Below are 119,226 nucleotides of genomic sequence, written 5' to 3'. Positions count from 1 at the left end.
AGAGCGACAGAGTCAGAGGTCATGCTATTTCAAGCAAGCTGGAGTTTCCCTTGACTCAAATCATGGCTACACTGACGGTTTCTAAGGAGGCAGAGTGGGACACTCCAAAACCTTTTGTAGGAAAATAAGAAGTTATTGACAGCATGATCAGGCTAAACAGCAATGATATACCATCAGAAAATCAATACACCAGGCTTTGTTAGCTGGGTCAAAGAAAGGGAATTAATCTCATTTACCAGTTTAAACTTAAGTTTGGGATTGTTTAACAGAGGCGTGTGTGTGCTTATTAAACTCATGCTGAAACCTGGTGGTGGAACATTCTGTTTTGAAGGTATTTTGGTACATTGGAGATTTCCACTTGCACTAAATTGACTTTAACCGGAATAGATCCTTCAGATTTCCCCTTGCTTGCAATAATGATGAGATTAATTCACATTGCAGCAGGTTAATGAGTCAGGTTACACCTACAACCCCCCAGCCAGACATCAGATGTTGAAACTGAAACATCTTACAGTTTCATTGAAAATATTTACCTTCCTTGAATTTGATGGCAGCAACACATCTCAGAGTGATGTTGGAACAGGGTGATGTTGACCATTGTGTATTTCAAACTACTGTGTATTAACGTCTGGGAAGTGTGGAGACCAGTTGCTGGGGTTTTTGGAAAGGGTTGTCCCATTACCTCACATTTACAGTATGAGTTAAAGTTCAAGCAGAAACATAATCAGAAGGGCATCTGGAAAAATACAGTAAAGTTTAAATCAATGATATCTCATTATAATACCCCACCACAACATCATGATATGCTTCCACATATCCCATAGGGTGTTGTCCCTTTCTTTTCTGATGCAGGATTCTAGTCTTGGACCTTCATAGGCAAATTTTTAATGTCATTATACTGCAAATGTTTTCTGTTGGTGAAAGTCTGGACTGCAGGCAGAGACTCTTTTCAAGCAAAATCATGTTGTTGTGTAATGTGTTTGGTATGTTGTGTATGTGGTTTAGCATTGTCTTGTTGAAATATGTAAGGCGTTCCCTGAAAGAGACAGTATCTGAATAAGAGCATTTGTTGCTAAAAACACTTATATGGCCTTTTCAGCATTGGTGGTGCTTTTACAGATGTAGAAGCCGCCCACACAGCATTTCCCCATACTATCAGAGATGCAGGCTTTTGAACTGTCCTCTTACAACGAACAGGATGGGCCCTCTCTTTAGTTGGCAAGACGTACTGTCCATGGTTTCCAAAATGAATTTCCAATGTCAATTAATCTAAACAGTTGTCCACTTTACTCTAGACCATTTTAAATGAGCTTTGGCCCAGAAATGATAATGGAGTTTCTGGATCATTTTCATATGTGGCTTCTTTTTTGCACGTTAGAGCTTCAATGTTCATTTGTGGATTGCATGGTAAACTGTGCTCGCAGAAAGTGTTTTTTTTGTTTGTTTTGTTTTAATACAGTGTGACCAGAGGACATTCAGTTTTGACTTTCACCTTTGTTCCATGTGCACAGAGATTTCTCCTAATTCTCTGAATTGTTTGGTGATGTTATACACTTTAGATGAAGGAATCTTTAAAATTTCATGTTAAAGAACGTTTTTCTGAAATTGTTCTACAATTTTTAGATGCAATTTATTGCAGATTGATTAACTTCCAGACGTCTTTACTTCTTAAAAGCTCTTTTGATTTGCGCCAATTACTTTTCCAGCCTTTTGTTGCCCCTGTTCCAACTTTTGGAATTGTGATTGTACTTGTGAACCAACGAAGAGCAAGAAGTGCTGACTGCTGTTTACAGCCTTTCAGTTACCTGGCCACAATGCATATGGGACATCTGGAACTCTGCAAAGACTGAGATTATAAGAACTCCTTTGGACCATCATCAAATTTGGATTGTCAGGTTTTACATAAGTTATTGGGGTCCATGTTGCTCCAGCACATGCTGTCATTACAGCAAAAGAAAAAATAAGACAACAAACTTTGTAAGCAAATGTGATAATTTCCAATAAAAAATGCTATCCTCACCAGAGGTACATAGTTTTTGGATTTTACTGTGTGTCCATACCTTCTTGAGCTTCTTCAATCTCCAGCAAGATAGTCTGACAAAATATCTATTTTGTTAAGCTTCATTTTGCTTTTGTACAGGTTTAAGCCTGATGCTTACACCCCAAAAGTGGAGCACAGAAAAAGTTATTGAATACATACTCTAACAACCATGCTTCAATCACAGCCTTCATCAAATGTGAAATAAAACAAAATGTTTTAATGTTTTTTTCATTTTACAAAACATGAATGAATTACTGAATATAAAATATTTTTATTAATGTGAAGTGCATCAGTCTCTAATAACTGTTAATAAATGTGAAAATGCTATACTATCAGCTTTAAAACTTAATTGTGAAGCGTCTTATGCTGTAGATGTGCTATTATAAGCGCTTGGCTGCAGCATCCAGAAACGGTCAGCAGGGGGAACACATGCCAAGGAAAAAAGAGCAGAATTACCTCAAACAGAGAAACAGGTGTTTCAGTTCACGTTTATCTGCATTTTAAAAACTGCTAAAGAGGAAAAAAACAACAAATGTATATATTTAGTTTATTTAACAGTCCACTGAGACAAGATGAAAATATTTGGGAACAAAAGGAGCGTGTTTTTTTTTTTTTTTTTTTTTTTTTAACGTGCATAATCGGTGCAGGTAAGTTGGGCGTGGCTAACAGGGGTGTGTGAGGAAAAGGCCGGTATCAGGTAGATCAGCATTCCCATACCCACGACACGACACGAGAAGAGGCTTCGATTAACTTCAAACAAATACGTTTTTACTTTACTGAACTGCACTCTTTGGGGAGAGAAAAAGGTAAAACAAAAAAAAGTTACAAACTAAAAGTCGTCTCGGATCGTGTTGGATTCCAGGTGGATTTTGTCCTGAAGATGAACTCTGCCAGATATGAATACGACGTAAGTTTGCCGAGACCTGTTTATGTATTTACTTCTAGTTAATATCTCCTACAGTGTGTGACGATTCTCATACACGGTTGTCTGTGTAACACGGTCTGCTTTGGGGCCTTGACACAACCTGCTGCTGACATTAAGGTTTCTGTCCTGACACGTTTGCTTCATCATACATTTCTAATCTCTTTTCCTCCTCAAGCATATGAGCCTCACTCATCCGGGGCTGAATTTCACTCAGTCGTTTAAAATGGGACATTACTTATGTTTACTTGTATACTTTTTAATTTTGACCAAAGACATGGAAGTTGAGTGTTTTAAGTTTGATGTAAACATGAGTGAGTTAAAGCTTGCTCTAGTTTAAACAAAGGCTGTTTACCTAAGAAATGTAGAATAGTTTTTCAGTAGATAAGCAATTAATTCATTAAACATTTATTATTAAATTCCTGGAAATGTTACTGAATGACTTGTGCGTGTTTAACACTGAACATTTGGGTTTTATTTATTTATTGATTAAAATAAATTGTAGGTACTGTTCATTGAGGGAAACGGGTAATATCAGACTTGGTGCAATTTGCTTGCATAATATTTGATATATTGGCCTGGTATGTCTCCTGACCACTGAGGTCTACAGGTGATCTCCAAATCACTCGGTGACAACTGGAGATAAGTGGTCTTCCATTAGAAAAGGAAGGAGGGGTTATATATAGCTAATTGTTTTTATTATTATTATTACAATAAAAAGAATTATATGTTCTTTTATTAATCCCAGTTGGAAAATAAAAATATGCATTTTATCCAGATTTTATCTAGATTTATTAGAAAGCAGTGGACCACCAAAACACCTCTGTGACCAGTCTGGAGACCTGATTCCTCTAGTCCCAAGTCCACCTCACTAACCACTATGTCACCTCTCCACCAGTTATTGTTACCTTTTATCGGGAAGCCTTATTAACTTTGTGATTTTGTTTGATTAGTGAAGGGAATACTGCCCTAGAATTTCTTTATTTTTCACATTGTTACACTTTGTAACATTGTTTTTTAAAAAGTACTATATAAATAAAGTTTTTATTTGTTATTTAAGTTTACCTGTAACAGATTCCTTTATGTTTTCAGTTCAGCTTCTTGATATTTAAGGAAAAAAAGCTCAAGCACATAAGAACTATAATCTGATGCTTGTGACAGAAAATGATATTTTTCTTCTCTAAAAAACAAACAAACAAAAAAACACTTAAGGTGAAGCAGAACAAAAGTGACAAATCAAAGTTTTATTTATTTATTTATTTATTTATTATTTATTGAATTTGTTGGTCCTGACCAGCTGGAGTGGCTGATGTGGCCATGGTGCTGCAGTCCCACTAGTGCTTATCTGGTCAATTTAAAAATTGTGTTGTCATTGACATTTAGGTCAGTGTAAAGCAGACAAATGATTCTGTTTGTCATTAAGCTGTGAAAAAACTTTTGGTCACCTTATAAACCATCTAAGAAACAGTTTATGAAGCTGCTGTTCATGATCTCCAGCAGTGTGATGTGGCAGCACAGCAGCTGCCCAGTTGTCAAAATAAGATTTGGCTGATTTGTATAAATTTCATTGTTTTTTTGGGGTGAAAAAATAAAAAAATGTGATATGGGACTTTGTGTAGTGTAATATTTAAGCAGGCTTGTGTGCTAAGTGATAATGGGATGTGAAAACTGTCAGAAGCTCGCTATTCCTAACCTACAGGTCAAATTCTCCTGGAAGATGCATACATTGTGTAAATGTCAGTTCTCGTTACTTCATACTGTAAATCAGCCTAGTTCCAAACTCTGGTGCACCAGCAGAGGATGTGGGTGGAAGAGAAAAACTGACAGACAGCCAAAGGTGAACTTGTTTGTGCAAAGGGCTTCATTAATGGTTACAAGGCTTTGGTCAGCGCTGTTCGAATTCACAACCCCAACAACACTTAATTTATAGCTTCATGTAAACAGTGCTGCTCCTGAAGAAACTAAGAACAAGGAAAAGATCCAAAGAAAAGATAGTATCTCAGACACACATAAAACTATCGACATATTGTCAGAATATTTCAGCTTTCATGTTCAGAGCTGCTTGCAGTTTAAGACATTTGATACAAGAGAATAGCCAAATGTCTTATTTGACCTTCTGCTTCTGTAAATACAAAGCAGGACAAATATAGCCAATTTCCCTCTTTTCATTAAAAGGTGTTTGAGATTACTTAGGTAAATTATGATCTTTCTATCGGTGTTAATAAAACTAAAATATCGCAGTATGTGGGAGAAGTCAGTGTAAGATGCAAACTCATAAATAATGCATTATTTTCCTAGGCATGTGATCATGAATACAAATGTAGATATGTTTTGTTGTAATGTTTTGAAAGCTCTGTTTTGATATAATCTAAACCTTTTATAACACTAAGTTTTAGAAAAAGTGAAGCTGTGTAGATCTGGTTTGAAATACCTGCTGTGTCTGTAACACACTGAGAAGTCAATGATTAAAACAGGATTCACATTCCCCTTAAAAGTATTTTGCAACAACAGAAAAAAGTCATGTTCACAATTTATCACCTGCTTTCTGCTAGGACTAATTCTGTTTCTAATATGCTTTGAAAATTTGATTTGTTTTCTAGCTAAAAAGGTACTTCAAATACCATGGTGACTTAAATATGCATGGGCCCATGTGTGGTGGAACTAGATATGAATGGATGTACATTCCAGCCAAACAACTTATTAAATACACTGAGTGAAATGAACAAACATCAACATTTCATAACATTCCCTGGGTTGTGTAATCTCGAAGCTGGGGTGGATATTTTTTTCTTCTTTTTTTTTTTTTTAAATAAGTGGCTCATGAAAATGTTGTCTAAGTAGCTTTTTCCTTCTTAGCAAATATTAGATTTTTTTCCACAGACAGTGTAGTCAATCCTTGATACTGGCAATTGGAATTGTATGATTAATGTAGGGAAATTGTTCCCTGTTTATGTGGTGACTCAGCAGGGGAGTCGGTAAATAATTCTTCAGGCAAGGCCGTACCACTTTGCTTTTGTTTCTCAGCCCACATTTCAAAGGCAGTTGTGTTGACATCAAGCAACAGAAATGATTTATTATGTTAAAGTAAAATCTCTTATCCATTAAAGTACAGATTTCAATTTACACATGGACAAGCTTGGAATGAGTTTTTTCAGCTATATTAGTTTGTATTCACCTTTAGTATCATCTTATGAGGCCTTTTAACTGCAGCTGCTGTCTATGTCTAGAATATACTGGTCATGGACTGTCAGGTGTATTGTTTTTGCCCTCATTATTCCGCAGTCTTGTGCAGTGAGGAAGATGTAGTAATGACTGATTTGTTCCTCCCAGTCTTCCATCTAGTTCTGCTTTTCAAAACATGATATGCCATTAGACTTTAGCACCACTCTTTTGCCCCTCTCTGATTTACATTTCTTTCCATTAATCTGATGACAAATGCAAAGTGTGTGAGTAAGAACCAGGTTGCTCATCGTGCAGGTGAAGTAAAACATCACATTTTTCCAAAGTTGATAACAGCTATGCTTTAACTGTAGTGCAATTAAACCTTTACAAGTATTACAATGAGTGTTCAATCAGCTCAAACATGGAGTAAAGGTGTATTTTTCAGCTGCTTCCATCCAGCACTGCAGTGTTTAATTCAACTACTGCATGCACACTTATATAAATTAAAATGACAAAATGACATGTTGTGAGAAAACGGACTATATGAGGACTGTTATAAACATCACTTGATGTACCGTCTAATCCTCCATAAATGGCAAATATTGCAAACACCATCACTTTTACAGGCATGTCTGAACGAACTGTGAAGAGCATTAACACAACTGACAGATGGCTGACGTCACTTTCACAGATTGATAAAGCCATTAATGTTGTGTCTCATATCTGGAAAGGGTTTGGTCATATACAGCTTTTAGCTGGTCCTGCACCAAACAACAACACTTTTGGGCTGATGAGGGAAAAAGGAGCGTGTGGGAGTTTGTTTGTTAGCATCTTTTTTTAGTTGCATATTAGAACCTGTGTACAGGTTTTTGTGAATTTGATCACAAATGCGGAAAAAAAAAGTTATGCAAGCATCACCTCAAGTAAGCCAGCATCAGCTGAGACTAAAATGTGAGTTGTAATGGGGGGGGTCTACCTGCGTATAGTTAAAAGCAAGAAACCAGTCCACATGTTTTTAGCTACATTAGCTGCTCCTGATGAGTTTGGTTTTCATGTCTTCAGGGCTTAATGGTGGAAAAAAAAATAGGGCTGCGGTTGTTTCATATTTTAGAATGAAAAAAAAATTATAGAGGCATTGGTATACATTTATCTTTTTAACTGATGCATGACAAATGAGGCTGCTACCTATGTGAACAAATGAGGGCTGACAAAACTGGTTGCATTATGTTTACCTGCTGTTCACACCCAATTAAGACCAAGAGTTAAAGGATCAATGGTGGTTCTGCTGCTCTAAAATTGGGCAAGAACTGCTTAGCTGATCGCCTGACAGCGTCCGATTTGTTGAGTAAAAAGGCACCAATATGACTAATCATGTTGGTGATGACTCTTATTAAAGCTTAGCAAATCGTGACAGTGAGTCAACTCATGCAATACAAAGACCCTGAACCTAAATCTCTGAAATGGAATTTAGTGATTATATCAGGTTAGAATAACCACACCAACATCAAGAAAACCAGTTCGCTGTGGCTATGCAGAAAAAGCCACTACATGCTGCTGATTTGTGTTTTTTGCCGTTAAAGAAACTGGAAAGGAAAAAGTAAAAGTTCTGAAGGTGCTTAAAAAAAGACTTTTTTGTCTTTTGTAGGAGGTACATGGGAGCCTGCAGCTCCCCCACATAAACTGAAGTGGTGACAAAGGACAGAGTGAGCAACATATTTTAGGTTAACTAACAAAAATAAATATCTTGGGACTCATATTCTCTGTGTGCAATAGATTTTATCCTTAGTTATATTGGCCATGTTACTTTTGTATAAAAGACTAAAGTAAGCTTTAAACTAGTTTCAGATAGTGTGCACAGATGAATGGATCCTATTTGTTTTGCATATTAGTCACTAAAGTCATCAGACAATATGTCGTTTTGACACATCAAAATGTCAACTCTCATTTCAAACTAAAACTGAAAATGGGTTAAATGTCAGTTCATGAAGACATTATAAACTGAAACGAGGATGGTGAAATTACACAGAAACTGACAACAACAACGTACGGCTTGAGGGCGAGTTGCCACTGCTGCCTGTTTTTTTTTTTTTTTTCTTTTAACCACACCTCACAGCAGTGTTTCCTGCTTGTCAGACTGGTTAGACCATTCAGAGATACTCAGTGGCATCTGACTGTGTCGCTGTGGCTCAGGCTGATTCCTGTAATACATTAACAGTTCTACGTATCTGTGTTGTGTTTTTTTTTTTTTCTTTTAAGAATTCAGTGATGTATGACATAAAAAATGTATAGAATGAGTTCAAAATTGAAATGGTATAATGGAATATGATGAAGAGTATGTAATAGTTTTATTAGGCTGTGATCAGGGTGATTGATAGAGAGAGACCCTGTGGCACTTGCTGACCTCATATCTAATGATTCCCCTCATTCTGGTCCATGATAGGTATTACAGATTCCAATTAAAGAGCATGCGTGGAAGCCTTAGCTGGGCAGGAGTAGGCCTAAATTGCTATGAGTTATCTAGGCTCATGTAATTGAGACCCCCCCCCAACTTAAGGGGCAGCACATCTGACAAATTGATTTAATATCAAAGTGATTCTCCATCCCTAATGGCACCTAGGCTTCTTCACTCATGGGCTATAGGCACTGAATTCATTGTGTGTTGATTACTTACTGGCCTAAGCCCTTTTATTATGTCCACCCACTTGCAGGATGCACACCTTTTTAAGCATTGTACCTGTTTGCTTTATAAGGTTATTTAGTAGGTATCATGCAATTTCTGAATTCATGTAAAAAGCATGTGACCATGTCCCTATCATTATTGCTCAACAGGTTTTTGCAAACGGATGCAAGCTGCCTGCTCGGACCTGCCTTTCTTGGAAAGTAGGGCAGGGCGAGTCATATTACAGTCCAGTTATAACAGTGAAACAGTGTTCCTCAATTACACTGAGATGATTTCTTTATGTGATTTTACATAGCAACAAGTCTTTCTGCTTCAGTTTTAACAAGAATAAAAGTTGATCTAAAGTCTCAGTGTGATGATCATTAATGTATCAGCTCTGCTGTGGGAATAGCAGTTGTTTCTCTAATGTCACTTCTTAGAAAACATAGTTCCTGGATGAGCATTTAAGACATGTGTCAGCAAGTTAGTTTAAGTAAACTAGAATGATATCATTGTGCTAGTTGGATATTTAGTCTTGGAGATGAATTGAAAATCCACCCTGAACCCTTCTTCTAGTTTAGTGGAAGATGAAAGAGGGTAGAAAATTTTATTAAAGACACTCCACAGATAGAAGGTTCATAGTAATTAGTGAAAAACAATGTCCGTATTGGTCACTGAGTAAGTCCAAAACGATTGTTTAATTGTCATTTTATTTTGGCTACTTGTTACAATTAGTAAAAAAAAAAAAATTTAGAATGAAATAAGGATGCGAGGATGCTTTTGTTCAACCTGGGAATCTATTTTGAGTTTGCTTTCTTTGTTATCTACATCCAAAGCATGGTCCATTTGCTGTATATTAGCTGATTTTCTTTTGTTTTTGTTTTACATCAGAGCCACAATGGCCGCTCTGAGCGCATCGACTTCTTAACAAGCAAAGAGAAGGTACCAAAGAAGAGGAATATCGGCATCCTGATTGGCGTTCTTGTGGCGTTTCTCATCCTCGCAGCTGTCGCAGCATTCCTAATTTGGCTTTTTGTTTGTGAGTATTGACAGCTTTCCTCCAATTCATTATCAATAGGGGATACATATTTTTGTATATTCAAGCAAATTAGACATGAGGACAATGGGGGCATGTCTGTACATAAAAAAGAAAGATATTCTTGAATTCAGGTATTTTCATAGCTGGCATCTCATACTGCCAAAACAGCCACAAGATCATAAACTGTAAAGTGGATCATTTACACTTGATGTGACGGCAGAGCTCTTTGATATGTGCATACGAGTTGCGTGTTTGGACTTTATAGTTTCCCATTAGTGTTTGCCTGTTTGACAGCTCTGACGGTTCCCTTTAATAATGCAAGGGAGAAAAATGTCAGGAATCCATGGCACCGTTTTCTTGTCATTTACACACCTAGCCCCAGATAAAAGGTCCTCTGAAGTCTTGATAAACACCTTGATTCAACTGGCTGTTTTAATTGCTCTGAGAGCAAAACTGTGTTCACAGTAGGAGATTGTGACGTAGAGCTGAAGACTGCACTTCAAGGCCTGTTTAAAAAGTTTCCTCTTTCATCAGAGGCAACCATCTCATAGCATTTTGTTGATCAAACACTTGCCTCTCATCTGCTTCTGTCCTCCAAGTTAAAGATGCTGAATCAGACGGCATCACTGGAAAGCTACTCACCAAATCAGAACAGGTGTTCAGTGGACGAATGAAGCTGCAGAATGTGCCATATAACCAAAATCTGGAGAACGCCCAAAGTCAAGAATTCCAGCAATTGTCTAATAAATTGGAGGCAGTTGTGAGTATGATACCTATAGAAAGTGTCTTTCTTGTTTTGCTGCAGTATACATCACCACTGTTGACTCTTCAGAGCAGAGAACACTATGTTCACCTCTCTCGTTAAGGATTTGTTGTGAATTTTGTGTGAAAGTGCTTCTTAAATCTGTCCCTCCCAGTGCAAAGAGACTGCTTTTGGCACATTTGAGTGGGTGGAAGAAAAAAACCGCTGTGCATTCCCTTAGCAATTCCCTCAACATATTTGAGGCAGCGGAGATGTTTGTAGCACCACTTAACATGCTGATAACAAAAAGTCTTCACTCAAACCCTTCCAGCACACATTTCAGTGAAAAACATAACACATTAGTGGGGGTGTTGGGTGAGTTTGCAAAGAAAGTTGTGGACAGATGACTAAATAATAGGTGCTGACTTTTTCTAACCACATCTCCTAATGTCTTTTTAATCGACAAAGAAATGACTTACTTTCAAATTCCTTAAAACTGCTAATTTGAAATATGCTGAATATGCTGGGGCTCTACTTTTTACGACTGGAACCCAGTTTTTCCATTAACATGCAAATGAATAAATGTAAACACTGTTGCAGAAATCTTTTACGCATTCTGCTGAGTAAAAATGCTTTTTCTTCTACGCAGCTGGGGGAGCTGTACCAGACTGATCCATTTCTTGCAAAATACTACACTAAATCTACAGTCACTGCATTCAGGTATTGATAAAATCTTAAAGTCCTATAACTTTTTTTTTTTTTGTATACCTCTGAACAACCACTTTTGGTTCTTTTGAAGGCTCAATGTGAATAAAAATGTTTTATTAAGGGAAAGCTTTGTTGCACCGACATCTGAGGGTTGAAAGTTTCTAGACTGTTGCTTTTCTGACCATTTCCAATGGAGTGAAATATGACTTGCTGTGCCTTTTGGCAGTAACAGTAAATCACCTCAGTTCACTTCTCAAGTAGTAGTGCAGCACTGCACCTCATGTGAACAGAGCAGAGCCACATCTGGTCAGCATGCAAAGTGTAAACGTATTGTGCTTAGAAATAAACAACTTTAAAGATGCGCTACAGAACTTTACAATCATTATCCCTATCATCGGATAATTCGACATCCACCTTTCTTCCTAAGCTCAGCTGCAACATCACGTGGTGTCCCGGATGAAAAAGTTGTATAGTCTCTCAGCCTGGGGATGCTGGTGGGCAGCAACTGCTCCAGAAATGTGCATGATATAAATGTAGTGGTGCCATTAAACAAGTTCAGGTCAGAGGTCAGAAAGTAATGTAATGCGTCTTAGTTATTTATTATAACACATTAAGCACAATGACATATACAAAGCTGTACATTTGTATATGTTATTATTAAATTTGTACACATTATATACATGCTTATACTTGAGTCCTTGTGAGAAAAGGTATTTGACAGAGTTCCAGAGAACAGGATTGAAGCAACCATGAACAGATTTAAAACCTATTTTTTCATTTGCTAAGGAAACATTTACTTGATAATCTTCAGGGTATGCTAGTGTAAGAGAGAGCCAAGACATTCATCATTGTTGAAATTATAAGCATTTTAAAATGAATTCTTTGTTCTACTTGTGGATGTTGAAAGGTTAATATCACATCCTTATTTTTTAGTCAGTATATCTGAATGCAACCGTTTTGAGTAAGCATGCATCTCTATGTTGTCTTGTTCCCATGTTTGAATATCCTTAAAACTCTTATTTAAAAATGAGCTACATAAAAAAAATACTATTAAAAGAGTCTCTGTTTTGTCCAGGATTTATAATATTTGACATCTCTAAATACCATATTTGATCATTTACAGGGTTAAAGTGATTGTAACTGTGTCATCACTATACGTTGTGTTGTCTAATAAGAGATTTATTTATATAAATCAAACAACAGAGGGCCATTAATGGAACTTTGATGGACCTTATATACAATATTAACAAGATGGCAGGCTTTTATTCAAGTTAATTCCCAAGTGATTTGGAATAATCTAAACATGTCCCACTGATATTTGCTTCCTCTTAAATACTTAAAGCTTTTTAGTGAAAGGTTTATGTATGTATTTATATCCATTTATTGTCTCTGCTTATACCAGCGAAGGTGTGATGGCCTATTACTGGTCCCAGTTTGACATTCCACCCAGTGACTTGGAGATCGTGCCAGAGTTCTCAGAAGAGCGGATATTGGATGCACTGGAAGGTGGCATTAAGGATCAGCGCATGAGGTTTAGCAGCAGTGGTATCCAAATCACTGAGGTCACTGCCTCACGTAGGTACCAGCAAGACCAGGTGGATGGATGGGGGGGGGGTCATACTGAGGGGGGAAAAGGGTGGGCAATACTGGATATTGCTACAGCTGATTCCAGTATGACATGCAGCAATCAGCATTGTGACTAGATCTGAATAACATTCTTGTCATGTTCTATCAGCGTTGCTTTTCGGTTTGCTTTCTCTTCATATTATAGTTGCTCGCTCTGAGTTGTGCTGATAAGATGATAACAGATAAGCCAGACCTCTCAGCTTGTGCTGCATCTGAGATTGCACATTTTATGCTGTTTGGATCCTCTAATGATATTAACTGGGTCCTGGCCTGCCTTGAGACAGCCATTTTTCTTCCTTCTGTCTTCTCAGCATTCGCATTGCATTTGTCGACATCCTGGCCACCGGCCAAGCGCTCACCCTGTGACTCAGTGGTTTTGGTCCTCTTTAAAATGATTTCTGTGGGTATGATTTGATGTTGCTGTCCCAGATAGTTAGACAGAGATGTATGAGTTGCTGCTGTAGGGCAAGGTGAGATGGAGCAGAAAGAGCTACACACCATCACCAGTTCTCTTAACCGCAGGGAAATGGAACAGAAAATGTGCAGCCCCAATATTTTAGGCTCATGCATCAAATTCTATCAGCCTCCCAACTTTTGTGACCCACTCTTACCTTTCCTCCCGTTTTCCTGTCTCCCCATCCCCATGTCTGCCACCAGTCACAGATGCTCGCATGGCCAGGGACCCCAGAGATGGTGAGTACAGTATGTCCCATTTCAATCACTCGCAGCTATCATTTTCCAGCTGGCTAGATACTCACTTTCCAGCCTGTAATGAATGACTGGCCTGACCTGTACTGTACATGTGCTGCTCTTGTCAGAGATTAAGAGCCCAGGTTTAGGCCAGGATGTTTTTGCTTTGTTTTTTTTGACACTCCCTGGTGATTTATTACCATGAATTAAATTACATGGCATTACTGTTGTAGTTATAGCTTTGTTACAAACAACTATAGCAGGAAAGATGGAAGAGCTCATGTTTTATTTGTAAAGCGATAACATTTCTTTGTGTAAATCAACTTGTTGAAACAATCTTTACATGAAAAAGCTTTTAAAGAAAAACAGACCACCTTAGAGGTCAGACCAACTATTGGCTACAGATTTACCCATTCTTCATGTTTCTTATAATCAGTGTTGTTGTTGTTCTCAGAAGACTGTTTCTACACCCTGGAAGCTGTTGAGAAGGCGGAAACATTTACATCCCCGGGATACCCTCAGCACTATCCCTCAAAGTCTCGGTGTCAGTGGCAAATCCGAGCCTCAGAGGAGGACACAATATCTGTCAGTTTTCCCTATTTCAACATTGAAGATGACTGCTCCAATGATTTTGTCTCCACCTTTGACTCTTTGAGTCCTGACTATTCTCGGGCCATCACAAAGTAAGTAGGGCTGGGAATATCCAGATGGCTTGATAACCATGTGGGTCCTCTTTTAAAAAGGGCCATGGTAAACATAGCCCTTTTCAAATGAAAGTGTTCATGTGTGGATGAGATTCTTTCTATTATTCACTAGCTGCATTTTCTGCAACATCTACTGCACTAATGCTAACAACATGAGGCTTAAGTAAGTTGACTCATTGTTCCCCAGTACATGAAATTGTGACAGACATAACATTCTCATTTTTGTCTTAAACCTTCATAGCAGGTTTTGTTTGATAGGCTTCAACCAACATTTATTCTGCCTGGGAGATTAGAGAGAGATTCCCAGACGACAACAAAAAGGAATCACTTTGTATTAGACTGAAATGTTGCAAAGGGATTCTGGAATAAGAGCTGTTTTTATGTGGGAGGAACATATTGCAATTCATTTTATCGGATTTATGATTACAACTTAGTTTTTCCTTTTGCCTCTGAAGCCTTTAGCGCTGTGTCCCTTTTATTGTCAGCTTTTGAGACCTTAGTGAGATTGAGTTGGCTCAAAAAGACCTCTAATTTCAGATCTATGAAAGGTGCCAACCTGAGTCTGACTATGCCACTGTGTGTAATTGCCCTGTGTCTGTGGGGGATGGGTTATTTTACTGTTACTGCAAGCTCCTGAATGCAACATCAATTGTAGCTGTGGGCAATTTTAAACTCAGAAATCATTGCCAAACAAATATGTTACCAAGTGATGCATAAGATTTTTTTATAATGCTATTGAGCGATCAGCTTTATCCAAGGTGACATGGGGTTTATGAGAGCCATAATATAATACTCTATAATGACATTATTCTGCTGGAGGTAGAAGTATTGCTGCTCTTGCAGCGTCATTCACACCTTCATGGCTCTGCCGCCAGCAGTGCTGAAACTTTCTTTTTTGTTAATGTACTTAATGTTTGACTTTGAATTTCCTTCTGAGCAATTTCTAGTTACTGCTGGCACTTCTTTTTATTTATTGCTTTTCTACTCACAGCATATCCATTGATTTCCTCTCAAATGTGGAATATTTCCAGTTTTTTCCTGTTATGTCAGTTTGGTTTGATTGAGGACTTTGTTGCTCCCGACTTAACAGTCACAGCTGTGTTTGAGTTTCCTCAATGGTGTACATCCTAAGGAAGATTAAACTCCATTTTATTAATGCAACAAACATTTAATGGCTGTGACAACATTTTTTGTTTGCTTCAGTTAATTTGGGACACCTTTTCTTGATTCCATAACAGTTCCTGACATGTTTTCCCTTTTTCTTGACTGTTCATAATAGGAAATGTGGTCAAAGGCTTCCCTCCAATCCTCTGGAGGTGGTGTCATCTGGCAACATCATGCTGATTACCTTTATTACTGACGCTAAGGTTCAGAAACCTGGCTTTGAAGCCAGTTATAGATCCATCCCAAAGACTAAAGGTAATAAATACTGTCCATAGTACCCCATCCTATATCTATTTGTCTAGATTATTTTAGTTTTGCTTGTACTTCAGTCTATTTCTAATGATAATATGCTACATACTAATGTAAAATTTTCAAATATCCCTTTCAGTCCAAACATGTGGTGGTATCCTTTCTGGAAATAATGGAAGTTTTACTTCACCACTTCACCCCAGCTTCTATCCACCTTCCACAGACTGCAAATGGACCATCCAGGTTTGCAACACTTCTCTCCCTCCCTCCCTGCCTCTGCTTTGGCCCCTTCACCCACCCACCACCTCCTCCTCCACCACCCTTAGCCTGCCACCAGAGTAATGCTGAGACAGCACTATAGAAGCCAAACTGTTCAGTACCTCTTCTATCTTCATCTGTCAGACTGCTGCAGCTCTAGCTCTGCAGTGTTTTGTGTGTGGGTTTTGTTTGTTTGTGTGGGTGTGTGTGTGTGTAGTGTGGTGGGTGCATGTGCACACCCACAGCCTGTTGAATCTTGCTTATAAACATGTACATGACATATGTGTTTTTGTGTGTATGGGTATGCTACCTGTCCTTCTGTGCTACACTGTAGGTCAGTCAAGGGAAAGAGGTACGGGTGAACTTTAAGCTATTCCTCATTAAGGAGCCAGGTGTGGACGTCCGTGTGTGTCACAAAGACTATGTGGAAATTATGGGAACCAAGTAAGACTTGATTTCCTTGTCTGTGACTGTATGCCAGTGGAAGGTATTATTTAAAAAATGAGCATGAAGCATAAAATTATAAACCCAAGACAGCTAGGGGGCATCTGGAAGAATGTATTTTTCATAATGTAAAAAGAATGTAAAAAAGACAATTTAAGTGTTTTGTATATTTATTTATTTTATAAAACTTGCAGATTTTGGTGGTTGAATTATTTTATTTCTTTTGAGACTTGGGTATACCTGTTTTACTTAAGCTCAGCTGTATTCCCCAAGTTAGTCTTTAAACTAACTGAAGTAATCAGTTTTAGTTATTACTTAATTTTTAATTTAAAATTTTGCTTTATCTTGCTTTAAACATTGGTCTTTTATCCCAGGTACTGTGGAGAAGTGTCCTCTTTGTCTTTGACCAGTAGCACCAACGTCCTAGATGTGTCCTTTCATTCTGATAAGTCCTACACTGACAAAGGCTTCATTGCAGAGTACACCGCCTATGATCCAGCTAACCGTGAGTTAAATCCTGTTTCATTCAGATGAGTACAACAATTTGCGAGACGGTGAAATGTTACAGCATGACAGTGACACTCTTAGTGTGCTATTATAGAGTACGCGAGGGAGTAACTGTGTCATCTGAAAGACAGAAAGATGTTAGCTGACTGACAGTCAAATAGCTGTTTTGTTATATAGGCTTGGAAACTGCAGCAGTGAAGTTCAAGAACAAGACTAATCAGCAGAGAGCTTGTTTATAGGGTCCATTTTATTTGCGCCTGTCAGACAGGAGCACATCACTTTTAATACCCCCTGCTCTGTATGTCATCTCCTAGTTTGACCAAAATGGATTTATAATTGCTCCGATTGGCAAGTTGATGGATGTTGTAACCACACTGTCATTCTCTCTTGCTCAATTTGTCATTACTGCCTTTATGTCCTTTTTTCCTCTGTCCCCTTTCTTTTTTTTCTGTCTTTTCTGAGCAGCTTGCCCTGACATGTTTGCTTGTAAAACTGGCATTTGCATCGCAAATTCACTGAAGTGCGACGGCTGGAACGACTGCGGCGATATGAGCGATGAGAAGCAGTGCCGTAAGTTCCCCCTTGACCCTTCTCGTCTAATGTCCTGCGCTCTCATCTGATAAAATAACAGTTTGTCATTCAGAAAAAATCCCTTTCTTGCTGAGAGTTAGATGCCTGTTAAACATAGGCATTAGTCCGTTACCTTAGCTCAGCAAAACGACTGACAACAGGCGAAAACACTTAACTCATATCTGTCTAGCGATAACAAAATCTGACGACTATAAAAATGTTGTGTCATGTTGTGTTTTTATGAGTAAGATCAAATCTTATAGTTATTGTAGGGGTGTAGAAAATAACTCAAAAGCACAAGAAATGGTACACAACTCATCACAACATATTATTTAGATTAGCGATTCAGAACGTTGTAAGTAGTGATCTGGGCAGCAAGGCAGATTTAGTCACTATGAGACAAAGCTTCCAGTTTTTCAGTCTAGCTTGATATGCTGTGTGATGAATCTACGAGGAACCAAAAAACAAACAAAAAAAAAACAAAACAAAACAACAAAATCCCTTATTTGTTCATGTTATTTGTGTCGCTTCAGAATGTGATAAGGATCAGTTTTCCTGCAGTAATGGTTTGTGCAAACCAAAGCTCTGGGTGTGTGATCGTAACAACGACTGCGGAGATGGAAGCGATGAGAAACTATGCAGTAAGTGTTCCCATCTCTTAAAGCACTGCTTAGAGTATCCAAAACCTATTTAATGCTATGCTAATTGGGCTAACATTAAAGGGATATCACTGCTAATGCTACGGTCACTGACCCCTGGGCTGTGTACAGTGATCATTTTCATCAGTAATGGAGTTTGTTTGAAGCAGTGCCCAAGATGCTCGGCCTCCATCCAGATGCTTAATCATATATAATACATGCAAGAAGAATGAAGCCTGATGCTAATGTCTATGAGTGGTGTGATGCTAATGTCTCTCTTAAGTATATTCGATTGTCTTCATGCTCAGGTTATATTTTTTAATTAAACGTCTTGATCAACATATTTTTCTGCCTCTAGGTTGTGAGCCAAATGAGTGGCGCTGTGGGAATGGGGTTTGCTTGCCCCAGGATGTTGTGTGCAACAATAAAATGGACTGTGAAGATGGAAGTGATGAGGCCTCATGTAAATCCTGTAAGTGGAAGAGGTTTTTCATAACTAGTTGCCCACTTACCCACCCCACCCCCCCGACAAAAACTGACACAAGCACAACTTTAACAGATATAACCAAATAAAAACAACTACAACTACAAAAAAAAAATAGTAATTTTGAAGCATCTCTCACAAATCAGTAAGTAATTAACCTTCACCCACACCTCGGTGTATTTGTTGGTTTAACAAAGATTTTGCCCTCCAGACTCCAATTTTAATTCAAATGATTTTTCTTTGGCCGGTTTTTGTCTCTGTTTTTTCAAATCCTACTACCCTCCACTTTTACTCTTCATCATTTTCCTTCTCATTCATTCCCAGTCACAGAGGGCAAGATTGCATTTCCTTTTTATTCTCACTTCTGTGAATAAAGAAGGATATTAGGCCTTAATCCCAATCAATACACCCAATCAATGCAATCTGCTCCTCAATCACTGTACATTGTGCATTTTAGCCTCACTTTGAAGCCTTGCTGATTGCATAGAATTTTACTGGTTAAATACTGTCATGCGAACAAGAACAACCTTCTTTATTTTTAAGGTTTTTAGATAAAAAATCATCTGGTTCTTACATGATCATAAAATTAGGTAAATACAACCTCAGATGAACAACGATGCATTAATTATTAGACTGTTTCATTATTCATTTAACAAAAACTAAGCCAAAATACAGATGCAAATAGTGCATAGTACCATATAAGCAAATGCATATCAGTACTAAAACACCTCAAACCAAGTGTTAGGTTAGGCATGGTGGTGGAGGGGTGATGATTTGGGCTTGTTTTGCAATCACTGGACCCAGACATCTTACAGTCATTAACTGACCATTAATTCTTCTGTAGATGGAAGTCTGGATGAAACTGAGTCATGCAACAGGATGGTGATCCTAAACACAGCAGCAAATTTACAACAGGATGTCCAAAACTGAAAAGAATCAATGTGTTTTATTCAGCCTGTCACTGTCCAGAACCCAACCTCGTTAGAAGGCTTTGGCAATTTGTCATGATAGCTGGGCATAAATGAATGCTGTAAACTTCAGTTGAACTAAAATAGGCTAAAACGTTTCCACAACAAAATGATTGATGAAGATACAGAGAAAATGATAAATTCGGGTCATTGCTGCTAAAACTGGTTCTACAAGCTACTAGTCGTTTCTTTTCTTTTATATATATAAACCCATTGCTTTGGCATTTTGGCTTTGATTTTGTTATATAAATGATATGATAGTGATGTGTGATGAGCTGTTTTTCCCATTTTAAGACCTTGCAAGGACTGGATGACTTTTTAATAAAGTCCTTATATATAAAACACATAAGTTTTCACAACTTATTTGCTTTGTTTTTAACTCCATGACCCTTCTCCACTCTACTTCAGCTCCAGGTATGTGCTCCGACTTCAGCTTTGTATGTAGTAACAAAGAATGTGTCAACAAGGTGAATGCCGAATGTGACCGAGTCAACGACTGTTCCGATAACTCGGATGAGGCTAATTGTGGTGAGTAATGTCTTAATACCTTTCTTCCTTACAAAAATTTTGCTTTTTTTTCCTAAATAGCTGAAAGTGGATCTAATTTAGTCAATGTCATTCAAACTAGATTACAGAAGCTAGGTTGAGCTGTGTGAAAAGAGCCTCAGGCCTCAACTGCTTATTTATTTCATTCTCGCTTTGAAAGTGGCTGTTGCTATCTCTGAAGTTGTTTTCCCGAATCATTTAAGCTTCAGGGTGTATCTGCTTTAAAAAAAAAAGATGATATGCCACTATGTTTTTCAAATTGTATTCACTACCAAGATTGAACGTATGGCTGTAATGTCATTTAAGATTTTTCTCTGTTGTCTCTTACCTTGCATTTTCATTTCAGTACCCCCTCCTTAATTAATTTTCCGTTAAATTACAGATTGTGGTACTAGGCCATACAAGCTGAATCGCATTGTAGGAGGGCAGAATGCTGAGCTTGGAGAGTGGCCCTGGCAGGTCAGCCTTCACTTCATGACTAAAGGGCATGTTTGCGGTGCCTCAGTTATCTCTAAGACGTGGCTCCTTTCCGCCGCCCACTGCTTTGTCTCCATCACCTCTCCACAGTGAGTTACAGATGCCTGCCACTTCCAGACATGTTAAAGACTTTTCTGTGTATTTCATTGGGTTTCTATTTTTAAATTTATTTATTTTGGTTCTAGTATTGAACAGTTTCATGTTTACTTGGTATACAAACTTAGAAACCTGCACAACAAAATAGGACTGTATATACATGCATTCACATTTCCTAAAAAAAAAAAAAATCACCCTGCATACAAATTTAAGGAAAGAAGCAAAAGACCTCTGCGATGCTGAGGGTTAATATTCCTCTCATCCTGTGTTTATCAGAGTGCCCTGTTGGTGGTGCACTAACCATGCTGTTCAACCTGAGCTCCTTTTATCATGATTAAGCAGGAAGTCGTCTTCACAAATTTAGTTAGTGTGTAAAATGTTTAATTGTCTCCAAAGGCATATGTAGTAAATAGATAGTTGATTAGCAGAAATATTTCTGCATATTTTTTTTAAATAATCATGAAAATTTGATCCAGCCTCATGCAATGTTGCCCCCCCTCCCCCACGCCTTCGCTAATTTTCATGGAATTCTTGAGACTGGAAATGCTAAGATTTGATGCTCGTGACTCTTTTAAGTTTATGTCAGCACTACTAAATTTCCTTCCAAAGCACGTTCAAACGGACAGTAAGCTGATGTTTGAACCGGTTTTGTAGAAATACAAGCACAGTGCCACTGGACTGTTTCATCTCTGGTGGAAACTATTGTTGCTCCCAATTTGACATTTTCCACCATTGTACTCCATTTTTCTGCTTGAAGAGTCTTTAGACTTGGTGATGTTTGGTTTACGCTTCCACATTTTTTGAGAGTTATTGTATCCAAGAACTCTAACAAGAACTCTTTTATTTCCTGCAATCCCATAAAATGCACAAGCACTCATCGACATGACGTGTATTACAGTGGAGTTTGATGTACTTCATCCTCATTGCTATTCTAATAATCTGTTATGATTTTGTACCTGTGTAACAATAATTTTGATGGTGTCTGGGCAGTGAAAAATTTATGCACTTGTCATCTTGAGCCTAGATTGGGAACCACTAATGAATCTTATTATTCATGCCCGTCCCCTCCAGGAACCATGTTGCATCAAACTGGCAAACCTACAGTGGCATGCAGGACCAGATAAAGATGGATGGTGTTCTACGTAAAGTTAAGAGGATAGTTCCTCACCCGGATTACAAGGAAGACACCAGTGACTACGATATTGCGCTGCTTGAGCTGAGTGTGCCTTTGGAGTACACCAACACCATCCAACCCATCTGCCTACCCTCTTCCTCCCACGTCTTCCCCGCAGGCATGTCCTGCTGGATCACAGGCTGGGGTGTACTCCGAGAAGGAGGTATTTGGCACAAATTCTGGCAACTAGTCAGTTAAAATAAATAAATAAATAAAAAAAACCTGCAACTAACTGTATGTATTATAACAGCTTTAAGTATCTGTACTGTTATTCTTCAATTATGGGTGATCCACATTACCAATATGTTGTTCCTTGTAGCCTATCCAACTCATCTGAATTAAGACACCCTACTCCTCCCCCTTCCTTCTCACACTGATCTATTCATCTATGTCCTTCATCTTATTCCTCTGCCTGCCAGTTTCTTCCATTCATCTCCTTCTCATTTCATCTCATCTTCTTCCTCTGCTTTAATGTCCCTCCCATTTTTTAAATCTCTTCCATCATGACATACTTCTCCACCATTCCATCCTGCCTCCTTTTTCTCTCATCTTTTTCTAATCTGTCCTTTTCACTTAAGCCGTCATCTATATCCATAAATCAACACAGGCATCAGCTCTCTTGGGAAGTCTTTTAAACCTTCATTAGCTAACACTAATCTAGCCCATTTACACCTTTAATGTTGGAGATGAACACAGACGTAACGTGGAAGAGGACTGACCCCTTTGTCCTGCTCTTGCAGGTCAAACTGCACAGATCCTTCAGAAGGCATTAGTGAAAATCATCAATGACACTGTGTGCGACGCAGTCACCAACAACCAAGTCACTTCCAGGATGCTCTGCAGTGGATTCTTGGCTGGAGGAGTTGACGCATGCCAGGTGAGATTGTGCCAAGAATAGAAAAGAATAACAATGGGCCGGTTTTCCCACTCCTGTAATAATCGTGCTCTCGCATCCAAACCCAAACTAATGTCCCTTTTCTCCTTATCATGCTTACCAGGGAGACTCCGGAGGTCCCCTGGCATGTTTCGAAGAGAGTGGGAAGTGGTTCCAGGCCGGCATAGTGAGCTGGGGCGAGGGCTGTGCTCGTCGGAACAAGCCCGGTGTCTACTCACGCGTCACCAAGCTTAGAGACTGGATCAAAAAGGAGTCAGGGATTTGATGATGATGTGAGGAGCAGGGAGGGATGCAGAGTGGGGAACATCAGAGAGCTAAAAATAATGGAGGCGGAACATTTTAGTCTGATTTGGGACAAGTCTCTCGGAGATTTATTCATTTAGCAGCAGGCTGAGGATGCTGTTGCATGGGACCCAGCTTCTCACATGAATGACTTTATGAACTATATCTGGTTGCCAGTCCCCTCAGGAGCTCCTTCAATCCACACTTTCACACACTTACACTACATTGTATTTCTTTTTGTAAAGTTTTTAGACTTTTGTTGCCATATTGTTTCATGCCTCCATGAGTTTTAAATTTAAATTTCAGATATAGATTCAGAACATTTTTACAGAGCTTTTAAAAGTGATTTAATGTTTGTTTTTAAGATTTACTGTCTTCTTTATCTAAACTGGTTTAAAGCTTTCAGCTTTTTACTAGAGTGAACATTCCTGTTACTTAAGGGCTCAGGCAGTAATTGCCTATAAATTTAGGGATTATTTGACAAATACTAAAGTGAAGGGGAGAAAAAAACAAAAAAGAGCCAATGCAATATTCACATTGAAGCATTTTAATATCATGCTATATGCATGAAAACCAGAAGCTGCCTGCAAGGTAAAAAGTGCATAAATCAATATAAAAGCCTGCCGTTTGTTTTGGAAAACAACCAGCAGTAAATTTAACAGATTTGTAATCGTTGAACTAAAATAAGTAAAAGTACCAGTGTGTTCCTTGAAAATTGACACTTGAGTGATTCCTGAGTTTAGCAGGCATCTCAGATAATTATTTCTCTTCTATATTTCCATGTACTTACTGGACTTGCTAGAATGGGTGGGCGGAGGATGACTACTGGGTACAAGTCTCAATTTAAACTCGGGAGGATTTGTGTCTTCAGACACCTGAGAGACAAAGTCAATCACTGGTTATTCTTATTCTTATACTTTTTTTTTTTTTTTTTACTCACACCCCATTAATAAACCCAACAAATTTCACTTGATGGCTTCTATGACACTATTTGTCAAACTTTAAAACTGTGTCTCCCTGAATTGCATATTAAAGACTTGCATAAATATTTATTGAAGGGTGGAAGATTAGGAAGAAATTATTGAGATTATCCATCAGGTTGCCTATTTAAGTAGTTATGTCATGACTTTTAAACTATGCAAGTGTAAATTTGTATTAAGTAACCATTGGAGAGGCCACATCTTTTAGAAGATATTTTACTGATGCATACTGTGATTTGGATTTTAAACTTTCTCTGTCTCTCTTTGTGTATGCGTTTTTATCTGTTTTTTTTTTTTTACATTGGAGTCATGGTAATAAACATCTTTTCTCTGATTACACAGTGCTTAATTGTATTACCTGTTCCATTTGTCTTTGATCGGGTCTTGTTTTGTATTATGTTGTGCATTATAAATGCATGTCTTGGGAGATCTTGTCCCCTCTCACAGTAGAATTGTAATGAGTATGTACTTCTCCTCCCTGTTGTGAGCAGCGTGCTTACCTGGGGAACAACAGTGACAAGACGATCTCATATTGTCAAATAATACCTTCCTTTTGTCACAGCTCTATCTTATTACCCTACCAAATGGGTATGTTGACTTCAGGAGGTGGATACACATACAGTGGGGGTTCTACTGTCTCATCTGTCTTCATTAAAAGCAGAGTATCACTCGGGGAATAGGAAAATCAACATAGACAATGCTGCTAATTTATGTATCCATCACTTTTGCAAAACAGGAAGCTTTCTTCCCGTATTATTTACCCAGAGAGTTCACATGCGTTATTCTGGTAGCGGTATATATATTACCTGGTACCGCTCCAGACGCAGCCTGTGATGTCATTAACTCTGTAGTGGCCAGGCTTCAAACACAACATCCAAACGCATTTGTGGCGATCTCTGGAGATTTTAACAACATCTCCCTCTCTGCAACTCTACCAACTTTCCAACAGTTTGTCAGCTGCTCCACCAGAGAAAACAAAACGTTGGACTTATTTTATGCAAATATTAAAAATGCATACAGCTCCTTTGCCCTGCCACCTTTAGGAAGATCAGACCATAACCTAGTTCTTCTCTCCTCCTCCTACAAGCCCATCGTTCAGCAACAACCAGTCATTAGAAAGGCTATTAGAACCTGGTCTAATGAAGCTGAAGATGCTCTGAGAGGATGCTTCGAGGCTACAGACTGGAACGTCCTATGTGAACCTCATGGAGATGACACCAATGCCTTGACTGAGTGTGTGACAGATTATATTAACTTCTGTGTGGACAACACCGTTCCAACAAGAACAGTGAGGTGCTTCCCCAATAACAAACCCTGGATCACCAGTGACCTGAAAAAGCTGCTGAACATCAAAAAGAAAGCTTTTAGGGATGGAGACAGGGAGTTATTGAAGTCCACACAAAAACAACTTAAAACACAAACGAAGAAGTGCAAGGAGGACTACAGGAAGAAGTTGGAAAGTAAGCTTCAGAAAAACAATGTGAGGGATGTGTGGTCAGGAATGAAGAAGATCACTGGCTTCGGGATAAAGGAGGATCAGACCGATGGAGGTCTGGACAGAGCGAATGAACTGAACATGTTCTTCAATAGGTTTAGCTCACCTCCTGCTTCAACCCCAACTAGCCACACACCCTCCATGAGCCCACAGCTTTCCTGTCACACCTCCACTCTGTCACCCTGCAGCTCAGTCAAGGACCTGGACACAACCTCATCTCCCTCCACATCAGGACTTCCTGAAACCTCCTCTGCCTCCACCTCCACTCTGTCTGTCTCCTGTAACCAAGTCATGCAACAACTGGTGAAACTGAACCAGAACAAGGCTGCAGGTCCAGATGGTGTCAGTCCCAGAGTTCTCAAAACCTGCTCAAAACAGCTATGTCCGATTCTCCAGCACCTGTTCAACACCAGCCTGAGTCAGAGAAGAATCCCGGTGCTGTGGAAAACATCCTGCCTTGTTCCAGTGCCTAAAAAACCACAACCAGCTGAACCAAAAGACTACAGACCAGTCGCCCTGACATCTCACGTCATGAAAGTCCTGGAGAGACTCTTACTGGCTCACCTCAGCAAGCAGGTGAACACCTTTCAGGACCCATTACAGTTTGCATACCGTAATGGGCTTGGGGTTGAAGATGCCATCATATACCTGCTTCAGAGAGCCCACTCTCATCTGGACCAGTCAGGCAGCACTTTGAGGGTCATGTTCTTTGATTTCTCAAGTGCTTTTAATACGATTCAGCCTGCTCTGCTGTGTGAGAAGCTGCAGAAATTCCAGGTGGATCCCTCCACAACCACCTGGATTTACGACTACCTCACAAACAGACCACAGTTTGTGAGACTGAAAGGTTGTGTGTCTGAGATGGTGGTCAGCTGCACTGGAACACCACAAGGGACTGTACTTTCACCATTTCTATTCACGCTGTACACCTCAGACTTCCAGTACAACTCTGAGTTCTGTCATCTGCAGAAATACTCTGATGACTCAGCAGTTGTTGGGTGTATCAGTGATGGACAAGAAGCAGAGTACAGAGAACTGGTCGGTCAGTTTGTGAAATGGTGCGGTGACAATCATCTCATCTTGAATACCAAGAAAACAAAGGAGATGATTGTTGACTTCAGGAGGAACAAGAACACACATAGAAGTGTTTCCATCATGGGAGAGGAGGTGGAGGTGGTGGAGGAATACAAGTACCTTGGAGTTCAGCTGGACAACAGACTTGAGTGGAAAAGCAACACTGAGTACATTTACAAGAAAGGTCAGAGCAGACTCTACTTCTTAAGGAAGCTGAGATCTTTTAATGTCTGCACCAAAATGTTGCAAATGTTCTACAGGTCTGTTGTTGAAAGTGCAATCAGCTTTGCAGCAATCTGCTGGGGCAGCGGCATCAGAACCAGAGACTTGAAAAGAATTAACAAACTGATCAAGAAAGCCGGTTCTGTGCTTGGAGTAACTCTGGAGCCGCTGGAGTTGATCATCAAAAAAAGAATTCTGTACAAGCTGACGAAGATAATGGAAGATCCTTCACACCCTCTACACAACGCCGTGACGAAACAACAGAGTGTGTTCAGTGGGAGGCTTGTTCAAGTCCGATGCAAGACAGAGAGATACAGAAGATCCTTCCTTCCAGCAGCTATCAGGCTGAAGAACAAAGCCCTTAATTAATTAATGTGATTGTTTTAAAAAAAAAAAAAAATTACTACTACTACAATATTGAATTTCCCTTTGGGATTAATAAAGTATTTTTCATTCATTCATTCATTTCTTTGTCACTGTTTTCCATGGCTAGCGATGCTATACGCCAGGCCCATTGATTTCTAGGATTTACAAGAGCCAATGCTTTATCGGAAATGGTTTTATTTAAATATAAATATGTGTACAAAGGTACAAGCAACAGTAGCTCATTTTTAGCAAATAAAATTCTTAATACATTATTAAAAGAATGAACAAACAAATGGCAATTAGTTGTGTTTCCAAAAAAGCAGAGTAACTGCATTCAATGATTGATGAACAACTTAGACATGAAGGTCTGAAGAGCCAAACAAATCAACCAAGATAGATACATATGTATATAAAGATACTTTACAATAGAGCAGCTTACACGCTGTACTTTAAGGCTTATATAAAATATAAAAATAAAGACAAGCGATGATGTTTGCCTCCTCACTTTAAGTGACCTTTGTTCTCTCTCATTAGGCTGCCTGGCAACAGCTTTTCTAGACGAATGGCAGTACAGGCTTCCATGCTGAAACATCCGGGAAGTGGAATGCAACAGGATCAGGTGCAGAAACCAATGTCTCGAACATGAAATGGACATGAATATAAACGCTGAAGGTTTTCACAAGACACATCATTTGCATGCAACAGAGAGAAAGTATGGGCTCAGCCATTTGTACAGATACTTAGTGTTTCAGGGTAGTACTGTTTCTTGTAAACATACTGAGACAATTTGATTGAGTTGTAAAACTTGAGTGAATGGTCCGCATTTGGGACAGCCTTAAACGCCTTACCCCACCTGAGCCTGCTGAAGTTGATGCTGCATTCAAGTTTATTTCAAGTTCAAGATTGCCACAATTTTCCAAATGCCAGTTTTGATTGTTCTGATAATATCCTCCTCTTTATACAATCAGAAAACAGCAGAAACAACACAAGGGGTAGCACAGCAGTATTTTAGCTTTCGCCCCCATTTTTACCTATACAGCTACTACCATCTTTGGGATTTCATGGCCTCACCTCGTTCATCTTGGTACAACACACAGTTAACAATGAGTCCTCCACTAAAATGAAGGCTAAAATCCACATTCTCCTCAAATCTCTTTCTTTTATCCACTGCTATGTCCAAAATATGTGGCGTTTATCAGAGGATGTTCCAGGAATGCAACTCTGGTCAGAAGTATTCCACTGTTTGATTACTCATCATACAGAGTGGTGCCTGTAGCACTTGTTGGTCAGTACAGCTAGCCTGTTGTGCAGAAATGTTTATGCCTGTCTCTCTGGACAGCTCAGTCTTTTGTTGATGATTGAGACACAAATGTGCTTAGAATTCCTTTCGCATGCCAACAAGACACTAAATGACAGACATCAAAAGGCTGTTTAGAGTTTTTTTTTTCTTCAAACATGTCTTAACTTGTGAGATCTTCTTTCAAAGTATTTAAAAGGTTGTGTTTGACATTTAGTGTTGATTCAAAGTAAACTCTTGTGTGTAGGTAAACGGCTATCCCAGTTGTTTTGGCCACCCAGATTCAGAAGATGGGTTTGATTTTTGCTCTAGTTGGCCCCTTGCACTTACAAAATATCATTTTTGGGTGGTCATCGTGCCAAGATAACCTGGTGAGGTATCACAATAATGTCCATCATATATTTGACTTGAACATCACAATCTGTTGATTTTTTTCCAGCTCAGGAAATCGTGTAGCCATATTGTAGATCCCGGCATCCATCACAGATTGGTTGGTTTTCCCATTATCTTCATCATTACTCTCTGAATATTGTCCAGACAAATTCTTGCTGGACTGTGAGTAAGAAAGTCTCCATTCATGTTAGTCCATCCACATGTGTATGTGGAAGTGGCATTGCTTATCTACTCACTTCTCTGTTTGTACTCCTCTTTTTTTTCTCCATTTCTTGTCAAGTTAGACGTGTGTCTGCATGCGTTGTGAGGGGCGGCCGTAGTCTGACTGCTGGGAGGACACTTGTGAGGAGGCATAAGAGAAGCGAGATGAGCTAGACACCTTGCTTGCCTGATCCGACTGGTCATATGCATCCACCTTCTCATAGGAAGCAGGCTTAACATAGCTGGTGAAGGCACGGCCGTAGGTAGCAGGTAGGTAAGCTGAGCCACTGTAGAGGGGATCAGTGGGATATATGCTAGCTGGTTGGTTAGGCTGCTGCTGGGCAGCTTGCTGCTGTTCATATGAAGATCTGCTCACTGTGTTGGTGGCATATCGGTGGGAGAAGTCATAGACACGAGGTTGGGTGCCATGCTGACCATACATGGGGCTTGGGGAGGGCAGCTGCGATGGAGTGTAGACTGGCCGGGAGTTGGGCACATACTCAGAGAATCCACTGCTGCGGATGTGACGGTCGTCATGACCATGAACGTTGTAGTATCCATTGGTTGGGTCCTATGACGAAGATAGAAATAATTCAATCATTAGCTCAAAATTTATTCAGCATCATGTGACCAGTGGATGGAAAAAATAACACTCTTGCTATTTTAAGTTGTTGTTTCCCCAAGTGTTTTTGCTTTTACCTTGATGTCTGATCTTTCATCCTCCTCCTCCTCCAAGAGGTCGCTATGCTCTGTGCGCGATGTCCCTGGAGACTCACTACTGTTCGGAGCCTGAGGGAAGACCAAGTATTTCTAAAGAATTACAAGGATGAACATGACCTTACTTGAATAAGTACAACAGAAAGTCTGAGCATTATGTTGTAGTTAATGTAATCCCCCCACCCCCTACCCACTTCCCATCAAAAGAAATGTCTAACACATGCAGAGAAAGTAAAAATTAGACCTACCATGGGTTCTTTGACATCCTCCTCATCGTCATTGCCACGTGTAGCATTGTGATCACTGTGAACAATCTGGACTCTGATATCACTTTTGGAAAGACGAGTGCACCTTTTACCTGCAGGAATTTAAAAGACTTACTTGACTTAACCTGGTAGATTTGCACATACAAATTTACTTAAAAACTTAAAAGCAGTGTGAAAATGAACAGAATTTATTCAGAGTTCAGTTAACAGGTATAAGTATTTGATTTGAAGAATTGGCTGTTTCCCTCTTGCCCATACTAACCGTTGAGCTCACCTTTGCCTGTGTGCCTGCAGCAGAGGGAAACCAATGTGATGACACAGATGAGCAGGACACAGCCTCCACCTACTGCTCCACCAACAATTACCAGCATAGGCAGTGCCTCTGCAAGAGGAACAGAAACGGAGGAAAATTGTGGCGGGGAGAGAGGGTGGGTAGATGGTTGTCAAGAAAAGGGGAAAGATGAAATAAAATATAGTAAAACATGAGTGTCTGTCCAAAAAAAGTGCAGATCAGATGAAATGAAAGAAAATAAATCCATTCATTTGTCTTGTTAATCCTACAAACGCTTCAGCACGTAAGAATTCATCTACACTAAGCCATAGTCCTCTCTTCTATAGCATGTGCTCATGCAGGCGGTTCGGCATCTCACAGGCTGGCTATTGTCTCTAATCTCTCTGAAGGAAGGGTAACAAAGCCTGACATGCAATGAAGCAACAGACAGTAATCTAATTAGAGATTCCAGGAGATACCGCTGCCCATTTCTCTGGAGACCCCGCTCTGCTATGTTGATGTAAATTACTGCCGTGGACCTTATTTTTGGTGTCTGTTGCTGCAAAGGTTCCCACTATAGCATCAGTGAAGTAGTACTACTGTCTAATTTTAAGACAACTTAAGGGGGCTGCAGCTTGAGACACTGAGCTTGGCTCTGAGATAGTGATAGAAGGTATGATCCTAAGTGCAAACACTTGTGGGCTCCTCTATCTGAGTTTTGCCCCAATCAATATCTATGTTATGGGGCAAACACATTTATTAAAGCAGCCATCTGCTGATTAAATCATATTGATTAAAAGAGCATTAATTAAGATAAGCACAAGACAGGGGAACTGCTTTTACCTAATCTAACCTCTTTCACACACGGGATTGAGAGCATTGCAACAACTGTCAGTGTATACCTTGTTCCTTCAGTGTGACCAGGGCGGTGCCGGTGCCGAAGCGGTTCCAAGCTGTGCAATTGTATCGCATCTGGAAATCCTGTGCCAGAGTCTCAGATAGCACCAGTGAGGACAAAACCCCATGGTCGCTGGTCACAGTCTGCACTGAGTAACGACCAGAGGAACCAGAGGACAGCGTCATATCTCCAAAGGTCCATACCTGTAGAGAACAGACAACAAGGAGTAACTAGCTGTTTTATGAACAATCCCTCGCTATTGACCAAAGCAGAGGCCTGCACAGCTGTTCATCCTTAGATTCTTGCCTGTTGCTGACTGAACATCGGTTTTTCTCTCTGTTCTGCTTTATCTCTGCTGACCTCTGAGGTGTTCCATCACTGACATGGCTCATAGGCTCACGTTAAAGCTGCCTCCCACATCTGCCCCGCGGGTGAAGCCTAAGGAGGGTTAGGTAGTAGCACTGTGAAATAAGGCTCCTCTCTACTGCTTCTAGCAGAGGGCCAGCAGGGCACCTGTCTTTTACTTCTCCTCACACCCTAATTATCCTTTTTCAGCCCAGCGTACGTTCAGCAGGTCAATGGGGTCAGCTGGGTGATGCCTCTTGGGCCATTAATTGAATGTGGTTTGGCTGGAACCAGCAGGAAGCTGGTCTTCTACAGCTCTCCTAACTCTACAATAGCTGCAGTCTAAAGTATGTGTGTGCAATCACAGCAGTAAATGTGTCTCTGTGTGTGTCTTTTAACAAGTGCGGTTGAGATGTGGTGGTGCAAAGGTGTGAAGGTGAGTTCAGGGGTAAAGCTGGTCTGATTATGGCTCTTGTGTGGGTGTGGCCAGCAAGGAAACAGAGACTGTAAACTTCCACAGAAAAGTGAATGAACCACAACACAAAAATAAAAGGCTCCCTTACAATCTTATCAGGCGGGGGACTGTTTCCCACACGGCACTCTAGCTTGCCCTTGGAGTGCTTGACAGCATGCTGTGTGGCATCTGCTGTGATGATAGGTGGACCTGGTGTGAAGAGAGTAGGAAAAAAGGAAATGAAGAAGAAAATAGTTTTTGTTGTGACAAGCATCAAACTCTCAGATATCAGTTCACAAGTACTGAATAGATAATTCTGGATGTTTTAAGCATGGCAATGCACTATGGGAAAAAAAGCCTTCTAATGAAAGAAATACATAGATTTTTTAATAAATGTACCAGTCCATCGATATAGAAATATATAATTATTAATACAGGCTTATCTGTACACAATCCTGAAGTTAGAATTCAGGCTCTGTGCATACCATACAAGCTTTACATTTTCTACAAAGCATTTGCTTGAAAGACATGTTTATGAGTTTGATTAATTTATTTTTTGGCAAAAATTAGGTGTTCACTTGAGTAAAACAGATAATGTTTACTAAACACACTATGGGATTGCAGAAAATGAGGGTTCTTGTTAGAGCAAAATCATCAACTGTACTTAAATTCATATCTAAGTTCATGTCTAATCCTCATGATTGAATATTAAACTTATCTGTCCACTGTAATGGTTTTAATATCAAAAACATCTTCATTATCTCAATATTCTCAACATTGTGAGCCATGATACTCGGTACATATGAAGAAACTAATTGCTGAATGTACTTGCAAATTTTATAACTTCTTTTCTTTAATGAATTTGCCCAAAAAGAATTCATGAATTTTGTTGGACTTTTGTTGGGACATCAAATTTAAGTCTGATAACTTACTCCTTTTTTTTTCCCTCCCTTCACTTTTTTTTCTCTACTAGATTTGACCATTTTTAGCCAAACAGACCAAAATCTAGTCAGGCAATAATGGCTGTAAACAGAAGTGATTTGGAGTGTACACTGCAAGATGGTGCTCCCATCCCACTACCTTTGACATACCTTCACATTTACTATTGTAAATTTTCATACCACTGCATCACTACCCCAGACAGATATTCACACTAGCACCATTTTCTCAACTGGAGAACATCTGTGTTGCATCAGTAAAGCGCAGCCATTGCACAAGCCATTATTGACCACCATTACTCTACCTGTACAATCCTAATTTTCTTTGATTGAGAAATGTAGTGCCAAAGAAAATATTCACCTGGGGCAAAGGAAAGCTGGTATTAAAATTCACAATTGAGCCATTTGAGTTGCTATAAGTTAATGAGATTTGAGTTGTTTTTAGATACTGTAAATTGCTAGTTTGTGAAGCTGTTAGCTCATCTCCCTTGTCAAAACTCCTCCCTACATCTCTAAAGTGAGACTGCAGTTTAATGCATGTACTTCACTCAGCCTCAGAGAAATGAACCATCCCTATCTACACATCAGTCGTATCTTTGAACTGCTCGAGATGGTCACGATGGAGAAAGTTTTAATTAGCCTAATTGCTCCAAATCCAAGGGTCACACTTATCTCAGGGATCAGAAGATGCTCCTGCAATTATTAGTGGAAAGACAAAATAAAGTTTTACTAAACAAACTCCTTTTTAATAAGCCAAAAAATATAGATTGTGGTTACTTTATGTGGAGGTCATGTCAGAATATCTGGCTCAGAGTATAATTAAAATCTTTTAAGATTTGGACCCTGTAATTCCTTCTTTTGATTTTTTCATTGAAAACCTACATTTTTAGTTAGTTTTATAGATGAGGCATTATCTTGTTAGGTATGGACATTTTTTATATCTGATTTGTAATGAAGGGGTAATATAAAGTAACATAAATTACAGATACTTATATGTCTCAAAATGTTTCTTAAGCACACTGCTTTGTAAATGCACAATCATTTTCCTCCACCAAAGAAACCACTCACCATTCACAGTTAGAGTGACATCTCTTTCTGCAACTCCAATGCGGGGAACAATGGCCTTGCAGGTGTATGTTCCAGCATCCTCCTGGGTAACAGCCTTCAGCTGCAAAGTGTTACCATTGCTGAGCACCTAGTGTGAGATCCAGAGAGACAAGTGGGAAGAGTGTTAGAGAGAGAGAAAGCGAGAAGTGAGGCAGTGCAGGGAAGAGGCAGACAAAGAAAACAGGGACCTTTATCTGTGGCTCACTCATTGTGGAGGCAGCACAGAGGTGGGCTGACCATTGTAACAAATGCTGGTGGTTTGAGTTTAATTTCATTGTGAAGAGCTTTAATCACGGCATTAAGCACTCCAGCCACCGCTGAGTGACCGTGCTGCTGGGGAGATTGTTGTAATTAAACAGTGGGGACAGATCGTAGCATACCATGTGTGAGTGGGCCCTCGCCTTTAGAGCTGCTACACTCACTCACTCCTTAGCTCATTGATCCCGTCATTCCATCAAGCTGTGATTAATCCATTTATCCCCACTCCATCCTCCTCCCTCCCTCCATCTCCACATCCTCCCTCTCACTCTCTTTTTTTTCCCAACACACTTATGGAGTAACCCAATTAATCCATTACTCATGGTTGTGTGAGGGACAGTGGCAGTAGGTGGATTAGAAAAATGCCTGCGCATTTCCCTCAGAGTGGCTGAAAGCGCTCCCTTTGAGATGACGGCATTGCTTATGCCATTCAAATGCAGTGTGTACTGGGGATGCTTTCTACAGCACAGCTTTAGAAATTATATTAGTTGCCAGGAGAGAAGCTCCTATGGGATACCCCCTTTAATAGTCTGTGCGCTGAAAGACTTTTACCAGGGTGATGTAAAGTGAAGGTGGAAACGTCCCATTTGTTCCACATACAATGCTGACTGTGAGGAGATGGATACCGAAGCACCGCTGGGTCTTTGTTACGCCTGAATAGCAGACATGCTGCAGTAAAAGTTGCCACACCTGTTGTAATTCTGTTTGTTTGAACCCACACCTTAGCTCACTCCTTGGCTGATTGATTGATTGATTGGCCAGCTGATCGTGTTGGAATTATGACAACATGTCATGTGCAATGATTATTCTGTATGAATCTGTCAGTGGACAGACAGTTTTCTGCCAGAGGCTTTAGCCCTCGGGGAGCATGCTGAGAGAGGTGTTGAAGATTCAGCCTGAAAAAGAATGTGTCGGGGAAAAAGTGTGCGGGATTCATGCCTCAAGGCCATGTGTGAATGTTTCTCTCTGGAGGAGGGGTATTGAAGCTTTGCCATCAAGATAAAGTGGTGACTGGTGTCTGCTGCCTTACCACACTCGAGCCTTGCTTTGTCCAAGCCAGGGTCAGAGGGGGGTTTCCAGTCCATGCACAAGTAAAAGCTGCATCCATCCCTAGATCCACTGTCATTGGCTTGGGTTCTGACAGCAATCGGGGGCCAACTAGGGTGACGAAAACCACCAGTTACAAACAATAGCAGACGACTTTTGTAACAACATAAACTTAAAAATTTCAACAGTTAAACTCACATTGCACATCGACCAGAGTGCTGACATTGGTGCTGCCCACAGAGTTAGACACCTCACAGGAGACCGGGTCTGTAAAGTAAGAATAGTCCACTGTCACCTCGAGACTGTCCCCATTTGCTTCAGAGATGGGCACTCCTCCTTTGGACCACCTAGGACAGATAAGTAATCACATTATTCTGTTGCATTCGTTCAGGGAAGGCAATTAGCCACACATATCAAAGCAGTTATTAGTCAATTCAAGGACTGTGCCAATCAAACGATGCCATACAAGTAGCCCATCTACACAACCTTGAACTGCTTTTCCTAATTTCTCCTATTTGTTGCCATGTTTTGAAGCAAATATCAGCATATGATTATTGTCCTGGATGTCTATGCAGGTTTTGAGGGCAGAGTTTTAGATTAAAACGAAAGACAGATGTATACCTGTATCCAGTGATCTCCGGATTGGCTGAAGCAGAGCAGATGAAGAGAACCTTGGCTCCTTCGGTCACAGTCTGAGGCTGAACTGATAGCGTCACTGTGGGAGGGTCTGCATGAAGCAAAAAGTTTCATGTTAAAGACGTGAATGTAGGACTCTAGACCAAATGTAGCTTTAAAAGTTCAACCACACTGATTCTTCTGTACAGAAATACAGCTACTCTCCTACTATGTGATATTTTAAAGGTCCTTATAGACAGGTTGGTGCAGGACTCACGCTGGACATTGATAGTGACTGATGTCTGTCGTCCAGCAGGAGCGGCTTGGTTGAGAACCCTGCAGGTATAGGTGCGTCCAGAGTCACTATCTTCTGGGATGATTGGAAGCATACTGACAGCTACCTCCCTCTTCCCATCCTCCATTAGTGACTATAGAGTTGGACAACAAGAAACATAAAACTGAAAATCAGCTCAGTGTTGCACAAAACAAGTCACTATTTGACACCGTATGACACTGCAGGACTTATTTTTCATGTGTAAAGGATTAAAATTGCCATCCTGTTCTTTGGCATGTCAGTTAAATCATATATTTTATGAAGCAGCAGGGGGATATTGTGCTGTTCCCACATTTCTGAGAGTGTTCCCCGTCAGCGCTCCTTGTTTGTCATCATCTTTTAAATCTATTTACTGCTCACAGAAATCAATACGCCTAAGTGAGGAAAGGTGTAGATTCTGAGGATATGGCTCACTGCTCCTTCACTTTTCCCCCTCTGTAAAAGACACACACATACGCAAAGAAAAAAAAATGCAATAGCCACAGTGATAGGTGTGTGTGTGTGTGTGTGTGTCTTTTTGGGCGGTGACGTTAAGAAAGAAGTGTCACACATCTTTGGAAAAAACGCAAGTGCAAGCTGAACCTTTTCCCTTGACAGCCAAATCAATGGAGCAGGTCTCTCACTTCCTCAGCCAGACACACAAAAAGCATTTTTATGCTAGATCAAATCACATCACTCCCTGTCACCACCGCTCACTCGGACAAAGCTTTGCCTACCTCCAGTCTCACTTTGAAAATACAATTGGAAAATCTCTACTTTTCACAAAACTATCTCACCAGTTATCTTTATATATTCATGGCCCCTGCTCTATTCCTCCTTTTCTCTTCATTCCTAACATCTCATATCCTCCCCCCCCTCCCGAACTCCACTCCCCTCCTCACTGCAGGCTTTTGCCTCCTTAAATGTGCCGTTTAGCGTTGTTTAGCGTGGTCAGAGAGCATGAAAAATGTGACACTTTCCCAGCCGCGGCTGGCTCACGCTCTGGCGCATCTCCATTGTGTTCCTACGTTGTTGTGGGTGATTTCTTCACTGCAGAAACTCTACTGTATGAAACACTCATGCCTGTCTGAGCTTTGGCATGCTCCAGTTATGTTGTAGTGTCGCTGCATTAGCGAGCAAAGGGGTGGTTTGGTGGGGGGGATCAGGCATGAGTGGAGATGGGAGGGGGACTGCAGAGAGTGAGAGAACGAATCTTGCGAGAGTGGGTTGGCATGGATAAAAAAAAAGACCGAGATAGAAAATAAGAAATATGAGAAAAATAAAAAAGAATAAAAGAGAAAGAGGATTGAGTGTCATACCCAAAAAGAAAATGTTTGTTTTAAATAGCTTTGCGTTAATTTCTACCCACAGTTACATTCTGCCATATCGTGTGCGCATTAGTGATTGAATGACAGTGGGCTGAGATCTGTTCTTACTGTACCTTAGAATAAATAGCTGTCTCCATGACCTCTCCATCCCTGTACCAGGTAATCTCAGCAGCAGGTTTGGCTCCTGAGGCTCTGCAGGTGAGATTGTGTGGTGTGTGGGCCTTCAGACGTACAACAGGACTACCTTCCACCATAGGGTCAGAGGGAGGAACTATAAAACAGAACAAACATACCATTTAAAAACCAAAACAAAAAAACTCATTACAGCTTCAGTACAAAGTTAAACTCATTTTGAGCTTGCTGTTGGTCTTAGCTCGGCATCAATATATAACAATACCTTCTTATTGCCAAATATCTGTTAACAAGGTGTTGTTTCAGACAGGAGAAGAGACTACAAACAGTTATTAAAAAAAAAAAACACTCAACCTTATTTATTTCCTTCCTTGGGACTAGCATTATTGCTCTATTTGCTCTTACTGTTGCAGAGCGATGTTTCAACTGAATTGCTTATGTGTTCATTTATTTGCATGGTTTCGCACGCACCACTGGCAAGCTAAGCGTGCCACCCCTGATGAAGGCGTCTATCTCCCCAACCAATAAGAGAAGGCGTAAACATGGGGTTTGTGCTGGCCTTTCTCGCACCCTCCACAGAACCAATTTCACTGTGTGTATCTGAATTGTCAGAGGTCCTTCCGCTGCCACGGCACGGACACTAATGGAATCCGAGTGGTAGGTGATTTTAATTTCCATGCCGATTCCCCTGACTGCACTTCCACCGTTGACTCTTTTGACTGTGCAGGATTGCTTTGGTCTCATCTGGCCACATTGATTTACGCACACACATATGCACATGCATAAGAATGCAAAGAAAAAGCCCCCTTCCTCTTTAATACTCATGTACATGCAATAAATAAATAAACTGCATTCAATGCAGATAATTACATTTATATGTTTATGACATGCATGAACCACCTGGTTTGGACTTTCAGAGTTAATTCATGATAAAAAGGGTTGTTTTTATCAGCTCTCTTGGCAGCCTCACATGCATGTACTGCTCTGTGTAGCTTTGACGCAGCTTAGAAGCAGAGAGATGGGCAGAAGAGCATGGCTGAGCTCTCTGAATCTTTTCATTTAGATGAAAATTTCAAGCAAACTGCTCACAATCTCGTTGTTTGCCTTTCTATGGCAACCTTATCCATACCACTCCCCACTCTGCTTCAATGAACTCAGAATCAAACATTAAAGGCAACAGATGCATTCACAGAGAGAAGGTGATGCGATGAAAAGGTTCTCATGATAACGTAGCACAATCTGCAGCAACAGGTCTGAACTACTGTTCCCTCTGAGTTCCCTTCTTCATGAATAATACTTACTTTAAGGCCAATTTAGAGACAATTGACAGGACTAATTAACATAGTGATATTCCTTTGCATGCCACCAGATGCCAGCAGTGCTTTGCTGATTCCCACAAGATCTGTCACTTCTAATCCCCACCGTGCCCACCCTTCCACAGCACCCTCTACCTCTGAGCGTCTGCATGGAGAGGCAGATCACTCACATCACGTTAATGTAAAAACCGCCTTGCGGTTGATAGATGTTGTGGCTCACTGTAAAATGTGCTAACTGTGCAGTTCCTGACTTTCAAGTCGTTTGTGACTGCAGCAATCACATTATCCTAGATGTGTACAGTCTTGATTATCGCCATTAAAGAGTTGAGGGTTCAGGCATTTCCTTTTCTCCTTGCTCTGTCTTGTGCTTGAGCATTGCTTGGTATGCTTGTAAGACATGTTTTCCCCCAGGAAACGGGATTCATGACACCTTTATAAAAAGGTAAGTCACAAGTGTGTATTAGTACATTTTTTGTTCAGTGTCTTTAATGTGATTTTTATGTATTGTAGACATGTTGTAGTCCCATTTGTCTTTTTCTTTGTTGTTTTATGATGAAGACACTCCTCTGAGTTTTTTCCAAAGCTCTGCCAGCCTGCAGGCCTTGGCACAAGGGCTGGCTGTGAGAATCGCGAGTGAGCTGTGTATCTTACCTAGTACAGTGAGCTTGGCACGGTGGGAGCGCAGCCCCGCCTGTGTAGCCTGACACTCATACACCGCGTCATCCGCCAACTCTGCTGAATCGATCAACAAGCTGTGCTCGCCTGATAGCGGGTTGCCCATTAAGGAGTAGCGCGTCCAGCCTGCATGAAGCCAACACAGAGAATAGAGTCAGACACAAACAATCCAACCAATGACAAACACATAATGAAAGGAGTAAAAAAAATAAAAATAAAGAGACTTGTGCCCTGAACAAAAGGAAAGAGATGTGGAAAAGCTCTTTATAAGACACAAATGAAAGCATGCAGCACCTCACAGGGCAAAGCATTGAGCCATTGTGTTAGCAGAGCAGCGTGAGCCTAGAAATGCAACACGTGAGAGGGCTGCTGCAGGAGGAGACTGTCCTTTAAACACAGACACAATAAAGATGGGGTGGCTAAGGTCAAGATGAAGCCTCTCCACTTTCTCTCTACTCTGCTACACATTTAAATGTCAGTGCGTGACAAAAGCCAATTGATTATCTACCTTCCTACAAGACTTTTAAAATGCTAAACAACAAATTAAAGTTCGCTGCGTGCAGCAGTAACAGATTTGTCAGCAGTGCATTCTTCTCTCGCCATTTATTTGTGTAAAACCCCAGCAGTTGACAGAAAGAGGCCTGATTTCTAATGAGACTTGGCATTGATCGTAACAAGGCAGAAAGAGACATTGAGTGCGATAAATACAGGATGGGGGGGTGTAGAAACAATGGTCAGTGACAATACCTGGTAGGTCTCTCTCTCCACCTAGTGCCAGGCCATCTTTGGTCCACTGTACAATTCCTCTGTAACCCACAATGACACAAGGTAGAGTAACCGACTGGCCAGACACAACCACCTGGTCCTGGGGCTGCTGGGAGAAGTAGGCCGCTTGGGTGGCTGCTGGAAGAAGAAGAAGAAGAAAAAAGTTGTGATGAACACTTCACATTTAAATGAATAACATACATGAAGCCATGAAATATCCAGAAGAGAATTTAATCACACCATCTTTCTCCACTGCCTTCCACTGTTCAGATTTATAAAACAACAAAAAATGAGAAAGAGCAGACGGCCACGATTTGGACGCCTCTTTTTCATGACACTTCCTGAGAGAAAGAGCAGGGCTAAAATGTGGCTTCTAAGAGGAAGAATCAGCAGTGCCTCATAACTTATTTAACTGTTTCCAAAGACCATATGGTTATATGCTCACTGACATGAAGCAAACACACTTCTGGGGAGAAAAACCTGCCACTCTTTCAATGTGCTTTTTGTAAAAATGGATGTTAAACAATCAAAACTCCATTAAAGTTCCCAGGGGACCCATCCGTTTGAGCCTGCTGAAAGTCAGTGGAGACACCTGCCGCCGTGTCGCTGCTGTGTTTCAGTTAGGCACATACAGTTTCTCTGGATTGGCTGGCTTGCCTTCACACACACCACAGAAACACAACATGAATGTGGATACACAGCTCCAACTGTTTGTGCCACTATGCTAAAGATTGAGTATTACAAATCCTACTGGCAGGGGAAGATGGCAACACTCCAGAGGTAACTAATCCATAGGGGAAGGTAGGAGGTAAGAGGGAGAGGCAGTCGGTTGGTTATCTAAGTAGGGTGTCTGTGTGAGTTGGGGAGAGGACTTAAAAAATCTCCCCTCATTCTCCATCTCTATCTCTTTGTTGCTCACTGGAGAATGGAAAGGAAGGGGGACAGAGGAAGATAAAGAAGGTTCTATTCAGGCAGTGGTAAGCTCCACCACCCTCCCCCCCTGAACTTCTTCTGTTGGTGGGAGCGCTTAAACAGACAGGGTTGCCCCCCCCCTCCCACTGCAAAGAAAGCCACTGAAAGGAGGGCAACATACGGTGGCCAGAGACGCGCTATTGTCCCCTTGTCTCTCTCTTTTAATAGGCCTCTTCATTTCCAATCAATCCTGCTAAATGCAAGTTTAATAGCTTTTCAATAGCAGCTTTTCCCCCCAGAGGGTAGCTGGGATTTTCTCTCTGACTCACCCCTTTTCTCTTTCCTCATCTCTTCCCCCTTTTTCTCACCCCATTCTCAATAGTTTTTTTTTTTTTTGAAAAGGGGGCTTCCGAGTTTGTTGGCAGTGTTTATTCCACACTCAATTACCCACTTCATCTTGGGGTGCACCATGGACTAAACCTTACCCTTCTCCTCCTTCACCCATTGCACCCTCCCGCCTGTGTCACGCAACAGCACAATTAAAGCTGCCAAACAGTGAGTTAATCAGGAACGTGAGTTCTACTTGGACCGTTGCAGTTCTCAACAAATTTTCACATGCACCCATTGGCTTTTATACTCTCCATCTGGGCCAGATGAAATGTTACTTAGATAGCTGGTCAGAAAAAAGAACAACAAAAACACAAAAACACCTCAATATTTTTTCCTCTCTGTACATCACCTTACCAAGCCATCTTAAAAGAGAATGAGCTGTGGGTACAAACAGGTAGCCTGTATGTGTGTCACGCACTGTGGATCAAAAGAGGCCAATTTGAGAGCGTCAGTGAGAAATGAAACGTCTCCAAGCTCAGGCTATTAAGTGTTTAGCGAAGGCTGGAATTTTCCCATCATACCTTTAAAAACTGCTGTTTTCACAGTCTGCCTGCTAGTCTCTAACATTCTGCCTTCATGAGCTATTGCGTGTTTTCATATTCCTCCCCATGCACAGTGAGTTGGAGATTTTCCTCATTGTGCTTGCAACAGTGCAAACATTGATTGCAATTAAGTATCTTGCCCAGAATATCTAAATGTTTACAATGGGTGATAATTCACTGCATTGGTTGATCGTTTAGATGGATTACATGCACTGAATTGTTTCTCTTTACCTCACCCACATACAATTTCTCATGCTCAGAAATGGCAATTAACGCCACATGCACATGCATACATAAACAGCTATAGTGCAGAGCGTGTGCTGTAGTGAATGTCTTCACACAGTATGAGTGATTCATGGCTCTCCAGATCCCTTATTGAAAAAGCTCAACAGAACATCTCAACTGGCTAATGACTCATGCCAGATTCCTTTAATTCCTCCTTGCTGAATTAGACAATTCTTTGACAGTGTATTAGCAGCTTAATTACATGAATACATTTCTGACGGGGAAAGAGAAAGAACAGAAACAGACAAAGAATTAGTGAAGGAGAAGCAGTCAGAAGAAGTGAAGAGCTGTGGGTGTGAAGAGGCTTGTTCTTAACGTGCTGCAGTGTCACGTACACATGCTCAAACATATAAACACACAACACAGTTTTTGAGTGGTTTTCCACCAGACTGAAAATGAAGAGCTTGTATACCGGCCGCAGTTGAATTGAATTCAAACAGAAAAGCTTGAATCACCTTGAAACGCGTATGTTTCTGAAGATGTTAGTTTATTTACCAGGCTATGTATGAGCAGAGGTGATTATAGTTAGATGTGCTTAATGTAACATTACATGCTGTTAAAATATGGTTCACAGTTCATACTTCACATAAAAACATCACATTAACTATGTTTCTTGCCTAGCTCTATGTATAGTGTATGTACTTTTCCATCCCCTAGTAACAAGGCCAAAACACATTTGGCCTGTTACATTTTAATCCGGATTTCTCAAAATGGAATATCATTTCACACCGCTGGATGCACATGGGGCTAAGTTTATGTGCACTTCTGCCTGACTGTGTAAGTTCTGTGTGTGTGTGTTTGTCTGTCTAAAAATGTGCTATGTATGTTTATGTCTGTATTTACGTGTGTGCATCTGAATGTGTGAATGAGCGTGGAGGACAGGGCCGTGTTAATAGGAAAAGCAACTTGTCAAGCACTGGAGGGCACATTTAGCAGTTACTTTGACACAGTGACTTTGCTGTCACATGGTTGGAGTTAAGTGCAGAGCAGCCTCCCAGACTTGACCGCCACCTACTAAAGAGCTTTGTGCTGACCCCAGTGCTGCCTGCACTCTGTCTCTCTTTCATTTGAACTGATAGGGATACATTCACATTAGGAAGGATCAGGAAGAGATGGACAGATGTCAGCAATGATCCGTCCACTGCTGGACATCTGCCTTGATAGAATTAGACTGAAGCTGTCATTTTGTGTGTATTTGTGTGCTTGTATGTGTGTGTGTGTGTGTGTGCTTATGTGTGTGTAGGCAGAAAATGGGTATTTGTAAGCACCAGCCTTGATGGTAAAGACTAAGAAAGATAATGGAGCTACAGATAACCTTTAGATAAAATGTGGATCTGACATACATCACATTTACTAGCAAGTCACTACAATGACCATCTGACAAGAAGTATACAAGGCCATGAGTTTATTTAAACCAGGAAGCCATGTCCTTCAATTAAAACATAAAATAACACACGATTCAACATTATTTTTATTCTTCCACGTTGCAATGGCAGCCAGCTTTCCTCCTGAAATTCAGCAAATCAAATTTGTCCACTGTAGTAGACATTCTAATTTTGCTCCTTTCTCTCACACTTCACATGCTACTTTATGAAGTCCTGCTAATCCTTACAGAGGAAGTCTGCAGCTTCAAAATGATGTCACACGTAAGGGGGTGTGGCCTTGCTTACTTGCCCACATCTGTCCTTCCAATATGACCTCCATTTTGGCCGCCACATTTTATGAAAAAAGTAAGATAATCATGTTATAAACAGTTAACATAATTTTAAACATTAGATTCCAAATGTTTCCAGTGTGCAAAGCTCTTAGGAATATTTAAGTGAGTTTTCAGAGCTGAGTTTATTTAAAAAAAGCTCTTTTATGAATGTCTTTGTACTGGACATCAGGACTTTGTTCTAGTGTTTGTGTTATATGTCCTCAGTAGACACCTCCAGACACACAGAGGTAAAATCATTGAGGGAGACTCGGATATAGAGTTTTCAGAGGAGTAAAATTTGAACAAAATAATAATAATAATTTGGGTCACTGGTTCGAGCCTCGGCTGGTGGGGAGATTCGAACCTCGGGGGCGTGGCCTTTCTGTGTGGAGTTTGCATGTTTTCTCCGTGTATGCGTGGGTTCTCTCTGGGTTCTCTGACTTCCTCCCACTGTTCAAAGATTTTTTTTTTTATTTAACCAGGAAGTCCCATTGAGTTTAAAAACCTCTTTTGCAAGGAAGTCCAGGCCAAGGGGCAGCAAACAGTATCAGTTACAACTAAAATATTAATTACAACAATTAACAGTTAAAATAAACAGTTAAAATAGTTACAAATTATGAAAACAGTTACAAGTTACAGAGGCTGTCTCAAGTGCTCTCAGTCTGGATTTAAAGTCATTCAATGAAATAAGTTTTTGCATCATGCATGTTAGGTTAATTGGTGACACTAAATTCTCCCTAGGAGTGTGTGCGTGAATGGTTGTTTGTCCCTATTTGTGTTGGCCCTGCGATGGACTGGTGGACTGGTTCAGGGTGTACACTGCCTCTCACCTGCTAAAAATGCTGCGATAGGCTCCAGCTTACCTGCGACCCGTAATGGACTAAGCGGTCTTTATTGGTTAGTTAGTTGATTCCAGACAAGAAAATGATAAACAAGATCAACTAAATGAACCAAAAGGATGTATGCTGAAGCAAAAGCTTATATAACCCCTACCCCTTTTGAAAACAGAAGAAAATCAACTCATACAGAACGTTTAAATTAGATATAGGCCTATTTTAAAAGGAAAATAAGTAAACCATTTAAACTAAAGTCAGTTATGTGATCTTTCAAGGTCATCTAACTGACGTTTAAACATTTTCAAAGAATTACAAATTAGAATATTTTCAGGACAAATATTTCAAAGTTTTACATCTATAACATAAACACAGTGACATTTAATGTTGGTTCTTACTTTGGGTTTTTCAAAAACGTAAATAAGTTCTAAGATCATATTTATTTTCTTTCATTCTGAACAACTTCTGGATATTGGGAGGTAATTGTTTTTAGCTTTGTACATTATTTGGATTCATTTATAATCTACTAATTTACTAAATTTGAATATGCATAACTGAATGAATAATGAATTTGTTGAATGTGTCAGTTTAGTTTGTTATCAACAGTGACTCCTAAGCATTTGACTTTTAGAACTTTGTCTATGGCAGTGTCATTAATTTTTATTTTTTTCTATGTTTACTTGTCGTATGCTTTCCAAATATAATGCATTTAGTTTTTCCAAGATGAAGAGACAACTTGCTGGCATCAAACCAGTTTTTAACTATCTGAAGTTCAAGCTCCACTGTACCCAGAACCTTCTTCAGATCGCCCCCACTACAAAACAAAGTTGTATCATCTTCATATAAAATATATTTTAGTAAATTAGAAATCAAACATAAATCGTTTATAAACTATATAAACAACGGTGGCCCAATTACTGAACCCTGTGGCACCCCAACTGTTACCTGCAACAACTCAGATTCTGGATTAGCAATAATTTTAAATTGATTATTGTTGGTGAGCTGGTGAGCAATTGTTGCTTTCAGCCAATTGTGGTTGAGTCTCCTGATACCATACTTATATAATTTATTTAGGAGTAATTTATGATCAACAGTGTTGAATGCTTTCTGTAAATTCAATTGTGTAAGAAGGGCAAGTCAGGTCTATTCATATAAGTCCTAACAATTTAAGTGGACAATTATCTCTGTGCAGTAATTCAAAATATCTGAAAAATAAATTCTGCTAAATAACTTCTTGCAATTTTGCCCCCATCGCAAAGGCAGAATCCAGCTTTTATGATTTCTTTTTTAACAAAAAGGGGCAGAAAGAAGAAAATGAGGAAGAAAAACAAGTAAAAAGAAGAAGAAGAGAAAAAAAAACAGTGCAGAACAAGGCAATTGGCAAAAAAGTGTCAAGCTTGGAATAAACAACCCCTTTCCCCAAATGCCATCTATTGTGCCTTGTCTAGATAAGGCTTCTAAATCGGGCTGGAAAATGGGAGCTCCATTTCTCTCTGTATAGAATTATTATCCCTTTGTTTTGAGTCTGGCTCTTTTGTCTTCCTTTTCCTGCGTAAGTGCTAATGTGTATGTGTGTGTGTGAATGCAAAATAGACAGTAGTGCTGAGTAGGTGAACCAGTGTCCCAGAGGGGATGCTGCACCCATCTCATGTTTGATCTGGCTATAAGCTCATTACTGTGACTCCTCAGAACTTCTGTGAGCTTGAATGGGGGTAATAGCAGATACTACCCAGCATGTGTAATACCCAACACATGAGCTACATATGTGAGAACCTCTTTCTTTCTCTTAGGCTAGGACCACTGAAAAGAGCTTCAGCTTGTGTCTTTGCAGATGGTCTCATCTCTAACGGCGCCCGTACAGACCTACTCAATCCTTTCTCTCCCACGTTGCATTCCAGCTGCACTCCCACCCACCCACTCTCACTATCTTTTCTCCCATTCTGCGTTTTTGTGCCCAAATTGCAGTCTAACAGCTTTTAAAGAGCTGTTTTGCTGGAGTTTAATCCTCCTAGCCTCCCCTTTCAGCCTTTATTCCATTGTGAAAATCTTGGCTCAGACCTCAGCTCTTTTTAGAGTGTGGACCGGCTCAACCTCCCCCCCACTCCTGCTACTCTGCCTGTACCCCCACCCAGGGTATTCTCTACTATTCCTGCATCCATCAATACAGCATCATCCTCTCATTCCTCTGCTTATCACTCATATGTCTAGTCAGTGAGGCATGATTCCTGAAATCAATGCCTAGTAGCCCCCCCTTGAGAGTTATATAAGACAGGGTTGGGTTAAAAAAAAACAAAAAAAAAAAAACAAAACAAAAAACTGATTGATTTTTAATCAATTCCAATGTAATAAATCCAATATTGATATCCAATATCGATTCATAAGTCTCGCTTGACTTACCGTTTATACACAATTGGTTTCCTGTGTCATCTCTGTTTACAATCAGCTTTTCTTACTGAGATAATGCCAAACTCAGATGTTTTCATTCACCAGTGTGGATTACATTCTCCTGTAAACTATTTTGCAGCTATTGCCACTCACGTTAGCAGCTAATGCTAAGATGCGGGAGCCGTTCAGCAACAGGAAGTGATGTCACCACACATGCACGTGCATTGATATGGTTATTTAAATTTACATTTCCTCTAGAACAGCTTTACACTTCGTGTTATTATAAAAAAGTAAGCAGTCTGATGCTATTTATCTCATGTACATGATGGCATGTCATTGCTGCTCTCTGTGTCCACCGCAGTGAGCACACACATAGACACGTGCACTCACACACAGGTGATCCCATTACCACAGACAGAGAGCGGACAGAGAGCATTAATCGGAAAACACGTCAACCAGCTGAAAATCTGCCAAAAATATGGGAGTTTTTAAAATTCTCTGAAGATGGAAGCACTCCTGCTCTGGTGTTACGTCGATAGCGTCACGGTCATCATGGGAACGTGCACAGCTGAACAAGCTGAATCTATCAATCATTGTTGGAATTTCTGAGTGGTACAATGGCTTAAAATGGATCCAATATTTTTTGGATCTCCAATATTCTCCAATATTCAAGACATAATTTGAGATCTAACTTTAAGAATATTTAGAGTGACTCCACTGAATGAAACGGTTTCATCAAAGCATTTAAAAAGTTTTTTCTGTCTGGAATTTGTTTTTGTTTGTTTTTTTCTTTCACCACTTTTGGCTTACTTAAATGTGTCAGATCAGATTATTACAATAATCTGACTATTCCCAGATAACTGATTTGATTGTCACCTAAATGGTATCAGTGTTTTATGAAACTAGTTATCTGAGAATGTCTTTATTTTCATGAAAAATGGAGTTACATAATTAGCTGCCTATATATGAATCAACATCAAATCGGATTTAATTGAAATCGAATGGAAATAGGCTGCTGTAAATCGAATCAAATTGATTCAGGAAATTAGCTATAATACCCAGCCCTAATATAAGGTGTTCCTAATTGTTGATTTGCTTTCTCCGTGCCACATTTCTGCTAATACTCTGCTTTTTCAGACTACCATCTTTTGCCAGACTCTCCCTTGAACTTTCTCTTCCCATCTCTTCCTCCTCACCATCTTGTATCCTCTGTCCTTTTCTCTCGCTCTCTGCACCCCTGGTGTGAAAATCACAGGGGTTTGTGTCAGCTTGTCAACACAACACTCAAAAAAACAGGTTAGAGGGGAGCAGATGGAAAAAAAAGGAGAGCCATATGTTATAAAGAGCAGAAAAACTGAGGCAAGGTAAAAATGGAAAAAGTAGGCTCCTGTCAGCTTTGAATTGAAAGGGTGCGAGTGTGAAGGAAGGGAGGGTGTTGATGGAATGCTGTAATCAGTCTGTCTCCAAGGCCGTCACCGTGAGGCTTTTCCCCGCTGGGACAGGGCGCTGCACAGATCAGGGCAGCAGTGAAGCTGATCGCATGGATGAACAACGACAGAGTTTCTCCCAGGGTAGCTGCTACAACAGATGCAGAGTATAGTGTAATAGAGCGGTATGCATACAAGGAGAGGAAGGAAGAAAAAAAGAGGAGGCTGGGGGAAGTGGGGGCCAAGAGTGCTGATGTGACATAGTCAGTGTGTGAGTGTATGCGAATGATTTGCACAGTCACTGTGCTGCAGTGCCTGACAATTTGCCATAAACACACTTATCCACATACTGCTCTCACACTTGCCTCTCACATGCACACATATGTGCACACTCAGTTTCGTGGTCCATATCTGCAGGGTTTCTAGTATGCAGAAACATCTGTATAATTCCAGCATAGCTTTTAAGAAGGTTACCCCTACTTTAAAGCCCAAAGCCAAAGAGCTGACTCTATGTGGACAGATAGCAAGTGACTTGCTAGTTGGCAGGAGGACAGGAAACAAAAAAGCCAAATAAAAAAAGAGAGAAAAGGGGGAGGGAGTAGGCAGTGGTGGTATGAAATTGTCTGTACACATCAGCTAGCCGTGTTGACAAGATGTTGATTGAGCCAGTCTTGTCGGTTCGTTCCTGCTTACCCCCTGGTGTTTTTCACTGCACGACAGCTGCTGGCTGGATCTGTGTCACAGTTCCAGCCCTGTTCTGTCCCCCCTGCCTCTCTCCTCCCGTCTTCTTCTTTCTATCTCTATCCCAGTTTCTCTCTTTCTGGCTCCCTCCCCCTCTTTCACTAATGTTTGGATGGGAGGGCTTTCAGTATAACTTACCATGGTTTTAATCATTAACTTGTTGGGTTTTTATAAAAGCTCTTCTATTGCACTAGTATATCAGCTGACATGCTGGATAAAATAGGAATGGTGTACAACATGTGGCAGAAAAAGATGAAGAAAGAAGAAAAGAATGAAAAAAAACCTTTTCATTCCCAACTGCAGCCATGACAAGTAAACAAAACCAGTAAATATACTAATAAATGATAGATTTTAAAATCCATAAAACAATGAAGAGATAATATTAAAATTGCCCCTGTCTTGCTTTTTTCCAAAAGACTTTGGAAATAAAAACAAAGGAATTCTCTGCATAGATTTTGTACTGGGACTCAGAGCCTTATGCTCTGGGGTATCAATTAATTTAGTCAGGGGATTTGCGGCCTGCTCTTCCTAATTGAGCCCAGTGGAGACCCCCTTGGCTCTTCACGATAGGAAGTAGCGCGTTTCATAATTAATACTTTTTTTTCCCTTTTTATTATTATTATTTTTTAATGAGGGTGGTAATGCTGTAAATGTATGCATCTCATTAGAGTAAAAGGGCCATCTATGCCATTGTTCACTTCTGCAGTGTTTGCTACTGGTGAGCTGAGTAAGAGAGACAACCTCATTCAGAGGCAGCAGTGGCACATTGAAGTCACAGCGGTGCTTTTGTGTGTGTTTGAATATAAAACACAGCTAGCTCAATGAGAGTCTCATTAGTGTTGCTTAATATGTGTGCTTTTTAAAGCTTAGAGGTTAATGCCCAACTTGCCTCCATTTCATTGGAGTTCTCTTTAATTTGATGCATAATTCTTTTCTTTCTTTTTTTTTTCCTAAAGAGCCTCTTCACAGAAAGAAGCTGAGCTTGGTGTTGTGAACTCAACATCCAACAGAACACAAAGGCACATAAACACCTGTAATAAAACCCTCTTGTGCTCACTCCACGCTATGGAACATATTTCTGAACTATCCTATCTTTGCACTTCTCCGTCCAGAGACCATAACTCCTGGCGATTAAACAAATTACCTCCGCTCCCGTTAGAGTTGTGGATATAGTGGAAACAATGAGTATGTGATTCACAATGCTGCCACTTCTCCGCTTATAAACCCTTCAAATTGCCACTTATTAATCAACGTGTCTGCATAATCTGCTAGCAGGAATTCTGCTCTTTTCTCATCTAGGCAAGTTGAAAATAGATAGAATTCAAATCCTGTCCAACAGATTGCAAGTTGAAGGATTCTTTGAAAATTACTGATGACTACGTGCTTCCAAAGCACAAGAACGGAGGGGAAAATGTTACCTGCCGACCTCAATACATCCTGCTTTGTACAGAGAAAAAGAGGGGAAGGGGAAAACTAATTTCCTGAAACTCCATTTCTTAAGCGTTGATTAGTAAAGGAACATAATTAGAGTGAAATGTGAAGTCAGGGTTTTTCAGATTGCACCGCTTCCTCCAGAAAAATCAGGCCATGATTAATGAATAAATGATTAATGAGAGAACTAATTAATCAATTAATAATTAAGCAAGGACTCTGTACAAGAAATGGGTAGGATGACAGTGAACAGTGCATGTAAGAGATGCTTAGGTTGGGTGTTAGAGTAAAAAGGATTTAGGGTAACCTGCCTGTTTGTTCTGTCAGCTTGTTTCATCTTCTGTTATGGGTGGATGAGGAAGAAGGTGAATGGGAGAAGATGAAATTTTAGTCTTGAGTTTTCTCACTCAGCCTGCACTATCTCTTCCAAGACCACTGGCCTCAAAATGCTGCATTTGCAAGTTACCTGCAGATAGTGGGGTCAGGTCTGTCAGTTATGCGTTAATAAAGCCTGGCATAACATTTGCGGGATGCAGTGATGATGTTTGCACTGGGCTGGAAAAGGCCATACCACCCTCAATCAACACCTCTGAAAAAGCTGAGGGTGACGCAAAGTTCTCTCCTCCCCTGTCTTTAACTAGGACACCCCATCAATCTTTGATAATCTGCAGCGTGGGCCTCTCCTGTGTGACCAGGCTGATGGGACTGATGGGACACCCCAGCAGGGATTGATGTATGAAACGCAGGCTCCAAATGTAACTGTGATATACTGGGCCATTTCAAGTCAAGTTTGACCTTTTTTCCAAGATATTAATCGCTGCAGTGAAAGAATATATGTGTGATATATCCCTCCACCTGGAGCTCTGCACACTTTCTTCTTAGTAAGGGTTTCTTCTATACCTTTCGCTTAGAGGAGGTGGGTTTTTTTCACGTCTGTCAAAAGTCCCTAGAGCTGCAACATAACAGGATACGGGAACAAAATATTATTTCATAAGCGGATGGGTTTATTGTTTCTATTAAAATGCAGCATTACTCCATAAAAATGCATTTCCCCACCCTCCCCTGACAACCGGAAACACATCCTCAAAGCAAGAACAGAAGAGAAGGATCTTTCATCGCTGCATATTTTTCCTCCCGTTTACTTCTGGCCTTATTAAGAGTTGTGAGTGACGGAGGCAGAGTGTGCTGGGAGTGTCTCAAGGGACTTTGACGGAGGCAAGTGGTGGAGCTGTTGCAGGCTGAGGGCGAGATCATGCCTACGTTTATCCACTCAAAGTGCTCTATAAATTTCTTTGTCTGCACACTCTTTTCCCTAACGTGCCCTTTATTTCTCTGTTCGTTCTACTTTATTGTTTTTCCCAAACGGCCACTGGCTGGACTAGTGCTGCATTCTGTTCTAATCACACCATGGCATTGCAGATTTCCTCCGAGTCAACTGGATGTGAAAAGGTCTTTGTCACAGAGGGTGGGTTGGCTCATTAACTGTGAAACCCTGGACATATGGTGGCTGTGTGTTGGGATGTATCATAGGAGAGAGTGCCATGGGTTGGGCTCTTGACCCTTGCTCGGCCTTTCACACCTTACCGGCTGCACCAAAGTCTGCGGCTTGATTAACTTAAACACTTCATTGTGTGCTTTGTCTTGGGTTGTGTTTTCTTAGGGGGCTTTTACTCCAAGTGAAAAATGTTCAGTCGGGGTAGGGGCAGATGTGTGCTATGTGACTTTTTTACCAAGCACATAACACACACATGCCTTTTCTTGCAAACCAATGCACACTTTGCTAGCGATATACTATTTAAATAGTAAAAGTAAGGCACATCCAGGAGTTAACAGCATGTATCTTTGGTGGTAGGATATGTGTGGAGTAATCTCCTTTTGTCACAGTGTGATAAGACTGTTAAGTGTTTAATGAGGACGTCCTGAGCGTCCACTACAGTGATACCGGCACTCAAAAAGAACCACATAATAGAGGGAGATGAACATAGCTTCAATCCTCATGTCTGGTCATGCTACATGAAGGATAAAAGCAAACTTTTAGCTTTTGAAACATGCCTCTTGAGCTCTCTGCTCTCTTTCATGCAGTATATCTCTATGTCTGCAAAAACAACACTTACTTTGCAGGTCACATCTACTGAGAAGCCTCAGGTTTGGAGCTCTGATAAACAAGTGAAGCGTTACAGGCTCTTAAGCCCATCTGCTGAGATGATCGATCATTAGACAGAGTGTGGAGATAACTCCCTCAGCTTGCCTGCTGGCTACCACTGATCCCATATCACTCTCGCAGGATATGGTATGAATCACAGGAAGTTGAGATCAATCTATATAGATTGTGCCGCATGATTACAAATGAAGAAAAAATCCCATTTAGCTTAGCCACTCGAATGCGTCAATGTCTCACTGTGTTTGTGTGACTGTGAGTGTGTGTGTGACATGTGTGTGGTAAATAATAGTTTTTTAACTTTCCCTCTTACCGATTTCTGATATTTGCTAAACCCAATCTACAATCTGTCCTACCTTTACTTGTTTACTTTGCTTAGTCCATCCTACTCTTTAATCTCCCTTCTTGAGTGAGTCGTCTTTTAAATCTTAATTAAAACAGACTCCAACCACCACCAACCCCTCCTCCACCCTCCCAGAGGCTGGCTGAAAGCAGCTTAGAACAATCAAGAGGACGGATTAGAAGTGAGAAGAAAAGATGAGAAGAGAAGATGCAGGAGCAGGAGGGGGAGCAACCAAAATGGAACGGCAGATAACAATATTGAGGGGAAAGAGAAAAATGACCCCTTTCCTTCATCCTCTTGATTCTCTCTCCTTCCCCCCTTTTGCCCTGTCTCGGCCTCTCTCTCTGGGCTCTGGAGTCTTGGCTTGACCTATTGACATTCAGCTTCTCGGCAGATTAAGCAGCGAATGGAGCCTCTGGAAAGGGTAAACACACCTAAGGAACAATGACCAACAGGCGGCAACCTTATTGGATTCTAATTAACTGCAGCGAGAGACGGCTATGGGAATGTTAAGTGCTGTGGGACATAACTTAGAGCCCCAGACCTCAGGCAGCACATCTCACACCATTTGCACCCCTCTCTTTTTTGTTGATGGTTTCTGGATTCCCTTTATGTCCCTCTATATCTCTCCATCCTTCATTTTTCTTCTCTCTTTGAAACAGTTTGCCCCCAGTTTCACATACGGCCCATGAGAATAGCAAACAGAGACTTTTCAAAGCACCCCTTAGAGAGCTTTCCTGGGCTGCCTCTTCCTTTTTTCCTCCTCTTCTTTTTTTAACAAGGTGGAACAGGGCTCGTCCCCCAGAGGTATAACTGTTTGAGCGATCGGGTTAAAGTAGGCTGAAAAATTGGGAGAGATTATTTTATATTATACAGATTGAATTATCTGCAGTGAAGAGAAAGGATAGAGGAGAGCAAAATCATTTTTCTGTATAGCTCTCAGGAGGAGCTCTACCGGGGAAAGTGAGGGAGCTAAATGGGGAAGGAGTGAACAGCTGATCGTTGGCGGTCAAAAATCCAAAAATTCAACCACTCATCTGCTTTTGCACCTTTAAACAAATTAATTCCAAGTGAGTTCTTTCTGTATGTGTGAACTTTCCCACTTGAGCGGTGGTTCTTCTGTCTTTGAGTGGTCCCCTGATTAGACCAGCTCACAATGGCGATGTATTATCTGGGGTCTCCTGTACAGAGCCACAACCACTAATTAGACTGGGCTCATTAATGTGTTAGTGTGAGAGAGGGGCCCAGACCATCATGGGTTGAGGTTGACACAGACGGGGAAAAAAAGCGATGCCCCACTGGAGACAGGCCATCGTCACCTCAGCCAGCATTTAAAGCAATTCATTAATTGGTGTGAAAACACACATGAACACACAAAATGCCATACATTTGGAAACACACACACTCCCACACCTCATTGTGAATACACATACTAAGGTTATGGGTATTCTATATACCCACTGCTTGTTAACACATTACCTGGGATCAAAGAGGCAACGGCTGGAAGGAGAGAGGACTAGCAGAGTCATTATTTGTTAAGGGAAATTGCAACCCAGTGTTTTGTTTGTCCTTTGGCAAACCTGCCAGAATAGAAGTTCCCTCCATTTCACAAAAAGGAATACATCTCTTCCCTTGTCACCATCATGTGAGAGTCTTTGAAACCCTCAGAATACTTTTTTTAAAAAATCAAAGCTGGAAGGAAATGAATCAGAGCTTCAGTTGTGATTCAAGCCTGGAGGTGTAAACGGTATCCACATGACCACTGTCCATTTCCACACCATTACAGCAACAGTCATGGCTGTAATAGGTTGAATTGGTCCATTGATTTCTCTCATGCACCCTCTCTTTCACCCACAAAACTAGTCTGTGCCAGTTCTGTTATACACCCAGTTCTTTTTTAACAAAACATCACATGCTCCAAGGCAGCTAGCACAAAACTTAAACCTAAGAAATAAAAGAACACACATACAGACTCACACACAGCCAATACAATGTGTCCCAGCTTGAGTTCCTGGGGGGTTAAACAAAGAACTGAGTTTAAATTGGCTTGAAAAAAAAACTTCCCTGAACAATCATGGAGTTAACTTGGGCCACTATACTATGTCAGAGGACTGTTTGGAGAAAGAGGAGTAGTTAAGCTGAGATCTATAGTGCAGTGAATGGCTAATCTAAAGTGTGACGACTCAAGAGCTTCTCTTGACCAGCTTCAATAGGCTTCCAATCAGGCCTGACAAGCCCCTCAATCTTCAGTCAGCTGTTTTAACTGGCCCGTGATTGAGTGGCTTCATTAAGGGCCTATTTATCTTTCCCTGTGCCACAGTCCTAAAAGATCAGTGACATGCTCAATACACTGCCTCCTCAGGAACCTGACAGATGCATTACTGTATTAGCACATAAAAAGCAGCTACTAGCACAGCATATTTAGTCAAAAAGTGTAATTTGAACAAACCCGACAACATCCTCATCTCGCTGCTGTCGGGTGCAAACCTCCTATGTCCTGTGATTTTTCAAAAAATTAATAAAACTGTGTGGTTTTTGTAATAATGGACATAATGTCATCAGACTTGGTACAGTGTTTTACATCATATATCTTTGGTTAAATATTCGTAAAACTACAGACAGACATAAATGGTGACCAATAGTACTAATTTATGAAGGAAAAAGAAAATCACGAATTTTGGACATAGGAGGTTTTTGCCCGACAGCAAAGAGTTCTTCAACTTTCCATCTGTGAAATTCTTTCTAGAAAATATTTGCAGGGCACGTAGCTTGTGCAGGGTTCGACATGTGTTGTAAGTAATCCTGCCTGAACAAAATAGCAGACCAGATGAACCCATGACCCTAAAAAGACAGAGACCCTCCCAAACAAGCCACAACAAACAGCTCTCTGTAGCCATTCTCTGTCTTTGATCTGAAGGCACTGAGACGAGATCAGTCTCTTCTTTCCTCTCTTCTCTTTTGCCCTTTTCTCTCTTTCTGTACAACATCTCCTTATATGTCTGTTTCCCCTCCTGCTGAGCAGGTGTATTAAATGAGGTGACTATTTCAGGAGCATTGGGCTGCACCTCAAAGTGCAGTCTGTAAAGAGGGCTTTTCTCTGCCTCCCTCTCATCTTATCCTTTCCATCGCCCCATCTCCTTTATGCACCCTTTTCCTTTCCCTTTATCCTTCTCCATCCCCTTTACTCCTTTTAATGCGTTGCCTCGCACTCTTGAATGTGAAATAGAGGGCCATGCTTCTCATCTATTTCAATTCATCTACACCTCCCTGTCTATCTCCCTCTGTGCATCTCTTTCTCAGCCTATTGTTTATTTAGCTATACGTCTAATTATGCTGTCTCACTTATGTAATTAGTGCAAAAATAAATGACTGCCGTAGCTTTGTGTCTCCCCTTCACCCCTCCCGTTGCCGGCTCTGAGAAAACAAATTATGGAGAACAATAGGTACAAATGGCTTCTGCACCAAACCACATGATGGATGCAGCCTGGGTTTCCTGCATCTCATCCCTTCCTTTTTTCTCCCTCCCTCCCTCGCTCTCTTTACTTTTCCTCCCTTCTCCATTATCTCTAGCTCTATATGTCTCTGTTTGGAAAAAGGGGAGGACTTGAGCGCACTCTCTCGCCCCAACTACCCTATCATCGTATGGCTGTATCATCTGTCTTCCCTTCTTGGCAATGACACTATATTCACACTGACATCATATTAAGCAAGCTCTTTTTTCTTTTTCTCTTTTTTTCTTTCCTTCTTTCTCTCTCTACTCTGTCTTTTCCTTTCACTGCTGTTGTCTCCAGCGGTCCTCACTATCCCCCAGAGCATTCTGTACACTAACGCCTGGGACTTTCTAAAGCAAACAGCGAGCATCCTGTGCCATAGCCCCATCTGTGGATAGTCTGAACAGGGAACAATTGGTCCCTCTCCTCCTCTGCTTCGTTCTCTTTCTAGCCCCCTGGGATCCACACAACGCCAGGATGCCTCACTTAGATGGGTGCAATGTGCTGGAACAATGGTTGGGATGCTTCCTCCAGGAGGGGTGTTAGGTTTACCTCAGCCAGCTTGGGAAGCACTTAGCCATGTGTTCATGCCCTCCCTGCAGCATCTTCACAGGAATGTGGCAGAAGTAGAAAACCACCTTTCTCACCTCACCCTTCTACATTTGTTATCCACCCTCACTCACTGACACATTCAAGCGCACAGTCACTCTCTGCTTGTCCAAGTGTACATCCTAGATCTGATGTTTAGCCTAAGGTGTTGAAATATCAACTTTCCATTAATCCCCCTCAGACTTGCAGTCAGCTGCCCCTTTGTTGTTTTTTCACCTCTGTCGTGCTGGAAGAAAAACAGCAGGTTTGCTTTACACCAATACAAGCATATCCATTACCTGAAATGCTAGGCTTCTGGCAGTAAATCCCTTTGACCTCTCTGCCTTCTTTTTCTTTTTCTCTCTCCCTCCCCTCTGTTCTCATGTGGAGCCCATTGTTGTCTTTGCATCAGCTTTCTTTGCCCAAACAGACAGCAGGAGAGGAGAGACACACCTTATCCTCCCACCAGCTCAATGGCTCCCCACCTCAACCACCCACGCACTTTGCCGTTACTCTCATCTCCACGCAGCTATAGCATTAACATGGTTTCCGCATAAAGAGAGCTACAGTTAAAAGCTCAATCGATGAGCTTTGACTGACATCCCTCAGTTGATAGCAAATTGGCTGCTTTCTCTCACAGACCTCCCTGGGTGAGTTTCAGAGCCCTGTCCGAAAATCTCCACTTAAAAATGGAAACAAAAGACATGGCTACATTTCCTCCAACCCCTCGCAGAGCCTCTTGCAACAACAGAGAACACACTGAACTACAGCCAAGCCACTATTTTGGTTAAAGCTTGAGTCCCTAACACAATATTAGCTCTAGTGTTCCAGGCAGTTTGACCTGACAGGAAGGACAAATGAAAAGAAGAACATAAAGAAGAGTCCTGGACTTAGAGGAACAAAAAGTTTAAGTCTTCCCACCTTCCCACATGAGTTGGCACCACTTTCATAGCAAATAAAGTGAGCAGTAAGCAGGTGATTGCTTGTTTATTTGAAGGCGTTTTTAATTCCTGTAACTGGGTAGGAAAGATGACATGTCCTGGGAGCTGGAGCATCATTAATTAGACAGTTGGACTTTGACTAATCGCTCCAGAAAAATTGTGTTGCTTCTGTACTCCTGTACATACTCCTTTTGAGTCATTGCGCATGGATGATGCGCACATGCCATAAGATGTACTACGCAATGCTGAATATTTTAGCTCTTCTGCATAGAAAGTGCAACTGACAATCATTTTATTTAATAAAAGGGGCTTGAGAAGTGTGTGCGTGTGTGTGTGTGTGTGTGTGTGTGTGTGTGTGTGTGTGTGTGTGTGTGTGTGTGTGTGTGTGTGTGTTGGGGGGATCAACATCTGGTGTTAAATAAATATTGCCTGATGGTATTCCTAACACAACTTTTCTTTTCCCTAAGCTGACAGGATCCATAGCTATCTCTAATACAAGGTTAAGGAACACGGCTGGTGAAGATAACACGGGAACAGATATTGCTGCAACACATAAGATAAATTTCAATTTGCTGTTGGTTTCTGTGTCTTGGTAGGAGATATGAAATTCTTGTCTTGCTGGGCAGGAACTGATTGGAAAATAAAAATGAATGTGTGGTCGAGTATGTCTACAATTTTTCTGTTCTATGTTGATTTCTGGGCTTAGGGTCTTCGGAAGCGGTGATATATATCTCTAGAATGAGGTGACAATTGCATTTTAAGGGGAGATAAATACAATGCAAGTCTTTCTTAAAATAGCTGCTACTGTATTAATGTGATTGCTTCCCTTGGGGGGCTGTTTTAATGACATGCACCGAACTAATCCCGCTTTCTCCCGCTCTCTATTCTTTCCATTACTATGTTTGCACAGAAGAATAAAAGAGTAAATAGTTTTGTGCTGTCTTCACCAGTCTGTATGTTGATGATACAGCCTGAGGAGCTATAGCTGGGGGAAAAGACTCTAGGCAATAGCAGGAAGCTGACATGGCCCTCCATTGTCCTATTCTCTTTCATTTCCTCCCCGGATCCTCCGACTGCCCCAGAGGAAGACAAGGTGAGGATGTGCAGAGACAGACACAAGGAGAGAGTGAAGACAAAAAGAGGATGGGCAGAGGTAAAAATAGAACTGGAAGAAGCTGAGTGCCATCAACAGTTTGCTACCTGGCCACTGTGGCTTCCTGTGTTGAGCCTGTACCGGCACGCACATCCAGTAAAGTTGCTAACAGCTGATAACAACGCCTCAGGACGCACTGCCAAGTTCTTTATCTGTGTTTACCCGTATGGCAAAGCTGATTAGAGACATGTTAGTCCATTGTTTCTTCTTTCCTTCCAGTTTCTTCTTCGGTAAAAGTAGGGGAGGTGGGGTAGAGGGAGGATATGAAGAAGGACAGAAAGACAATGACACATGTGCATGACAGGTCTTTAGGATGTGGCTAAGAAAAGACTTCATTCATTATTGTTTGTGCATGCCTGCATAGTTGAGAAATTAGTACATATTAAAAGTTTTCCTACAAGAAACGTTTAAAAGATCAGCCTTTAACCATTTACTCTAGCATGTCTAGGATATACATACAGCTAAAGCTAAAGCAAATATTAGACCTCTGCATTTAATTTGTTGCAACATGTGAATCCCAAAATGTGCAGATACAGGACACAATGCAACATCTGACAAGAAAACCGTTATATAAAACTCATATGGGAATTCAAACAGACCTAAAAATACCCATTTCTTTGCCATAACTGTGTCTCCTTGATAATACAAGAGACTTGTGTTAAAGACTCAGCTGTGTTTGGATTCTGCTTTGTCTGCACTATAATTCACCTCACATCTCACACCCTTCTTTGGCTGGCTGAGACTCATGCCTCCAAACTTTCTACTTTATCTCCAGTCTTGTTTATCATTAGCGGCAGACAGAAGAACTGGGCATGACAGATTATAAAGGAAAAAGTAAAGGAAGAGAAAGAGAGTGTGTCCATAATTGTGTGGGTTTGTGTGCTTTTGCATGACAAGAGTAACAAGATGGAGAAAAAGTTAACAATGCTCAGCGCTTTTCTTCTGTTTACTCGCTTAATCACCAAGACACTGGTGACACATCCAAGTCTTATCCCTGCTGACATCTTCTCCCACCGCCCTCATCTTAAACTGTGCTTCCCCCTGCCCATCCTGACTCCCTCTGCAGGAATTCAAAGAGTGCAGAGCATCAGTTCATAAAATACGCACAGCTCCTTAAAACAAACCTCTGGGGCTCTGTTGTCTCTATGTCCGCAAGCAAAGCTGTGTTCCATGAAGAAAAATAAATCTCAAATGTTTTTGGTAACAGGAAAAGAAAGGTTGACAGGGCGAGGAGGAGTGCACTCTGACAGGGTTAATCTCTTCCTTAGCTTTATTTTAGTTCCATGTTAGAAACTGTGTGAGCCTGTATGAGGTATGATTGTGAACGGGGGCTTTCACAACCTTTTGTGAAACTCATGCTTCCTGCCTCTGGCCCATTGAACAGTTTCGCTCTCATGTCTTCATGTTTCATGGTCGCATATTCTGTAACCAGGCAAAAGAGCTGTGAGAAGAAGCAAGGTGGAAAATTTCCCCCAACGTTTCTCTATTTTGAGACAGGAGTTGCGACACAACTTAAGAGGAATGGAGAGAAACTTGTAATCTCAGCTCACAGCCTTTGAACTTGGCCCGATGAGGCGCAGGCGACCCAAAGCAAAAGGTTCCAAAGAAGAGCTCAGTGAAGATTACTCAGAATACTGATGCAGTGTAGAATCCAATTCCTCTGGGAGCCCTCTGAGAAAGTAAATTATCTCTGTTGTGGAAGACTACATACATACAAATGTATGCCATACATAAATTTTAAAGAGAAGCCATGAGCTGTGGTCAAATTTTGAAAGTACAAATACATTAATGAATGCAACCACATTTGTGCATCTGTGACTGTATAAAAAAAAGTGAGACAGTAAATGAGGTCTAGGGTCTCTTAGGTTCTCATTAGGACAGCTGTTACCATTTTCATTATTTGTGTGTATTTGTGGGAGAGAGAGAGGGAGTGGGAAGTTGTGTGTGTGCATATGTACATTGGGGTTGAGGTCAGCGGGAGGGGGTATGCCACTGTCTGGCTACAGCTTCTTCACATCCAGCTGTTGCAAGTCTGTCAGTGAGCTGAGGTTTACTGGTCTCATATCCCTCCCCCGAGCTTTGAATAATGACAAAACCATGTGGAACCAGGTCTGGGGGTGAGGATGTATGCACAGCAAATGGCTATTTGGACATGCTCTTGCCATTTGCTAAGAAGTAGTGAAACTGTGATTTTAGAAAGAAACTACAAACACTGCATTATGGTTAAGGAAAAAAACATAAAGAAAGAGATTTTGATTTTATTATTCTATCTTTTGTCGCTCCAAGAGGACATGTGTGTCAAGCTGTATCCTAACATTTAAATAGAATTTTGTCTCAAAATGTTATCACTATGCATAGTTACACTGAAAAACACTATCAACGTGTTAATTGCTAAAGCGTTTTTATTTGTGAATGAGTAATAAAAAAGGCTGGTATTGTTAATGGTATTTACATGTCCATGTCATTCTTAAATGATTCTACTGCCGAATGGCTTCGATAATTTGTTTCACATGGTGATGCACAGATCACACACAAAACTGGAAAAAAGCCATAAAACATTTTTTTTTTTACTCTCAAGAAGACGTTGATTTTATGTAATTTATCCAAGGTATTGCAAATCACTATGCATGCCTTTTCCCACAAAGATAGCAAACGAAGTCCGTTATGCAAACACAAAGCAGCAAAAGGTGGTGGTGGTGTGTTGGGAGGGTGAGACAGGTGCTTTGTGTCTCTGCTTGTTTCAAGAAAAACAAACGTTCTCTCACTCTTATCCCTTACTCTCTCACTGTCCCCTTTCCCTCCCTTCATCACTCTCCATCTGCCTTGTTCCATCACAAATGCCTGCACCTTTTGTCTGTTAAAGAGGAGAAATAAACTTCAGATCCGCATATATCAAAACAGTGGGAACTCCTTTGAGCTTTCCATTAATGGAAATCAGTGCGGAGAGCGCTGGCTAACTTGAGGGGCAAAATGCGGAGCTCACTGCCGCTTTCATGACTTGTTTTCTTCAAACCACTTTCCATTCTGTGTTGCATCCTCGTTTCTTGTTCTTTTTTATTATTATTATTTTAAATTTGTGAATAGATGCATTCGCACAGAAAGACGCCCAAAGCCTGCTGTCATCAATTCCTTAGATCACCACTTATCATCAGCTACAAGTTTAACTTTCAGTTCTTGCACCCTGAAACCGTAACCCTGCGCCCACTCTTCACTAAACTAAAACAGAAACGCGCCACTCTCAGATGTCCCGTATTTCCATGAGCAGAAAACAACCATTGCAAACATGAAATACACAGTGCCATTATTCATCATTGCAGAAAGTGAAGACACCCCCCCCACCTCCCCCAGACCTAAACATTTCTAAACTAATAATTAAACATGTATCGGCAATTAACAGCAGTGAAATGTAGCACTGCAGCAGATCAGCTGCCTCTGTAGCAGCGCACTGAGCTGCTTGACGCAGCGCCAGTACGGAGCGCAATCCATCCTCTCTAGTAAAATAAGACCTGCACGGTAAATAATTAACAAAACACAAAAACCATTTCTTACCTGTGGTCATAAGGCAAAATATGAGGTATAGAGAATACATTTTAGTAGCCTTGGTCGCCGACTGTGTAGCCTGGAAAGATTCTTGCTCCGTCTAAGCGACCGAGCAGGTTGGGTCTGCCGCGGCACCAAGATCAGGATCACCGGACGGACAAGCGCGCAAAGATTCGTCTATAATAGCGTCCACGTTAGATAGATGACTCTGAATGGTCCAAGCAGTTTACAAACTCTCATTTAACAGTGCATCTCCATAGTTGATAACTTTCCTTCTGCACCAGCGTCAACTCCCTGTCTCTGTGGCACACAGCCTTTGCCCGTTTCTGTGCTCTTTAGCAGTCCATTAGTGAGTCAAGCGCTTTAGTCAAGCTTCGTCCACAGTCCACTTTTTTAGCCTGCTTGAACATGTTGGGCTCGGAAGCGATCTGTTTTCCACCACAGTGCGCAATGATAACCCCGCTGAAGTTGTCTCTCGCCCCTCAGCTGGAGTATCTCACTCTGTTCCCACTGAGACACGCTCACTCTCACTACCTCCTCTCTCACGCGCGCTTCCCCGGCGAGTCTCCTCGTTTTACTTTTCACTCCCTCTTGCCAATTGGAAATACGCACTGACAGTCATCTGGTGGTGGGGTTCACCAAAATCTGGCAGTGGCTGACTCCCTGTTTCAGATGCTTGCTGGGGATGGGGCAGCGGCCCCCGCCCCCAGGTGGATGCGATTGGTTGAGCGAGGAGGATGCTTTAAACAGTAAATCTGAGTTAAATGACTGTCTTAACATTTTAGGGTGGGAAGATGCTTGAATTCTATTAATCTGCTGAATATAATGATGAAGACGCGACTGTTTTGAAAGAAAATACAGACTGCTGCGGTGATCTGGGGATTTCTTTTCTTTAAATTATTCCAAGTGAGCTTCAACATCGTGCAAGTGTAGCTTTACTGTGCCAAGGTCTAAAAGCATTCATTCATTTTTTTTAATTTTTGCTGTAAATGACTCAGACTGTAATCTTTTATGTGGTCTTGAACAGTAGTTCTCCGGGCTTTCTGGAGGTCTTTAAAGTTTTTCTTAAGGTATTTGGATTGAAAAGAAGTTAAAAAGCATGAGTCATTGTACTTGTAGATTTTCAGAGAAATGTTTGATTTTTTCTGTGTGTGTGTGTGTTAACTTCCCTAACACTGACGCAGGCCCCCTTAAGAACAATAAATCCGGACTCTAGGGATGAAATAGAGTTTTTTTTTTTTTTTGGAAAAACACAATTTGTTACCATTTTTGTTGCATCAACCAATATTGGCAAGGGTAAGACAGTTTGACAGCATCAACAAGCTGATTCCCAAAAAGATATGAACTGATAGCTTGCCATGCCCCACACAGTGTGTAGCATGTCTTAAACAATTTGAGGAAACTGGACAAGTGGAGGATAAATGAGGACCTGAAACAGGACCTGATCGTTGCACCTAATCCTTTATTAGATCCATTTACTGTTTTCTGAAGCTTCATCAGAAATGGTCTCCATGGAAGGGTGGCTGTCAAGAAGTCATTCTTAAGGACAGGAAACACGCAGAAAAGGCTGAGGTATGCCAAATTACACAAGGATGGACTAAAATTCTTAAATTCATGAGCCTGAACTCAACATTATTGAAGCTGTGTAGGATCATCCCAAAGAGCTATTTCAGAAGATTACTTTAACAAATTACAAGAAAACTTGTTGTGCTGAAGAGTAAACATTGTCATATCACAACTTTGAAGCTTGTAAAAAATCTGTTTCTTAAAAAAGTTCAGCCTTTAAATTCAAGTTATTTAAATTCAGTTTATCCTGTTACTGCTGCTTCTCGATCTAAAGGGATTCCATTTGTTAAAATGCAGTTGCACAGCATATGCCATTTATAATTGCTTATAATTTCACTATTCAGAAAGTCTTCCATCTTCTCAATAAAGTTACAGAAAATGCTTCCCTTTGACCAAATGTGGATCAGTTATAGCATCTCACCCATTCCTTTCTATTCAGCACAGTTTGATAAGAAGATAATCAAATATGTATCATTTGCCTCATATCATGATTGTTTCACCCAAAAACCTTACACTAACCTTTAACCTAATTAGTCATTAATTAATGGGTAAGGAACCTATCAATAACCCTATTTTAGTTGATGAATGTAATTATCTCTTGTTTACTCAGCTTGACCAGAACATTTAAGCCATTTAATAAGCCACACATCACTGTTTCAGTCATCTTGGCAAATGTGAGTATTTAGTTTTTGATACAGCACAAACTCAAAACCAAGTCCAAAAACTATAAAAGATAAGTCCATAATTGGTTTATTCAGTTAATGCTATTTCAGTGCCATGCAGTGGGCATTAAAATGAACAGAGGAGAACAAAATCATTATCATATTCTAACAAAAGCTTAGGCTTTTATAAGAGATTAAAACACTGCAGTCTATCATTTGCCTGTGGCTGTTTGTAGGCTTGTTCTTTGATGTTGTTCATTACTTATTAAAGGGTCTATTGATTAGCCAAAAAAAATAAAATAAAATAAAATAAAATAATACACGTTGCAGTCATCTGGTTAATCAGCCTTTCAATTGTATATTGTATCAAACAACGACTCAAGCTAATTTAATGTTAACACCACCTGCATTCACAAACATACACACATGCCCTCCTAACTCATCCAGGTGGTTAGAGCTTCATAAGACTGTGAAAAATTCATCAAAGGGCGTAGACTTGGACACTAAGGACTCCAGCATGTGGATTCCAGAAAAAAACATCAACCTCACATACACTCAGGCGCCTCTGCAAAAAAGTGGCTTTCTTCTTGACATTTCACACTGCATTTAATTAAACACTGAACCACACAGTGATTAGGGTTCACTCCTCATGAGGGTTCCCCCCAAACAGTAGTTTTCAAACCCAGGGGCTGGCCTTCCTGTTTATTGCCTCCCTGTAATGCAAACATAAGGGTCCCCTGCCAGTAAACACATGTTGATGGAAGAAACAGCTTGCACAGCTGGGAAGCCAACCCAGGTTAGTGTGACTGAGCACATGGGTAAATGAGCGTGCCTGAATGTGTTTCTCTGTGTGTGTGTTTTCATGTGCATTTATGTGCAGGAACAGAAACTTGTTTGTTGTTTTGCATTTATGTCAGATTGCAGTTTAAGCTGGATATGGATGCTTAAATGTGCGAGAGGGTGATCAAAAGGAAACAGTTGTCAATCACAGACACACAAAAACATATGTGCGAGTATGAAACTGTCAATGAGTAACTGAAGGCAGGGTTTGGGTGAGCAGTAAAACAGCAGGGCACCTCCACCAGTTGTGCTGTGATAATAAAATCAGCATCCATTGTGTAAAGTCTGTCACTAGGCATGATGCTGGGATTGAAATGCATGAGCTCCCATGGCTCACACAGATGGACAGATAGATGAGGGCAAAACAGATGACGCATGCACCAGCATCCATTTGAGCCAATAGTCTTAATTATATTGGCCTCAGTAGCATCAAAAGGAGGGTGCCCAAACTCCCTGAGCTTTTGAGTGTGTGAATAATTTATAAATAAAAAGGGGGTTTTCAGCTGTGGGTTTATTAATAATAAATATGGTTTGATATTTACTAAACTGTTCAGAGGGAGAAAGGGGTGACAGTTAAGACATCGTTTGCATGGTAATTGTAAGGGGGTGATAAATAAGGCATGAAGCAGAGATATATGGAAATCTGATTCACAGGGAAATGAGAATAATTTAACAAAATATTATCCCGGTCCCTGTTTGACCCGGGGTCAATTAAGAAAGAGATGTCAGTCATGGTGAGAGGCACTTTGGGTCTTAGAATCACAAACCCTTGCTTTCTCTTTTGTCTGGTTTAATAGTGGATAACATTCAAGTGAAGGAAAAATGAATTCATACTGACACAAACCATGTGTGTGTGTTTGCTTTTTGAACAAATATTAAACTGAATAAATTCAACCTCATTATAACTAACAGGAAAAAAAAGAGATGTTTCCCTCTCAAAGGAAACTTGACAAAACCTTAGATTTTGAGGAATGCAGTTTTTGTTTTGTTTCAAAACCCTCCAACGTTTTGGGAAAACCCCACAGTTTTAAGAGAAAATGTTAATTCTGCATAGCCTACCATGGGTGGCTCGTCTGTTAAAGCAAATGGGCATCAATTACTCAAAAATGTGGTCTCATAGAATGATATAAAGTAAGCTTTACTTCTTAATATGGTGCCCTGTGTTGGAAGCACATGATGTGTTAAGATTATATTTTGGTAACATAGAAAAGGTGAATCTCTCCTCCATGCAGTGGCTGACGACACTGCTGCCTCTGTGATAAGGTCAAAGATTTGTGCAGTAGAAGGGAGATCAAATTGAGGTCCACTGTGGTTTTTCAGGTAACACTGGTCTTATCAACCTGCATCTTTATTTAAACCAAACCAAGCATAGATCGAACAGTGACTAATGTAATGTTCTTTATCTTGTTAAGCTTTGTTTAACTCAGTGACAAACAGGAGAGGGAAATGATACAGCTATATTTGATAGAATATTTACATTATATAAATATGACATCATAATATTGTATAAATATTTTTATAGAATAGATAAAAACAAAAAAACTAATTAAAAAGTCAAATAATATTAAACATTACTGTACATGTCTGTAGAAGTGAAATATTGTATGTGAAAAAATGTGGCACTTTGGTTTTTGGTAATTTGTACAGGGAGGGAAAAAGTATTCAAAAGGGTTTCATTGAGTAATAGTTTACCTGCAGGACTATAAAAAACAGAACAAAATCCAAAAGGGTAACCCTTTATTGGAGTTTTTCCAAGCAGTTTTAGAGCTAATTATCCATGCAAGACTTGAGCAATGTGGACTTTGGTCTTATTTCTTTCCTTGTTTAAGGGCTCCTATATGTCAAGCTGACAATCGGTCACTGGTATTTGTTTTTCTTGTGTTTTTTCAGGGTGTGCTAACTTTTGCCTTTGTCATTGTTGCCATCTTTGTTTCTTATTCTTTTTCTTTTAGTTGATTTATCTGAGAGATCTCTTTTATTCGGACTGGCTATTCAAAGTAGAAAATTACTGCCAAACAAGGGAGGTAGAGACAACAGAAGGCAAAAGACTTTCTTAATATGCCAAAAAACTTTTTTCCCATTTGTCATTTTTATTTCCTAAAAACAGGCAGCTCTTTTAGAGCAACATGGCTATATGGAGTAAAGGAACTGAAAACTGATTATCATGACTCAGCTCCATGTGACAAAAAACTCAAAGCATGCAGCGCTTACATTTTTGTCCATTGCTTACATACAGACTTGCTGTCTGATGGCGTCTTTGTGGTTTGTTCATATGATATTTTGTTTCCCCACTTGCTGGTGACACAAGGAGACCCAGCAAGGGGCCACTGGCTGCTGGTTCTTCATGGTGGTTTGGTGTTAAGAGCCTTAGGGGTTTTAAAGCAACACTTGAGTATTTAGTCTCAGTCTCAGTGTTTTTCCTCCATGAAGGTAAGAAGTTTTTAAACTGCTATTTTAGTCACAACAGAACATAGAAAACATATCAAATGTTGAATGTGAGACATTTAGCTAATTTAAACTGTATAAATATCACAAAAAGTATGACTATGTTATTATTGATGGAGGCAGAGTCCAATTATTATTTAAAACAAGCTGCACCCCCCCCCGCCCCCCCCCCACTGTTTTGTCTTAAAAACCACACACTACTATTTTTTCCTTAACTGAGTCTTGGGGTTTGTAATATTCTGTTAGACTGGCTACCATCCTGCTCTAAATACCATATTGCAGTGTTTTGCCTGCTAGAGGGGCCTAAGGTTTATGCTACCTTCCATATGAGAAACATTACACCAGCTTTTACTGTAATTGTGATATTGAATGTAAGGCTGATCTGTGTCAACCATAACTCTAAATGCCGCTACAAGCTCATAACTCATAAGGACATATACCTTTGCTAGGCAGTGGTATCCATCTGCCCAGCTCGTGAGCAATTCAAAATCTGTCTCCTCTACTCCATTCCAATAATGTGACGTCAGTCCACTGCACCGGTTTGAAATTTGCAATTAAGCATTTTCTTTATGTGTGATTGACGAGCAGGAGGAGAGCCATTAAAGCCTAACATGGACCTGGGGCTTGCTCTGAAGTCTATAGGACTATTTCCAGGCTCATATAAAATCTATGTCCTCTGCCCTAATGTCAGAATATGATTCTGGCCACCCATGGATTCTGTTTTTGTCTGTAATGAAAGTCTCTCCGGGGATCAGCTTGAGGGATTCTTTTCTTCAGGGGTCAAGGAGAGGTTGAGGCTTCTGGTTCAAACTGTGCTTAGAAAAGGGTGTGGATTACAGGAATGTGACCACTGCCCTCCGTTTTTCATATATGCATTACAGCAGCTGGAGACTGAAGTTTTGGCTGAAATGTTAGCATGTGAGCTCAGATGAAGACCGTTTTATTGTCATCTCATAAATGTGCTTCAGAATGACAGCATGAACAACTTCTTGTTTTCATTTTATGTGCATTTGAATTCTTTAATAAAGTGTATATTGCATTCTGAAACTGTAAGATTAGACTGACAGGGTCCTTGGCCAGCCTGACCATCTCTTCATGGATAAGTACAGCAGTAAGCTGTCTAAAATATTCATGCACCGATGCAGAGTTGTTGTCCCTTGATGGACCTCACCATGTGCAACATCTGTTCCTGATGTCATGGCGTGCTCCTGTGTGCCAGAAAAACCCCAATGGCGTCCACAGCATCTCTACTGCACTAAGCCATGTCCAGACACACACTGCTTCACTCAGCTATGATAAATATCTGAGACGACAACAGAGATCCAGTTGGCTGGACAGAACTATTGAACTCATCTGCTAATCCATACTCATAGATTTAGTCTCACACTGAGATCAGCAATTCTGCCATTCACTGATGAATGTGTCAGCTGATTGCTGGCTCTATCAACAGTTCATAATTATTTGGAGACAATTCCCGGATGAGTCCCTACATATTGGAATGAAGGAGTAGTGTTATGAAACAAAATACTTTGTAAGCTGGTAGCAAATTAAACTGCCAATGTGTTAATGCTATTAGCTCAATTACAATCTGGTGAATGCAACAGTATTCCACATTTTACTGTCACTGATGCAGCTACCCTACTTTAATCACTTCATAAAAAAGGCAAGTTAATGGTAAACAGACACATTGTTGAAGGAAATCCACAATTCATCCTGACCCCATATGGATATGACATGAAAAAGAGAATATAATTAGGAAATATGCAGAGTCAGCAGGACGAATTCTGTCCTGGATGCAGTGTCCATGCTGAGCCACAACTACAGTCACAGCTTCCTTCACCAGTGGGCTTGCCTTGCTGTCTTTTGACAATCACATGAATAGGCCTCGACTGGCTGCTTGTTTTGTGCCATGATCCCTTGCTGCTCATGCTGCTGAAAAAATAAATAACTGAGCTCTGCACCACTATAAATAATGGATGACTCGTCCACTGTCACTTTTCATAGCATGTCAAGCCACGGCCTGGCCATTATTAGGGTCTGTCTTCTCCTCTCTGGCTCTGACTCCAGTTTTGTTATTGTTCTGGTCGACTTGCCTGCACACCTCCTTGGCGGGTCGACTGTCAGTCTTTCTCTTCGTTGGTGCAGCTGATGGTTTCCACAAAGAAGGAATAGATTCTTTTGGAGCCTGAAACAGAATGGATGATGCAGCAAGGCTCAGCTAGACTAGCAACCTGCTCCAGGTATGCCTTGACCTGGAACAAGAAGGCACCCTGAGCTAAAATGTCACCCACCTGTGTGTGTTAGATGACCTGTGCTATAGTGCTGCCAGGCTTGTGGTTAGAGATTAACCTCCTCAATTTAAAAGAGACTGTCGCCCACAGACCAAATTAAGAACGTACAATGTTGCTTTAAAGTAAAAATAGAAAAAAAAAAAAAAAAAGCAGGTTTACGTCCCTGGTGCAAAAGAAGAGGCTACTGACTTACACAGACACATCATGCCCCAATCCACCCTTCTAGCAGGAGGAATCATAGATTATTTAAACACACAGCTGTGTCTGAGAAAAATGAATGAGGAACATCTGGCTGGAGGGGGAGAGAAAAATATGAGAAGGATTTAGATATTTGGCCAGTGTTAAACAAACATGAGGGTGTGCTGAGGAATTAGAGGAGGATGTTGTTTTATGGGAAGACACAAAGAAAATAAAACCTGTTATCACCCCCTTATCAGAATCAGCTCCCTGTTTGTTCAAGATGTGCTTCAGTGCCACCAGGCCAGGCCTGCGGCAAGTGTTGTCCACCAGCAGCTCTTGGTTCCACAGACAGAGAGAGTCTCTCCATCTGCACAGTAATAGTACCAAATCAAGGCCTGCAGCAAACAAACCCTGACAGATCCTCTCATTTGGGATTCACTTTGGGACAGCTGTGGTGCCATCCAAAAGGGGCGATGGAGAGGAGGAAGCCAGCACATAGTAATGTATGCAGAGTGTCTGCACGTCCTGGATGACAGCAACATGAGCGCTTGTCACAGGAGACATCAGCTCTACTTAGTCACAGTACTGCGGGGCAATCCATATGACTGCAGTGCTGTGCGAACTCTATTAATAGTTATCTACCTTTCAGGAGTTATTATGCTGAGTGAGGTATGACAGAGAAATATAATGGAAGAAGTCTCAAATGAGGGGCAGAAACAGGGTCTGTGGAGTGTCTTTTGTGCCTCTTGCGCCTTTACAACTAAAGAATCCTCCTCCAATCACCTCTCACCCTTTTTCTGTTTGCATGTGTGCCTGGCAGCCTGGTGCCAGACCCCTAGTTTGTGTGCAAGGCATAATAAGGATTAGTTATTGGGCAGAAATTGGAGAGAGATAGAAGGTGATGAAAAAAATCTATTCTTCCACCACAGGAACTTTCCCTGTGGTTTAGGAACTGTTGGAGACAGTAAAGCTGAATTTTAACAACAACGGGGACCTTTTCCAGGAACTGGGGTCTTTTATGAAGTCCTTTCACTGGCCCCCTCCATAGGGTATAAAAAGATTTTCAGTGAACAAATTTCAGACCCAAAAATGACTCTAGTAGAGAAGTAGTTATTTCAAAATTATCTAACTCCTTAGGGGTTAGGCCTGCATTATTTAACATTTCTGATCTATCAAGCATTTTCAGCATCTTGTTTGTTTTTCTGTCTCACTCATCTTGGGTTTAATATTAACAATAGCTCATGAAATTTGTTAGCCTTAAACTGTGCCACCGTGATAGTTGCTGTGTGTAAACAACATTAAAATAAATTTATGCTCATTTTAATCAACTGAAACGACACAGTACATCACATTACACAAACGCCTGTAATTGTGTGAGCTTCAGAAAGAATGAGAATAGGCAGTTGTAAATATGACAAAGATTTAAATGATAAAACATTAATCTCTGTTGCACAGCATTTATGTTTGAGACACAAACAAAACATCCTTAATCCATAAGTAACATTAGTAGCATTGTTTTAGTACAAGTGAAGCACACCTCCTAGTTTTACTGCTTTGTACACTTTAGCTGACTTGTATATCTTGGACCTCAACAGTGCATTTGAATTTTAGTAATGTTTTGAGAATGTGTCTTCAGTGAGCTTCCATTTCAGGAATAAGGATCTAAATAATATTACTTAAAACACCCAAAAGTTCACTTAGGGCTTGCACTTTCTGAAATTTCAATAATATTTGGCATAGGACTGGTATCTCTGAACTTTTATGATTTCATTATCTCAGGAATGGCCTCCCTGGATACCTTTTTATTGTCTTTCATCATGTCTGATCTACTGCGCACATGGAATGAAGAAATAGCTTTGGAATGTCTTAGATACTAATGTTTCTAAGACATTCTAACACTGAAGGATTGAAAGAGTCTAAGTACACACTCTTCATCTTGCTTCTATAAGGTAGAGCTAGAAATGAACTCCAATCAGCCCAACAAATGCAGGTGAAAATTCACTAGGGTGCGTATAAATGAAAAATTACTGATGAAAGGAGAAAAAATATCTAAACCTTACATGGCCCTGTGTGAAAAAGTGATTGCCCCCTAAACTTAATAACTGGTTGGGCCACCCTTAGCAGCAACAACTGCAATTAAGTATTTGCAATAACTTGCAAAGAGTCTTTTACAGCGCTGTAGAGCAATTTTAGCCCACTCATCTTTGCAGAATTGTTGTAATCCAGCCACATTGGAGGGTTTTTGAGTATGAACAGCATTTTAAGGTCATGCCACAGCATCTCAGTAGGATTCACGTCAGGACTTTGACTATGCCACTCCAAAGTCTTCATTTTGTTTTTCTTTTGCCATTCAGAAGTGGAATTGCTGGTGTGTTTTGGATCATTGTCCTGCTGCAGAACCCAAGTTTGTTTCAGCTTGAGGTCAGTAATAGATGCCTGGACATTCTCCTTCAGGATTGTTTGGTAGACAGCAGAATTCATGGTTCCATTTATCAAAACAAGTCTTCCAGTCCTGAAGCAGCAAAACTTCTCCAGACCATCACACTACCACCACCATATTTTACTGTTGGTATGATGTTCTTATTCTGAAATACAGTGTTACCTTTACACCAGATGTTATGGATCACACTCCTTCCAAAAGTATAACTTTTGTCTTGTCAGTCTACATAGTATTTTCCCAAGAATCTTGGGGACCATCAAGATGTTTTCTGGCAAAATTGAGACGAGCCTTAATGTCTTTTTGCTCAGTCTTGAACCTCTGCCATACAGGCCGTTTTGCCTACTCTCTTTCTTATGGTGGAGTCATGAAAACTGACCTTAACTGAAGCAAGTGAGATCTGCAGTTCTTTGGATGTTGTTGTGGATTGCTTTTGTGATCTCTTGGATGAGATGAGGTAATTTTAGTTGGCCGGCCACTCCTGAGAGCATTCAGCCCTTTCCCATGTTTTCACCATTTGTGGATAATGGCTCTCACTGTGGTCCACTGGAGTCCCAAAGCTTTAGAAATGGCTTTATAACCTTTTCCAGACTGATAGATCTCATTTACTTCTTTTGGAATTTCTTTGGCATGATGTCTAGCTTTTGAAGATTTTTAGTCTACTTCACTTTGTCAGGCAGGTCCTATCTAAGTGATTTCTTGATTAAGAACAGGTGTGGCAGTAATCAAGCCTAGGTATGGCAAGAGAAATTGAACTCAGGTGTGATAAACCACACTTAAGTTGTGCTTTAACAGGTGGGGCAATTACTTTTTCACACAGTATCATGTAGGTTTGAATAAATTTTTTTCCCCTTAATAATAAAAACCTTAATTTAAGAACTGCATTTTAAGGTTTACTTGTGTTGTGTTTGACTAATATTTAAATGTGTTTGATCTGAAACACTTAAGTGTGACAAACATACAAAAAAAGAGAAATCAGGAAGGGGGCAAACTCTTTTTCACACCACTGTATTCACTGGCTGCGTGATTACTTCAGTGTCATTTGAAGCCTCCTACCTCCCTGAACAAAGTGCTGAATGAGAAATGAAATTTGAAAAAAAATTATGTTGTCTACATTCAGAAGAGAAAATGTCGAAATGCGGTTTCTTGTTTCTCTTCAAGTTAAAGAAATTTAAAAAGTGGGCAGCTCGGGAGGAAGAGCAGTTGTCTGCCAAACTGAAAGTTGTTGGATCAGTTCCCCTTTTCCCAAGGCTTACATGCTGAAGTATCCCTAGGAAAGCCACCAAACCCCATGTTGTCTCCCAATGTGTCTATCATGTTATGAATGTGTGTAACAGAGCGAAGTTCTCTGTAAGTGTGTGCGTGAATATGACCTGCATTGTAAAACGCTTTGAGTGGTCAACATGACAAGAAAAGTGCTATATAAGTAGTGTCCATTTACCAAAGAATGGATTCGGTTACACTAATAATTTGGCTAATTTTCCCTGAAAAACTTAGTCCAGTGGAAACTCCAACTGGCTTTTAACTTTAGGAATCTACCTGCCACACTGGCTGCTGATCAAAAAAGTTAATTTATAGTCCTGCTAATAAGTTGTTGGTTTTTCGAGCTGCTCCTTGTTCACTCAGTTATCATTGAGACCCACTCAACATTTTTTTAGTGCCATTAGGCACCATTTTTGAAAACTGCTCAGATGAATATATTAAATCGACTGTCATAGCTGGAATACTAGCATCAAGGATTTTTGATTGTGCTTGGCAAATAAGCTCATCTCATTTCCAGTACTGACTTAATTACTCAATTTTCAAATCAGTCAATTACAAACACAACTTGAAACTCCTCCAAACTTAATGTTGTTGAAGTGCTGTCTGTTCCCCACTTTATATGCAGTAACTGTTGTGTTTTCTTCTACACCAAACTGTATTTACTCACAGGGCTGGAGAAGAGCAATTTGGTGTATTGTCATGTGCAAAAATGCAGTGTAAAAATTATCCGGCCATTGCTGTTTATTACATAGTGATGCAAATGCAGAAACACAAAGGTCTGGAAGAGCCTGGACAAATTATAATCCATGTTACTAAAGTTCTTGGTAGTTTGCCTTCAGCTAAAAAAACTATGTATTTTATTTTTAATAGGCAGGATGTGGAAAAAGGCATTTATTGATTAAAACTTGAATTTATTTATTGATTGAGAAAATTCCATTTACTAATGTTACATCATGTACTGGGTCTAACTATACACAGAGTTTATTCAGAAAAGGTTTTCCATTGGTCATTTTGGATCAGGATGTAAGGGCAAGGGGGAAAATGTGTGAGAAGGATAGATGGACCAGTTTAAAAATCAAGGTCTTGGCCATGATTAATTTTTCATCGCACTCCTAAATTAAAAATGTGGATGGTCATCACTTATTTGTAAAATTGTCTCAGCTCCGAAGATGAATGTCACATTGGTTTTGCAAAAGCTCAGGGGAGGCAACAGTTGGGGAGGAGGCGGGGGCGGGGGGGAGTTCAAAGACTGCTGATCCCACCAAATGCTCTGCAAAACTACCTTGTTTAAGGGGCTTTCACTCTAAATGGACTTGGTGGACTTTTACACTAAGTGGAGATGACAGGATTTAAAATGTAACATCTGGAAGGGCTTGGGTATACTTCATGTTCCTGCATGAATATAGCAAGGTATAAACAAAATATACCACAGCTTATGTACTGCATATCCCCCACTTAAGTCTAAAAAGCCTCTAAGTTAATACCCACATGATCTAAATTGATACCGTTCCTTTCACTGTAAGCATATGTACAGTATCTTTCCAGACCCACACACATTTGCAGTCATCTCATTAGATGTAAAATTATTCCATTGGATTTCCTCATATTTTTCGATAACTGTTGCTGTCTTCTTGTAACTCTTGCTATCCAACATTCCTTGATTTTCTGTCTTTGTGTTATTTTGGTGCTTCTTGGATTGAAAATGCCATGTCTGAAATAAATATGCAGCTAGACTAATCAACCTCCCATGGCTGTGCTTGTTGTGCCTCCTTTCCAAGATTTCTAAGATTAGAATTAAGTAGAGGGGGGAAGGAAAAGATAGAGTTGTGTTGCTTCTACCTTTTCAAAATTGCAAATGTGTAGATCTATGGATGAGTGCTTTGCCCACAGCTGCTAGCCAAAGGAGAGGGAGACACAAAGGTCCCTTGTGTTCAGGCCAAATGACGAGCCAAGAAAGAGAGCTAAAGATCTAGTACTGCATCTCAGCTGTCTTAAGGGTCGATATAATCTTTCCTCTCACTGAAGGAGCTTACAGCCCCTAATGTTCTTCCAAAGACAGGTCAGTAGTGGGTAATCAATGCTATGGAATACAAGAAGTGAAAAAAGATATAAAATATCCAGATTCCATTCTTATCTCTTAAGAAAAACAAAATGTCAAAAGCAGATCAGATTTTGTTGTTTCAAAAAGACAGCATGGACCCAAACTACTGCCATTAAAAACTTGTATCATGTTTTACTTTTACACATCTGGAGAAGTGATTCCTTTCACCTCATCTCCATCCAATAAGTTAAGGATAAACATCTGTTACAGGAGACGTCTTGGGAGATAAGAAAGCCTGATAAACTGTTTGTAAGAATGAGGTAAAAGCTGTTTTGATTAAAAAAAAAAATTAAGCTTGAGTTACCATTAAGTCTTCCCATGGTCTCCTAAAATTGCATAGTGGAGATCACAAAGTCAAACCATTTGTAGACAACATTTGAGGATTGTGGGTAGATTTAAAAACTTAGCCTAGTGGAAAATAAACAGGTATTTAATATGTCTGATAATCTTTATATCATAACTTTTCTTTTTCATATTGGCAACATGTATTTTGAGGAGAAAAAAAACAACAAAAAATGTAATCATACTGGAAGCATTTTATTGCATATGCCCATCCAGCTCATAGGGATTGCTTGAGTCCTGCAAATGAATAAATCATTTTCCTGCAAGACCAGTTCTAAAGAAGTTAGTTTGTGTATTGTTTGGGCTATTCTTTCTCTTATCAGCTCTATTATTAGATGGCCACTCACTCCCTGCAGTTGCCTTCCTTCCAGTATTTCCTGATTGCATTTTCATCCCTGTTCTTGTGTGCTCTGTATTTCCTTGGTAGTTCAGATATAAGACCACACCCTCACCATAATTAGAACTGTTTATAGAAAAACAAGATAAAAAAATGAAGTTTACCATTCCCCTGCCTCAAGCAACATGCTTAAAGCCTTTCTATGGACAACCATGTGATATACAGTGGAATGCAAACATTCTGTTTCCTACCATGAAGGTTTAATTAAATGAAACATGAACAGATTTTTTCTGAAGGCATTACATTAAAGACAAAACATTATTGTTAACATTTGAGAAAAAATGACCAAATTACGTTGTTCTCTCTATCCATGCATGGGTTCTGTCTGGGTACTCTGGCTTCCTTCCACTATCCAAAAATATGCATGTTAGGTTAACTGGTTATTCTAAATTCTCCCCAGGAGTGAGTGTAAGTTGTTGTTTGTCTCTCTGTGTTGGCCCTGCGATTGGTGACCTGTCCAGGATGTACCCTGTCTCTTGACCAGTAACTGCTGGGATATGGTCCAGACACCCGCGACTCCACATTAGAGTAAGCCGGTATAGAAAATGAATGGATGGATAGATGGATGGATGGATGGAGTTTTGTTTTGCACATTTGAACAAATGAACATACTAAACTAGGAATACCAAGTGATTGAGCTCTGAGATAACTTCTACAAAAGCCTAAAACTCTAGCTATGATATTGTTATTTATTCTTAGAAAAGGGTCAAAGCTAAGTCTGAATAATCAAGAAAACTGTCAGGGAGAACTGAAGGAAAATGCTTAAAAAGATCTCCAGAAGTTTTTAGCAGCCCCTGAAGAAAGTGGTGATCCAAGATGATGCATAATAAAGTTTAAATAGAGCTTTTTCATGAGGAAATTAAAAAAAAAAAAAAAAAAGAGTTACAGAGTGTTGTGAAAATAAAACCTCTCCAACTGTTGAGCATGGGGTGGATCAATTCAGGCTTTAGGATTGTATTATGGTTAGTGCTGGAAGGATGAATGAATGCAATCAAATATGAAAAAATTAAGAAAGCAAAAATCCACAATATTTCAATATAATATTTTGGATAAAATGGACTACATCAAGAGGCCCACACTTTGAGCAAAACATCCATAAAATGTTACTGGTAAAAAAAATAAAATAATAAGAGACCAGTGCATCCATAAGGGCATTCAGATCTCATGGAAGTAGAAGCCTTTTGCCTGAAGAGTGGATGATGAGGAGTAAAAGATTTCCAGATGACCACAAAAACACTCACAAGCTGTTAAAATTGCTAAAAGGGGTTTTACTAGTGCAAACTGACCCAAGTTTTACTAAAGGTTCTTTGTCTTTTTGTTATTTACAAAATAAAGATTTGGGAATGAAATTTGAAAAAAAAATCAATCTTATTCGAAATGTAGAAATGTCATATTTGCAAAACAGGTCACCTTCTATGAACAAATAAAGTAAAAGAGCCTGATGGTCCAAGAAATGCAGCTGTTGATGATAATAACTTCTAGACTTTTCACCCTGAAATGGATTTTAATAAAACTTTGCATGCCACTATATTTAATACTGGTTGAAAGTCAGATTTGGGCTTGATTATATGGGGGGGGGGGGTTGTTGAAAAAATTCAACAACATCATTGTCATGATTTGTCAGTCAGACGATTATATGTGAAAATATATAAAGAGTGAGGAGGAACTTAGACCTTATGTAAATATTAGTGTTATTATTATTGCATGGCTTGGCACAGACTTTCATCCCAAGTGACTCACAAATTCTGGAACCCATTTACAAAGCTGAGCTTTGCACCAGTGAAAAGCAGGTAAAGCACATTGCTCAAGGGTACAGCCGTTCCACATAATACGTGTTGTATTAAAACAGGTCGTGCTCAAATTAAGTGGATCCGTGAATTGAAATGAAAAAGAGACCCTTTTGAGAGTAAAATAGATTAGCTTTGCTGATAGATGATCACTTGAAAGCCCTGCGCTGTGAATGAGGAAATGTTGACCAGTGCAGTAAAGCCGATTTATATCAGTTAAGATTGCCCCAAGGGCTACGGCAGGGGGGTGGGGGACATGGCAATTTATCCATGAATACATCAAAGCCCTCTAAAGTTGCTTTTTGCTTCAGATATGCTTTTTTATTGTTTACATTGTGTAATTTGATTTACTTTGTTAAAAGGAATTTCCCAAATCAGGTTTTAGCTTAACATTTATGAGACAGTTTGTGTTAAGTTAGCTAAGCTAGTAATCTCAAATGTTGCATGCATTTGTCAAGTACTTCTTCCAACAGCATGCAAGTCTGCTGCAACACCGACCTTTTAATAAGAGTAGATTAAACAGAGATCCCTCTGGCACTATTCATTATTGTTGTAACACTAGCTCATGTACTTTAGTGGAAAGTAGAAATTGTGGTTTCCCTCAACCAAAACCTGCTCATTATTGTCCATGTGAACAGCTTGTCTGATTCATTAGGCTTTTCCAACGTTATGTGCTCAAGAGACCCAGAGAAAGCAAAGAGCGAAAAACTATAGGAGGGAGGAAGCATTGTGGTAGGTTGTGGTTTAGCCCGGGTGTGCCTGAAGTGAAATATGATTGATTAGTGCATTCTTGGGTTGACATGCCCTCACTGCAGCTGAAACCTGTTAACTCAATGTGCACGGACTAGGCTGAATGAAGAGTCAAACCTGTTGTGACTGCCACATGGCAAATATTATGGCTGGCTGGTCAGGCCACAGATCAAGTAGGGTAGAAGCACCATAAATAAACAGCCTTCAATGGGAATTAAAGTGTGTGTAACACTACATGTCCATGTTTATAGATTGTAGAAGTGTTTGTGTTTAAATAGATCCATGTATAAAATGATTGGTTGTGGTTTTCCTTGATTAAAATGAAACAGTATGTAAGAAGCAGCAGACTGGTTTTCAAAATTTAAACAAACATATTTAAATCTGACCAGGGTCAGGTCCACACTCAGTGGTGAAATAACACTTTGAGGGCTGAAGTCATTTTTACTGGATCACTATAGGCTTTTTGTCTTCCACTTTTTTCATTAATCACAGATGGATTAATGCAAATTCAACAAAACTCTCAAAGGTTAGATTAAATCAGTTCCTTGTAAAGTCAAAGTTTGATGTCTGCAAGGCTGTTGAAATACAATAAGAATCAGCATGATTAGCAGGGATGTGAGACTATCTGTCAGCAGCCATTAGCAGTCACATCAAAGTCTCAGTGAAATCACTCTGGCTGTGTGAGAGTCTGCAGAGCAAGGCTCCAGATCTCCTTCGACCCTACTGTGCACTAAATAGAGACCAGTGCCTCTGCAGCAGCAAACACCATCACAATTCATTCCACTGGGTCACACCTGTTTCTGCAACTAATTAACAGAAAATAAGGTGAGAAAGGTAGGTGTTCTGAAATCATGAGGGTATCAAAGAGAGTCTTTAAATCACTCTTCAACAGGTGTTTTAAATCTACAAGGGAACTACCCCTAGTCACTTTTATCTCCTCTTCTCAGCTGCTCCCCAGAATGATTTCTCTCACAAAAGCAATGTAAAATATACATTTCCAATAAAGATGTTAGTGCAACTCAGCACGTTATAACCAAGTGGAGGACTATTGACAGTCCTCGCTGTCTCATTTCACTACCAAAACATTCAGCATGGATAAACACATGCTTGCATAATTCACTACAGGAGTGTCAGGTGTCACACAGTTCTGCATGCTGATTTGACTAACTTCCTTTATGTGTTATACCACAACAGACACAGGAATTTCAGCCATTCCCATCCAGCCTGTCAAAACATCTGTGTCTGTGGCTTTATGGGTGGCCTTTGCAGGGAGGACAATAACAGCAATCCAAGCACAGTGGGGGAATTAGTTGCTCACCTGGAGTTCAGTATGGCTGTCACAGGAGTCTATGCTTGACAGGCCTGCACTTGAAAAGTTGCTGCACTGTGAGTGACTGTCCTCTCCCTCCTGTCTACCCCTTATCTAGTTCACTCAGCTACTACCACACACTCACACACACACACAACCCACACGCACACTACATCCATTCACCCATCACACAATTGTGTGCTGCAACAACTGTCTCCCTTGGTCACTTCTGTTACCTGCCCACCCTGGGAAGATGACATGAGTTTGATGGCCAAAATCACTGCACTATCTACCTTCTATGTCTCCTCTGCAGCGAACACACCTCTGCCTGAGGGTGGGGGTGGGAGGTTGAGTGAATGGCATGTTTGTATAGCTCAGCTCCTTCAGAAGAGATTTAGTGCAGCTGATATGTTGTTTTGTTTGTTGCTTTGTGTGTCTCTCTTAATTAGCTCCATGGACAAACAGTTATAATGTGCCCCCTCAAAGCCACTACGGCTAATCAGGAATGCTGAGGAGCCAGAGATGAAGAGCAGGATGATTCTGACCTCAAAATGTCAGCTGGTGTTTCTTATTGTTTACTCTCATTGTTCTCCTTAGTGGTGTTCATGATAATGCTTTAGGCTATTTACATATTTGAACTCTGCTTTTTGTCCATTGTTATTTCAAATAGAAGAAATTAAAAAGGGTAGAAAAGCCTCATGGCTTATTTTTGAAAGGATTGAAGCTCATTATGAGGAAACAGGATGAACCTTGGCCACCTACGCCATTCATTTGGGCAGCCATGAGGCTCATTATCCTTTCGAAAAGACTTTAGGTCAGAGCACCACAACCTGCCCTCTACAATCGCCACAGAAGCAAATCCAGCAGAACTCAAAGATTAGGTGGCACATTACAGCCTTCTTTTCCTTATCTTATTTACTAGTCAGCCGGTGTGCATAGAGGAGATGATGATGCTTCTTCCTCCTTCTTGAGATGAAAAGAGGTGACACCTGCCAGTTAATATGAATAATATATATATATATATATATTATGATTAACATGAGCAAAGCGAATGGAGGCGAACAGCTGAGACGCAGAGAAACATTGCAAAATGGATTCGGATGAAAAGATGAAATAGGAAAGACAGATGAGTAAGAGGAGAGCAAGCAGCAATGGCAGCGACATCATGTGAATTCACTGTTTAATAAAATGAGTGATAGAGGAGAGACGGCTGGTGTGTTACAAGCTGAAAGTTTTATTTGAACATAATATGAGGAGCACTAGTTGGGATCCATGGCCATTTTTCTTCTGTAGAAATCACCTTAGTACTATTTGCTGTACTAATTATCTTGCCTCTAATTGTTGTCAAAACTTCACTCTATTGTTAAAGTCACCATGGTTTGTTGCTGTACTGGTACATCTCCCATCAGCCCAAACATAAAAGCTACTGGTTATTCCAACCTTGGATATATGGGATTTCCTTGTGTCATAAATATATAAATATATATATATATATATATATATATATATATATATATATATATATATATGTGTATATATGTATATATATATTATATATAGAATAGAATAGAATAGAAATACTTTATTAATCCCTTCTGAGAGCCCTCAGGGAAATTTGGGTACCAGTAGCAATACAACACCAACAGTAAAGCAGGACAAGCACAAGACACAATATATACAGGTACAAAGCAAAATAGAGGCAAATAGAATGCAATAAATATAACAATAATAACAATAAGATAAGTTAATAAAACAATATAAACAAGCATTGCACACAGTAGAGGTAGTACAGATTCCCAGTTCACTATTGCACGTATTATATATATAAATATATAATATATATATATTATTCATATTAAATATAAATATAAATTAAATATTAGTTAATTTTATGTGCTGTGTCAACGTGACAAGTGGATATGTCAACATTGAAACTGAGCTAAACTAGTCTGTACACATAGGCTACTGTCCACATCTGTCTCTGTCCAGCTCATATAGCTGTAAACTGGGCCAATGAGGAACATTTTATTAGCCCAGGTTAAAACTGATGAGGAAACTTTTTGGCTTCATCAGTTTGTCAGTGTACTTATCTGGTTATAAATGATGTGATTGCAGTATTCTATGCTTGTTGGTTTATTTTAATGCATGAAATTTTTGGTGGGTCCTTCTGGACCAAACATACCTTCACAGCTGGGCTGCTGCATGACAAAGTTTGGGAACCCCTCTTAAGGTCTCTTATCTTTCTAAGTTGAGTTGACTTTTTAATTTTCTAATGTTAGCTGAATCACATTAGGTGATGTTGCATTTGACCACTTCTTGTTTTTACTGTTGCTGCATATATTGATGTTAACATATTATATTTATGGTAAACTGGCATCTCCATTATTTGCTGACAAAATGACACAATCATGTTTCAGATTAACATAATAAAACTTGAATAATGAAGTCCTGCTGTCACTGTTGTGAGTGTTAAGATGGGAGCAGGAGAGAAAAAAGCTCTAGACTGATGGCTTATAGTTGTGTGTGAATGTTGGTTTATATAGAATATTGAGCTTTGGTGATTACTTAGCTATGTGTGTTGGTGTGTGTGTGCACGTGCATGCACTCGTGTGTGTACTTAGGCGTGAGCATATGTGTGCAGTTTATGAATTAGGGCAGCCTGGGTAAGACTCCTGGTCTGACTTTTTGTCCCAGTTTGGCCCTGAAAGAGGATCAAACTAAACTTTCCAGGAACCCAGGCTGTAACCCCAAATCATTTTGCAAAGCATCTGAATTTGTGTGATTATTATTGTGGCCATAAAAAGTGAGTTAAGACAATGTGGTTCAGATTAATCAGTGTTTTACATCAGGAGCTATTTTAGCTATGACGTAACTCTCCAATGGTGACTATAAATTATAGAATATTCTTTTACCGAAAGAAGAGCAAAGAACAACAATTTTACATTTTCAAAGTGGAAAAGTCTTTGTGCTTATAAATTTTTTAATTCTGAACTCTTTTTTGTTCATCTGATTGGTTGAAGCTAGCCTTTCAAAGACTGAGATTGACTTGTGATTTATCCATTTACCTACTGCTTTTTAAATGTGTTTTTCTTTTTCTAAACAGTTTCTATACTTACCAGATATTTCTATTAAACAACCCATCTGATACCTTTGCTATGCAGGTAGACTTTATTCTCTGTTGGAAACACTGCATGCTAAATGCAGAAATATGTTTAGGCTGCACAATATGTAACTCAATGACATCATGCTATAACTGTTTTATTGCATGATGCATGGAGCTGTTCTCATTTTCTGAGACTAATGTGTAACAAATGTCTAATATAATTCACTCTGATTTAATGATACATCGTGTAATAGGTAAGGGAATTTATTAGCTGAAATTACTTTCTAACCTTATCTAGGTTCAACAAAGTGCTTTACAATGTGTTTCTCATTTAGCCGATCATACAGTGCTTCTTATTAGACACATACATGCTAGATATGCAAGTATTTTTTCTCTAAAATCACACTCTGATTAGTATATTGGGGGCAATGTGAGGGTTTGCTTTCACAGCCCCTCTGCATGTTTTACTTTTTTTTAACTGATATGTCAATTCTCAAGACCTTTTGAAAACACAGATATTCTTTTCATGACTTTAACATAAGCTTAATTTGCATCCATCAGTGGTCCTACAGTGTTATCCTTACCTTCAATAAGATAGAAAACTATAATTTCACTGATACAAAATTGGCAACACATTTTCTGTTAGTCAGCAAGATAACTTTTTTTCTGTTTTTCACCTGTTTTCTGTCTTAAGGTTAAATAAAATAGCAGCAGAGCTCTTCCATGGGTACTAGCTGTTTTTATCAGCTTGTTGCTGTTGGAAATGATGGCACTTACGCCCAAGGGCCCTTTCTTAGCCTTGATAGAGCTAGCTATCTCTTCTAAGCCCCTTGGCCATTTCTGTACTTCTGTTTGTAGTGTGGCCACAATCTATATGACCACTATCACTACCATGGTCCCATCTCTGAGTCTGGCTTTGGGGAAAAGGGGGGGTGGGGTGGTTTGGGTAATGTTTATGATTCCAGTTCATCCTGCTGTTTTTTGCTTCCCCCATATCTTTGAATTCCATGGCTGACTGATAATGGAACAAGGCAGCCGTCCACTCATCTATGTGTGTCACATGTCCTGCTTGAAGCCCCCCCTCAGTTGTGGTGAATCATATGCGACAGAGTAACTGGAGCACACGGTCACCATGGCCCTTGGCTCTTCCTTGCCAGTGCCAGTACTAAATCCAATGCTTGCCTAGGGAGAGCAAAGAAAGGCAGGGAAGACTTTGCTGAGATCTCCCCACCCTCTCGCCTGAAGGTGGCTAAGTTCAAGCCTGCATGGGTGGCTCTGTCTGAGGATGTTTACTCTTAATTGAGTTGCTCACTCAGCCACTGGCCCTGGGGGACACCTCTGTGTCACTTCCTATGATTAACCTAAATTTCATCCATCATCCAGAACTGCTGCCAGATCTGTTAAGGGCACAGACACAAAGTATATGTTGAGACATTAACAATAAAAGAGCAAAGAGAGAATAAGAAAAATAAATGGGTGAACAGGAGGTCAAGGTAGGATTTTGTTAACAATAGCATAAAAAGATCCACTCATTAATACTTACATCCATAATAAGAAATGAGGATGATTATAATTAGGATACCAGGTAGTAGGGCCAACTTTCCTGCCTCAGCAAAAACCACACTGCCTTGATGTCACACACTGTATTGAGCTGGTCAAGTGGATTTAAAAATGACCCCTTGTCAGACATGGTTCCATTAAACAGTGCTGGTGTGCACCAATTTGGGCTTTTTAGCTCTGGCCTAGCTGCAGGGGATAGTATGTAATGTATGGGGCTTTCTGTGAGCTTGTCTTCAGCTAGGTTGCTTATTTCCCCAGTAAGTAGCAGGAGATCAAAGGCAGTGAGTGAAGAGCCATTCTGTCCGGTTCTACACAGGGCCAATCAGACCTTTCATTTATTGGCACTCCCAGAAGCAGTATAAATCACGTCAACTACCATTGACCTGAGCCTTAGTCATGAACAGTAGCTCACAACAACACATGGATTTGCTGTTGTCTTTGATCAATGTGAAGTTATTTAACAGCTTAGATGGGTGCACACTAGCGAGTACCACTGTTTTCCTTTTTGGTTTTCACAGCTTTTTCTTGTGTTCATTCTCACTTGATTCCTTTTTCATGCCTATTTTGTTTTCCAAACACTTGTGTGCGTTGGAAGCTCTCTCCCTGCCAAGGCACTCATGGAGAAGTGATAGGCGGGGAGTCTGTGGGCCAGCAACCATGAAATAAATATGGATGGTCATGAGTGAGATGAGCGAGGATCATCTGTTTTGCCATCTGCTTGTGCGAGAGCGTGGATGTAATGACTGTAGTCCTGCCTAGCCCAGTGAGCCCTCCACTGCCGGAAAGACACTTGACAGGAATGCACACTTACTGGGTGCGCAAAGTTATACACAAACACATGCACTATGCATCTGCTGTGCAAGTACACAGTCACCCATGTGAGCTTGCAGAACCTCACAAAGAAACACCACTTGTACTGCGCACAGACAGTTCTTTCCCCTAAAGGGTCTAGTACACACCAGTGTCTACACAAAAAGCCACATAGACACAACAGTGGCTTCTTCAGGCTCAGGTAGAAAGCCTGAGCTGCTGCATGTGTTTGACAGCCTTGCCTATTCTGTGAGCATCTGGCCCACTGTGACCATTAGAAATGACAGGCTGACAATTGGCAGGCTGGATTGGTGTTGGTGATTGTTCAGCTGGCAGTGTCCTGCCATGTGACAGTCTGTTAGTGTCCCTGTACGAAGAACAACATGGGGCTTGTGTTAGCAGCACTCTGGGCATTGAGGGGAATAAAAAAGCTCCAGCAACATCTCCACCACCCCTCCTCTCTGTTCCCCAAGCAGACAATCCTCTTTTTTCCTTGGATGGCTTTGTCGCTGAGGGCTGGTAATAGTATGAGTGTATGTTTATGGAAAAAAGAGAGAAAAAACAGGCTGTTGAATTATACATATTCCTTATGGAGGGTGACACAGTAGGAGCTCTCAGAATCAATCTTGACGCTTGGATGGAATCATAGAGCGCAGAGAAAATGGCAAACATTGCTGTGGCTCAATGGCCTGATGCTCTCATAAATATGTTTTTATGGCCCTGAATGAGTGGGGGCACAGAGATGTTTGGTGCTCATAAAGGTGTGTGTATGTGAGACTGTACAGCATAATGCTTCATACTGGGGGTTATAAAGCATTCCTAATTTAATTAGCTTATACAATATAAAAATCAATCGTATGTCGATCATAGTTCAGCCTGTTATACATCATAAATCAGTTCTGTGTAAGGAAAGGACTTGATTGCTGATACTATCTTGTTTCTCAGTTTATCATACATATGATGCTTTTCCTGTTTGCTGAATTGACCACTTGCACAACAAAGTTACAAATGCATGTAATGCATCACAACAATCTCAAATCAAAGCCGATCTCATTTACTGGATCCTCTGAGGAGAAATGGAACATTCTGCTGCCTCTGGTTTTTCATCTATCCTTTGGGTTAAGTGTTGTCTTGGGAACTCGGAGAGAAGCTGGCAGCTGGGGGTGGAGAGGGGTGAGGGAAACTGTTAAGAGGCTCTTGAACTAGTCTACTGTAAGTGGAGAGTGCTGAATGAGAAAACTATCCAAGAGGAGAAAAGACAAGCAGAAGAAGCAACAGATTCATGGCTGGGATGATTTTTTTAGCTTGTCCACACTAGCTGAAAGCTGCCAGCCTCCACTATCAGTGAGAGGCACTGGAGAAAAAATAAAAACAAGTAGCTCTTTGCCATCTACAAAGTCATGAGAATTGAGGGTTGAAGCCACTTTACTTCTAGCCATATTGCAGCTTTTCTGCTTTTTGTTTTCATCTCTGCTTCTGAGTTTCATGTTTCTTTTTGTCTGATTGGGAATTTTACAGTGCTCTTTCTGGTGGAAAAAAAAGAAAAAAAAAGAAGAAAAAAAAAAAAAAAAAAACTGAGCACAGCAAAACAACAAAACAGCCATTCAGCTGTGATGTTTTTCTTCCTCATTCAGTTTGAAGCTTCACCAACTGGCACAATGTACAGCCTTTTTTTCATGTTGCCCTGGCATCTGAGCTACAGTGAAAGCACTCTTTGAAATCTGTAGCTAAAAAATAGTTATATCCATCGTCACTGATATGTGGTGACCACGGGACCCATCACTGTGTTTTGAACCTGTGTAATTTGGTGATTAATGTTGACCCTGTCTGCCCTATAACTTATTTATCTCCTGTTTTATTGAACCACGGGGAATCGCAAAGACTGCATAAGCTCTGACTGCAGATGCTGTTAGTATTTGAGTGTGATGCAAAGGGAATCCCATACCTCTTCCCAGACAAGCCTTTTATGCCCTTTAGCTCTGATGATTCACCTGCTAATAATCAAACATGCCTCACTTTTATGCCTTATAATCTTAACAAAGCTTAATAACAAGTTGTGGATTTAAATTGAACAGCCCAAACCTTGGCACCAGCTCTATCCCTCATTCCCCACTGGGCTAGAAATAGCCAAGATTTGGCCTGTAACGTCACAGGGAAATTGGGATTAAGTTCAGCTTGATGTTGCCCGTCTCTCCACTGCCCAGCTTTCCACCACTACTTTCCCAGCAGCACTCTCACATCTTTGTGGGTCACATCACAGAATCCCTGTCATCTAGGGCGGCGGGTTTTAACGTCAGGGACTGTGATATCTCCTCCCAAAACCCTTCCCTCTGCCTCTTCCTCTCCACCGATAACAGCTAATCCCTGCCTCGCATTAAACTGTGACCAAGATCAATTAAAGCCCTGCCTCACCCTGATAGCAATCTCCCTCTGCTGCAGCCAGTGGTGGGAGAAGTCTGAGTGTCTATGTGTGTATGCGTGTGTACAGCACATGAGTACACATGTTTGACTCTGTGTGTGCTGAAGGAAAGAGCTATGACAGGGAGCCATCTCCATCCTCTTCACTAGGTTACAGATGGTTGCCAAGCCTCAGGGAAAGCCTGCCATTGATTTTCATCGCCTCTTAACAGAGATGAAAGACAATAAAAGACAATAACAGTGATGATTACAGCACTGCTGGCCATGTATGCATATAATGGTTATCCGCATCTTAATTAGGGTTTTTCTTTCATTTTTGTCATTTGTGTTTGTCTGTTTTTTTTGGATTGGCCTTACCACTGTTATGAATTTTGTAATGAAAACAAATAAAGTTGATTGTGTCATATGTGTGTTTGTGTGCAACTGTATTAGTGAAAGTGGGTCTGCACCCTAGATTTTTTTCTCCTTCCCTCATTTCTCATTTTGGAATTGGTCCAGTGGAGATCTCTCCCACCAAAGGGTTTCTCCTTAGCTATAGTTTTTATTTAGAAACTTTAGTATAAGTGGGCAGCATTCTCTGTTGTATATGTTGTGCCAATTTCACACTGCACTGTTGTTTCCAAGACCATTGGCATAACAGAGAGACTGGTTGGCAGAAATGGAAGGCTGGGTTCTGGGGTGCCAAACATGCGTTGGCATGCAAGATGGAGGGTTGGGTTGCAGGAAGTGTGGGACTCCATGAAGGTAGAGGATAGGGAGGGGATGGCAGTGAGCACGGCAGGACAGGGCGGGAACAGAGGCGGAGTGAAGTCTCTAGTGTGCCAACTGGCTGCCAAGCCGACTGTCATGTCAGCCACTGGGATTGGCTGCTGTGGGCCTCAGGTTGTTTTGGAGTGTACATCAAAAGGACAGACTGTGAACATGAAAACATAACTCCTTTTCACCCTCTCTATCCCATCTCTCCCATCTCACACTGCTTTTTACTTTTGCTCATAGGCTCTCTTTTAGTCTTCTTTCCCATGAGAGGAACATCCAAGGTGCTGCACAATCTTTGAGCCCAGTGGGAGAGACATCATGTCTGCACGGTTACTGCAACAAAGTGTGGGAAAGACCCTTGGACAGAAGAGGTGGTCAATGCTCACTCAGTTGGCAATTGTGTTATCAGGAATAGCAGCAAATATTTTCAGCAGAACACAAGAAGTAGAAAAGCTTCTCACTGCATCAAAAGCCGCAAGAAAAGTGCCATCTGAAGCCATTTCTACCTTCTTTCCACTGCGCCTCTGTTTCGTCTTTGCACCGCTGTCAGCACTGTTTCAATTACATTCTGCAGCTTATGTCTATAGTGGATTACACCAGCTCTCTGCTCCTGTGCAAGGCTGTGGGCTGACTTGTGCTTTCAGGCTATACAGGGCTTTTTTCTTTTATTATCTAAGCAAAGACAATGGTGTTCTTGGCCTGCAAGCAGTTTCTGGCCCATCGCACTGCAGTGGCATAATTGTGATGTGAATGATCCAAATTCAGAACAGAGAGATCCAATTTTGATTTCTTAATGTTGTTTCTCTCTCTCTCTCTCTCTCTCTCTCTGTCTCTCTCTCTCATCTTTGTGCGACACTTTTTTATTTTTTGTTGGTGGGGATTTTTTCTTCTTAGATTGGCTGTGCTTAGTTGTGACCTAGTTTATTAAAAGGGGGGAGTTTGGCCAAGCCATGGGAATCAGGGGCAGATTAACTTTCTGTTAGTTCTCCCAAGCAGAGCTCCATATGTCAGAGCTGTTGCTGTCAAAAACGGAAGTCACCAACAGAGTAACACGACTTGTAGGGGTAGAATACTTGATCTTACTGAGCAGTTGAATCTGCAGTATGTGTAAATGAAAAATTTCGTTTGCTTGTCCACAGTGGTGTCATAGCAATTACAGTAACCTGCAAATACATATGTTATACTGATGCATTCAACATTCAGCATGTTTAGTTCCCGACTACAACACTGGTTGAATTGTTGTGCATTATCTGGCTGTCTTGTGCTTTTTTCTACTCCTCAGGTAACGTTGTTTACCATCACACACTCACTTGATAGAGTTCAACAAATTCGGCCAGGAAAGGGATAGAGCTTAAAATGGCTGAAAACAAAAAATAATTTTGCATGGAATTACTGCAAAGGTGAAAAGAAAAATGCAATTTCCTCAACCTGATGCATGTTGTTCAAACTTTCAGCTAACACTGCTAGAACTAAAGTCTTGTGTGTGAATATTTGAGAACACAAAACTGCTCAGGAAGGTCAGTCTGTTGCCCCTTCCCTACACATACTCCTGTAGCTCTGATGTGTACTGTAATTACATTTCTATGGGGCTGCACACCACAGGATGTAGGTACCTGAACACCTCAATGCAGAGGCATCATTCAGCCTTAAGAGCTTGTGTTTGCAGCTTAATTTAGAAGTGAGCACAGGCAGAAGGAAATGGGTTGTTTTGCTTTATTAAAACTGAATTTCCAGATGAAATTCTTTCAGGAATCAGCAGCCAGCTCCAGTTTTCAATCACAATAGCTATCAAACTCAAACTGTGTTTGCCAAAATAAAAAAAACAAAAACAAAAAACATAACACGCAGTTTATTACTTCATTACTGAGTGGAATAATATGTGTTAGTGGTTGACGCTTTGTGGATAGTTATTTGTTTTTCTTACATGAGCTGAATACATACGAAGCCCTGCTGCCTTCAAATCTTCAGATATGTAGGTGCACAAACTATGAAAGTATCTGTCATCTGCCTTATGCCATCATTGTTTATCTGTCTTAGCCTGGTTTTATAGTAAACAGTCCCCTGTTATCAACAACCGCATGCCTGTAATTAAGCATATTCAAGGGTGATAACCTCATTGGACCTCAAAGCAATTACAGGGTGATCTAGCATAAGTCAGCTTACCAAAGAAATCAGGGATCAGGAGTAAATGATAAGAGGATAAAGAGATAGGCAAGGGAGTCTTGATAAAGGGATGCTCTGCTGTCATAGTGCAGGGGTGGGTGGTTCTTTACAATGATCATCTCTATCTGGGCCATGTAAATGAAACAAACTCCTCCAAGCCTCAGCAATATGGTTGCCCTAAGTTACTTTCATATACATTGAACCTAAGATTAGTGCAGGACCAGTTGGGGAGGTGTGACTTACATTGGATAAGCTATAAACAACTATCAGGATCAAAGTCTGACCTGGTGTCAATCCTTTCACCAGTTTACCAATGCATTCTCAAGACCACTAATCTGGTCTCAGAGTATTAAAAGGCCACCCTTATATAGATAACATGCCAAACAGCAACAATAACAACAGGGAGGTTAAAGTAGCCACTGAATGTTTATGGGTGAAGTAGTTGGGAATTCAAAGAAGCTTCAAATTAGCATCCTGGTTATGCAAACACTTGCACTCATTTGCATGGTGACACAGGATGAATGAGTGTTCACATGATGTGTTTAGGCCACTTGAGATGGACAAAATGTTCCCAAACAAACGGCCACGGTGCAGGAACATTTTGAACAAATACAATGAATGTGAGTGAATTAATGACTGCAGAGACAAATCACACAACACACAATCAAAACAGACAGAAGCACACACGCAATAATCAAGGCTGGCGAGTCCTGCAGGCAGATCACTCATCTACGTCTCTGCCTTTCATTACCTGCCCTGGCACATGTGAGGATAGTTGGATAGAGTGCCTGCTGCCTCCGCAAAGCATCTCTGCAGGGCCCCCTCGCGGTGGTCACCTCCCTCCACCCCCCTCTTTGCTACTGAAAAACTACCCATGGCCACTTTTAAACTTGTATCGGATGATTAGACTTGGGTTGCATCCCAGAACACCGCTCAGCCCCAGCAGGGATTCAGCAGGGAGTGTCGTGGCCAATGCATAATTTCTCAAGATGGAGGAACTCACACTGAGCCAGTGAGTCCCGATCCTACAAAGGCAAATATGTGAGAAGCTTACAGAAGAGCTAAATAAGACAGTGTTGAGAAGATGACAAAAGAAGAAAATTTGACCTTTTCTCCAACACTGTTAGATGGGGAAACCAGTTAAGAAAAATTCAGTCAGTACTCATTATTGGATGTAGAATTACTTTATATGTAATAGATTAAAGTTATTTTTTGTCTCTTCTTTCCCCTTACCTCCCCTTTTTCTTTCTTATTCTCCATAAAAGCTGTCAAAATTTTTTTTTTTAAATTTATCTAAATTTTAATTAGAAGTTTCATTGCTTTCCTGGGTTTCATTTTGTATTTTTTCTCAGTCATCTTATCCAAATGCTATAATGAAGGGCAATTTTGCAAATCTGAGGAGTAAAAACTGCATTGTGGAACAACAGCAGCAAGGGAATAATGTTATGAAGATATCTGTGGGCTTCACTATCTGCCAAATGAGGAGATTGCAGTCTCTTTCATCCAGTTCTAATCAACACCAAACATGTGGGAAACAAATGGTGTTTTTCTATTTGTGAAACAGTGTTCGCTTCACCTCTGAGTGGGACAGTATGCTGAAACTGAAGAGATTATAGACTGTTCTGTACACAACAAGGGGTCAAACGTACAAAATGTGCATCTTTTATTTTTAATGGCTTATGAATATTTAACTGTCAGGGTCACTTAGCAAAAATCCACTGTAGAAATCAATAAATATTTTTCATTTTTTTGCATTTTATCTATTTATTTTTTATGAAGACCTGGATAAACCATTTATTCCCACCAAAAAAACCATAAAGCATCGTGAGCTTAATCTCTCAAGCACTCAGCCTGAGTGAAAAGGCAGCAATTCTTGACAGCACCAAGTGTGTGACGACGATTATGCAAGTGTACAGAGTTGCATTTGTATATTCTTGATTTTCTGTTGAGCTCTGTATTGAGCATTTTGCACAATTTATTGTACTTTTTGGGATGTGGGAGTACAGTGCATGACTTGATTCCAGCTATATTCACGTATACTGTTCCCACTATAAAGGCATCTTTCCTTCTGTCGTGCTCATAAATTAAATTTCTAAGTCAAAAAACATGAAACAGGAATTAAAAAACAGACTTCCACTGTGACTGGGTGTGCGCCAGCATACTTTCAGCCAATTCTCTTTTTCTTCCTTGGCTTTTTTTCTGTATGCAGCAGGGAAATGTTTTAACTGGGGGTGATTGTGCAGACCTGTTTGCCAAGGTTTTTAGGGAGAGCAATGGTGTTACCATGGCGCTTGAACCCCTCTCTCTGTTGTAAACAGGAGCCAGTGATTCCCTATTGGGAAGATTTTGCATGCAGGTTGGAGAGAGAAAGCTGCTGGACCCCCAAATGCATTCCATCACCATCACCCTAAGGGTCCACTGTTGGAGCCTTATTCCAACACAGAATGGATAAAGGACAGAGAGGTTTGGGGGCATAAAGAGGGATGGGGGTATTAGGGGGAAGGAGGGTTTTCAGAGGACTGTTTTGAGGTGAATGAAGAGGAATGTATTAAAGACATATATAAGAAGACAAATGCAGAGGTAAGTAAGGAGGGTTGAGTGCACAGAAACAGTGGGATTAAATGCTCTCTCCAAATTTACATACTTCAAAATGTCACAGAGAATTGCTCTGCTGTAGCCTTGCGGGGACCTCTTTTGCATGAAACTTCAAAAATCAACCCAAGACAACTATGAGGGGAGCAATCTACCATCAGTTATTATCTGAACTATCCTTTATTCTTAGTGAGACCCCATACATAGCCTTGGGAAAGTGATAGGTGCCATACTGATGAGCAAGCTCATTGCAGTGTGAATCTGGAGCAAGCTGCTTTAGCTTAGAAGCTGGTCTCTTATCTCAGGTTTGATTTTTTTTATTTACTTTATGGATTCCACTCCTTTTTATCTGCAATCTAACCTGCAATGACGAGATAAAGCTGTGCTGACTTTTCCATAAATGCACTTATCAGAGCTGTACAAGCTCTCCATTGCCAATGAGATGGGCAGGATGTGCATTCAGTATGCAAGTCCTCACCTACACAGCCCTGTGTTTCACACACTCTTGCCCACAGATCCACAAACACATAAACAAAAACACACACATATACCTACATTACATGATGCCATACACAAAACACAAAGGTGCAAACTCACTTTTCCACTTTTGCTGCTCTTTCTGCAGGCTGTTCACAGTAAGAGCATGAACTTTCAGCTCTAAGTGTGATTTTCTTTTTTAGCTCTAATCATGTAATAGTACCTGCTGATCTGGCAAGTCAAAATATCAAACAGCAAACAAGACTCCTGAGAACCATCTGCACCAAAACCAACTTGTAACATGAATTTTTCATTATTTGGTGTGGTAATATTACCTCATTAGAGTCTCATTCAATAAGTGTGGTCATTCTAACTGCCAAGACTGGATCAGCAGTTGTAGCCAAACTGTGTCATTAACCACCCCAACAAAAATAACAATACACAAAGACATTCATAGTACCTGTACATGTGTGGAGATATGTAGAACGCAGTCAGTGTGAACACATGCCCGGTAAAGCCAATTTCAGCCTCTACTTACTCAGTCTTTCTATCTGTTTGTGTTTTATCTTGTCATCTTAACTCATTCTGCTGGGATGAAAAAATGATCAGACACTGAGTAAGACACTGAGTAAGGAGTATGCATGTTGCATTATCTATGTGAATATTCCAAGCAAGTCTGAGAAATGGTTAGTGACTGTGATCTCTTCTCTGGCTCACTTGCAGCTGACAGCTGCTAGAGCTTTCTGCAGGTCGAGGTCTCCTGATGGAGTCAGGAGACGGCACTGTTTTCACCTGGTTGCTGTTTATTTGTGGGATGAAAACATCACAGGTTGGGACTTTGCAGATTGGCAACACCTAGCAGGGTTCAGCACATGTGTTAAAGGAAGTGCTAGATGGTTGTTTATTCATTTCTCTGGCTAGGAAAATACTTGTCTTTGGAACTGTGTTTCTCTAAGAGTAAGTTGTAATTTATGTCTCTTTGTCCACTGACTGAACATTGTTTTAGCATTCATAACTGGTTTTATTTACATTAATAATCTTCTTTATTAATTCATTTTGTTAGATAGAGCCCTGTATTCCATTCCGTTTCATTTTTGTACAAGTGTTTTATTTTTATCTTATTTTAATGATTTTATATGATTTTTTTATTTAAATTTTATTTATCCCATTTTTTTCATCCCTTTGTCAGCTTAACATATATTATTTAAATTCTCAGTATTTTAGTTTGTCCAATGCAATTGATAAGGTTTTGAACAGTGCTGGTCCAGAGGATCATCCAATGTATATGTATGTGCTTGTGGGTATATGTAAGCATGGGTCTTTGTCATGTATACATGTGTATGTGTAACTTGTGTGGGGGACTTCATAGGTTAAGATAGTTATTTTATATTTTTTGTGAAGCATTTTGTATTGCAGTTGTTTTTGTATGAAAACTGCTTTATAAATAAATTTGATAGATCGATATTCAATGCATCTTTCTTGGTACAATCACTATTTTAATCACAGAAAGCAGTGATGGACGTTCTAATAAAAGCAGTAATAATGCAGGTTTGAGGAATCGTGTATTACAAGATAGATATGGTGAATGAATGAGTAAGTGAGCAAATGAATAATTGAGAGACTCAGAAGAGAATAAATGGCTGTTTGACAGTGAGACTCAGCTGGGAATCAACTGCATTTCTTTCTTTCTTTCTTTTTTTTTTATTAGTGGGGTAGAGGATTTGATGTCATGTTGGGAAAAATGTCATCCTAATGGACAGTCATTGCGCAGGCCGCTCTGAGTAGGGATTAAGTGACATTGTAGATGTTTGTATGTATGTGTGTGTGTGTTCATCTGCATGTTGTTAGTGCTTCTAAAGTTGCATTGTGCAACAGTATTAATTTCTATATTTTTGTGTATAAGTGAACTGAACTATCACCGGATTTTTTTTTTTTATATTAATCAATTGATAAAGAAACTCCAGCTAAATTGTGAGTAAAAGATTTGCATCTAATAATTAATTTACCGAAGAAAAAAACAAAAATGATCTGTCTGTTAGTCTTACAAAAGAGATATTTTAAGCACTAGTTATTGATGCTATAAAGTGTGGAGTTAGGTGTAAGTAAGCATCTTTATTAGTTGAGGAAAGGTCTGACCTGGAAAAGAGACCTTGGCTCTCTATGCTTGAATAAGTCAGACAACTAAATAAATCAGAATTTAGACTCTGCCAGTCCACAGTCAGACTGATTGTGTACAAATAGAACAAACAAAAGTCCCATGTTATATCGCTGATTTGAATAGTTGAACTTTGTTGGATCATTCTAAAGCCAAGACTGTATAATTATGTAAATGGTTATCAAGTTTCAGATGTGAAGCTGATATAGAAATGACTTAAAATGTAAAATCACCAATGACAACCAGGCAACATCTTTAGGTACAGCTGGATTCCATAAAAAAAGGGCAAACCTCTCTCATAAAATACCAACAGTAAATTTTTCATATCCCTCATTATGGTGCTATTGACTAGATTCACTTCCTCTGCTCAGTGTGCTGGTGGTCTTTTTCAAAACAATTCCATAGTTAAACAGATAGTCGGCCTCAAAGATACATATTTTTGTCCAATCAGGTTTCATGCATCACTCTCCAGTTCCACTGTTGCAACAGCTTCAAAATGTACTGATTCATAAGTGACACCATGCTGGTTTATTACATCCACTTGGAGATGGAACAATTCAGTTTTTAAAATTGTTTTCTCAAAAGACAGAATTGTTTCAAGAAACGTGTGTCCCCTACAAAACCACTGAAAATGCTGCCACAGGAACACCAAATGTAGAGAATAAGACATGGAGCATTTGTATGTATATATGTATATATGTATGTGTGATGTAAATCACCATACACAGAAGCAGATGGCAGAGAATCAACCTAAAAAGGATCTGAAAAATTTGGAATTTCTCTTTGTGTGGGCTGTCGATGAGGCATGTAAATACCATATCATTCTCAGTAGTTTCAGCAGCATGATCACAACACAGTAATCCACCATTGTTGTAGCTGTTGCACATGAAGGTTGAAGGAAAGGTGGGGCTATTTCATCCCTGGTTCAGGAAAGATGTGTATGGATTAACATGAAAACAAAATGGTTATGTTTTCAAATTTGTTCACTTTGGGAACCGGTTTTAAAAAAAATGTGTTTTGGGGCCCCAAAAATGCAAGTTACATGTAAATGAAAGCTCTTTCTTAACCCATCTTTGTGTGGACATCTACTTGATCTCTCACACACAGTCTTTGCTTTAACTGAGTATTGTGAAGAGTTTAGTCAAAGCTCTTAATGAAGAATATTGTCAGCCCATTTACTAGTTGCTTCTGGAAAAAAAAATGGTGTGACCATATGGGCCCTATCTGGAAGAAATGCTCATTTTTTTCCTTAGAGAATTGCAAACCTTGCGCTTAAGCATTAGAGCCTTATCTCATTGCTAAAGAAGGTGGTGATGATATCATGGTTTAGATCTGTTTTGCTTCACCTATAGCTAGTCATCATCGATAGAACCATGAATTTTTAATTTTTCCCTGGTAGCAGGTCAAAAGGAAAATATCAGAAGACCTGTCAATGAACTGAACTTCAATAGAAAATAGGTCTTACAGCCAGTCATCCCCCCAAATCACACAAATCCTCTTCGTAAAGAATAGTTAAAGAGGCATAAAGTTAATGTTTTGGAGGGGCTCAGTCAAAGTCCCGACCTTAATCCTGTGGAAATGTTGTGGGAGGACCTAAAGCTTCAAAGGAACCAGTATATGTTTCAGGTTCAAACAGATTCCTCATCTTTAGGTGTAGTAAACTAGTGGCAGAGCAACGTCAAATTTAAACAATCCCTTGGAAAAAATACAATGAGAAATTTCAAATAGATAAAAATAATCATGCAAGACAGGCTGTTTATTCACTAAAGCCACTGGTACAGACAAATCAAAATATCTAATCACTTTGAAGGAAAAAAATATAAATCCAGTGTTGTCATAAAATAATCCTGGTTTTTAATGGACTATGGGCCTTAACACCCCTAGACTTTATAGAGTTGTATGACACTTTATTATTGCAAATGCCTATCAGTAATGTCATTTTTTTTCAAGGCAAACAACTGGGGATTTGGAAAAGAAGTCCACCACAATCCCATGATATAACTATATATACGTTTCAACAGGTCTTAATCCACATTACAAGGATTTAACATGAGATACACAGGGATTTGAGAAGATCAGCGTCTGTTCAGAGACAGAGAATGGGGAAAAAAAGCGCTCTTTCCCTTTTTTGTCATCCCCATATCAAGTGCCTTTAAGTAAGTGTTTGTGCATGGTCCAGGGGGGGTTGGGATGTTGTAGACAGTTTCTTCTCATAATCTTTTTTTGCATGTTCATGTCAAATATATTGTGGTGGTAACAAGTCCCACATCTCTTTACCCTCATAAGCTCCAAATCCTTTATCACTGTTGTTGTCATGTATGCTTAGTGCAGTGATGTTTCTTGCCCAGCCCCCCTGCAACCTCCACCCACTTGCCTATGTTGTGTTAGCTGTTGTAATCATCTTATTTGCTGGTTATGGTCCCATAAAACTGTCTCTCATGATCTCAGTCACAAGAATTCATCATGATGAGGCTTGACATTCATGATAGAATCAGAAGCAACTCCCTGACTAACCTGTCTGTAGCATAGGTCCACCGACCGCCCCCGTGTCTGGTGGAGACTGGTGTTTTCTGTCATGTCTGAATCAGAGCACTCTTCATCATGGCTGGCCCATCAACATGCTTCACAGCTTCTGTTTGCGTCATGTTTGGAACCAATGCAAGACCACTGAGAAACAAGATGGTTCTGCCCTGTGTGCTTCATGTTAAACAATACTATCAAGCTATAGACTGAGTTTGACTTGATGAAAGCATTGTGTGTTACTGTATGCGAACACATTCTCACGGTAGCCTTTGTTGGGTTTTATTTTACCAGTTTGAACACAGCATGAAGGAAAAATAAAGGGTTGTTTGATGAAACGTTTCTACAAATCCAACGCTGATTTATATCTGACACAATAATCGATACATTACATGCTTGATGCCTTTGAAGAATAATCCTTCTTCATCCACACAATTAACAACATCCACTGTAAGTTACAAGCAATAATAGGAGGATTTGTTTTAGAGCAGAAGTGTGTTCAGTAACCATTACAGACCGCATCTTGGCCTTTGTCAACCTTATTGCTTCTGTGCTGTTTCGCAGCCGCTTTCCACTGCTCCAATATGATAAGATTTACTGGCCTGCCCAAATGGGTAATCTTATTTCTTCACCATAGCCTTTGGAACATCCCAAGATAACCGGGAGAATTAAAGCTTCAGACTCTCAGCGGGAGGTCATGTGGAAAAAAAAGGAAATGTAGTTTTCTATCTCTGCTCTGCCTCTGTGTTGATTTTCATTAGTGTTGTAACAGCTGATATAACTTTCACAGTGGATTACTCCCTCCCCTATTGTTGATCTCGCTTTCACTTGCTTGAGCTCTTCATCCCTGCGTCTGCCTGTATGTGTAGATGCATATGCTTGTGTATGCATATTTAAAGACAGAAAGGATCCTTCAGGAGTACTCTATACTATTTGTCACCTCTGCTTCTGTTGCTTTCCAGCTCCAGAGTAAGGTTTAAAATGCAGCTCTTACCTCAGGAAGCCATAAAACTGATCTGAGTGGCAAATTTCTAAATTGCCAATGAATTGTTTAATTGATCACCTGGATGAGCCAAGTGGTATTTGGGCCAGAAGTAGCAATAGAGCTGCCAGCCTGTGGATTTAAAAGGGAGGTGTGGCCTGTCACATGAGCATGACCTCTCTTTATAGAAGAGATCTTTAATTATAAGAGGCTTGTGCTGCTTTTGCATCACCCCATCCATCGTTCACCTCTTTTCCAATAAACCCAAACTTGTACCTCTTAGTTTTATAAGGGAAATCTGCAGATAGTGAAAATTGATCTCTTAATTTTTATTTTCCACCAATCCAAATCTGCATTAATGCTTCTCTCAACCCAAGACCTTAGAAGGTAAATATCAGCCAACAACTTAGCTCATCACTGGCAGATTTTTGTGAAACAGCTGGAGCTTAATCTGTGATACAATTTCACCACCATTTCAGGAGAGCAGCTCGAAAAACGAACCCCATCTGAACAGATGTAATCTTGGGATTCAGATGGCAGCTATATGTAACCAGCACATGCACAACACAGCCCTGACATGGCAACACACACGTCACGGCACAAACAGAGTGTGCTTCTGTCCTCTGGGGGCTGACAATCTCTCCATCAATGAAGCGGCTGACTTGCCAAATCAATTCAGCAGCAAGGAAGAAACAAAGCGCACGGACAAGACATCTTAGGTGACAGAGAGCTTTTATTCACTCTCTTTCTCACTTTCCTTTCCTAATAGATAAGACATCAAGATACCCACAGGGAGCTGTTTGTGGTATCTGTGTGTATGTGGGTGGGTGGGAGGGGGTGCAGGTTGTATGGGATTGCATCAGCCATAGTGCTGAATGAGGATTCCTAGATTTCACTCACGTATAGTGGGGCCATTGAAAGGAAACAGGTGGCGGAGTGCTGTGAGGGTGGTGGTGATGGGGCGGGGGGGCTATTGTAATTAATTCTGCAGATGCTGATCTCTGCAGTGCATCTGGGAAGTGCTCTCATTTTCAGAAATCTCCAAATTCTTTGAAAATCCCTGCAGACCTTCAGAATCCCATAAAATCTTTGCAACTTCCCCTGTCTTCTTTTGTTTCTTGTTCTTCAGACCTCTTCCTTTCAACTCTGCTTACACCCACATCACCTTTGCAGAGTTCAGTGGACCAATGGCACGTGTTTGTGCAGTCACAGTGGTAGGAAGCCCAGTCTCCTCTGATTACAGTGTGCTCAGGATTAGAGGGAATGTGCTCTAACATATTCAGTCCGGCATTATGCTGATATCCCCTGACGCATGCTTCACAGGAGCACCACAGTCAAGCCAGGATGCAGCTTCATTGCAAACAACATGCAGAGCACCAGGTGGAATGTGGCATCAAAGATGACTAAATGGGACTACAAAGGGAGGGGTTTAGTTTTGAGGCACAGGATGAAAGGAAATTCATCAAGTTTGCATGGATTGAAGTGACATTGTTGGAATCCACGGGAAAAATAAAATAATAATAATAAAAAAAAAAAAAACAAACAGGGTAAATTACAGGTTCAGTGGAATACCAGTGATGATGTACTGGATCCTGCAATGTATCATCAACTGTTCTGTTCTTCTCCACTGTCATTTTGTAAAACTGCAACATGCAATAGATTCAGAAGGGAAAAGTAGATATTTTGATTTGCATTCATTCACACATCAAGGGCACATTAAAATAAGGGCAAAGAATTCAACAGTCTTCTGAAATTTCTCCCCTCTTTTCTCCCTCAGCAAAGTAAGTACTGTGCCAATGAAGCACTGGGAAAAAAAGAAGAAAAAAAGCATCTTTGCATAAAATAGCAAGCAGGCAAAATCTAAAACAGTTGGTGAAGAACTCAAAATAATCATGGTGCTTTTGGAGATGAATGCATTAGCATAACTTAGTCCCAGTGAAGTAATCACTCGTCTCAGGGTGAGAAGATCCCCTCCAGGCTCATCTTGCAGTTCCCACTGCTTCTATCCCCTGAGTTCAGTCTTGGCAGAATGTTTGACCTCCTGAGACTGAGGAGTAGATAGGACACGTGGCAGAGAGGAACCAGTTCAGGACCCTGGTTGGGTTGGAGCAAAGTGCCTTCGGCAAGAGATAAGATTATACACAAAGGAGGATAAATCTACTACAAAGCATCATTTGGGCTGTCTTTTTGTCCCCATATCACTGTGCAAGTGACCACATGCACTGAAGAGACAGAGAATATCAATGAAGCCATGACCATGTCAGCATGTATTCATTAGAGAGTCAAGTAGTAGCATCCAGATAAAGACCATGGAAATATTTAGAAGTTTATTGAAAGGCACAGTTCATTTATGATCCCAGCTTAATTAAAAAATATCTCATAAAACATTTGGGTACAATGGAGTAACATTAGCATCACATCAGTCACGATATCATTGAGTTTATCCACAACATCCATCTTCATACTTACCTGTAAATTTCCATGGCTATGTCTTCCTCAAGGCTGGAAAAATTAGCATTAGGCTTGAAAATAGAATAAATGTTCAATACAGTTTTCATAGTTTTAAAAGAATATATCAATTACACAGAATTATAATAGAAAGTACAAGTTTGAAGCAGTTTGCCCAGTAAAATAACTGTAGCTTGGTTTTAAAAGATTGAATTGTTTTTTTATAATTAAATAAAATTACTTTAAATCAAAGGAGATGGATATTAAAATATAAAAATAAAAGCCGAATAGGGAAAAAAGTTTACAAATATAGCAGACAAAAAGTTCTCCTTTCTTTCATTCTTTCTTTCATTTATTTATTTATTTTTAATAATTTCACCCCTGTTGACGGCATTCCCATTGATGTGAGTTTTTTTTATTTAATTTTTAAGAAACGCTATTGTCATTTTTTTTTTTATTTTACTCATGCTTTCAGCATCAAAGACCAACAGCTGGCATAGAGTGCACCATTGGTGTGATTTACAGTTATCATAGGTAAGCAGAAAACTTTATGTTTGTATGTTGTGACTTTATGCTTCTTTGTTCATTTAGGGAATGGTAACAAAGTCTGTTCCCAAAGAAGTTATCTTTAATTAGATTCTGCTGAATCAGACAGTCTTAAAGTAAGGATTTCCACTGGAGCTTCAGTTTTAAGGAGCACAGAGCTCATTCACAAACGACAACTGAGGGCCTTGTGTATTTCAGTACACATTAGCATATTCTTCCTGTGGGGTTTTCCAGTCACACATATGGATGTATCTCATAAAATACAACGGCTTTTATCATCAGTGGAACGAATGTTGCATGACTTGCATTGTAGCATGTTTTTGATGTATCTACTTTTTTCATTGCCCCTTGTGGATTGTATGCTAACTGATCCATAAGGGAAAAACACATGTTTACAGTGGGATATCTTTGAGTCTTGTTTATCATTTTTACCCCCATCACACTGATCATTTCTCTCTGTTACCTCTGTTTCCTTTCTGGCATCTGCTGATACGGCTGCCTTTTGACTTCCATCAATCAGAAACAGTGTTTGAAGATTCTTTGACAAAAACAGAAAAGTGTTTTTGTCATCCTTTGGGTTTTTGACTGTTGCAGACATCATCAAATAGAGATCTTATATTTGATTACATCAAAGTTTAAAGTGAGCACAACTCCTCCACACATGCACTTAATCACATGGATGCACAAATATTCTCTTGCACTTTCAAGAAAAGCTATATGAAAGGATCAGCTCAAAAAGACAGTTTGCCAGGTCAACTTTCCTGGTGCTGAAATGTGAAACAAAAGCTATGAAAAATCTCTGGCCATGTTTCCCAGTTTTGGCAGTTGAACTTGTTGGCATCTTGCTAGTTTGCCTCTCAGTGGGATTGCCATAGTTTTGCATGTATGTGTTTGTGTGAGCACTTTTGGGTCTTAACTGCTTGTCCTCATGTCTTTGCATTGGTTGTGTGCATGATTTGGGCAGTGAATGTGATTAGGATGGAAATATGTGTTGGCTTACAGACTCATTGGCAAGATATAAATGAGAGCAAATGAAAAAGGCGGCCAAGGATAGAAGTTGAGGATGAATGGACACTGAGGAAAAGAAGATAAAAGGTTTACATAAAGGCAGTGAAAGCCATTTTCCATGTGTGTGTCAACTCTCAGATTTTCCAGGTGTCTTTGTTTATATCATCCTCTTTATGCGGCCGCCATTTGCAAATGCTTCACCCGCTCTTCTCCCTTGCTGTGTATGTCTGTGTTTCCCTGCTGCATTGTCTGTTTCCTTCCAGCCTGAGTAAATGTCAGAGCAAGCTGCTGCTCTTCCCAGACCACGCCGTGGGAGACGGACCAACCTCATCGCCGTGGTAACCCTCTGTTCTGGCTCAAAGAAAGAGGCTAGGCAGAGAAGAAAGGAACTTTTATTCCCCTGAACACCCACAAGTTTCCTCATCCTCCCTTGTCCTTTTGCATTGTAGCTCAGGCCTGAACCATGTGGCCAAACTCCCAGGCTTTACTGTGACTTGAAAGGAAGAATAGAGGAGGATGGAAATTTAATCAAAGTGAAAAATAAAAAAGAAAAATATATTGTAAACATTTCTTATGATTAACTGAATAAATAAGAAAAAAGGTCTGCAAATTCTGAAAAAAAAAAACCCCAAAAAAAAACAAAAACAAAGACATTTCACATAAGTAGAGAAAACCTCAGTAGAATTACCAGTAAAGCAAGTAAATGGGGCTATTAAATTCCCTGGAGCAACTACTTTGCTTGAAGACATTGTATTTGGTTTCAATTTATATCAGCAGGAGGCTGCCGGATACCTTTCTTCTTTGGTAATGGCTTTCTTCTTAAAGCTGAGTTGCCACCTCTAACAAGAAGTGTCCCTTAAGGGATTTCAGTGGTCATATGAAGTAGTTGTAGGGAGGCTGGTCGAAAACTGTCACTCATTTCCAGACTAAAGACTATTTTTTTTATGGCAGCACAATCAGTTGTAGCACAAAGTTAAGTTGCTGAAATGACAGCTCTTAGCTATTACTGTTCCTACCCTTGAGAGAAAAATGGAGAGAGGGATTGAAGTGGTGGTCAGAAGCAGGGAAACATCTGGTTGTAGATGAGAGAACATATTCAACACTGGCAGAATGCCAGTATTGTGTTTTTGGAGCATCTGGGTTTTGGTATCAAAATGTACCTTTTGTGTAAATCTGTTCCTTTCTCTTTTAGTTTTTCTTCTTGACAGTTTGTTTTTTCTTGGTCTGTTTGTATCCAATATTTCCTTTATTTTTTGTGGCTGGGTATCGACAAGAAAACATACAGACATCCACAGACTAGAATCTTTAATTTATTTGTCTCTGTGTGTCACCCTTGTATCATTCTTTCTATTTCTTATTCTTGCACTGAAAGCAACAGAAGAATTGCCTTTAATAGTGAGACAATTTTGTCCTTTCATAAGACTCATTTCACTCACACCGACTTCACTGCAGGCTATTATATCATATATGTATAGGCTGTATCTGGAGAGAAGAAAGAAGCAGTCACTCTCTTTGCATGATTATTAGCTAAACTCATTCACATTTTGATGTTGTGTAGTCTTCCATAACTTTTAAAATGGTTTTGGATGCAGGCAGTCCAGCTGACAGAGACAGAGTTTGTCATTTTGTGTTCCTGAGAAGCAAAGACATGTGTCATGTCAGTTTATCTCATCCTGAAAAGCCTGATTTCACTCTTTCCTCATTATGTGGTGTTGTTTGGATTTGGAAAGGCACTGATTTATGTCAAGCTACAATCTTTTTCCAACCCTAAATCCAGTAGTTTTCTTTCCCAGTCTCAATTGAGTAGTTTTGTTTCCTAAATCTAAGATACAAAATTCTTATAACCAACTGTGACTGCAGTGTCAACATATAAAATTGATCTCAAATCACACAAAACCTCATGTCTTCCAGTTGAAGACTCATCATACTGGGTCATGTTTGTTTGCTGGTTCTTAGAGCATGAACTTTTCACTTTTATGCATGGTACAAGGTACATATAAACATAATCATAAGCAATAATTACATACATAAATGTTCTCCTGTGGGTTATGTACATACATGTAAATCATTCTGTGCTTTTGTACACATAATACGCTTTATGCCCTGCAGTAATGGACAGGCTTGTCCATGGAGTCTGTGGCAGGTGTGCCTAGCAGAATTTCCAAGTGAGGTACCTTGTTTAAGGTGATTTTGATCATATGAACGTTTTTGAAGGTGTGCAAGCATGCATGTAGGATTGCACATGCATCTTTAGAAGCAAGTGTTCGTGTGGGTGTCTGCGTGTGTGTGTGTGTGTGTATATGTTTTGTGTGTATGCTTAATAGTGTTTTCTGCTTGGTTGGCCACGCCGGTGTGCTCCTCTGTTCAGATTGCACATGACCTGAGCTCCGTTGGGAGGTCCGTGTCTTTGATGTCTCCTGTTCAGATTTGCTTCAAAACTGGGTCAAAGGATAAAAGAATCACCTCTGTTTGCTGTGAGTCTAACACACTGACACAGACTGGTCTCTATGAAAAATGGCTTCCTGGATATTTGAGTGGTAACAAGGTGCCATTGTGAAGGACACAGAATTTTTTAAATTCACTTTATGCGGCAATAAATTCATTGCCCCAAATCCAGCTTTTGTCACCCTAACAGTGAACATACATTCACTGTACTGGTTTCGTACTGAGTTCTGCCACATTTAACATCACAACATATTTTTTGTGGTTCATCTTACAGATTTGACTTTGTCCAGTCCAAGGCTGTATTTATAAGTTGGTAACAATTTGATTAAGACTGCTATAGCTCAGTGTCTCCTGCACCTCTCTTTTAGTTTATTTCTTTCTTAAGGTCTGTCTACTTCATTCTCATAGAGACATTCACTCTAAAAAGCAGATCTGGTGCCCTAAACCTGTGTGTGCAGGGATTCATGGAGATGTGTCAGTGGTAGTTACGGAAAAGTCTTTGCCAAAAGAACATAGAGAGCATTCCCACTCCTGTACATTTCTGAGCAGTGGCTGTCATTGTGTTCTTTTCATTATCTTGTTTTTTTTTAAGAACAAGGGGAGGCAGGACTGGACTAAGACATGCTGGCTTTCTTGTAAAATCAGCCCCACGAGACTCATGCTCAGACCAAGACAGTGCAGATGATATTAAGACCTAATGCTTGTCGTAGATAAAGGCTTTAGACCTCCTGCAAGCAATGGGACACAGCCATCTGGGATGAACCACTTGCAGTGTCTTACATCTATGCAACCCCCTGCTGCATGTGTCCCTAATCATCTATGCAAAGCATTCTTAAATATCTGTGTGGGGTAAGGAAGTATCCTGCCAGACTGATGGAGAGGTCCCTGTGACACATTTCCGTCTATAACAACTTTTCTTTTTTTTTTTTCTTTTTTTTAATTGTTGAATCCCGAGACAGTACCTTCACCCCTTCGATATGTCTGTGCATTCTTTCAGAATACCTCCTTTTCACTATCATGAACGGCCAGAGCAGCACTGGGCTATTTTCTGTTAATAGAAAAGGGGTGTAGCTTATGTGTCACTGTGTGAACAGTCATCAGTGCCTGGCAGGGGTCTGTAATGACTAAAAGGTGGTTTTCTCTGTCAGCCAGGATGTTTCAGTAGAGGAGAGAAAGTGAAGGCTACTATGTGCCCTGGGTAATATGTGCAGTAAATATGTGGTGGCATATGTGCAGCAGTGTGGGCATCCAATTTTTTTCTGTTGCAATTTCATGCCCTTCAAAATTTTAACATCCTGGTTTGCAGCTCCTTGTCTCATTTGTCTGTACAACAAATGGTTCTATTGAAAAGAAATGTTTTTATCACTCTTCTTACAGCTCTAAGTGCTTTTCTCTTTGTTTATGACTAAGCAGACTGCAGATATGTAAATATCAAGATAAAGTCTCTCTGTGGTGCACTCAGGCTTGATAATTTAATCAGCACCAAATTATCAACATATTATTGTCTCTACACAATCCTAGAGAGACTATTCTCTTATTCAAAATTAATATATCCTCATATCTCGACAGAGATGCCTGCATTTCTCCCACATTAGTTGTCAATATGATTAAATTCCAACCTTTTTCATTCTTCATTAGGGTATGTTTGGTGTATCAGTGACTTTAAAAAAAGAAGTATGTGTTAAGATTTTAAACATTTTGCAGTTGCTTAATAATGTCTTAGAGTCTTCTAAACTAAATGCTTAACATAAAAACATAAATATTATGACTTATTTCTTAGTGTGTAAACAAAAGAAGTACAACCAGTTATCTGGTTTACATCAGATTTCTGACCTGTGTACCAATTACAGTCCACCAGGATATACATTTAGATGGTCATCACAGTCACAAATGTCTACACAGGGGCTGGTTTGCAATGGTGAAGTGTTGACAGTGGGTAGAGGTATGAATCTCCATCCAGTTAGTTTCCTGTCCAATGACCCAGGTGCTGATCTTCTATCTTTACTATTGGAACCATGAGAAATGAGACTCAGTCATCTTGGGAAATAACCCAGACAGACGGCACATCGAGACTTCGTTAGCACAACCACCCAACCAGTGCCTCTCCAGCCTGATCGAACAGAACAGCTCTTCATGACAGAGTAAACAAAGCAAAATCACACAGTTCATGAGAAAAAGAGGGCTGATTATTATTAAATGGCCGCAGCTTAATATAGAATACATTTCTAGATTTATTATATACACATGTATCCTCTCTGTCTGTCAGTGTATGTTTCTTTGTAGCAAGAAAGAATTTCTGCCTTGAGGTGAACGAAGCAGAGAAAAGGTATAAGTTGGAGACTGCAAGTAAACACCATGCAGTAGTGGCCGTGTCAGTCTTCTTGCCTGTCTTCCACAACTTCCCTACTTTCTTCCTTTTCTTTTTCTTCCTGCACTTAAACTAACACGGCAATTGTGCTGCCAAGTCACTGAAGAACTCAGCACTCCATGGCTTTGCATCTCTGCTAAGCTTTTTGTAACTAAATTGATAATTGAATTGACTATCGCCATGTAATCAATTAGGGTGTTCATCCTCGGCTCTGAATCAAACAGTTAATTGGCTTGTGCCACAGAGAGGCTGAGTCTGAGAGCAGACTGGTGCATGAGGGACTGCTGGATTGCTACAGATGGTCTCTTGCACCTATTTACATTATGTTTGACTTTAAGTCCTTGATTGCCTTTCTGGTTCGGAAATTGCTTGGGTGTGAGACTCACACAGGTTGAGATTGGACCTTTGTGACAAATCTTGCTGTTTCAGTGAGGAGAGCAAGAATAGATAGACAGCATGCACAGCTGGTTATCTCTTTGCTTTAGTTGAAATCTTTTTAGACAGATGCATGGAGGTTTCTCTTCCATTGAACACTCTTTGTTGCTTTTTACTAAATGTACAGAAATTTTTTTTTTGCCACCTGCAGTCAGCACTGCTTTGTCTAAGCACAGAGAGAGCAAAGCATTTCCAGTCCACACAACCCTGCAATATTGATCCACCCCATACCTTATTCCATTTTGTCTTCTAAAACATGCCTTTTCACTCGGTTGACTTCTATTCAAAGCTATCCAATGAGACTGTGTCAACGGGGAAGCTTGACTTCATTCCATAGCTCTGGAAGCCCCCTGGGGCCTAAGCATAGGCTGCTGGACCATGACAGACAGGGGGCTAATAGGCCGGATAGGATTGGATAAAAGAAGAAAGGGGGGTTGCTGCAAAAAAAAAGTTTAAAGACCAGGACACTGCCATCTGCTTTTGTGGTGATGAGTATCAAAGCCAGGAGGAGCTCTGTTGGGTCCCTCTTTCAGATGGCCGTCCCACATATGGGCTTCATATTTCACCAAGACAGACAGTCAGCAAGGCCCATTGGGCCACGGCCGAGGCCGCTATTCTGTCTCTCTGCATGGTTTCCAGCTTTTGAGAAGAGCAGGAAGATTACTTTTATTTCTCCTGAGAAATGTGGCTAATAAATGACCATGCTTGACCCAATGGATTTGGGCTTGCACCCCCACCTCACTGAAGGAAGGTACTGAAGGAGAGGGGCTCTCTGGGCATGTTACTGTTGAGAAAAATGGTCGAGAAATAGGTCAATGCATGGCTCCAACGACATGCTCCCAGGGTGATTAATTATTAAAGTGACTAATACTACATTTGCCTGGGAGCACCAGGGGCTTCAGTCCACATTTGTGGCACCATAACAAAAATCAGTCTTGCTGCATCTTTTATATCTATCTATGCCGCCTTCCTGACTTCCCCTTAAATTCCTCAAAGTTTTGTTATTTTGCCCTTGCAGATTTCTGTCTTTCTTCTCTGGCTCTCCCACTTGACAAACACATACCTCATTATCTAATTATGTCTTTTCACCCTATCTCACTCCGTTTTTCCTCTGCTTCTTTCAGCCCCTTCTCTTATTTCCCCTCTGATAGCATCACACCCTCTATCTATAAGGGAGACTGGGGAATAAGTGAGAAGCTTGATGAGAAATATGAAGGCCAGACACATATAATATCTGTGCTGATGGAAACCAGCCACTCTTGTCTAACTCCGATTCTTCTTTGCCTTTTGCAAGACTTTGTCTGCCTCAAGGTAGCATATGGCATTCTCTCAGACTGTTGGACTTATTGGCCTCCCACACAACAGTGTGCATCCATCTCTCCCTCTCACACAGCTCCTTTATGGGCTCTCCAACAGTTATTTTCTCCCTTATCCCTCTCCCCCGATACTTTGCAGAGCCCCATCCTTCCACATTCTATTTCACACAGCCACACTTCAGTGGCGTTCGCTGTAGAGATGGCTCAGGTCTGGCAGTTGGTGAGAGGAAGGCGGTCAAGTCTGGAAGGCACAGTCATTAGTTAAATATTAGCCAAACTGTGCCCTATTCCCCCAGTTTCTAGGGGATGAGTGCAGGAGCCATTGCCTTCCAAAACAATGGGCTAAAGAGGATGGTATTGTTCCTTGTTTTCTACAGAGTACATAGAGAAACACAAAGTTCACATCCTTTAAAACTCCCCTGATATTTTGTTTATGTTGTGTAGATAAGATACAGTACATCGTATCCCTGGAGACACCTTGTCAAGCAGAAGGAACAACAACATTGAATTTTATGTGTGTGACACAAGAATATAGAAGACCTTCAGTTAAACTGTTATACAAAGAGAGCATAGTGGATATGTATAGTGGAGATTTACCAGGTCTGAGATGAGGACAAAAATTAGGTTCCATAGTAAACTTTACGACACATGGAGGCAGATACTGTTTGCTTGGATATTTCTATGACACAGTTAGATTCATATATGACTGTTTAGTAGCTCTTTATGCATCTGAAATGAAGCTTAAGTTGGACCATAAGCGACAGCATCATACTTAAAATGATAGTCTGGATGGAAAAAGTTAAGATAAAAAGGATTCTGTGTCTTGGTTTTGCCTTCAGATGAAGACAAATCTGGTGATTATAATGAGAACACTGTGGATCGCATATCAGTCAGAGTTTCCAAGCTTGCTTGAAGAAATGCTTTGTCCATGTGTTTTACTCGGAGTGTGTATGACTGTGAGGCATTGTGCAAGGAGTGTGTGTGGGAACCACAAGGTTCACACATGCAGTGCACAGATTTCATGCTGTTTGTGTGGTGATGGGTGTGTAGAATCCATGCTGTGAAACTCAGAGATCATCTCTTCTCTGCCCAGGAAGCTTCTGGTCAGACAACAGCTATCTCAGCACACTTCTCATTTTATTCTGCTCTTCTCCCTCCCCTTTGCCAACCTTCTTTTTGCTGTCTTCATGTGAGAAGGCATCATTCAGCATTTCAGAACTTTGTTTAATGAACCATGACTTATTACTTTTTTTGTTGACAACATAACCCCAACAATTTAAACATTTACACAGAAATAATAAAAAAGTATTTTTACACAGTCCGTGGCCAATAGTAACTTAGTTATCCATATGAATGGTTTAATGCTTGAATGGTACTTTTTGTTGCCACGCCCTCTCAGCTTTCCTCTTTATCTTTCCGTAGCATTCCCTTCAGAACAAACTGGGCAGGCACAGGTGTGAGCAATTAGTTGTATTCAGTAATGTACTCGCCTACTCTCACGTCCTTTCTCTCCTGAGTCCCAGACAGGGTCCATTGGGCAGGCAACAGTGCAATTAGTTTAATTTGGTCGCCTTGATTCATCTAACATCAGCTCACGATGCACGTTCTCATTACAATGAAACGCTGCCTTGCGCCTCACTTTAGTGCTGATATTCAGGAGGACACTGCCTCCATTGTGCTGGATTCAGATGTGCAAAATTCAGTGTAGTTTTTAATTCATACTGTATGTACCAATTACAGATATTTTCATTCTATACATCATATTGAAGTTATGGTTTTATGCTTTTGTTCGATGCTTGTTTTTGTTTTAAATCCTGTAGTTACATGCGTACTTGTTACCCAAGATTATGCAACCTTTATATTTTATTAGTAATGTAAATTGCAGTAAAGATATTTAAATAAGGCAAAATTTGCTTCCTCACATTTATTGTTCCTGTTTTCTTTCATAGTAAATAATTGAGGTATGTTTTTTTTTTTTAAGACTCTAGTTCACTGACAAATTAAATACCAGCTTAAAAGAAACGCTAGACATTCCCCAGAAAAAAATTGTTTACTATGTTAGGTTGCTCTAGCAGGTCAGATATAATAAATGTTAAGATTACCAAAACATCATCACCAGTAGAGTCTGATTTGTGTAACTTCTCAACAAACATACTAGATTTGGTAGTCTGAAAAATAAATACATCATAATTTATTATTTGATCAGAGTCTCAGCACAAGACTAAAAGCCAGGGGAGCGTCAGGTAAGCCAATCACAGTTGTCAATCAACAGTCTCACTGCAAACATCTACACTGACATCCCACAGGTGCCACAGTGGTATCACCACACAGATTGGGATAATTTTAGCTGTGGTTATTTTTTTCCAACTCAGTTGTCCATTTAAATGAATAACTTGAAAAATGTGAATATTTTTTTGCCAAGAAATATTGTGTATGTATTATCAAGAGCAGGGAAATTGCTAATATAGCTGGTAGGCTTGTTTTCTGACTAGATATAGCCTAAACTGACTAGATAGCGCCAATTTAAAAGTTTTATTCTAAAAAAAAAACAATGATAAGGGAATATAACAAAAAAGCTTATTAGTGTACCTACATTCTTTTAATGTAATGATTTAAAGTTTTGACAATACCCACGAACTTATCATGTTATTAGTAAAAATAGCACAGTGTCTAACATACAGTATTTCTACAGAGGGTTAATAACAAATTCAACCTGAACTTCAGTAATGAGACAAATGATTATTATTACATTTGTTAAATTACTGGTCTATACAGTATTTACAGGCTAAACAGGCTTATGAGTACTTCGCACAGAAAAGCTTTTAAACTTTCAGCAGAAAATTTTGTGCACACACACTACTTAATATCTTACCTAAATAACTAATCCCATGAGCAATATTCTTCCAATTTTTTTTTAACAGTGCCCATGTAAAGATGGGATTGTGGGTCATGTATAAATCTCGCCACAACAATTAATCTCCCCCCATTCGTTTTACAGACACTTTTGATAAGAGTAATGAGCCAGTACATCTATAAAAGCAGTAAAGATGAACTGCTTCTGGAGCAGAAAGACGGTAGAAATAAAGCATGCATTTCTTCAGGGTCAGGACTGGCCAGTGGTGAGAAGTGCTACAGAATACAAACCATAAGACACCTGATGGGGGCTGTAATAGATAATAAAAGTGACATTTGTTTTGATGCAAATCTTTCCATGGTGGTGTGTTTGCTTTTAAACCTGCTAGTAAGTAAAAGACCAAGACGTCAAAGTTGACTGAATTTAAGTGCTCGTAACAAGAATCAACAGAGCAACTGGAAAAAAACATTGGTTAAATCAATAATTCATTTACAGTCTATAGCTCTTTAAGTACTAAAATAAATCTGCCAACATGGGGCTTTTGAGTACAACAAAGTGTTTAATCAGCATTCAGTCTTGCATCAAACTCACTCTGTAGTTGTCACAGCCAACAGCTTTGGATACAACTGGCATTGATGGGAACACAACACCAGGGTGCACAAGCAAATTTGAATGAAGATGCTTCACTAAGGGCTGTAACAGTGGGACATCTGACAGCAACAAAACTCAAAGAGAGAAAGACAAAGAAACAAAGAGAGACAAAATCTTTTTATTTCACTAAATGCAAAATGGCTTACTGCTCACTCAATATCACAGTGTGTGATGACTTCTCCTTTCCTTTCTTGAAATGGCTCCAGTTTTGTGAGTAATTTGTAGTTCCAAGAGCACAGAGGATTAAAAAAAAAACAGCTTTCAGTAAGGGAGGATTTAAGTAGCATGTTTTAGCCAGAGTATCACTGTTTTTGTTTTATTTAGTTTCGTTTTTTTAACCCTTACATACTCTATATATTTTGTGCCTTCATTGTATGGTTCGGGTCAAAAGAATTCCCTCATAGCAGGTGTCTATATCAAATTTTAAACTGCAGGTCTATTTAGAATAGCTTTTGTCACGGTATTAAATGCATGAGTCATCCTTAATAAAGGTTTTAGAAGCAGGGAGAGTTTTTTTTTCTCTTTGGTTTTATAAAACTTGCTTTTGGGAAAGCAGGATCTATTACTCCACATTATGATGTCCTGTTTTACATACAGCATTAAACATAAAAGCCACAATAACTTAGCTAATTTTTGCTTAATTTAAAATGTTATGAACTATTCTATACTAACTATACTTTCTAGAACTGTTAGAATTTACAACATAACAATCTTATGTTGAGCAGTGTGTCTCAGTGGGTAGAGTGGTTGTCTTGTAGCCTGAGGGTTGCCAGTTCAATCCTCGGCCTGTCAAGCTCATGTCGAGGTGTCACTGAGCAAGACACCAAAGCCCAAATTGCTCCTGATGGGTCATGGTTGAGCACCTTGCATGGCAGCTTCTGCTGTCAGTGTGTGAATGGGTGAATGTGATGTATATTGTAAAGCACTCTGGGTAAAAGCGCTATATAAATACAGACTATTTACTATTTACCACTATTTACCATTTGCAAACACTGAACACTGTCTTAATAGCTATATCATAAGAAATAAGCAGGTGTAGACATTCTGTCTGTGTTTCCGCACCGTTTGACCTCTGCAGGACTTCTGGTCCCTTTGTACACTATATATGATCACTCCTATGTTGTTTTACTATTTTACTATTTCCAGATAACCACCATGCCTCTTGAAAGACCAGCAGGTCAGTCTCTGTGTGTATGCAGACAGTTCTCGTGTAGTGTTCATGTTGTCACCACAGTTCAGGCGCAGTTCACAGTTTCAAGAGTTCCTAAAACCACCATTTCCCTTGGTGTGACCCACACTGGTACATCTAAAATCCATCTAAATAGATACGGGTCGAAAATGATCCAAAACAGCCTCAATGTTCAGAAATTTGTAGACCCCCACACAAAAATAAACTACTATGATTTTTTTTCTATGTTTTCAGGTCACAATAGGAAAAGTCAGAAGAATGATATCTAGGGTCATTTTACTGCTGTCAAATGTCTAATGTCAAATTTGATCTGGATAGTATGTCAGAGTTAAGATGTCATGACATTGATGGATGAGAGACAGGAATTTTGTGGATGAGGACTGATAAAAATTCAGTGTCCCACAATTTATTCTCAGAGATTTGGTCTTAAAGACTACATTTGTTGAAGTATTTACAGATGATATTCTAACCCTTACAAGATTAGGCATAAAGCATGTGTGCCAAAGAAGTGGGGCTGATAAATAACAGCCCATTTACTGTAATTGAGGTGCAATCCTTTGCCCATATGGCATGTATTTGCTATGCATCCACACATACTCATTGGCATCTCCATTTACACATGCTCATAACCCTTTAATCAATTAGTCTTTGAATTGCATAGTAATGTCAGCTGGTAGCACTCAGTTTTGTTTGCATTTAAACAAGCTGCTCAGATTAAATCTCCACTGCTGCCCCCAAAATCCCCTGATGCCTCCTTTCCTCCATACTCTGTGCAATATGTAGATTGCGCCAAACTCTGCTGACAAAAAAAAAAAAAAAAAAGAAGTTGCACAAATTTAGCAGCGTGAGCTAAAAAATATATTCAATGCTTGTAGTTTGTTTTTGTTTATGGAGGCAATGTGTAAAAATGTATATATTTCTTTCCATGTGTGGTCTCTTAATGCATACCTTCACTTATCTTAATATGGACCCTAACCACCCACACAGTACCGCCCCTATAACCACCTTATGAGATCAGAAATGCATAGACACGTTCAGCCCATAATGATCTTACCGTTTGCACTGTTTATGCGGCCAGCACACTCATTTACATAACCTTGATTATTTTATTTCAGTGTGTGTGTGTGTGTGTGTGTGTGTGTGTTAGAGAGAGAGAGAGAGAGAGCATAAGTGGGTAAATGTGCTTGTATGTGGGAAAGTGGCAGAAGTAGAGAGAGTATGTTATGTAGGTAATGTAGAGGTTCTTGGCATTTTAAATTTCTGTTGATTATGACTGCTTTTGCCGCCTAGCTTATTTGTTATTATATCACAGTCTCTGCATGTGTTTATTTTAATGAGGATTATAATGAATGGAACCATTAGAGTGCTGATTTCAGGAATGTGCAGCTCTGATTGCCCATTCAGGTTTCCCACCCTGTTTTCTTAAAGGGGGGGGGGATGGGGTTCTCATGACTTCAATATTTAGAAAAATTAAACCATCTAGGTACAGTTATTTGTCCTTATATGAAGAGTTGAGTATTTGATGTCAGTGTCTGTTATTCTTTTTTTTTTTTTAGAACAACTTCACAGTGCTCTTCTTTAACAGTTCACAGCAGCAAGAAAAACATTCATTTAAAGTAGTTCCATCTATAAAGTGTTTATTCTTGGACCATTTTAATCGTCAACAGATTTTCTACTCCTGTCAAGATACAATCCAATGTAAAAAAAATGTTGTTGTTTATTTTAATCAAATTATGTTATTCATCATAGACACGGGAAACCTTTAAAATGAGATCAGATTAACATGTTAAAATTGCAAATGTTGTTCACAGCTGCTTTAATCAGCCCATTCTCCTTTGTCTTTGCTAGTTTTCTAACACTTTTGCAATTAAACAAGAATTTCTTTTGAAGTTGGTTACTCCTCTTTTCTCGTTGCTTTTGTCTGTAGTTATTTAAATGAGAGCCTGGCATACCACCCTGCATTGTGCCTACTGTGTTTATACCACTGCTATAGAGCATAAACAAAGACTGTTTAATTAGGTGCCTCACACTTTACTAGTCCTTAACTCATAGTTAACATGTTTATACACATGCACACCCACAATCATCCCCACTGACTGCACACAGCATTTTCTGAATTATATGCTATTGAATAACAAGCCTCTTGCTTGGCTTGAATGAAGAGTAGTTAAACGGCAATGACAACCAACTTGCGTGTGTGTGCATGCTTTTCTGTTTGTGTGATTATGTTTTTCTTTTTTTTATTTCGGGGGTATGCTGACAAGGCAGAAGAGCTTGTTAAGAAAAATGTTTTCTTGGCCAGAAATCAGCAGCTTTTTGCTAACGGGCTGTTTTTTTATTTATTTATTTATTTAGTCTGGAAAACAAAGACAAGAGGAAATGTGCAATGTTTAAATCTTAAACTTGGGAGACCACCTTCAAATTTAAAATTTTAAGCATCTGCAGGTGTACGCTGATGTTCTATTACTTAACTGTTTTCTTTTCTCTACATTACCAACTCCTTTGTCCTGTTGACAATATTGCCCCAGTAGACTCTTTAGGCTGGTCACCATGGAGACCCAAACTCAAGTGTTGCAAAGTAATGCAGGTCAAGGGAGGTCAACTTGAGGGACTGTTTTGGCAAACGGAACACGCTTCATTAGGCCTTTTGGCTTTGGGTTCATTAAAATTGCAAGAGCGGACATTC

General features: G+C 40.1%; 2 protein-coding genes across 6 annotated transcripts; one reads left to right on the top strand and one right to left on the bottom strand.

Annotated features, from left to right (window-relative positions):
- Positions 1-2,434: 2,434 nt before the first annotated feature.
- zmp:0000001114 (suppressor of tumorigenicity 14 protein homolog) lies at positions 2,435-24,359 on the top strand. Of its 2 annotated transcripts, none has more exons than XM_041987229.1 (20): positions 2,435-2,514; positions 2,689-2,948; positions 9,676-9,823; positions 10,423-10,583; positions 11,215-11,285; positions 12,676-12,848; positions 13,557-13,592; positions 14,047-14,272; positions 15,573-15,712; positions 15,846-15,949; positions 16,299-16,408; positions 16,783-16,913; positions 17,381-17,485; positions 18,019-18,126; positions 18,482-18,595; positions 19,984-20,103; positions 20,504-20,687; positions 21,766-22,031; positions 22,609-22,745; positions 22,867-24,359. In XM_041987229.1, the coding sequence occupies exons 2-20, from the start codon at positions 2,922-2,924 to the stop codon at positions 23,026-23,028; spliced, it is 2,523 nt and encodes an 840-aa protein (XP_041843163.1). In that variant the 5' UTR covers positions 2,435-2,514; positions 2,689-2,921; the 3' UTR covers positions 23,029-24,359. The 2 variants fall into 2 exon arrangements, with proteins under 2 accessions (XP_041843163.1, XP_041843162.1); XM_041987228.1 differs by having other exon boundaries at positions 2,436-2,514; positions 14,044-14,272.
- Positions 24,360-27,360: 3,001 nt separating this feature from the next.
- Positions 27,361-64,008, bottom strand: kirrel3l (kirre like nephrin family adhesion molecule 3, like). Of its 4 annotated transcripts, none has more exons than XM_041988437.1 (15): positions 63,384-64,008; positions 40,501-40,656; positions 39,730-39,879; positions 37,744-37,901; positions 36,267-36,417; positions 35,996-36,101; positions 35,573-35,721; positions 35,358-35,485; positions 34,031-34,157; positions 32,134-32,234; positions 31,230-31,428; positions 30,319-30,438; positions 30,039-30,148; positions 29,773-29,883; positions 27,361-29,644 (listed from the first exon to the last, which is right to left on the bottom strand). In XM_041988437.1, the coding sequence occupies exons 1-15, from the start codon at positions 63,421-63,423 to the stop codon at positions 29,153-29,155; spliced, it is 2,298 nt and encodes a 765-aa protein (XP_041844371.1). In that variant the 5' UTR covers positions 63,424-64,008; the 3' UTR covers positions 27,361-29,152. The 4 variants fall into 4 exon arrangements, with proteins under 4 accessions (XP_041844371.1, XP_041844373.1, XP_041844372.1 ...); XM_041988439.1 differs by having other exon boundaries at positions 29,773-29,862; XM_041988438.1 differs by having other exon boundaries at positions 30,331-30,438.
- Between the last annotated feature and the right edge of the window lie 55,218 nt (positions 64,009-119,226).

This window comes from Melanotaenia boesemani, chromosome 6, assembly GCF_017639745.1.
Source record: "Melanotaenia boesemani isolate fMelBoe1 chromosome 6, fMelBoe1.pri, whole genome shotgun sequence".
NCBI lineage: Eukaryota > Metazoa > Chordata > Actinopteri > Atheriniformes > Melanotaeniidae > Melanotaenia > Melanotaenia boesemani.
Note: the sequence above shows the minus strand (reverse complement) of the source record. Positions and strands in the feature narration are given on the sequence as shown.

Excerpts from the sequence above, each read along its gene's own strand:
- zmp:0000001114 (XM_041987228.1), top strand. The coding sequence starts at position 2,922 with ATGAACTCTGCCAGATATGAATACGAC. Across the intron at positions 17,486-18,018 it reads GAGCGATGAGAAGCAGTGCC|AATGTGATAAGGATCAGTTT; the intron begins GTAAGTTCCCCC and ends GTGTCGCTTCAG. Across the intron at positions 22,032-22,608 it reads GGGTGTACTCCGAGAAGGAG|GTCAAACTGCACAGATCCTT; the intron begins GTATTTGGCACA and ends CTGCTCTTGCAG.
- kirrel3l (XM_041988437.1), bottom strand. The coding sequence starts at position 63,423 with ATGTATTCTCTATACCTCATATTTTGCCTTATGACCACAG. Across the intron at positions 36,102-36,266 it reads AGTCACTATCAATGTCCAGC|ACCCTCCCACAGTGACGCTA; the intron begins GTGAGTCCTGCA and ends TGCTTCATGCAG. Across the intron at positions 32,235-34,030 it reads TGTCACTCTAACTGTGAATG|GTCCACCTATCATCACAGCA; the intron begins GTGAGTGGTTTC and ends TCTTCACACCAG.